The sequence below is a fragment of the Hydra vulgaris genome, chromosome 12 (genome assembly GCF_038396675.1).
Source record: "Hydra vulgaris chromosome 12, alternate assembly HydraT2T_AEP".
Taxonomy (NCBI): domain Eukaryota; kingdom Metazoa; phylum Cnidaria; class Hydrozoa; order Anthoathecata; family Hydridae; genus Hydra; species Hydra vulgaris.
This window is the reverse complement of record NC_088931.1, coordinates 83,247,501-83,375,000: the sequence shown is the minus strand read 5'-3', so window position 1 is coordinate 83,375,000 and position 127,500 is coordinate 83,247,501. Positions and strand designations below refer to the sequence as shown.

General features: G+C 28.8%; 6 protein-coding genes across 10 annotated transcripts in view; 3 read left to right on the top strand and 3 right to left on the bottom strand.

Annotated features, from left to right (window-relative positions):
- LOC100213564 (uncharacterized) overlaps positions 1-43,235 on the bottom strand; it is an 82,480-nt gene extending 39,245 nt beyond the window's left edge. The window contains exons 1-4 of one of the 4 annotated variants that reach the window (XM_065814709.1): positions 43,175-43,235; positions 42,838-42,891; positions 9,065-9,148; positions 8,801-8,898 (exon numbers count right to left, since the gene is read on the bottom strand). The gene's annotated coding sequence lies outside the window, so the exon portion shown is untranslated. Of the gene's footprint in view, positions 1-2,402; positions 3,125-3,166; positions 3,509-8,800; positions 8,899-9,064; positions 9,149-42,837; positions 42,892-43,174 lie in introns of those variants that run through there. The other 3 variants (XM_065814707.1, XM_065814708.1, XM_065814706.1) reach the window with 3 other exon arrangements.
- LOC136088416 (uncharacterized) lies at positions 39,105-39,668 on the top strand. The gene has a single exon (XM_065812124.1). The coding sequence runs from the start codon at positions 39,105-39,107 to the stop codon at positions 39,666-39,668; it is 564 nt and encodes a 187-aa protein (XP_065668196.1).
- Positions 43,236-43,280: 45 nt separating the features above from the next.
- On the top strand, positions 43,281-44,615 carry LOC100203225 (uncharacterized). The gene is made up of 3 exons (XM_065814710.1): positions 43,281-43,417; positions 43,576-43,854; positions 43,941-44,615. The coding sequence occupies exons 1-3, from the start codon at positions 43,415-43,417 to the stop codon at positions 44,346-44,348; spliced, it is 690 nt and encodes a 229-aa protein (XP_065670782.1). The 5' UTR covers positions 43,281-43,414; the 3' UTR covers positions 44,349-44,615.
- A 9,402-nt stretch (positions 44,616-54,017) lies between these two features.
- hywnt7 (secreted signaling factor Wnt7) lies at positions 54,018-56,431 on the bottom strand. Its single transcript, XM_065814705.1, has 4 exons — positions 56,262-56,431; positions 55,709-55,944; positions 55,305-55,582; positions 54,018-54,698 (listed from the first exon to the last, which is right to left on the bottom strand). Exons 1-4 carry the CDS (start codon positions 56,342-56,344, stop codon positions 54,225-54,227), a joined length of 1,071 nt encoding a protein of 356 aa, XP_065670777.1. The 5' UTR covers positions 56,345-56,431; the 3' UTR covers positions 54,018-54,224.
- An 11,789-nt stretch (positions 56,432-68,220) lies between these two features.
- LOC136088415 (uncharacterized) lies at positions 68,221-68,721 on the top strand. Its single transcript, XM_065812123.1, has one exon. It carries the CDS (start codon positions 68,221-68,223, stop codon positions 68,719-68,721), a length of 501 nt encoding a protein of 166 aa, XP_065668195.1.
- A 9,144-nt stretch (positions 68,722-77,865) lies between these two features.
- LOC100206609 (ataxin-10) lies at positions 77,866-118,168 on the bottom strand. 2 transcript variants are annotated; one of them, XM_065814703.1, is made up of 13 exons: positions 118,044-118,168; positions 117,429-117,581; positions 112,489-112,562; positions 112,253-112,364; positions 106,643-106,717; positions 105,545-105,631; positions 103,606-103,686; positions 103,241-103,278; positions 103,054-103,166; positions 97,757-97,862; positions 96,154-96,287; positions 84,726-84,789; positions 77,866-78,150 (listed from the first exon to the last, which is right to left on the bottom strand). In XM_065814703.1, exons 1-13 carry the CDS (start codon positions 118,094-118,096, stop codon positions 77,969-77,971), a joined length of 1,272 nt encoding a protein of 423 aa, XP_065670775.1. In that variant the 5' UTR covers positions 118,097-118,168; the 3' UTR covers positions 77,866-77,968. The 2 variants fall into 2 exon arrangements, with proteins under 2 accessions (XP_065670775.1, XP_065670776.1); XM_065814704.1 differs by lacking the exons at positions 112,253-112,364; positions 112,489-112,562.
- Positions 118,169-127,500: the final 9,332 nt, after the last annotated feature.

Below are 127,500 nucleotides of genomic sequence, written 5' to 3'. Positions count from 1 at the left end.
AGCCGATCTTTAATCTGTTCTCTATTCTATAACAGCTTGGGGCTTGAAGTGGCTTGTGGATTTTAACTCCAACAAAACTTAGTTACTAAAGCAAACAACTATTGCAATATTGTTGATATTTTTATAGTGATAAATAACAACCCTCTCATGCTTAGATAAAAAGTCCAAAAGCAGATTGCAAATGTAGTTAGACCTGTTCCATTTGCCAAGCTTGAACTATATTCCCATCACTGTAAGGTTGCATCTCTTTTTTTTTTTTTTAAATATTATCATGGTTGCTGCTTAAATGAGCCATTATCTCTATTTCGATCAGCAAAACTTATTCTCGATTGACTTCACTAAAGTCACATCTTTTTACTGTATTTGTCCTTTCATGCTGTAAAAATTTTTATTCTTTTCCTTGCATATCAATTAAACCTCAAAATTCTCACCCATCTTCATGTTTTCCTGACTCATACAACCTAAAACTTTTTAAATCTTCAGTAAACCATTTCCTTATTCTTTAACCCTATCCTTTGTTTTCTAGTTGCCCATAACTTAATAGTGGTTGCTTTCAACCTTTTTGGAAATGAATTGGTTTATATATATATATATATATATATATATATATATATATATATCAATATTTGATAAATAGTAAATGTATGCATAAATTTATAATATTTTAAGTATTATAAATTTTTTTTAGCCTAGGCTCTCCTTTCTAAAACTTATAATTTAGATGGTATTAAGGCTGGGTTTGTCAAAAAATGCTATTTTTAGCTGGGGCCAAGGCTCCAGTAACTTTCTAGTGTAGTGTATGTGTGTGTGGTGTGTGTGTCTTTTAAATCCAAATTAAATTTGTAAAGCCATAAATGACTCACAAAAGAAACCTTTAAAGCAAAAAATATAAATTACAATTGCAAATATACAAATAAAATTTTTTAAACGAACAGAAGTTTATAATGCTTTTAATAAGTGTAACTAATAAATTTAATAAAATTTTGTGCTTAAACTGTTGCTGCAACCACAAAACCTTTCACTATTGATGCAAATATAGTAATATATACAGTTATCAGCATGATATAACCATTGCATGTTATATACAGTTATATACAGTTATCAGCATGATATAACCCTAACCCTAAGTGTGTGTGTGTGTGTGTGTGTGTGTGTGTGTGTGTGTGTGTGTGTGTGTGTGTGTGTGTGTGTGTGTGTGTGATGCAAATATAGTAATATATACAGTTATCAGCATGATATAACGATTGGTATATTTAACTTGTTTTTATTAAACAGTTGTGTTATAGTATTTTTATTTTTACAATTTTCTTATAACATTGGGTTGCGCACTCCTACTTATAATTTTTTACAAAGAGTTGCCAATGTTCTGTGACTAATAAAAAAGCAATTTATTAGGTGGTGGTAGCTAAACTGTATATTTCATAAAATATAGATAACAGGGTGTCTTCCAATATTTTAAGGTGGATTTCCCTGAATTTTCTCTGATATTTCCCTGATCTTCTACCTGTTTTCCCTGATTTCTCTGATTTAATTTAAAGTTACCCAAACTTAACTTCACAAAAGTTGACCTAGATTCGTTTAGAAAAATGCTCTTTAACTTCAAAAATATAAACAATAATACAACTCACATTTAATGTATCAAGAGAAGTTCATAAAACTATCTGCCAAATAAACTTTTACGTGTACCATATACAGCTTATTTAAGTTATGTAAGTTTGATGAAGAGCTATTTTCCCTGATTTCTCCCTGATTTTTTTAAAATTTAACCTAATTTCCCTGATACTCCCCTAATTTTTTTGAAGATATCTAAATTCCTTGACTTTTCCCTGTTTTCCCTGATTTCCCTGATCTGGCAGACATCCTGGATAAATATTTCCATTATCCTATAAAAATTATTTAATTTTGGTGAAATTGCACATTTTTTAACATTTACATAATAGGTAACAATATCTTTATTGTATATTCTTGATGCCAAATGTTGACGTTGTTAAATGACTGAAAAAAGGTAATTAAATAGACAATCATATTGACTTTTATCAGTTATTGAACATTTATGTTGTTATTATAATTTCATTACTTAATCTCTTAATCTTAAACAGTAATTTCATTACTTAATCTCTTAATCTTAAACAGTAATTTCATTACTTAATCTCTTAATCTTAAACAGTAATTTCATTACTTAACATTTGGCAGAAATATAAAAAATGTGACCAAACATTATGAAAAAATATTGTTTAATTCTAGCACAACAATATGTAACAAAAAAAAAACAAGTTTAGTATACCAACAACTAATCTGTGTAATAACTAAAGATTTTACAGCCTTTATAAGGCTGTAAAAACCTTTAGTTATTACATGAAAAACTTTTAGTTATAAACATGAATACAAAAATATAATTATACCAATTTTTTTTTCTGCAAATACATAAAATCTGATCAATTTCTACACGCGCCTCCACTTTTTTTATTTGTTGCTTCACAAAAACTCTTTGAGTTGTAGCTTGAACAAGAATGTGAAATCGTACTCTCTATATTTTGCAAAAAATGTTTTTTACAGTCATCAAATATATTTTTGTGTCTGCAATGACAGTTTGGAAATACAAAGGAAAACTGGCTTAATGGGTTCATTTATGCCATTCATTTATTGTATGTGAAAATCGAGTAAACAATATTAACAAACATTAGCAACTTAGGAACAGCACAGCACTACGGCAGCACATCAGACAGGAAAATATACAGCAATCTTGTTTCTAAGCTAAATTTTAAAGTTCATTTTGCAGAATATATTGTTTGGAGTTTTATATCAAAAATTAAAGCACGGTTTACAATCCTTATAATATACATTTTATGCATTGTGCTTATGCGTGTACGCACATTGCAAACATAAGTATGTAAACTGAAACGCAAACTAAAACAATCAAGTCGAACATAACAGCAAATAAATAAATTAAAGGATTGCTATAAATTTACCTCCAGCAATAAATCTAGTCACTAAACACTGATTTTCACGCCGAAATAGTCTCAGTAAAAAGTTTCAGGACTTATTATTTCATCCAGAAAATTCATTACATGGATGTAATGAATTTTCAGGATGTATAATTTTCAGGATGAAATAATAGTAAGACTAATACATAAAGATGCTTATTATTATAAATAACTATGCTTACATTTTCCCGTGAGTCATAGTTGGTTCAAATTAACAATGTTATCAATACCAGCTGGGGGATCAGTAAAGTTGATAACAATATAGATTTCAGTATCCTGTGCGTGCGTTTTGCAAATGTTTTTGGAGCTAACAACTAGTTAGTGGTTTTGTTGTTAGTGATTTTACTATCTCTGATAAGTTGTTAGTGATTTTACTATCTCTGATAAATTGTAAGTGATTTTACTATCTCTGATAAATTGTTAGTAATTTTATTGGTTTCTCTGTGGAGAAACATTTGAGTAACAGTCTACATTCCTTCTTATAGAAATTGGCTTTGTAATTATCATAGTGTTTAGATTAACTCAAAATTTCTTTCCAATTTTGCGGTAATTATATTAACATTTTTTAAATTAGCGTCGTTTGGTTTATTTTTATTATTTTATCAGGCGACAACTTGTGTTTGTTTATAAACGCGCTATATTTTTCATTGTTATCGCTTTTATTGTTTGGCATATCGCTTTCCCGATTTCAATTTTCTTTTTTTTTTTCTTAGTAAATGACTTCTGTTTCTTTTAATGATGTTTACATTAAAGGGTTGACTTTGAACTTTTGTAGTTGTTTGCAGTTTCCATGGTGTATTTAAACACTGTCTATATAACGAAAGCTTTCTAAAACTTTTGCGTTTTTAATATAACATTAGTTTTCTAAATTTTAAATTGCTCTTCAGTTTTTCTTAAATTCTTTTGTGTCAATAGAGTTTGGAAGTAGCGATGTGGTATACGGTACTACTTTCAAATCCATTTTAAGCACAAGACTTGTTTTAGATGTCTAAATAACACATAAATACGTTTAGTTTATTTTAGACTTATTAAACACGTCAAGTGTTTACAGAGAAATGTTAAATAATCTTTCAATTTCACAATATAAAATTTAGTAATTGAACACTGTTACAAAATTACTCTTGTGAAATAATTCAGTTTCAACATCTTTTTTTTTTTCAAACTACCGCGCCACGGCTTCTTGATTTTTTTTTTTATGACGCGTTTATATATATTTTTTTTATATTTTATTTAACGTGTTTATTTATTTATTTTTATTACGTATTTAAGTTTAAAAAGATTTTAGATATATATGAAAACATATCAATGAAACATTTTAGCGATAAAACTGATAAACTTGAAGCTGAAATATCAATTACGCAGAAATAATATAAAAATTTGAAAATAAAGTAAATGACTGAATGAAAAAATCTGCCAAGATTGTAATCATAAACATAAAAATTTTTCTATTGGATATGCTCCTTTTTAAAAGATAGCAAAAGCATCAATAAATCATCAACTCAACGAAAATAGAATAAAAGTAGAAAATAAAAAAGTTATTAAAAGTAAAAAGTAAAAAGTTAAAGATAAATTTACAGAACTCGAAATACTCGAGATACTCGATATAGAAGTCGCCAAAATAACTTATGGATTTGAAGAAAAGAAAATTCAAACTTAGAAAGGCGCAGAAAATAAAATAAAAATACTTATTAAATATAAACTGGAAGTAAGTGGTAATATTAAAATTGAAAAAATAATATACATAATAAACGAGGAATATACATAAAATCTCTTGTTTTTCCAAATTTTTTGTTACCTACTAATAGAGTAGGTAACTAAAAATTAGAAAAACAAAAACAAAAAACAAAACTTGTAAAATATTGAAACTATAAAGACAAGAATTTTATTTAAACCAGTAATTTTTATTTGATGAAAAATACTATCTTAAGTTATTTTAGCAAAGCAGATGCTCCACAGTTTTAGCTAACAAAGCAGGTGCTCCACAAAAAATGCTCTTTTATTACAATAAAACTCCACTTACAAGATTTTAATTTAATTCCATCATTGTGACTGTAAAAGTTATAAACAAAAATACAGTTTACATAAAGTTATAAACGAAAATACTAAAAAATAGGTTTAAGTAGTTTTTATTCACCAAATGACGTAATTGAAAATTTTAATGCATTTTTACAGAATAAAATTAATAAAAATTAACCTACGTAATTGATGATTTAAATTTAAACTATTTTGAGTGTTACGCAAATAATATATCAATTTTAAAATTTACAATAATACTTTCAAACCGAGATTGACCGTTAATAATCAAGCCAAACAGAATAACATCAACATCAGCTTCTTTATTAAACGCTATAAAAAATACTGATAATTTTAAGTTATTTTCAAAATAAGATATTAAAAATCATTTATTTTTATGGTATCGCACCATTTTCTTTTCTTTTTCTTTTATTTTTATAAATATAGATATCAAAAAAAGACCAGTTTTCAATTTTTTTTTGGAAACTGGCCAAATAATAATATGAGAACGCGTAGCATAAGTTTTAATTTTTCCGAAGCAAAACTACGCATCATCACGTGAATATTTTTCCCTTCCCTTTCCCGTTTCCATAAAAAAAGGAAGCATTTTATCAAATAGTTTGTTTTACAGAAGAGGATTGAATAGCATTCAATTATCATCGCCTCATCGGAAATATATAAACGCTTCGTACGACGCTTATTTTCTCTATATTACGTTTTTAAAAACATTTAAAAATAATAAGCATATCAACAGTAACACTTTGGTTTGTTAATTATTTTTATTATTATTAAGATAAAAAATAAGCTAAAAACGCTGAAAACGAGAAACTCTTTAACTGAAACGCATTTCTTAGCTACAAGAAATAATCTGAAAATTTCATATTATTTTTTTAGTTATAAACTTGACTAATACTTTAAAGTAAACAAATTTTTATTTATTTAAGTTTAAAAAATTATAATAAACTACATTTATTCATAAGTGATAAAATAATATACAATTTTATAAGGTTTTTAACTTTTTTAGTTTTTTGTTAAGCGAATTTCGGGCAGCATTGAATTTCGTGCAAACAGCCTTTGGCGTCAAAAAAACCACACTGCCTTTAACTTTATAACAGTGATGTTTTACGTTTCATTTAATAAAATCTTTTTCCATTTTTCATTTTTGTTAATATCACGTCGGTAATTTAAATATTTATAATAAAAAAGATGTTTTAAGCCAAAAAATGACGGTTTAAAAAAATTCTGATCTATTAAAGGCATCATGTTTTGTGGTATTGTGGTTTATCCTCCTCCAGCTCATTGCCATATAGAGGCCACATACCAAGGCCCCCCAAGACAAGTTCAGTTTACAAAAGAGCTTCATAACCCGCTTCGACAGATCAAGTGATTACGTTGTTGTGTACAACAAGAAAGCTCGCTTTTGCTTTAATAATCGCTCCAATAAATAGCATGTTTAATTCCAACGTGTGCTTGCGTCTTGTATTAACTGGTGGTTTGGCAGTTTAAATTCTTGACGAATGCATTTTAGTTTTTCTTGCTCTATACTAGAATGGTTCAAATTCACCTTGCAGCAGCTACCATCTGTGTTATTTTTATTTGAGAATTTAGCAATACATTGACAGCCAGTTGTAATAAATGAATAAAACACTTGGCAGAATCATAACCTGCATCTCGTACACCTTTTATCATACTAGCTCCACTATCATGGACAAGAAAATGGATCATGCTATGTGAAATGCTCCATCTTTCTGCAATAGTATTGAGTTCTTTAGCAATATTGGTACCAGTATGTGAACCAGAAAACAGCTTTATCGCCAAAATAGCATGTTCAAGAATAAAATCTGGAGATATCTAATGTGCTGTAAAACTTAAGAAACTTTGGTTGTTGTGCTGACACGTCCACATGTCATATGTCACAGATACTGCTGTTGCTTGTGAAATACTTCAAAGTTTCAATTTTAGTGCAAATTCTATTAAAATACCGGGGATAATTTTCCCATTCATGTAGGTGCAACAAGGTATTTTGTATGGCGGTACTGCCTATTTCATAAGCTTGTTGAAACCAACTTGTTCAACAAGTAAAAATCGTTGTCTAAGGCAATCATTTCTCCAATTAAGTAATGATATTTTATTGACTTTGGATCATTAAAAACCAAACACTTTTTTCTTCTTTTCAGCTGTCTCTTTCAGAGTTAACTGTTTTTTTTTAACATACCTGTTACTGCAGGCAGAGGTGATTCTACAAATAAAATAAAGGGGGTGAATCCTTAAAAAGTATGAAATGGTCCCCCCCCCCCCCCACACACACACACACACACTCTAAAATTGCCTTTGAATGCTGGTACCTTAGAGTCGGTATAAGTGAGAGAAACCGCCAATGCCTAAGAGAAAACTCTGAGTTTGAGAGAGCTCAGAAATCTCTCAAAAGAAATAAAGCTACGAGTGCGGGTGAAATAAATGGCAACATCGTCATAGATTGCTATGAAAATTTAAAATGTATTCTTTATAAAGTCTCCAGGGCATCCTGAAGGGCATACAGCAAGGTGTGTTCCCCGACCAATTAAAAATAGCTAAAGTTACTCCAATTTACTAAGTCGGAAAAAAATCAAATATTAGTAATTATTGCCTCTCTTATCTGAGTTCTTTCAACCTTCTCGAAAATTTTAGAAAGAATTATATACAATAGAACATACAATTACCTTAATCTGAATAAATTTCTAAATAAAAATCAACTCGATTTTATAAAAATTGTTCAATTGAACAACCCATTACACAGTTCATTCGTGAAATCTCAAATTTATTTGGTAGATCACAATATACATTAGGTATTTTCATTGACCTATCAAAAGCATTCGACACGGTTGATCACAAAGTTCTACTTAAAAAACAAATTTTACGGAATTAATGGCAAATTAATAAAATGGTATAAAAGTTACTTGACAAATAAAAAATAATTTGTTTTCTATGGAGATTATTTTCAAAATGAAAAATTAGTTGACATAAAATGTGGTGTTCCACAGGGTTCTATTCTAGGCCCACTTTTGTTTTTAGTCTATATAAATGATTTAAATAAAGCTTCTAACCTTATGAGTTTCTAACCTTATCATGTTTGCAGACGATTTTATTTCTCCAAACAATGACACTTATGAGCTTTTTTCAAATATGAACAAAGAGCTCAATCACATCTCCAACTGGTTTAAGTGCAACAAGTTAACTTTAAACATTGATAAAACAAAATGGATCCTTTTCCACACTCTCGCAACAAAGCGTTTTTTACCAAACTATTTATCTAAACTTTTTATTGATAAAATTGAAATAAAAAAGGAGGCGGTCATAAGATTTTTAGGTATTTACAATGATGAAAATATTACATATTACATTTTCGAAATGATAATTTATTAATTGAACCCTTTTGTCAAACAAAGTTTAATCAATCTTGCATAAACTATCGAGCACCGTATTTATGGAACGGAATTTTTTTTCCTAATTTTGATTTGTCAATTTCGTTTTCCGTTTTTAAAACTAAATTAAAAAACTATGTTTTTTCTACTGGCAATAAATATAATTATTTTTGAAATGTAAAATTATTTTCACTCTGGATAATTAGTAAAATTATTTTCAATCTTTGTTTATTCTACATTGTTAATAGTTATTAAACCAATTGTATTTTTATTTTATTAAATACACTTTAGATATATTTTATATGGTTCTGGCGGCAAGATCTTTTAGATCTTCTTCCAGATACCAAATTTATATTGTTATATTACGATTAATAATTGTAAACTAAAGAAAAAAAAAACAACCTTTTTTTTTGCTCCCTCTTGCCGGTTTCTGCTGACAGTTATCATAGCGTACTGCTCAGAATGCTTGTTTTGAAGGTGGTTTTTCAGAGAAGTTGTAGCTGGAAACAAAAAAGAGTACTTAAACTTAGAGTAATTAAAGATCCTACTATGCAAAAGAACTAGGTATTAAAAAATTACCAAAAAAAATTACCAAAAAAACGTAAATAATTTGTTTTATTAAAACATATATTAGTTAGTATTAATATACGTAATAGTTTCACTTACTTGCTTTCCTTCCTTCTTCGCCACTCGAGATCTTGCTTACATACAGCAAACAAACTGCTAGTTTATTGTCTTCTATACATATCTCTATATATTAATATTATTATTTATTTTTTTATTTTTTTTTTATTTTTTTTACATTTCTTCAATATTTATAAAATTACAAGTTAAGATATAATAGTATAAACAATTACAAGTGAGGATTTTTACTATAAATAATAAAAAAAAAAGAATGCGGAGACTCGTAGAAGACCTTAAGGTCTTGTCGTCGAGAACCGCTGCAAATTCGTTACAAATTTACGTGTTACATATTTTAAAAAAAACTAAAAAAAAACTGTGTTTAACAACATTAGAAGAAAAACATAATTTAAATAAAAAATAGAAATTTTCAAATAAATTTCCTATTAAAAGTATAAAAGTATATTATCAATAGACAAAATGATTTTCTTAAGTTTCCTTTTATAAGAGGTATAAGTCCATTCATGAGAAAAGTCAAAATATTTCAAAACTATTTTATTCCAAAGAAAGGCTCCTCGGAAAGAAAGACAAGATTTACCAAAATTTGTATGCGAAAATTGTAGTCGAATAGAATTATCATTTCGTAGATTGTACTTGTTTTTTTCTTTTATTGAGTATAGGTTATGAAAGGAAGAAGGGGAATCGTTGGTTTTACATTTATACATAAAACATAAAATATTATAAACGTTTAGCTGATATATATTTAAAATATTCATTTCAAGTAAGAGAGGCCTGGCATGAGTAAAACGGTCTTTAAAGTTTATAAGACGTGCAATGTGTTTCTGGTGACGATGAAGAGGTTCTAGTATACTTTTGTTCACACTACCCCAAACAATGTTAGCGTAGTTAATATGGCAGTGTATAAAGGAATAATATAATTGAGTTTAAGTATGTTTATTTAAGAAACTTCTCGATTATATACAATATTCCTATAGTTCTAGCAATTTTGTTATTTAGGTTGTTAACGTGGTGTTTCCATTTAAGATTTTCATCAATATAAATGCCTAAAAATTTTGTAATTTTTGTTCGCTTTATTTCAATATTGTCAACAAAAATAAGTGGCGTAATACTTGGAATTAATTTTTTTTTGAACTTGGGTAAAAAAGCATCCATTTAGTTTTTTCTATATTAATTGATAGTTTGTTTGATTTGAACCAGTCAGAGATTTTAATAAGCTCAGTGTTCATATTTCTAAATAATGTTGTTAGATCATTGCTGGTTAAAAAAAGATTAGTGTCATCCGCAAACATAATTGTCATTAAGTTTGAGGCTTTGTAGAGATCATTGATATATATCAGGAACAGCAATGGGCCTAGTATTGAGCCTTGTGGCACTCCACAAGTTATATTTAATAAATTTGATGATAATGATGAGTCTATTTGAATAAACTGTTTACGATTAGTTAAATAGTTCTTTAGTAATAATAAAGTATTTCCAGTGATTCTATAATGTTCTAGTTTGTTATAAAGAATTTAATGATCTATAGTATCGAAAGCTTTCGATAGATCTATGAAAATACCTAATGTGTATTGCGATGTTTCAAATGAATCACCAATATTTCTTGTTAGTTGAAGTATTGCATGTTCTGCAGAATTGTTTTTTTTAAATCCGTATTGGTTATTATATAATATTTTGTTTTCTGATAAGTGGTTAAAAATTTTATTATATAATATTTTTTCTAGAATTTTTGAAAAAACTAGGAGAACTGAAATTGGGCGATAATGACTGAGGTTTGTAAGTTCTCCTCCTTTGAAAATTGGGGTTACTCTAGCTATTTTGAGTTTGTCGGAAAATACTGCTTGGTTTATTGAGCACGTAAAGACCCTAAAGAGAATATTTTTAATTATGTCATATGAACCAATAACAATATTCCCGTTTACATTGTCTGGACCAATTGCTTTATTAGTCTTAAGACTTTTGAAAGCAATCTCAAATTCATCAAAAGATACTTTAAATTTATTTAGAGAAGATATTTCAGGGGAAGTCAAATCTTTTTTTGAATTAATTGAATTATTAATTATGGGGATGTTTTGGCTAAGTTTGGTCCAACTGGTACAAAGAACTTGTTTATTTCGTTTGCTATTATGGTAGGGTTATAAAAAATGTCAGTATTCATTTTAATTGCCTTTGGCAAAGAACATATTTTCATTTTATTGTTACAAGTGATTTCATTAACAAGTTGTCATTTTCGCTTATAGTCGTTTTTATATTTATCAAATAAGTCGCTGTAATAATTTCTTTTAAGGTTTTTTTTTTATTTTCAAATAGTTTGGTAAAGGTTTTATAGAGTGTTTTGCTTTCAATTGTTTTTGCTTTAAGGTATTTAATATATAGTTTTTGTTTTATTTTTGAGGATTTTCTAAGGTCTTTTGTTACCCATGGTGATTTTAAACTTTTTTTTGTTTTATTAATTTTACATTTTGGGAAGTTTACATCATGAACTTCATAAAAAACTTTAAAAAATGCATTATACATATTATTTGCCTCTGACAAATTGCTTATTGAATTCCAGTTAATTAAGGATAATTGTTCCTTAAATGATAAAATATTTTTATCATTAATACAGCGTTTGATAATGACCTGTTTTTCATGTAATATCGAATCTGTATTAATATCTATAGATAAAAAAATAGGAAAATGATCCGAGGTATCACTTTTAATTATTCCTGTTTTTAGTAAATTATAAGATGTGTCAGTTGTTATGATATTGTCTATTAACGAGGCAGATGTTGCAGTTAACCTTGTTGGTCTATTTATTAAAGGAATTACCGAACTTATTACCGAATTATTACCGAACTTAATAGTGTTTATGGTAGTAGTGCCCCTTCGAGCGTGTTTGACACAATACCCTGACGACCATTGCAACCGAGGTAGTGGCGATAATGAGTTGCAGTATTTTTATTAAAAGAAAATGTTAACGAAAGTGTATGCAAATTTATAACGTACGTAAACTTTAAATTATGCAATATTAAAACATACTTAAACATGATAGTTTAATTTTCACGTGAAAATTGCATAGTGTCATGCTCACCTTAATTTTGATCAAATCCCCTAAACTTAGCAATATTTTGTTGTTCTAATCCAAGATCAGAGAAAGCCACAAAAAATTTTTTTTTCTTTAGATAGTAAATGGCGCTAGCAAAACGAAAAAAGTTTTTATCCTTTTCCCTTGAATAACTTTTTTTGCAGATGTGGATTCGGTGGGGATTTTTTATATTTTATTTTTAATAATGTCCCTAACTTATGTACCGATTTTCAGCTCTATGCGAATTATTGCAAACATACCACTATTTTTTCGACTATTTTGACCGGACTATAATAGCTGAGACTATTATTCTTTAGTTTTTAGTTATAATCATAAGAATGAACTTTTTTTTATGACTATGATTTAGTGGTCTAAGATCTTCTTAGTTCCATTTGTATAGCGTTACGTACAAACGTCTGTAAGTGTAAACGTCTTTTGCATAAGTTGAGTTTGCAGGCATTATATGGAATAATCGCGTATAATATATCTATAAAATAAGAAAATTTTGAAATTCTATTTTAAATTTTAGAAATCTTTTTTGCTATATTATTTTTTTTCTGCTATAAATATATAAACAAGATAGAAAAAAAAAAAGGAGGTCAAAAACCCCCCAAAAGCAACACTTATAACAGGTCACTTAACTTCTGAGCAAATGAAATGCATTTAGCAGAAAAACAAATCTAATTATAAGACTCTCATAAGCTCTACGTAGGCGGAAAAGGTGCGCATGTTAAGCTTTTTGCTCTTACAGTATTTTTTCAGAATAAATTATTTTACTAAAAAATATTGAAGTAAATAAGGAGTAGGTATAGAAATAATCGGCGTGGATAGATATGTATAGAAATGGTAGGTTTGGTAAAGACCCGTATTTTACGGATCCGGAAAGCTTTGATATATAAGGAAAAAGTATAGAAAATTTTGGTTTTGAATAGACTTACAAAGACCCGTATTTTTACAGGTTCGATCTCGGCTAGTTTCATAATAGACGGGTTGGAATTGTTTTGAGTTTGACCGTTGATGTACGCATGCGCAAGTACTTGGCAGTCAAAACAAGTCGTTGTTGGTTAATTTTTTGCTGGACTTCGTATGAAACTTCTGAAGATGTGGTCAAAATCTTTGTATTTTAGCATGTTAAACGGTAGTGATCAATTAGATTACAATAATAAATTAACATTAGCAAACAAGGAAACGTTACCGTACCAGTATCCAATCGATAAACGTTCGAACTGAAGCCAATAAGACTGCTGTTACTAGTAAACTGTGTCAATGGAACCAAGTAAAGAGAATGGCTGAAGCATCATCATTGCAAAATATATCATTTAATAGACCAAAACGTAATGATTTACCATGTGAAATAAGATCAGCTAAAAGTGCTGTAAAAAATTATTCCATCAATGCAGAAGAATCCATAAAAAATTTGGGTCTAGATAAAATTCGAGAACTACAAAAGGTTATGCCTAAAGCAGCATATTTTAATTACGTAAATGTCTTAGAAAAATACTGACGGTACATTGACATCTGATGAGACAGAAGAAAATGTCCAGAACCTTTCACAAGTCTGTTTGATTATGAAGCCATTAATTTAGATGATTCTGCTTTAATAGAGAGATGTTTTTTAAAATTCAAAAAATGCAAATCAACTTACACCTCAAGTTCATTTGATTTTTTGTCTGAAATTACTAAACTGCAGAGTTTATCCAGTACATGGAAAATTCACAGAGCAGGGAGAATTACAGCCTCTAATTTTTATGAAGTTATGCATTTCAAATATAACAACTCAATTAAGTCATTGCTTAATAAGCTAATGTGTTATACGAAAGCACATAACACACCTTCCTTAACTTATGGCAAAGAAATGAAATGTAACACTATGAAACCATTATGAAAGAAAAACACAAAAACTTCCAATTGACAACTTCAGACCTTCACATTTTATACAATAAACCATACTTAGGAGCTTCACATGACTCTATAGTAAGCTGTTCTTGCCATACTGTCGGTTTGCTAGAAATAAAATGTCCATTCAATTATCGAAAAAGTTTAGTGAACTGGGAAACAGATAAAAATTTCTCTATTGATTCATTTGAAAACATGAAGAAAAATCATGAATATTATGCACAAGTGCAAGGTTAACTATATGTTCTAAGTAAAGAATATTGTGATTTTTTTGTTTGGGTTTCAAATCATTATTTATTAGTTTGAGTTACAAGAGACTTAAAATTTATTGATGAAATGATGCCTTTACTCTGGAAATTATTCATTGAGTGTTTACCTCCTGAATTTGTTACATGCAAAAATGATGTATGTTTAGACAATAAACAAAAGTATTACTGTATTTGTAAAAGATCCTGTTTTGAACCAATGATAGCATGTGATAAACCAGGTTGTAAAGTTAGGTGGTTTCATTATTCTTGTGTGAAAATTACACAAGCTCCAGTTGGTTCCTGGATATGCAACAGTTGCTTGAAATAAAATTATGTTTAATAGGGTTCTTCTGTCTACACTATTATTTTGCAATGTATTTCGGCTTATAAAAAACGTTTATTTTTATAGCCACATATTGTTAAAAACATGATTTGGTATTTGATTTTGCCTTTGAAATGATATTTTTAAAGATTTAGACATTCATTTATCAATTCTTTTATAAAGCTTCAAATATTTTCCTTTTTTTCCATTAAACTTTGTTTTTTTATTTTAAAACTTTTTTTTTGAAAGACCTTAAAGGCTTGTTTAAGGATATTTTGGTATATGAGTTAAAGTTACTTATAGTATTTTATGTTAGTTCTCATAAAAAAGTTTTGTAAAATATTTCCTTGTCAAAATAATGTAAACAAAATCATAGTATTTTTTTTATATTGATTGTGTCTACAATTAGAGATAATGTGTTTTTTTGTGCTAATCTTGATTTTTTTTTTTAATATTTTTGAAGATTTCTTTTTTATTTTTTTTGTGGCTCTATATCAGATTTTGAGTAGTTGGAATTCTTTATTTGACCAGTAAAAGTGTACTAAAGATAGCAAAATACACAAAGCTCTGTTGTTAACAAATAATTATTGACTTTGTTTTATCAAAATCTTACTTAATTGCCTTCCTTTATTTTTTATTTTAAGTTGCTCGGACTAAAATACAATTTGTCTTTATGCGGCAATAACATTAATTTCTTCAAGTTCTGATATACTCTTGTCTTATAATTAGATGTTGTAATTATATAACAAGGTTTGAAAACTACCCTTTTATTCCTGATAGATTTATGCTTACACCAAATACATTCAATAGCCTTTGTTTAAATTTGTTTAATTTCTTATTGATTATGTTTTGCTGGGGAAAAAATAACTACTGTTTAACATGGTAAAATACAAAGATTTTGACCACATCTTTAGAAGTTTTATACGAAGTCCAGCAAAAAATTAACCCACGGACGATTTGTTTTGACTGCCAAGAATTTGCGCATGCGTACATCAACGGACAAACTCAAAACAATTCCAACCCGTCTATATTTCTAAATAGGTGGTTTTTTGCCAACAAAAATTTGAAATAACACAAATTTTGTTGCTTATCGCAGTTTTTCGCAAGCAAAACAACAATCAAATATGAAGTCTTTTATGTTCACTAAATTGACTTTTCAATTTAAATAGTTTTTAAAGGATAATTCATTGTTTATGTATTTATACGGTTTATATTAACAATATTTGAGGTCCGTAATTTAAAATAATTTATCGATTTTGTAAATAAATGAATTGCATTTATCAAATTCAATTCATTTATTTACAAACTCTAGTGACAATTTATGTTATAAATATGTTATAAACTAATAAAAATCGCAAACAACCCAATTCCATTAAATGATCTAAAGCTTTCACTATAGAATAACACTTATGGTATTGTATATTTATATATATATATATATATATATATATATATATATATATATATATATATATATATATATATATATATATATATATATATATATACATAGGCGAAGAAAGAATTTTTTGGTGTTCGAGATAGGTAACTTCTAGACATGGAGCAAACTCCAAACATTTATATGCTTATACTTATGTCAAATAATGACGGTTTGCAAAAAATTGCGATGATTGGAGGCTGGGTACAAAAAAGCCCCAAAATTTTTGCCCCCCCTCCTGCCCCAAACGTGAGAGCATCAAGTTGATGAAGTATTTTTTGTACTATTCTTAACTAGACTTATATTCATCGATAAATTTTAGATTTCATTTTAAAATATTTTAGCGTTCAAAAATTATGACCATATAAAGTTTAAACCCCCCTCAACTTGAGGGGGCTGCAAATTTTATATGGTAATAATTTCTAAACGCTAATAGATAATACTATGAAACTTGAAATTTATCGATGAATATAAGTCTAGTACGAATATAAGAATAGTACAAAAAATACTTCATCAACTTGTTGCTCTCACGGTTGGGGCAGGGGGGGCGAAAATTTTGGGGCTTTTTTGTTCCCAGCTTCCAATCATCGCAATTTTTTGCAAACCGTCATTATTTGACATAAGTATAAACATATAAATGTTTGGAGTTTGCTCCATGTCTCGAACACCAAAAAATTCTTTCTACGCCTCTGTATATATATATATATATATATATATATATATATATATATATATATATATATATATATATATATATATATATATATATATATATATATATATATATATATATATATATATATATATATATTATTATGTATATCTTACGTAACAGATTGTAAGAAATACAACCAATAAGGAACCTTTGTTCCTTATTGGTTGTATTTCTTTGTTCCTTATTGGTTGTATTTTGGTGTAACAAATAGTCAACAAATAACATACCTAAACAAATAAAATAAATACCCGTTATTACCCGTAGCGTGACTACAGTATTCAGTTTACTAATGCAGGTTCAAAACTGTCAACTTGAAACTTTGCAACTGTTTAAGTGTTACCGAATATTCGGCTATTCGGCAAAGAATCAAGCCGAATATTGGGTATTCAAATTCGGCAAAATCACAATTTGTGGCATCTCTAATGTAAATAAATATTTTTTTATTTAATAATATTTGTTGTTAATAAGAAAAATTCAAAAAACTATTACAAATATCTAACATGTTTGATGATAACGTATGTTACAATTCTTGTAAGAGTCAGTTTTCAGTGTCACCGACCGTGTAAAAAAACGTTGAAACCGAGGTCCGTGTAAAAAAAAACGTGAAAACCGACGTCCGTGTAAAAAAAGTTGAAATAAAACGTTAAAACCGAGTGTCGAATAAAAGTGATGAAAATTTCCCGGTCTCAAAAAAGGTGGCGCATACGCATGCGCATGCGCGCAAAAAAAGATCAGGTGACAAAAAAATTTTAATGAAGCGTGACCAAATGTATATAAAGAGTGAAAAAAAAATGAAATGGGTTCATAACGAATGGAATCAAAAAACAAACCGTTACAACAATTTCAAACTCCAACGACCGTAGCAGTAGTTCGACCTTATAAACAAGATCCTCCGATAGATAATGGTGGTACACACGACTCGCATGGGAATCATATTCGAAATTTTGAAGTGTATTAATGGATGGAAAGTAGCGTCGATAATAACACTTTCGAGCTTATTTATTGTTATTGTAGCAGGAGGATATTTATTTGGTGCGTTACTAGGAGTTTTTATATTACTTGGAACATTGTTGGGATTTTATATTTGTACTAAAATAATAAAAAACAAAGTGTAAAAATTTTTTTTAATGATATATATTATAATAAAATTAAGGTTTAATATTTCTAATTCCGTAAGAAATTCCTCCAGAAATAGCGCCACCCAGAACAGCTTTTCCAATTGTAGGTAAAAGAGGTATAAGACGAGTTCCTGTTTTTTTATTACATTTTTTTATTCAACTTTTTTTTTGTTTTTACAGCCATGTATGCCTACTACTTAAAACAACAAAAGCATTCATTAGCTCACTCGCTGGCGATAAACCAACGATACTTTTGCACCAAGCAATGTGGCGTATGCCAAGCATGTGAATTAAAAAAAAATAATTAACTTTTTTTATACAGAAATATATATTTTATTATATTTTTTGTGTTTTTTTTATTACATTTTTTTGTGTTTTTTTATTGCTTATTTTTTTATATTACTTTATACTAACATTTTTTTTTTTTTTAGATATAAATAAAAAATGATTAATAATAATGAAAACTGGGATGAAGAACTCTCCGCTCCACCGTTTGAATTACCACCAGCTAATTTAAAACTCAAAAAATTGAATTCAAAATTAAAAGGACTGGATTATGAAAATTGTGAAAAATTAGAACTAAAAAACAAAAAACAAATAGAAGAAACACCTCAATATCGAGAGCAATGGATTTGCGATGCACCCCCATTTGAACTCAATAAAAATTTTTATAATGATTCATTTTTGTAAATATTTATCACGGTTATTTTTTTATTGTAAAACTATTTTCTATAAATATAAAAATTTTTTTTTAGCTAACTAATACAATGTGTGGAAATTGCAATTGTACTGTCAAAAACACAATCCAATTAACTGGTGAAGAACTGGTATTTGTCTTTATGTCAGCAGAAAAATATCAAAAAACATTTTTTGAAGAACTCGACATTTATAATCATTATATCACCATTGGAAAACGATTTCATCCAGACATGACATTTGAAAACTTTGTCAAAGAAAAATATCCTATTTTCAGAGAAGAAAAAAAATCGTTATTGTAACATTTTTTAACTGTAACAGTTTTTTTTAAATAAAAAATTTTTTTGTCACCTGATCTTTTTTTTTTGCGCATGCGCCACTTTTTTTGAGACCGGGAAATTTTCATCACTTTCATTTCTTTTTACCTCGGTTTTAACGTTTTATTTCAATTTTTTTTACACGGACGGCGGTTTTCACGTTTTTTTTACACGGACCACGGTTTTCACGTTTTTTTTACACGGACGGTGACACTGAAAACTGACTCTTACAAGAATTGTAACATACGTTATCATCACATGTTAAAATAACCCTGGAATATTAAAAATGACTGAACTTAAAATAATAAGCAATTATAAAACAGTAAACCGCTAATCGCTCCTTGAAATGTCAATAAAATAAATACTTTATTGACTCGTCTAACAGGCTTAATTTACGGTTTGTGTATAATATTATAACTATTATTGTTGCTGTTGTTCTTTTGATGTTCTTATTGGTTTTGTTCTTATACCAATATTTTTATTGTTATTAGAGTTGCTATTGTTGTTATTGTTGTTGTTGTTGTTGTTGTTGTTGTTGTTGTTGTTGTTGTTGTTGTTGTTGTTGTTGTTGTTGTTGTTGTTGTTGTTGCAATTGTTGTTGTTTTTCATTATATTACTCTTAGTGTTACCATTATTACTTTTGTTATGCAATTGTTTTTATTTTTTTGTTATATTAATGTTATTACTAATGTTACTAATATTATTATTTTTATGATTTTTATTGTAAACATTCCTATTATTTTTATTAATAATATCATTGCTACTACTGTACTGCTACTACTGTAATATTTTTATAATAATATAATTTAATCTCTCTTATTGGAATCTCTTTAATTCGAAAACCAATTAAATGCTAAACCATTCTGAAATACGACCATAAAAAGTCATAATCTTCATTATATCTTAGCGAATTCGGTTGGAGAGTTTGACTTACTTGAAAGTAAAATATGTAACTCAAATGATAAAAATCTTATTTTAACAAACATGTTGTGTTGCTGTATTAATCGAACTGGGGCAGATAAGTCTAGCGTTTATAGAGCCTTGTAGAAGTTTATTTTATTATCGATGCAGTTTTTTCTTAATTTCCAACGAATTGCAGTTTTTTCTTAATTTTCACTGAATCGTGAACGACTGTAATAATTGCTAAACTTTTGAAAATATTAATTTAATGTAATAATTGCTAAATATTTTGAAGAAAGAGAAATTCTTTTTTAATTAGCTAATGCTTTTTGTTTACAGTTTTTTATTTGTTTTAACTTTTTTGACATTGATTTTTAAAAGTTAGAAAGTAGTAAAAAAGCTGAAATTCCACAAAATGTATTTTGTTATCTTTTTAAAAGTGTTTACAAATTTAATCGAAGCAAAATTATTTAGCTTTAATTTTAAAAAATAATCCATTTTATAATTTATTAAAATTAGGCAGAAATTTCAATTTTTTTATTAAAACAGTTTTTACATTTTATATTTCATTTTATGCAATCTCAGGGATATCTGGCCCAATCGCTGTCTTTACTGTTACGAATTATTGCTAGCTTATATAGCTAGCTAGTCGCTAGCTTATCTGGCTAGCAATCCTCGTGGCCAAATCGCTATCTTTATTGTTACGAGTTGTCGTTAGCTAGTCGTTAGCTTATATAGCCAGCTAGTTTCTAACTAATATAGCTAGCTAGTCACTAGCTTATATAGCTAACTGGCCGCTGGCTTATCTGAAAAGCGATCCGAGTGGCTAGATCGCTGTCTTTATTGTTATGAGTTGTCGTTAGCAAGTCGCTAACTCACATAGCTAGCTACTCGCTAGCTTTAATAGCCAGCTAGTTACTGGCTTATATAGCTAGCTAGTCCCTAGCTTATCTGAAAAGCTATCCTCGTGGCTAGATCACTGACTTTACCGTTACGAGTTGCCGTTAGCTAGTCGCTAGCTTATATATCTAACTACTCGTTAGATTATTTGGCTAGCGACCCTCGTGGTCTTTATTGTTACGAATGTAACAATAAAGACCATGAGTCGCTAGCTGTCGTTAGGCGATTTCCCACTGGGATGCACGTAGTTCATGTTCAGACTCAGTTCTATTATAACATTCGTTCATTCTTTTATTGGTTCATCATGTGGTCTTAATTCTTTATTTATACTCTATACCATTTTGTTACAACTACTGCATAAAGACAGCAACTTGGCCACGAAGATCGCTAGCCAAATAAGCTAGCCACAAGCTAGTTATATAAGGTAGCTAATTTTGTTGTTATTAATGTCGACACAAACGTCAATCTCAATACACGGTTTTTCACATAAAAAGTAAACTTTTGTTATGCAAAATATATACACAGAATATACAGAGCAAAATATTTCGAGTAAACAAACCGATTATCGTTTTATAACACATGCAAAACATCTAACTAAAATGAGCAATAATAACGATTTTAGTTCTCCAAACACAATCTATTAATGACATCAAACTATTTAGTGTAATAGCATTAAAGTCTTTTCTATCAGTACGTTTAAAAATCTACATTTGGATCGAATTTAAGACAATTTGGATAAAATTTAACAATGAAGGTCACGCCTCATTACCAAACAATCCATTGGTAAGAAATGAGGTTTGAACTACCTGGCTAAGTGTTGTTCCTCAGTGCTGTGTGATAAGACTTTTAGAACTTCTGGAAGGACCTAAACTAAAAATAAAACATTTTATTTCTGGATATAGAATATCCTGAGTGGGAAATGGGAGATATGTAATCAGCAAGAAGAAGACAGCTACTCAAGACATGAATATATACATAAGTATACAACTTTGCTTTCAGGCCTTCAATAGCCTTCCCAGCCTGCTAATTAGACCCAGGATATTATTGTTCCACCCCTCAGTCTATTAGAGGTTTATGAGTTGATCAAAAAATCTTTTCCATTTTATAAAGTAAACCATTTGGTGATTTGGTGATATATAACTTATTATAAAGAATATTCTAGATTCTATTAAATTAATCGTGAACCAAAACTGTAACAAAAATAATGACAGTGTGATTATTTTATTGTAATATATAAAACAAAAAATATAACTACAAATATGCTTGAATAATACTTTCAAACTTTCCAAAATATCACTAACTATATATAATTATTATTACTGGAAAACAAAACTATAAGTACAACTTTTGTAAAAAAAAAAATCATAAGTACAAGTTTTGAGGTGAGCTTTTATACTGCACAAATCATGATGATGTCATGTGAATTATCTGTTTAATGAAAATTCTAAGTTTAGTAATATTATTTGTTTCTACTACTTCTTTAGGTATTCCTTGTTTGTCAGATGAAATGAAGGTAACCCTATAAGCAGCACACTCACTAGCAATATTAAAACCTTTATCAGACATAATTGATGAATAAGAAGAGAATTTAGTAAGGTAGCCACAATCCAATGTTATTGCCCAATCTGGCATTCTTCCAGTATATGCTTCTGAAACAAAATTTATGAAAGTACTAAAGATAACTGATACAAGCAAGTTCATTGAATTGTGATGCTTGTACTCAGACCATGTTGTTCTAAGCAGTTCTAAATCTATGGTGTTTCTATAAAAATTTTAGAGCAGTTAAATATTCCTAACAGACTTGGGTTATTTTTAAAACAATCAGGGTGATTTAAACAAACCTTTTCTGGAAAGTAAACAAATGATTTATAATATTGTGACATACCAATTATCCACAATTTAAATATTTTTGAATCATTACCAGGAGAAACATTAAATCTACCAAATAGGTCATTGCTAAACAATCCAAGGCATAATTTCAACAGAACAAGTAAAAACTCATCCTTTGAACATACTTTTCTGTATCTACCATGTTTTTTTGGTGTCTTTTTGTTTGGGTTTTTTAAGGAAACCATCTTATTTCAGTTTTGAAATTAAATCAACGATGTACAATTGGTTTTATAAGGTCATGGAAAATTTCAAAAACTTTCACGGAAGGAATGTTTGTGTTAAAGTTGCACTTCTTGTCAGTTGTTAATAACTGTTTGTAGACTTTGTTTTGAAGATTTTTTTGACTTTATTTTTAATTATATTTACCTGAATTTGTAATTTTCTGTTTTAAAAAAGAAGATAAGTCTTCTTTTTGATTTTGATCAACTATGGTATTACAGCATGTAGTAGAGTTTACGTTTGGTTTACATTTATAAGTAAAGGCTGTGTGGAGTATTTATTGTACTATTTTTATATAGAGGTCAAGAGCTAGTGAACAAAAGAGCAATTTTATGTTTAGAATTGTATAGACAAATTTTAGTGGGATAAAGATTATGAAATGTAAGCCAGAGGTGTAGCAAGGAGATGGGGGGTGGAGTTCGTCCCATCGCTACTCTGGGGAGGGGGAAGCCGAAAAAGGGGAAAAAATAATAAAAAATAAATGAATTCACAATTCAGATCCAGAGCCAACAACTGCTCAGTGACTAACAGTAACTTAGCTGAGTTAAAGCGTAAGTTCAAGAACAAGAGCCAGTCAGCTAAAATCCGAACCACCAGTAACAAGCAACCCCAAGAAAATTTAAAATAATCCCAAACCTCAATCTTTTAAATGTACCAACGTCTTTAAAAGTAGCCATGTTTTTTTTTTACTTTTTATTTAATTTTTATTTTTTCAAAACGTAAATAAACAGTGGTCAAACGGTTACTGTTCATTTAATTTTTAACGGGAAAAAAACTGACATTCTGAATTGCAATGGTTTCACACGTGACCTTATTCTTTTTGTATTTTTAGATTGGTCAGACAAACACTGTTTTTCTAAAATTTAAATTGCTACAAATAAATCTAAAAGGAAATAACATTGTTTTCAAAAAATGTAACAAGTTTTAAAACACTAATTTTATTTATATTTCAGCTGTATTTATCGAAATGACCGTAAAGGCATTTTTTCTAAAAGTTCGAACTTTTAAGAGAAAAAAACTCGAAACTGAACGTTGAAATTTTGGCTTAAAGATCGAACGTTCGAACTCAAACTTGTTCGAGCTATCCAAAGTAATAAGATTTGTTGACATTGATTTTGTTACCAAGAATGTTGTAATCAGAGAGTCATTTCTTGGATACATTGAAATCCATGCCAAAGATGCAGCAACTCTTAAAACTGCCATTACTGAGAAACTTGAATCGGACAACCTACCACTGGCAGATTGTAGATCCCAATGTTACAATAACGCTGATGTGATGACAGGACATATCTCTGGACTTCAACAACGAATATGTGACCGAAGTCCTCGAGCATTATTTGTGAATTGTGATAACCATAGTATGAACTTGGTTGAAGTTCATGCTGCTAAAGTAGATCCTATAGTCATAACATTTTTTGGAACCGTTGAAAGCATTTATCTGTTTTTTTTCTCGTTTTACTCTGCGATGGGAGCAATTGAAAAATGCTGTTTAAATCACTATTAAACGGGAAGCAGAAACCAGATGGAGTGCAAAAGCAGAAGCTGTTAAAACAATTTCTGGAGGAGTCACTGAATTGGTTGAACTTCTTGAAAGTCTTTGAGATGACATAAGCCAGACAATGAATACAAGAAATGAAGCTGGAACTTTACTTCAAAATATTCTGAAATTTAATTTCATTGTTTTACTTCATTTCTAGAACAACATTCTTGGAAAAGTAGACGGCGTTCAAAAACAACTACAAAACCCCACAATGAACTTTAAAGATGCAGCATCTGATATGGAAATGTTGAAAAATTATCTCAAAGAATTTTGTGATTATTTGTGCCAAAATGCAATTGAGTATAGCAAGGGCAGATGTATGGAACAGGGAATTGAAGTTGAGAGGTGAGTCAGGCGACGGCGAATAATGCCAGGTGAAAGGGCTGTAGATAGTGGCCTCTCTGCTGAAGATGAAATTAACAGAGTTTTGAAAATGATATTGGATTGTTTCCAACAAGAACTAACAATTCGCTTTAGACGATTAAATGATCTCAATGAAAAATTAGGATTCTTACTCGATGTGAGAATATTGCTGAAGAGGGATGGTGATGAAAATCAAGAAAGTTTGCAGCGACATTGTTTGGATCTGGGAAACTTTTACAGTACAGATATCAGTGAAGCAGAATTATTTACTGAAATCACAGACTGTCAGATGGTGCTAAAATCTCGTGGGGGCCCAATACCAACAACTCCGCTGGATTTACTTTAATTTACTTTGTCATACGGAGATGATGTTTTTCCAAACTTACACATTGCATTACAAATCTTGCTTACAATTGCAGTGTCAATAGCCAGTTGCGAACGTTCCTTCATCAAATTGAAGCTTATTCTTTCATATCTACGACCTTCAATGGGGCAACAATATTTTGTTGATTTGGCAATCCTTAGTGTCGAAAGATAAACTCTTGAATCAACAGACTTTTACGACTTAAATAGATAAATTTGCTGTAGTTAAAGCTAGAAAGATCAAATTATAATTTATAAATAGTTAAAGATTATTGGATCTGATTGACCATCTGTTACTTTCAATAACTAATTCACATAAGCCATAATGGATACGTAATTGGAAACATGAGTTAAATTGAGTTTGCATTATGATAAGCATTTGCATTTTTTTTTATTAAAATTGTCATATACTTGGAAACATTAAGTGTTTTCTTTTTAGTTCGCATGTCTGCTTCAGGGGGGCGCCAATTTTCAGCATTGTCCTGGGCGCCAGAAACCCTAGCTACGCCACTGAATTAAGCTCTTTATCTTTAGAGTGATTGGAGTAAACTCTTGCATTTTTCTTTGGAAGATAAAATCAATTGTTCTAGGAGTATTTAAGCGCTTATCAAGTTTGATCCAAATATCACGTTGAGAGGGAGATTTTTTTTAGTTGGAAAAAAATACAACTGAAAAGGTAATGCACAATTACATGCAATTTCTTCTTTTTCACATTTATGTTCTGTGCATATTTCAACTTTTTACGAAAATGATATGCCATTGCACCAATAACTACTTATGAAGACTAAAGCAAGAATGATTAAAGTTTAATTTCAAAAAGTTTTAATTTCAAAATAATTATTTCAGTTTAAAAAAACATCTTCTCGAGACTCATAACTCCTTCATAAAATGTACCATTCTTTAATGTTTATTTACTCGACATTTTTTTGTGTTACAACTTTTAGGAATTTCGAAAACCGTGTATTGAAATTAAGACAAGTCCGACTAGACGCTCTTTAGAAAAAGGTTGATCTAAGGGGTCGTCCATAAATTACGTCACGCATTAAGGAGAGGTGAGGGAGGGGGAGGGATTGGTGGTTTTGTGACGACTCATGCGGAAATTGTTAATAAAGAGTTACGGTGTTGTACCCCTAAGATACGACTTTATTAATTTTGACAGGGAAAAAGATTGTTCTCTACTTGCAACTGTTACCGGTTGGGTTAATAAAATTTGCAAGGCAATATTTAAATTAACGAACAACGTTTCCAAATTATTTAATGCACTGAGAAAGTGTCAATTTAGCCGGATCTTGAAGATTATTTAAAAGCTGCTAATGTAGATGTATTAGTTGATGATGTTACTTCAAAAGCAAAAGGAAGTTTGCTTGATATTGAACTTGTTGCAATTTTTTCAGAGAATTCCTATTTTTAATATCGATATTAAAAAATTTTATCATATAAAAATTTTTTATCATATCAATATTTAAAAAAAGAAAGAGGTGATATCACCTCTTTGTTTTTCAACTTCTTGTTCTCTCGTTGTCTTACGCTTGCAGTTTTGAAATCTGGAGGGTTTCTTCAAGGACATTTTTATCCTTAATATAATTTAAATATATTATGCACTTTATCATTTAATGATGCGAAGATTAATTAAATTAATCAATTTTTATCAATTGATTGATTGAGAAAAAAAAAATTAAAACAATATTTTATAAGATTTAATTTTTTATCAATTCAAAAAACAAGAATACTTGTATATAAATAATACATACCATGTGTATCAATGCATGGTGCATATGAGACACCAAAATTTAAAATTATAAAACCAGCACTATTTCCAAACCACAATAAAAAATGCTTCAGTTTTTAAGAAATTTAAATGAATACGTTGTAATATTCTAATTCAAATTCAAAAATTTAGAAAATTTGAAAAATCGCATTTAAATTTAATCCTACGCAAGGTTTAGAACACTATCTCAAAGTCGATGTGGAACCAAATGATTTTCCGTGTATTCTTGCCTTGGGTTAGGCAGTCTGTACGATAGCGATACTACCCTGACATAATTTTTCATAATTTAAACTTATTCAATTTAAATTTATTCAAAAAATCTAATTTTTTGAATAAATTTTGAAGTATTTTACAAAATAATTTTTTTTTGAAATACGATTTTTTTAGTTTTAAAATACATTATTTACTGCTTTTTGCAAAACAATAATAAACTTTAAACCTCAAATAAAATATATGTCATATAATATGTGTGTGTACATTCAATATTGCGTTGAATTAAATTTGTTGAATGTACTGTTATTCATTTTTAAATTTGTTTTTGTTTAGCATTTTATAGCAATACTATTCTACGTTTATACAAAAAAAATGAGTATAAGACAGTATATAAATTATATTGAGTGCCAATTTTTGAATGTTATGGTAACAATAGTGGCTTACCATGCAAAAAATTATTAGATGTTCACTGTAAATTGCTACTTTAAATAATAAGGTTTAAAGACTTAATCCGAAAACACATGAAAAATATATAGTTTTTACAAATATGCAAAAAATAGCAATTGTACAACATTTTATGTTACGTCAATCCACTGGCCAAATGGTCTCTGGTTATGTTTGTAAAGCTCTCCATTAATAGGAAACAAGAACCAAAAGTGGACCACCTAATGAACAATGCAATCAGATATAGGACGGTTTGATTCTATTTGCTTTTTTGATTGGTTTGTTATTGTTTTTTATCAAATTGCAGGACCTAAAGATCCTATAAGTTAGAATCAATCTTTTTAGTGAAAAGTTATAATAAAAATTAACTAAAGAAAATATTATTTTGTTGTAAAGATAGTCTTGTTCTATAACTGGTAACTCTACCCATTTATTGTAACCTCTTGATGTTGCATTTCATGGACCTCTAGGAGGAAAATATCAATGATCAATCAGAAATCTCATTTCATGGACCTCTAGGAGGAAAATATCAATGATCAAACAGAAATCTCTTGTTAAAAAAAACACAGACAATTACGAAAGATAAATCGATAAATCTCCTTCGTTCTAACTTTATTTCTTTTGAGGAATTTTTAGCAAAATATAAAAAATATTTCACTTGTATTGTTTTCTGTAAAAAAAACTGTAACTGTTATAAATGAGACTTTTATGAAAGTCCTCTTAAAACCATTAAAACAAAACAAGAAAAAAAAAGATGGGTGTTTGTCATAAAATAATATTGTATTATTTTAGCAATAATAAATCTATTTGTAACTATAAAACGAGTTTTTAAATTTTAAATCAAAACAATACGTTTTTGAATAGGTTTTGCTTTTACAGAAAATGTGCTCAAAGTTACTCCTTTTGTGGGGTAACTTTTGTGGGGTAACTCTGAATGGCTAATTAAAATAATATTATACAAAATCTTTTTATTTAAACATTATTTCGAACATGAATTATGTATGAGTCAACCTTAGACCCTATATACATTATATTGAATTTGAATTATTGGCAATAGTGAAGGAAGAGCAAGGAAAAAAAAATCTCAAAACGTTCAAAGTATTTACGGTAGGTTAGTATTCAAACGTTTAAATTATTTACGGTAGGAAAGAAAAAAAATCTCAAAACGTGCAAAGGTTTACGGTAAATATAAAATTCCTGCAAAGTAACAGGAAACTAGTATTTACAATATGAAATCTAAACAAAAGCAATAAAATGATTATGAGGAAATAAAAGGCTTTTTATAAAAGGCAAATAAATGATACTGCATTTGGATTAGAGTCTAGTAAAGTTTTATACTTAAATAAAAGTTTTTTCTTTGCAAAAGAAAAATTAGCTTTAATGAATAAATATTGCATTTCTGATTATTGCTCTATGAGAGCTTCGTAGAAAATTTTTTAACAAAATAAAACTTCTATTGGCATAGGAAAATTAAGAAAATAAACTTTTTTTTTGGAGGGTAGGGGTAAAATGCCTAGTTGCACCACTTTGACCGTACCCCAGGCATAAAATAAGTAGAAATAAAGTATAAGTTTATTATTTTCCTTTTAAAGATTTAAAATATAAATTTTTACAACATAAAATTAAGATATAGCTTATTAAGGTAGCAAATTTTGTCGTAAATAAATTAGAAATTGTATTTAGAAAACTCGAAAAATGAAATAATATATTTTTCATTAATAGTGATGTTTGATACTTTTATTGTAAGTTGTAATAATGCCTCAAAAAATACTATCAAAGTAACGTCACTATTTTGACAGTAAAAATAACCCAAAATATATGCTTTTATTATTCGACCTACATGCACTTTAGGTGGTCTAAAAAATTTTTAATTTGATGTTTGTATCTTCTATTTGGAAGATTGTCTATGTACCAAATTTCAAGATGATACCTCATTTTGTTCATAAAATATTCTTAATGCAACTAAAGCAAGGTACACGTTTTTCCGAACAAAAATATAAGTTTTTTCAAATACAATATATGTAAGTTTTTTCGTGACATCATTGGTATGTATGGAAAGAATATTTTAACCACTATTATAATCTAGAAAAAGTAATGCAGCTATAAAAAATTGTCAAGCTTAGTTTTATTTAGAAAAAATATAATTTTTAACATAAAGTACCTTGGGGCTTGGCTATAGATAAGTCTATGGATTTTTTTTTTTTTATAAAAGCACGTATTGGTGTTTGTTTTCAATGAATGTAACGTGACATTTATAATCAGACATTATTTGGAAAAATTATGTTTAACAATAATGTTACGTTAGATTCAGATAAACTATGCTAGTGTTAGTTCTTCTACAAAAATCGTTTTTACATAAATAATCATTTATCAACTTTTAGCCCCATTCAAAAAACTGTTTTCGGTATTTAGTATCATTTTTTGAAATACTCGGTCATCTTGAAAAAATAATTTATTCCATTCAGAATGCGTAAACAATTAAAAAACAGAGGCGGTAAACTTTATAAACCAATAACTTTCATTTTCAAACTCGTTTCGTTTTTATATAAGACGTATATATGTTATATATATTTTACTTTTAAATTATTGTAATAAAAATAAAAGAAACCATATGTCAATTAAAGTTTACTACTTATAATAAGTAGTGGGACACGAATTTTTTTTACTTTTTTTTTTTTTTTTAATTATTTATTTTGCCGTTTAAAAATGTTTACATTGCAAATACATTTATATAAACTATTGGCTGGAGCAAGAAGAAGGCGTATTCAGCCTTATCGCCGAGCCCCATTTAAAAAAAAATAATAGCAATAAATTCTACATTACCTTAACGTAAAAAAATATATAAAATAACAAATAGAAATGAAAACCGAAAATAACTAATATAATTAGAAATAAAAAATAGTTTTTTTTTTGTTTTTTTAAGAAGTGTTGAAAACAATTGCTAAAATGTTTAACAAAATATTAATGAAAAATAAAAAAGTCAAAAAAAAAAATTTCTTGAAGATAAAAGTCAACAAGAAATGCAATTTCATAATTAATATAATCACTAGATAAATTATTAACATCATCAGTGACATTTCATATATATATTTTTTTATTTTAAATATTTTGTATTAATTTATATTAATCGCTGATACAATTAAATCTATTTTTTATATGATTGTTTTTAGTTTAAAATAAACATTTAAAGTTGGATATATCCATGAATAATAATAATCGTTTTGATTCGTCCTTAAATTGCTCTAATGTAGTCTGTTTATTGTTAACAATATCTGGAAACTTTTTCCACAGATTAGGTCCGCGGTATTTAATTGAATAGGAAGTTAATTTTAATATATATTTTAGAACAATAAAATTGTTATCTGAAAACTATGTTGAGTATTTATGGTTAATTTTATTTTAATAAGATTGAAATCTTTTTGGAGATAATTCATTTTTTGTTTTAAACATAAAAAAATAAAACTTCTGTCGGCTCCAACTACTATTCTGCACGCATGTTTTTGTTTGTTGTAGAGCTTCTTTAGCTTGGTATGGTTAGTACTACCCCACACAATATCACAATAAGACATATAACTATGGATAAAGGCAAAATACAATTTTTTCAGGGATGATATATTTAGAAAAGGTTTAGCCCTAAATATTATTGCAATATTTTTTGAGATTTTTTTTTCAATACTATTTATATGTGAATACCACGGTAAATTTTTATCCAATTTTACTCCTAAAAAATTTATGAATGATTCTCTTTTAATAAAAGTGTTATTAATTTTAAGATCTGGTAATTTAAGAGGAATATTTTCAGATTTACTTACTTTATAAAAAAGGATATATTTTGTTTTATCCGCATTTAGTGAAAGTTTATTACTTTCAAACCACTCACTAACTTTACATAGCTGTTCGTTAACTATTTTAAAAAGTGATTTAACATCTCTGTGAGAAAAAAAAGATTAGAATCATCAACAAACAAAGTTAGGTCTAAAAGATTTGTTGATAAGTATAAGTCGTTTATGTACAACAGGAATAAAAGGGCTCCTAAGATAGATCCCTTGAGGAACCCCGCAAGTTATGGAGTATGGAATTGTATTTGTTTGATCATAGTATAAAAATTGTTTTATGTTTGTCAGATAATCTTTGAACCAAAGTAAGTTTTTATTTTTCACTCCGTAGTTTTTGAGTTTTGTTATTAGAATATAGTGATTTACGGTATCAAAAGCTTTGGACCCTAACCCTAACCCTGACAGGGTTAGGGTTGATGTATGAACTGAATCATACTTGATGTATGAACTGAACCAAACTCGTCTTAATAAATAAAGCAGAGTTTGGGGCACCGAATCCACCCCCTAAGATTGACAGAATGTTTTAATAAAGTATATGTTTTTTGGTTTAAGAGTAACCCTGCTATTGGGGTAAAGTGGAAGAAGTGTGGGAGAAGTGGGACAAGTGTGCGAGAGAAGCGAGGCATTTGGGGGAGATGTGGGATTATATAAAAACGGCTCCAAATCTAGTTAAATATTAATTTGAGCAAATTTTGATTTTAAAGTTAAGTTTAGTTTAAACAAAACGCGGCAATGGTGTAGTGGTAGAGCGGTTGGCTTGTAAGCGAGAGGTTCGGAATTCGACTCCTATCACGTCCCTGGAAGTTCCACGCCCAACTTAGTTTCTCCGCGCAGGGGGGCTTGTTTGTAAAGGTTCGTGTTTTCGAGTTAAAGGGTTAAGAGAGGGTTGTAACCACAATAAAAAAATATTTAAAAAATGCGTAGCCTTCTCGCCTGAAGTGGCGAATAACCTTGGAGAGGTGAATAATAGAAAAAAAAATCAACTTAACAATGCTTTTTTCAACCAATTAAGATTACATTTTAAGAATTAATTTTTTTTTGTTAAAAAAAGAAAAAGTTATTTTACATTTAAGATGCTAAAATTCACTTGGAAAATGATTTCAGCTTTTGTTCTTGATGTTGTTCCAGCAAGCGGTTGAGACAGGACTGCTTTTATATCATTAATATTCACACTAGGAATGTCATTAATTCTAAGTTTGACAAATTTAGAAGTTTCTTTATTCTGGTATTTCAGGAAGCTGACCTCTACATCAAAATTTGTGTCTATTTCTTTCTGCACTATGCCTACATAATAAGAAACGGTGTTTTTACTACAAACCTTGCAAAGAACATAATCACTGACACTCACATTTTGATTAACGCTAAAAGAAACAGTTTGCAATTCTTCTTCAAACTCTAGTGAGTAACAATTAGCAGAAACATCATTTGGTATTCTGATGAAATCTACATCAAGGTCACTGTTTGAATTACGCAATATGTTTTTCCTCACATTTTTGGATTTTAGAAGGACAATTTTTTTACCTTTTTTTATGTTTAATACTTCTTTTATTCTTAAAATCTTTGGTGTTGATGTGGCTATCATACACTTTCCCTTTTTACTTCCACGTCTTAAAATCTTACGAGAAGTTGCCTGCAAAATATATATTATAGTATCATATAATTATAGAATTTAAAGAAAACCTAAAATAAAAATATTTAGTTTAAATTACCTTTGGATAACCTCGTACAATCTCAAGAGAAAATACAGTGAAGTTTTCTTTTACTGCTTCATGTTGCATACCCAAACCTAAGAAATCTGAAAGAATAGCACTTGTATTAGATTTCTCGCATGAACCTTTGTTGCATGGTTCTTGAGGCACATCTCTATCCGTAACAACTGCTTCATGTTGCACATCCAAACCTGAGATATCTGAAGGAGCAGCAGTTGTAATCGATTTCTCACACGAGCCTTCACTGCATGGTTCTTGAGGCACATCTCTATCTGTTACAAATGATGGTAAAAAAATATTGTCCCCATATACATGTCTATCATAAGACCAAATTCCTGTCACGCAAAATCCTGACATAATATTTGTTGGTGTGGAAGATTTTTCCTATGCTTCTCAAATGAGACTGGCCATCACATAAATTGTAATGGCTTGTCCTGAATTGCTAATTATCCACCTATTGGCAGCTGCATTAAAATATGTTTTCATTGGACAAAAAACAGACCTATCTAAAGGTTGTGTCTTATGTGAAGTATGTGGTGACAATGTCATCATACAAACATGGTTCTCTTTTGCATATTCAAGTGACTGTAGTGAAAGGTGGCTTTCATGATTATCCATAATCAATAAAACTTTGTGATCGGCTGTTGGGCAAGCAAACTTAAAAAAATACTTTAAAACATCTATAAATATTTTAGCATCCATCCAGGTTGATTGGCTAATCTAATAGAACCTTCTGGTGCTCCTTTCATTAGTGGGTTTCTAAATAATTTTCTTGGAAAAATAATAACAGGGGTGTTGCTACACCAGCTGCGGAGACAATGCAATATACTGCTACTAATTCACTTCTTTCTCTAGATGTTATTTGCCCAACTTGCTTTGTTTCCTGATGCAATGACACAAGGAGTTTTTTGCACAGTAGTAAAACCTCATCAAGATTAAAAATTTTAAATGAGGTTGCTTTAGACTCTGATATACCTTCTTGTAACTTGTTAAAGGAAAATATCAATAGTATACCGATTAAATACCGATGCCCTTACAATTGAAGTTGCCTCTGGTTTTTTAACAGATAGTTTTGGGTTTCTTTTTAAAAATACTGTTTACCAATTTTGAGCAGCCTTTTTTTTGCTCTATCCAACGCAAGGGACATTTTATTTTGTTTGCTTGAGCTATCTCAAAAGCTAGAGCTTTTACTTGAACTGGTGTAAGGTCATATAACATATCAGAACATGACTTTAGATAAGTGCTCAGTGTTTGTTCTTGTGCAACAGAAAAAATCTTAGAATGTTGATAACTTGGTTGAAGAGTAATAGCTGGATATTGACACTTTTTTTTATACACCTATGAAGTGCAGACTTAGAAATACCAGCTGAATATGCTGCTTCTCTAAGATTCATCCCATTTTGTAGTTTCACTTTTTCTTTTATTAACTCTAGGGCCTAGAGTTTATAAAAGAAAAAGTGAAATAAATAAATATTACAATGCCTAGACTAGGCATGCCTAGACTAGGCATGACCTGAAATTTAAAAGAAATTAGGTTTGATAAAAAATATTTATTTGTAATGGTATTAAGGTCACTGTTATTAATATATCTTATATCAGACTATAATGAAATTATGATTTAATTTAAGATTAAAAAAACTTTTATGCATGCCTTTTGCTTTCAAATGCTTTCAAATTATTGATGTAAAAAGAATTCTCGATTTACTCCAAACAATAATGAAGAATCAAACCAAATTTATCTTTAATAAAGATCTCTCTTTCCAAATTTTGTTTTAAATCCACTGTATAAGAAGTAAAGCTATAATTAAATATTTCAATTAAACGTATCAATATTTTTATTTTGAAAACTATAAAAAATTGTAACTAAAAATGTTCTAGAAATTTCCGCAATAAAATAACGCAAAACTGTTAAGAAGTGGGTTCATCCAACATTTAGTTATTAAATATAAATTTAATAACTAAATGTTGGATGATAAATGTATTTCCCTATAAAATAGAAAAAGGTACAACAATTCAAAAATGAACAATTCAAAATAGTATGTAAACGTTTCTAATTAGGAAAAAATTTCGATCTAAAATATTTATTTTAAAATTTGATTATAAAATAATAAAAAAATATATAAACTGAATAGGGGTTCATCTACTTTTTTTTTTGTGTGTGAAAAAGTCATAACTTATTTTTTTTTGATCTTCTGACTTTTATTTTTCATTTAAATATTTTGTTATTGAAAACTTATGCTATTTTAATATCTTATTATAAGTTTTATAATATCTTTGTAGAAATGTGTATTTATATATATATATGTATGTGTGTATGTATGTGTATATATATATATATATATATATATATATATATATATATATATATATATATATATATATATATATATATATATATATATATATATATATATATATATATGTGTGTGTGTGTGTGTGTGTGTGTATGTATATATATATATATATATATATATATATATATATATATATATATATATATATATATATATATATATATATATATTTATATATGTATGTGTGTATATATATATATATATATTTATGTTTAAAGTTTTTAAATTGTAATATTAACTGACGGCTTCTATGTTAACGGGGCTCGGTGATAAGACAGTATCTCTTCTTCTTGCTCCGCCCATTTATTATATATGTAAACGATTTTTCTCATTGTAAATAGTATTATACGGCAAATAAAATTAAAAAAAAAAAAAAAAAAAAAAAAACAACCGTCGAAAATAAATACATGTGTCCCACTTCTCCCCACTCTCCCCTTAACTTTAATTGACATTTGGTTTCTTTTATTTTTATAACAAATATTTTAAAAATTTAAAAATTAAAATTTTTTTTGACAAATAAATTAAAAATAAAAAAAACCAAATGTCAATTGAAGTTTACTACTTATAATGTGGTAAAATTTAATTGACATTTTTTTTTTATTACAATAATTTAAAAGTAACTTAAGTTAATTTTAACTTATTGTTATAAAAACAATTATATATTTGAACACTAAGTCGATACAAATAGCTATTATGACTTCAGTATTGTATTAAGATAAATACTTTTTGTTGTTAGCACAGCGCGAAATGAAACATATATATTTCAAAATTCATTCCAACTGCTTTTAAAAGTAGCATATTTTTAAAAATATACCAACGCAAATGTATTAAATTGTAATCAAGTTTATAAGTTATGTCAAACAAAAACTTCAAGATCATGGCCCTGCATTATAAAACAGGGCCCTATGTTAGGCCCGTTTGCGGGCCCTTTTTTGGGGGAAAAAATTTTTTTTGCCGCAAAATATTTTTTCGAAAATATTTTTTCTTTGCAAGATATTTTTGAAAAATTAACAAAAGTTTAGTTAATTTTTCATATATCTGCCTAACTTCCCCAAAAGCTGCAAAATGTTACTATTCATTGGCGCTGTCAATCTGAAATCAATTTAGGCCATATACCAGGGGCATCAAGGATCATCTCAGTGTTTTTAATTACATTAGAATCAGAAGTATCATCTGCATTAAATTCTTTTTCTGCCACACTATCGTTAGACTTATTTCTTGTGTCTTGTCCATCAGAAGCAGTAGATTCATGCGCATTTACTTTGTCTGATTTTTCACCTATTGAATCTATATTAAAATGATTTTCAGCGCTGACATCATTGCTACAGTTATGCTTTCTGCAAATTTCATAGAACAAATTGCAAACTGAGGATTGCAGACTGCAATCCTCAATATGGTTGTTGATTGACTACCAAGAGATTCTTTTGATCTTATCTCAATTTTAGTTTTCTCTTTTGAGGATTAGATTTATGCTTGTAATTTGAGTTTTTCATGGTGTTACCTACGGGCCTCAGTGTTACAGTACCGCCAGCCCCCTTTTGTGGGGGCCATGTTCAAGATATCTTTATAATTATATTGATATATCCCCTGCAAAACTGTTATAACAGACGCTTCGGTTGTTTATAATATTTTGCCATTATTTACGAGTTCTTTATTTGCATAAATTAAATACCAATATATATAAAGTTGTTCGGTTTGCCATTAACAACCAATCGGATTTGTTTAAAATTATCGGCTTTTTTTTACGAGTTTGTTTGTTCTATGCTTTAGTTGCATTGAGATTGTTATTACGACAAAAAAGCATTTTGCTAAAAATGGCGAGCCGGCATAAATAAGAAAATTAAATCGAGAATATCTCTAGAACCATGAGAAGTTGGAGGTTCCAAATTTCAGATTTTCCTAATTTTCATAAAAAATATAAAATAACCCTATAAAATATAGTTAAATTAGCAAATCCAAGACACGGGTTGATATTTTTGGTTTTTTTGCTGATTCGACATGGAATTACTCAGTAGTTTGTTTAAAAAAAAAAAAAATCAACATATAGAACAGACTAGAGTTTGGTAATCAATTAAACTCACTACATTTTTAAAACGTTTGACAAACGTCTTTTAGATATCTGAACGTGTTTTTCTCGCCTTTAAGACGTTCTTTACTCGTTATGCGTTTATTGAAAAATATTTACTGATTTAGCACAATACAAATAATAAAATTGCTCGGTTTAATGGCTTTTTTGCAAACCAAACGTGTGTAAAAAAATTGTTTTTAGTAAAAATTGTATAAATTCTTATATTAATTACACGTTTTTTTTGAAAATAGTTGTCATATAAGATTGCTACTTATGAATTTTTTTTTTGCTATATAAATCTATTCAAGTCATAAACCATAATATAAATACAAATAAAATAAATTCAAGTTTTACACGCCTAAAGAAAACAAGACGTATTTAAGACGTCTAAAAACCGTAATAAAACGTATTTTAAATTACATATAATTTTTAATTACTTACATTTTTGGATTTAGGTAAGTCAACTTTAAACAATAAGAAAAATTGTTTTCAAATTTAACAATATTTTTTCAGAAATAGAGCAGACTGAAAAAGTTAAACAAATAATAGCGGTAATATCAATATTAGTGAAAATATTATAATATTTCTATTACTTTAATACATATATATACATATATTATTTACATATTGCTTCTCTTATTAAAAATTTTGACGAATTAAACTCACTTTTATCTCTTATTAACCATGAATTTAGTATTATTGGCATAACTGAAACTAAACTAAAAAATGACATCCTACCAACTATCCCATTAAATCTTACCGGTTATGTTTATGAGCACACTCCAATAAAATCTTATTTTGTAGGAACTTTACTTTATATATCTAATACATTAATTTATAAACCTCGAAACGATCTTAATATGCTTAAACCAAAGTTTTTAGAATCTGTGTTTGTGGAAATCACTTTTCCTAAAAAATCAAACATTATTATTGGCTGTATTTATCGCCACCCTAATATGGATATTTCAGAATTTATTAAATCATATTTAATTCCACTTTTTGAAAAGCTATCTATGGTAAAAAACAAAGCAAATTTTTTAATTGGCGATTTTAATGTCGATCTTTTATTAGAAAACTCAGATAATTCTCTCTCTGAATTTTTAGACACCATAACTTTAAATAAATTACTTCCCTTTATTTCACTGCCAACAAGAATCACAAATCACTTCAAAATTCTAATTGATTATATATTTTCTAATGCAACTTCTACAAATATTTTTGCTGGTAATTTTACTTCTACGGTATCAGATCATTTACCCCAATTTTTAATACATCCATTATATAGAACCAAAATTAATCCTCGTAAAAGCTGCATTTTTCGTTGGAATTTAAAAAAAATAAAATGCGAGGAATTATGTAGTGATTTCTCAAAAATTAGCTGGACTAATGAAATCAATGTCGACGAAGGTAAGACTAAAAAGTCATTTGAAGAGTTTTTCACAAGTTTCAATTCTCTTTTAGATAAACATGCACCATAAAAAAATTCATCAATTGCTGTTTATCAAGGTGTCTCAAACCTTGGATAACACAAGCAATCTTGACTTCAATTAAAATACGAAATAAAATATTTAACGAATCTCTTAAAACAAAGAATCCTAATAACAAAATCAAGAAAAATCTTATAAAGCATATAGAAACTTACTTGTTACTCTCACCCGTTGTAGTAAAAAGAACCATTACTCTATGTTCTTCTCTGATAATGCCAAAAATTTGAAATCTACATGGGATGAAATTAGGAATCTTTTAATCATTAGTTCGACAGTTAACTCATATCCTTCTTGCATATCTTCTAACAACTCCATGATATATGACCCTATTAAAATTTCGGAATCTTTTAGTTCATTCTTTGTTTCAGTTCCGTTCAAAATTACAGAAATCCAGTTCAGTTCCAAATTACAGAAAAAAATTCACTCATCCACTGACTTTAATAAATATCTTAAAAATCCTAATCTTAAATCAATATTCATAGAACCTACAGACAAAAACGAAGTATTATCTATTATTCATTCTCTTAATGACAACAAGGCTTCGGGACCTAACAGTATTTTAATATCTACTTTTAAAGCTCTTGCAACTGATATCTCTCCTGTACTTTCTGAACTATTTATTCTGTCATTCATCACTGATGTATTCCCTGATATCTTCAAAACTGCTTCTGTTATCCCAATTCATAAAAGAGACTCAAAACTTGAATGTAATAACTACAAACCAAATTCATTATTATCAATTCTATCAGCAAACTTTTAGAAAAACTTATGTATTCTCGTATTTACAACTTCTTGAATAATTCTGCTTGTTTTCATATTCGACAATTTGGGTTTCGCTCAAATCACTCCACTTCTCATGCTCTTATTAGCATTACTGAAATGATTCGTGGTGCAATTGACAGAGGTTCCTTTGTTTGTGGTGTATTTATAGATCTTCAAAAAGCTTTTGATAAGGTTGATCACAACATTCTAATAAAAAAGTTAAACTACTACGGAATACGTGGTATTGTTAATCATTGGTTTTCTTCCTATGTTAGGGATCGCACTCAGTTTGTTCAATTAATGGATTTGAATCCAAACATAAAGTTATTAAATATGGTGTTCCACAAGGTTCCGTTCTTGGACCGTTATTGTTTTTATTATATATAAATGATTTATCTTGTTCATTCAAAAAATCTAAGGTACATCATTATGCTGATGATACCAATCTTTTATATATCAACAAATCACTTACGACTCTTTGTAAAAAAGTTAATCAAGATCTTTATCGCTTATGTAACTGGTTAAATAGTAATCTTATTTCATTGAATGTCAATAAAACTGAATACATTATTTTTCATTCCCCTCAAAAAACTATTGATAATATTAAAATTAAAATTAACGGAAAAAATTTTTTTCCGTCAAAATATATAAAATACCTTGGAGTATATCTTGATGAAAACCTATCTTGGTATAATCAACAGTATCATCTTAAAAAAAAACTTACACGAGCTAACAGTATGCTTTTTCTAACTCATTACTATGTTCCTATCCAAATTCTTCGAATGATTTATTCTTCTTTATTCTCTTCTCACCTTTGCTATTGTTGTATTGTTTGGGGTCAAAAAAGTAACTTTTTACTTAATAACATTGCTAGTTTACAACGCGCATCTATTAGAATAATGACGTTTTCACCTATTAGATCTGATATCCAAAAAAAAATTTCTGAACTAAAAATCCAAAAACTTTATGATCTTGTAAGGTTTTACTTTTCTTTTTGTGTTTAACTTTCTCCAAAATAAACTACCAAACTCTTTTTTAAATTTTTTTATTAGAACAAATGAAATTCACAATCATCACACCAGGAATACAGAAAATATGGTAAGTTTTCCATAAAACATACCATATTTTCTGTATTCCTAAATTAAATATGGTAAGTTTTCCATAAAACAACTATGTATTTCCCAATGGAATCAGTATATTCCTGCATTAATAAAAAAGTCTAAAAAAAATATCCTCTTGTAACGGATTATTTACTGCTTAACAGAATTCAATTTAAAAATATATTGTTGGAGTGTATTTCTTCATAATTTCTCTCTGTACTGAAGTTATCTTTGATATATAATTTCTTTAACGAACAAGTGGTTTGATTTTTGCTTTATTTATTATTTATCTATATTACATTTATTTATTATTGTATTATTATTATTATTATTGTGTTATTATTATATTTAATTATAATAATAACATAATTTATATTGTATTATAATTGTTCCTAATATTATTGATACTTTATTATTATTATTATTATTTTGTATTATTACAATAATTATTACACATATCATTATTATTTGTTTAACAATCTTTTCTTTTTTCTCTCTCTTATTTATATTTTTTATGTTTTTTTTTAGGTGTCACTCCATTGACTAGTTTGTAACTATATGAGTGACACCTAACCAAATTCTATTAATTTACGACGAGCACTTGTAAATTTTTATTGATATGGTTGAAAAAAAAAAGAGAATAGTCAAAACGTCATCATAATAAAAACTAAATAGATATTAAAAAATGAATATATATTGGTGAATAAGAGCTAACTGAATATATATAAAACACATAAAACAAACCACTAATTCGTTAAAGAAGTTACTCCAAGATTCTTTATATATTTTGATGGAAGAGCCTAGTGGTTACAAGTTACGTAAAGAAGACGCCTTTTAAACGTTCTAAACGTCTTTGAACGTTCAAAAGACGTCTTTTTTAGGTCCCTAGTGTTAAAATTTATTTTCAACTTTTTTTGAAAATAAATTTTAACACTAAGGACCTAAAAAAGACGTCTTTTTAACTTAGGGACTAAGAGAAATTTTTCCAATTTAAATTTTTTTTTTTTCGTTGTTGTTGTTGTTTATTGTTAATTTAGGTTTAAATGAAGTGTTCTTTGATTTATACGGTTTTATAAATAAAATATATTTTGTTTTATTCACGGAAAGTTATTATTTGTAAACTACTCATTAAGATTTATTAACACCGTTTTTACGTTGAAAAGTTTTTTTTTTTTATTTATTAACTCCGTTTTTATGTTAAAAAGATAATTTTTTTTTATTGAGTCTGAACAGGAAACATTACTTTCATATCAGTAAAAAATATATAATTAACTAATTTTGAAATAGTTTGAAACAATTTTAAAGTAATTATGAGAATGTGTAATAGTATTCACATAAAAACGTTGATTCTAATTGCATGCTTCTTAAGTCGTAAAGTGTTCCTTATTTACAATTTTCAAGAATGCAGCAATTTTAAGTTCGAGTGTACAATAGTTGCATAACTTGTAGAGATAACAGTCAACAGTGATTGACAATAGAGGCAGCATCACTATTTTTAGTTATTGAAACCAAAAACTAACTTCTGGTGAAAAACATGGTTGTATACATAGTGCAAACTGAATATTCGAATATTCACATGTTTTTACTTATATCAAATAAGATTATTTTGTGAAAAGAATGTGATGGTTAGAACCTGGAAACAATATGGCCTCCAAAAGTTTTGTTTTTCCCTTTCCCCTTTCGAAAACTTGAATGTAACAAGTTTATAAAAAAAAATTCAAACACTCATATTAATTTATATCTATCAATAGGTTTTACAGGTTTGTTTATAAATCTTTATTCAAAGCTATGTAAAATTTGTTACGCCCTCAAATTAAGGGAGATTTAAGCTTTACAGAGTGCATAATAAAAAAAAAATTTATAACAAAGGCCAAAAAATCTTTATTATAATATATTACTTTATTAGCAGTATATATTATTTTATTTACTTTATTAGTAAAATATATTTACTTTATTAGTAATATATATTACTTTATTAGTAAAATTATCTCACAATTTTTCACAATTAAAACCATCATTATATTATTGTAGTCATAAAAAAAATTCATTTTTTATTAAATAAAAAACCTTTGTAAAAGTTCTGACGTCAGCTTTGTAACTGCTTCATACCGTTAATGTAATCTAAATAATAGAGAATGAAAATTTGTATTTCTTTCTTGAGTTTTAATTGCATGATGCCATCACGAGAAAGAAATAATATTAAAATTTTCATTTAATTTTCATTTCTTGTAAGGGTAATATAATGTCATTGGCATTAATGTAAGTAGTAAATATTACTAATAAATGTTATTTTTGTTGGGGGTTTTCTTTTTTTTTTTGAATTATTACTAATTCAAAAAAAAAAGTCAGTTGTAAATAATAAAAATAAAAAAATAATAAAAAGTAAATTTTTCTTTACACATACTTATGCCAGATTTGGTTGGTTGGATACTTTTAATAAGTTCACACTTTAGCATAATGTTCCTGAAATACTGTTTTTATTTTTATCAATTGTCTAACGACACAGTTTGCTCGCAATTAAAAATACTAATAACAATGATTTATATATAACTGTATTCATAAGAGAGCTATTAGTTTTAAAATAAATATTGTTGAAAAACATTGTGCAGTGCAGTAGCTGGCAAAAAGACAGAACTGAAGAATAATGGTTTGTGCTTTTTGATTATTTTGTGTGTTATTATAAAATATTTAGTTACGCTTTTAACTTAATTTTTACATAGAAGTTAAACAAAAGATTCCTTTTTTTTTTCTTTTTTTTATTTGGTTTTCTAATTAGACTACTTAATTAGAATTGCTTTATTTTAGACTGGAGAGCATACTTCAGTAATTTACGGTACCCATTATCCTAATAGGCTGTTTGTTGGTTGTCTTCCTCCTGATGCAGGAGCTGAAGATCTTGGTACGTTTTTTGCCAACTATGGTAACGTAGTAGAAGCAAAAGTTGTTTTAGATAAATTTGGCGTTTCGAAGAGGTTTGGGTTTGTAACATTCAGTAATGCGGAAGATGTTGAAACTCTTATTAATGGAAAAGACGTTATTTTTCAAGGGAAGAAAATTAACGTAGGACCTGCTGTTAAAAAAAACGTAAGTAAAAATAATAATAATGAATATGGCTGCTTATAATGAATCAGAAAGTAAAATGACTGTTTTGGAAATAATTTAATATTTAGGTAGAAAACATGGAAACCAACAGTAATCAATCAGCAGGGCATGAAAACAGTCAAAATAAAGATCATGAACCCATACAATCGATACAACAAATACAGCCAATTCATGTTGCTAAAACAATTATAAGAAAATCTCCTCTGGAGACATGTCAGCGCTCAAATTATGAGCAAGATGAAAGCTCCTTTCAATCGATTTGGGGAATTTCAAATCAAAAAGTATCAGTATGGGGCCCATTAATTAATAATCAATACACTTCAAAATTGACTGAGAAGCCCTCTAGTATACTTGATCAAACAAATAAAAAACCGGCATATTATCAACGATACTTTAAAAACTCAAAGTATACCCCAACTTTTAGCAACGGATTGCGAGATGGTGCATTTATCCATACCCTTAGTATAAACAAATAAGCAGTTTACTTATACTAAATTATTTGTTTATTCTAAATAATTTTTAATGGTTTTTAATAATTTTATTAATTTTTAACAATTTCTACTGACCCTTTGTAATAGTTATTTGTATTGAATATTTTGTAAATTTTTGTATATATAATGGTTTTTATATTTTGGTCAGCGGTTATTTACAACACTTTATATTTGTTTACGTTAAGTTGCTTTACGTTCATGTTTTATCTTTCATGTTTTATTCTTATGAGAAATAGAAACACAATTTTATTACCAGATTGTTTTCTCTTTTTTTATAATAAGTATAACTGTTTTAAAATTTTTATATCAAAATTTTAAAACAGTTATATTTATTATAAAAAAACAATAAAAAAGTAGACCAAAATATATTTTTAACTTTTACTACTAATAACTCAATATATTATCTTATGAAAAAATGAGGTTTTCGTCCAATTTTAATTTTGAAGTACCTATTACTTTTTGACTTTTTTAAAAAAACAACTTTTTCAGTTGTTTTTTTTAAAAAGTCAAAAAGTAATAGGTACTTCAAAATTAAAATTGGACAAAAACAATTTTATTCCAAAGGTCGATAGGTAATACAAAATTGGTTAAAGTTTATTTGACAAAAATGGACAGGACATTAATGGCAGGATAGCACTGTTTGTTAGAGGGTCAAACGAAAAGCTAAAACTCGGACTGTTGTACGATACGAGTTCAAATCTTGCTAACGCCAACACAGCGCTTGAGGAGTACTTTGGTACGCAAACGTTGGTCAATAATGGACGCTACTTTGGATTAGTCTTAATGACAATTTGTGGCTGTTCCTATGCTAAGCCAACAATATTTTCAAATATAAGGACATTGTATAGAAAAATATAGCAAATAGAAAAAGAAAAGAAAAAAAAAAAGATTCTAAAATTTAAAAAGTTATTATTTCTCAAAATATATTTACTGATTAGTTTAAAAGAGAAAAGATCTTTGAAGACGGCTAGGGATAAATTACTTATCCACATATATACAAAACATTAAATATTAAATACATTTAACTCGTATATACTTAGAATTCTCGTTTCAATAAAAAGTTTTAATAATAATAAAGGTATTCAAACCTGCTTTATTTTTATTGATATGACTATTTTGAATAAAAAAGTTTAAAATTGTTGCATGTTTTCTTATTCATTTATTATTATTATTTGTAAGTTTACCGTTATTTAATTGGGATAGTATTTAAATAAAATATTGTATTTAATTGGGTTACTGACGCACTCACTAGAAAATTCAGATTGAGAACAAAAGATTTTAAAAAAATGTTTGTTCGAAAGCGACTTTAGACTATTGTTAAGATTGTGGGAGAATGCCAACTCAGAGTGGATACAAAGCTTGTGGCATCGGAGTTTAAATTAGCCGATGCTCTTACTAGAGTGTCTGACAGTTGGTTAAAAGTTGTTGATAAACCTTCTGAAATGGCAGCAAGTGAGATAATTAGAACTCCGCTATCTTCCAAAGAAATTAATCTTATTTATAGATTCGTAGGGCATTAAAGCGCGAAGAAAACATTGTATTTTGCTCGTAGAACTGACTCATCAGTAAGCAAGGAAGAAGTGAAACTAGTAATTGAAAAATGTACATCCTGTCAATAATTGATCCAAGTTCAATAAAATGGCCGAAAGGGAAAGTAAAAGTAAAAAGAACGTGGCAACGACTTGGTATGAGTATAACTCATTATAATGGGGGAGTACTATCTTGTTCTAATTGACTGTAAGCCTACACGGTATGCAATATGGCGTCATCTTAAAAATCAAATCAGTCCATCTATCATTCAAGAATTAAACGCAATATTTCTCGAAGAGGAGATTCGAAAGAAGTTCTGATGGATAATAATTCAGCATTCTGAAGAATTTTGTTTTCACAATTTATAAATAAATGTTAAACTTTTCTTAAGGTTCGATACCATCAGGAACAGTAAGACAGAGCAATGATATCGAGGTGTCAAAAAACGGCAAAGAGAGTTACTCGAGGCAGTTTATTGGTACAACGTCAGAACAATAGATAGTTGTAACTCTTCTATTACACCTACAAATAAGTTACACCAAAACAAAAAGAGAATGAGAGAAATTGACAACGATAAGGATGATTTCTACAAAAAAAATACCTAACAAATCCAAACTTAGCGAAAAGGTATAGGTAAAGTGCGATTCTTAACATAAAATTGGAATTACAGGGATTATCTTGGAGAAAAGGAGAAAAGTGAACAATATGTGCTGACAGATACGCGACCTAAGATCCGTAAGAGTTAATAGTGATTCAGATAAGCATTCGGAAGATGATGACTATATTTATGTTGTGCTGCCAAAAAAACAAAACAAACAAGACGCCGAGACATTTTAAAGTTATAATCAGTAAGGTGAAGTGGTCGGAATGACCAAGTAGGAGTGTAATAAACAAAATTTGTTAAATAGGAAGTCATTTGCAATACGAATTTACGTGTAAAATTGTTATAGCAAATGACCAATTGGTGTCACGGTATGATTGCTTGTGAATAATTGTATATATATATAAAAGGCATAATTGTAAATATCTAGGGAATTTAGTTTGTATATAAATTAAATTGAATACCACTGAGGGATATCGGCATTTCACGCGTAATTGACAACGATCATTTTTTTATGTGAAACTACATGTTTAGAAAGGATCATTTAACCATAACCAGTTTCATTGTTTTCCTGTATAAACAGTTTCCTGTATATTAAATATAAATGTATAATCTCGGCGTCTCTCAAGAAAAAACTTTTACAAAGAAAATTGTTTTGTAAATTTAAACGGTTTTGTATAATATAACGGTTTTTAATATACTTTCTAACGAGGGTATTAATATTCTCTCGAAATATCGTAAAAATAAATATTTTTAACAAACAGAGTTAAATCCATAAAAAGAAGTTTTATTTAAAATTACTTATAACTAAATTCTTTTGAAGATAATTACGTATTAAATATATAAATATGTAAATAAATATTATCTTAAAATAAAAACTTCTAATTTCGAGTTTTGTGATTTTCCATAGGCTTTACCAATGCCGATGTACTTTATATGTTTGTTTGTTTCGCCGTTTAATAACATTTACTATTTAAAATTATATAAATAAAAACACTGGCGGGGCAAATTGAAGACATAATTTTTTCTAATCACCGATTATACTTTCCTGCAAATGCTACTAAAATTAATTGTAATAGTTGGTTTGAAATGTTGACCCCAAAGTAGGGCTCTTTTTTTTACGCTTTAGTAAACAAAGTACACAATCAAACAAACATAAATGAATATCTAATCTAAGGAGAAACTTTAGTAGAGTAAAACCGGGTCAAACCAAACACCATATCATTCCGCACACTGATAGAAATTATCAAATAAAAACTGAACGGATATGGCTATGAAAAAAAAAAAGATTCAAATACTTATATTCAACAAAGATTTTATATTCTTTGATACAAAATCTTTGATATAAAATTTTTTTAACGCTAAATATCTTTCCTAGCCAAATTTATCACTAACTTAAGTTCGAAATATTTATCTTACTAAACGATTTTGTGATAATTTACGAAAAAGACACTGACTTATGGTGTTTCTTTATGAAACAGCTAACGCAGCCCAATCTAAAATCATAAATCAGCGCGAATAGAAGTTGTAATGATTACACAACTAATTTCCTTTCGAATAATCGTTTGCAATAATTGTTTTTAATAATCACTAACGATTGCAATACAAGCGATTCCCTTTGGACAATTATTTGTAAAAATATTTTTAGAAAACCAATATTGATTGCAAAACAATAATTTTTTTTGGAATTATTCTCTCGGAGATTAATTCAGTACAATGAGTTCTCACATGAATGGAATAAAAGCAAGTTTAATTTAGTTGAGTAGTTACAGTAAATCAAGTTGATTCAATCGATTTATGAGTTTTTTAGATTTTAATTGATTTAACAATAGAGTCTGAAAACAACAGCCATTTACAAAAAAAAAAGAAAAATAGGAGTTGTAAATAAGTCTACAAATATGAAATGATAAAGAAAGCTAGCGTCGATGCAAGCCCCTACACAAACTACGCTTGAAAGGATATACCTGAAAGAAAACCTGGAGAATATTGCAAGTAAGTTAACATTTGTTTTTGTTTTTGCTGTTACTTATTTAACAAATGCGTAATATTTTTAACGCCCTAACGGCTGAGCCTTTCGCTAAAATAAGTAAAAATTAAAGCAACGAAATTTGTAGGCATACATAACTTAAGATAAAAATTTTTTTTTTTTTCTAAATTTTTTGTTTTTTTCTTAAATATTCAATAAATTTATACAACAAGACAGTTAAGATAAAAATCGTTATAACAATCGTTATAAAAAATATAACAAAATATACAGGTATAAAAAAAAAAAAAAAAGAACGCGGAGACTCGCAGTAGGCCTTCAGGCCTTATCATCGAGAACCGCTCGTGAATATTAAGTACATTAAATTAACATGAAATATGAAATAAAAAAACAAAACAATGTCCTAGTAATAATTAGCGAGAACATATATTTTCGTAAGAATATATAAGTAAAATTGGTATAAAGAAATTCTTGATACTTTTATATAAACACAAAAGTATTTCTAAAAGTACTGTTTTTATAAACACATAAGATGTGGATCAGATGTGGATCATATAGATTATGAAAAGAAACAGGAGATGCGTTGGTTTTACATTTGTACATAAAACAAAGTATATTAAAAATATTCTGCTGATAAACATTAAGAGTTTTCATTTGAAATATTAATGTTTTTTCATGAGAAAATCAATCTTTATAATTGATAAGACGAGCAACATGCTTTTGCTGACGATAAAGAAGTAGCAGTTTAGATTTATTGGTATTACCCCAGGCAATATTTGCATAATTTATGTGGCAATGGGTTAAAGAGAAATATAATTGTGCTATACTGTGTTTATGTAAAGCATTTCTAGCTTTGTACATTACTCCTATATTTCGAGCAACTTTGTTGCGCAACAAATCAATGTGATACTTCCAATTAAGGTTTTCATCAATATTGATTCCTAAAAAGTTAGTAGTTAGTTCTCTTTTTATTTTTTTAACTCTGTCAATAAAAAGTAAGGGCATGACAATAGGCAGTAGATTTTTTTTTGAAGTTTGATGAAAAAGTTTCCATTTAGTTTTCTCAACACTTTTTGACCGCTTATTCATTTTAAACCAATCAGAAACTTTTGTTAATTCAATGTTTATATTTTGGAATAATGTTTTTATGTTTTTATGAGATAAAAAGAAATTATTATCATTGGCAAACAATTAATTTTTGTATAATATTATAATGTATAATTTTACTATTTAATTGTATAATTTTAATTGCATAATCGTATAATTATTTAATTTTATAATTTAATTGTATAATTTGTATAATATCGGCAAATTTCTAAAATAATAGGGTTATTAAGGTTTTCTTGCAATTAAAAGTTGTTTAAGTCTTCAAAGGAAATCTACCTAAATAAGCTAAATTTTGTGACCTAATTTAACCTAGAGTAAATCCTATTTTATCTATTCCCAACTGAACTAATTTAAACTTTTTTCCTTGTCTTTGATTTTCTTGGAGTTCGCCTGACTAACTTATTTTCTTTTGCTTTTTTAGGATGCAGAAGAAAGTGTTTTAAAGTCAATGGGGAGGATGAACGACTAAGAGTATTTAACAAGTTTATTACCTTTAAAACTAAAAACGAACAAGATTGTTATCTGCAGTCGTTGATAAGTATTGCTGAGGTTAAGCAAAGGAGAAGGCTTAAGCCCTTTAATGAGTCTTCAAAGCAAAAACGAGTTGTAACATTTATGAAATTTCAACACCATCTTGAAAATACTAGGTATGCTAATTGGCTTTTATGAATATTCACTTTGTGATAAGTGGCAAATTAAGTGCAATTTTAGGCAATCTTTTGAAGACAGGACAACGCCCTCGTGATAAACGAGGACGAAATAGTTTAGGAAATGATAAACCTGAAAGTGTCATAAATAGGGCTACCATAGTCCTGATTTTCATCAGGACTGTCCTGATTTGAAGGGTCTGTCCTGACTGTCCTGATCAGGTGCCAAAATGTCCTGATTTTAAAAAACCATAACAAAAAAAGAAAAAATTATCATTTTGACAAAAACTAAAAAATAAAGAAAAGAGAAAAATGTTGACTTGGCAACTTTAACTTCTCCATTCAATTTTTACTATTTTCTTGCAATTTTAGGCACTGCTGGCAGAAATGGCAGTGGTAGCAGACATGATAAGGCATGGTCAGCTTCAGACATTCAACAAAACAATTCTGAGAATTGAAAAAACAAGAGCAAGTGCATGTGATATTGTTAATGAGATAAAAGTATTGCAAAATAATCTGAAGGAGAGATTTGAGAATAAGTTTATTCCACTGGAAGCTAAAAAGATACTTGCAAAACTATTTGAAGACGGAATTATTGACAAAATTGCTGTCAAAAAAGAATTTACTGGTTTTTACGAGAGATGTCTTTCTTATATTGACCTTTGGATAGATAGCTTTGCTGATACTGAAAAGTTTATGTGGATTCAAAACAGTGCAATAACATTTCCAGAGTTGGAAGAAGCTGCAGAAAGAATTAACCGAAAAATTGAACGTACAGCTATAAATACTGATGAACTATTTGATGAATTTGTTTTGGTCAAGGCATACTTGTCAACTAATTCTGAAACTTGGAAATCTGATGATATGAGTTGTGAAGAAAACTGGGTCCTGATGATGAAACATTTCGGAGAAAAGGGCGTTTCAGTAGCAAATTTTTCACTGGTGTTGGAATACATTTTCAGTCTCCTGGAACTTCAGCTGCTGTGGAAAGGGTGTTTTCAATGATAAACAATATTTGGTCTCCTGAAAGAGGTTCTTTGCTAGTTTCTACTGTGAAAAGTTTGCTTTTTTGTAAGTTAAATATTGATCTCAATTGCTCACAGTTCTATGAAAAGATAAAAAATGACCAGTTGTTCCTGAAAAAAGTACACTCTAGTGAAAAATATGACTGATTTAAAAGCAAAGAAAAGAAATAATTCTTGTAGTCATTACAAAAATGTAAAATAAAACTGGTTTTTAATGTTGTATTTTTTGTCATTTTCACTTTTAGTGTGACGAGCTTTTGTCCTGATTTAGACTTTCTGCTTATTTATATTTGTTTCAACAGAAGTGTTCTGGAATCAATGTAAATTACAAATTTTATTTGAAAATATTTAAGTAAGAATTTTCGTTGAGGTTTGTATTACCTAAAATTGGCACATGCTGCACATGTGATGAGTTACAGGTTAAAATTAAAAGTAAATATTTAAGCGACAATGTTAAGACTGCTGCAGCTGTTGAGAAAATGGCTCGCAGAGTCAAAATGTTTTCCATAAAAATTAAAAAAATTGCACAAAAAATGTCAAGATGATGATAAAATGGGAGAAATTTGTATAGACTATGTGCAAAATTTGCAACTTCCTTGCATACCGTTTCAAGAGAATTTATACCTCGGGCAGCTGACTGTTAATGTTTTCTGCATACACAACTTTCGAGATAATAGTGTCAATTTTTAGTATTATGAAGGAGTTGGTGCAAAGAGACCAGGTGAAGTTTACTCCTTTCTATTAAAATATATAGAATCTTCCTGCAATAACGTAGAAAAGTTGCATGTGTTTTCTGACGGGTGCGGCGGCCAAAACAAAACCCACACACTTGTTAGGCTATGTTCTGTACTAGTATCACTAAACAAGGTTAAGAGCCTTGACCAATATTTTCCTGTAAGAGGCACTCTTTTCTTCCTTGTGATTGGGACTTTTCAGTCTTGAAAAAAAAAAAATCCGGATAACTGATAGGATTTATGCCTTAAAAAAGTATAATCATCTGATTCTGTCATCCTACAAGAAAAATGCATTTTCTGTTATCATTGTAAAAAATGCTGATATTGCTGATTTTAATATCTGGTGGCCTTAAATTTAAAAAAAAAGCAATGACGTTCGATGAAACAGCTGCCCACAATGCGCCCAGAAACGAAAAAGTTACATTCAAAATCAGAACTTTTATGCATATGAGCCACAGAACTGAAACAAAGGGAAAAATAATTTGCAGAAAGTATATTGATGGACTTCATTTTCAAACATTTTCTTTGAGAAAATCCAATCGTTCAGTACTGCCTCTCCCTACAGCCAAAGCTTATCCAAATGGAGCAATCCCAATCAACACTTAGTAGATTGCTGACATCTATAAACTTGTGCCGTAAATTCCATAGACAAAGCTGGTCTAGAGTTTGAGCCACTGTAGTTTAAACATTACTTTACAAATTTTCATCACAAAATGGGCACTATTTTATCTGTAAAAAGTTTCTTTCGTGGTATCGAAAGTATTATATTATACATAAACATGAGTTTTTATAACTGAATTGTTGTTTTTTGTCTTTATTTCTACAAATCCATACCAAAAACAACTTTCTCTAGGTTTTTTTGGTCTGTTCGTTTCAGAAACAACATAATTCAGCGAAATAAAAAACCCCTAAATAGATGTAAATTAATTTTTTTTCAAAGTTTTAACAGAACTTTGTTTCAGTTAGTATTAAGTATATTTCATAATTTTTTGAAAATCATTAACACTTTTTATGAAAAAGTAAAATGCTTTTTCTCATTTCCTAAAAGTTGTTTTTTGACTTATGGTGTTTCTGAAATTCTATGTTTTCTCAAGTGCGCGGTTTTCCAGAATGTCACCTAAAACCGCACAATTTTTTTTTTTTACATTTAATATTTCGACAAATGTTTTTTTTTTTTTTTTAATATTTATATAATCTTATGTAGTTTTTTATTACTTATTTAATGAAAAAAAAAGAAGTTATTTAATTTTTATTGATTAGTGTACGGTTTGACCCGGTTTTACTCTACTGCTTTCACTTTTCAAATTTGATTAACAATAAATTTAATTTGATTATCAGAAAGTTAAAATTTTAAAGCACCAAATGATTATAGGTAGAGGTAATAATTTTTAAAAAGGAAAAATAAAGCACTTACTTAAAAGTAAACACTTATCTTTACCATTTTGCTTTATTTTTCCTTTTCAAAAATTATTACTTCTACCTATAATCATTTGCTGCTTTAAAATTTTAACTTTCTGATAATCAAATTAAATTTATAAATTGTAAAGTTATTAACATTAAAATGTTAATAGTTTTACTATTTATATACAACCTTGAAATGTAAAAAATATTTTTTGTCTTTTTATAACGTGTACAATTCTATTTCCTTAGGTTTTGATAAAAAGAACATAGAAAAATGTAACAAATAATCATAAGCAATAAAGGTCTCTCTCCCTTCTACTGTACACCCAACATCCTCCCTACACCTTCCTAACTATTATCACGCACTCTCTTCTATTACTAATATCTTAAATATTAAGCAACTTTTTTGTGTTTTTTATATTAGTAATTTTTTTCAAAAAATTTAAAGAAATATTTTTTAAAAATATATTTTATTTTAACCTGTAATGCTGAGATAAAAAGTTTCATTAAGCATGAAAACATAAACATAAAAAGTTTAAAAATCATAAAACTCCTTTAAATTGCTACTAGTCGGCATTTTCTCAGGGGACCTTACCGTTTCTAAAGTAGGTGGTAAATATATAAATAACCAAAAAGAAATTTTTTTTATATAATACTATTATTTACAAAACTAAATAACTTTCTCTATAATTTAAATTACAATAATAAAATATTTTAAGTTTATTTACAAGACGTAGTCGAAAAATAAATAACTTTATTATAGCAAATATTTTTTGCAACATTTTTTAAATATATCCGTATTTGTTTTTTTGTTTTTTGTTTGGTTGATTTTTCATTTGCAAATATGCCGTGTTACTGTTTTTTTACACCGATCACAAGTTACGTCACAACACCAGTTAAACTTACATTTACAGAAATCATCAACATTTAATTCTTCCGTGACGTAACCTCTTCCGCAACACATATATTCGCAGCCATTTGTGTCTAATGAGGTATTATTACATAAGCGGCCGGTAGTTCCAAGACTATTTTTATTAATATCATGATTGCAATAATCTGGAGAATCAAGTATGTATATCAAGTCTGTGTTTGCAGGCTCTTTCCCGTCTTTTTCGTTGACTAATAAATATCGCCCATCTCTTCTAACTCGTTGACTGCGAACTACCTTTTGAGCTTTACTATACTGGGCTTGCAACCATTGCGCACTTACTTTTAGAGGCTTTAATGTTTGATAGCAACACTTGGTAACGCAATTACCAGATATACCAGCACATCTACAAACTTTCTGCATATTAAGTTGGACAGCCTACAAGTAAATTAACGTGCATTATTAAAAATGTGAAATACATTATTTAACTTATCTTAAATTTTTAAATTATTAATATTTTTTATTTGGTTGTAGTTATACATAATACTGATATATAATAGTGATACAATATTGATAATATAATCAAAACTTTAATCTTTAAAATTGTTAAAATTGGTTGCTGTTGTTTTAACTATCTCCGATAGACTAAATTATCTCCTAAATGTAATTCTGTACAAAAGCTGAACTTCCAACTTCGAGTTAAGAACTTACACTAGTGAAAATTAGGCAACGTTTTCAAAATTTTTATTAAAACATTTAAATACATAATTGTACCTGTTCACATACGTTTTAAAAAAAAGTTAAATTAAAAGTGTTTAAAGCATCAAACACGTAATCATGTTAAAAACATTTAAAACGATAACGTGTTTAATGCTTTTAAATTATAACCTGCGAAGAATTTACTCCACGATGTACCGAAATTATAAAAGGGGTAGACGCTACAAGGAAATTTGAATTTTTTCAATGTGATAAACATCTTTAATTAAAATGATGATTATATGCCATGGCTACCATTTTTATAAATAAAATAATAAGAAAGGTTACCATTTTTCCAACGTAGGAGTTATGTTCATTCATTTGCACTTCTTCTTGATTTGTTTGAGGTTGCCAGGTTTTTATAACAAGGTTTGCAAAACGGTTTCCTATTGTTAAATCTGCATCACATTCGCTATAATATTCACCAGGATTCTGCTGGGCAAGTTGAGTGTTGCACCCAGATTCGTCTTTAGTGGTTGGTTTTTTTTTTCTTCTTAAACTTGCAGTAATACCTTCAATCATACCTGCGGATGCCATAGCCATTTGAACTGCAGCTTCTTTAGATCCTTTAAAAAAAATAATGCAGCTGTTGTTTTTAGATATTCGTTTCTATTGTAGTTATTATTTTTTTCTACGACATACGCTTTCAATTTAACAAAAAAAAAAAAGTTTACTTTATTAAACACGCATACCTCTAGACATGACAGTATTGAAGAGAGTAAATTCTGAATCCACATCAAAAGTAGAGCAGTTCCATCGTTGATTTGTAAACAAAGATTGACACTCAGTAATTCCTCTGTTAAATCCATTAATTGCATATCCAAAGTTATAAGCCTGTTCTTTACACAAATCTAACATTGGTTGAGTTATTTTGTATTTATACTCGTTTTTACAAAGATGGCTGCTGATTTTTTTTTTATATTCATCACTAAATAATTTATTGAGTTTATTGAGTAAAGTTTAAATTTCAATATTCATTTTAAAATACCACGAGACATTAATGCCAAATCAGTTATATAATTATCAATCATGATTTATTTACCAAGGCTTATTTACTAAGAAAATTTATCTTTTTTTTTTCAGAAAAAAACATTTTTTGACCTTTTTTGTTTTTTGGAAGAAAGACTGCATTTATATCGAAAAATGCGTTTTATAATAAACCGATTAAATAAATAATGATTGAATTAATACAGAACCAAAAAATTGTAGAGTAAAAGAAAATATTTTACTTGGCTTAACACTTACCCAAAGCTTGCCCCGTTATATGCAATTGTGATTGCCAACCAGGTTTGTACAAAGAAGTTAAATGCCAAATTTCGATGCTTCATGTTTGTCAAGCAAATTGTGATCAATATTTCAGACAATATGACTTTATTTAAATTCTTTTGCGCTGTTTCCGAGGCGATCAACTTCTTCTATCGTTATGAGCTAATCGGGATTTTTTAGCAAATAGTTCATAGCATGGGGTCATGATTTTAACGTAAGTAAAGAAAAGAGCCGATCACTATTATTTCGTTACTAAACTCGATAAGCAACTAAATATGGAAAACAATTTTTGAATATCGAAGCTCTGACGTGAGTCAGAAACTATTGAGTTATAGAAAACTTTCATTGAAATCGCTTTGTAGAACGAGGATTAAAGAATGCCGTGCACTTATCAGAGCTTACATCCAAAATTTCTATTTGTATGTTATAAGTCAGTAAAAAATTACAAAAATGGATAACACTCATGTGCAAATTCAAAATTATGCTCCTTCGTTTGTGTCTAGGAAATTAGGATACTTTATCATTGTTCCATAAACGGAGTCGGGCTTTTTAATGCCCAATAATTTGTGGACACTCTATGCTACTATTTTGAATTTTTGGTTTCCTACTTTAATTATTGCCACCAATTCCAAGTTTATATCTGATCTTTATGACAATACGATCATATAATTCAAAATTATTATTTTTGAACATATTTTTTGATTAAAAAGACGGATGTCGGTATAAATACATAAATGACGGATATCGGTTAATTCTTTAAAAAATCTCTTAATTCTTCTTTAAAAAAATGCTCTGGAAAGCAAACGTTAACTACATTAACTTCTGACTTCAGTAATGAACTATTTTGTTTTTAAAAATTTAGAGTTTTGAATTATAAGTAATTTTATCGGTTGTCATAGACGTCATAATCGTTGTATTTATCAATTAGAATAATAGAAAAATCGAAGACCCAAAAAGATAAACCGGTAAAGACATTCATTAGTATGTTAAAAGTAAACTAAAGAAAGAATGAAAATAAGAAAAATTGTTAGACTTAATATTTAAGTAAAATGTACTTATTCTTATTTCAGCGGTACATCAAAGAAGTCCGCGTCTTGTAAATACTTTTAAATGTCCAATTATCAAAAGTAATTCACCGCTTTGGTTTTGTAAAATTTAAGACGGAAGTCTGAAACAGATAATCCATGTAATATGATCATTCAAACGTTTTTGATTATGACTGTGTGTATGCATTGTTCTCTCGAGTGAAAATCGTGAGAACAAACTGTATTGCTTATTTGAATACGTCATTAGTTGATAAAAAAATCGGTTAATATTAATTTAAACTATCTTTTTTATATTTGCAAGCAAAGAAATACGAAACTTAAACTTTTTTTTGATTTTCAGAAGAGTTTTATATTATTTTTGGTTGTATTATTTTGAATTTGTAAATTTTGATATATATATATATATATATATATATATATATATATATATATATATATATATATATATATATATATATATATATATATATATATATATATATATATATATATATATATATATATATATATATATATATATATATATATATATATATATATATATATATATATATATATATATATATATATATATATATATATATATATATATATATATAAATAAACCATCACTAAAACCAATATAATAATAATGTAACGTTGTTATTTTTGGGGGCAATTTAATTTTTCAATACATAACGTTACATTACTTTATATAAACTATTGCAAAATATTTTATTTAAAATCAGTTTTTTATTTCCTTGTATTTGTTTAATTGTTGGTTGTTACATAAAGTTATTTTATTTGTAAAAATGTTTTTTCAAATAAACATTTTTATCCATCGATGTTAAATTAACAAGACAGAAAAGAAAAAAAGATTTCTTTTTATTTATTGCTAAGTTTTTATATAATTTATATAAAAACTTTAACTTTTTTGAAAAACATTTTCGATTGTGCCCCTCTTTCTCCCTTTTCCTCTCCTTTGAAAACCTTGTCGTCGGCTTTGTTAGCATGCCGGTTAATTTGTGTTAACTGTATTAAGTAATTTTAATTGATTAGACTCGTTTATAAACTGCATTCATAATAATTGTTTAAGTAGATACATTAAGACAGAAGTTAATTGTTTTATAGAAAGATTATAGGACTATTATATAAAAAAAACGAAGTAAAGTTGTTTTATAGTAAGATTATATGACTGCTACATAAAAAAACGAAGTAAAGATGATTTATAAAAAGATTATATGACTGTTAGATAAAAAAACGAAGTAAAGTTGCTTTATAGAAAGATTTTATGACTGTTATATAAAAAAACGAAGTAAAGATGATTTAAAGTGTATTATTAAAATAGTTATTAAAACAAATATTTAAATATAAATGAATGAATATTCATTTAAACTATAAAAGATTTATGTTAGTTTAAATAATAATAAAAATTACACCAATTGTGTTTAATACGATTAATGAAATTTCTCCCTCCGTCTGAGATTATATATAGACTTATAAATGACTTGCTGCTCAACATATTGTTTATAGAACCCAGATCAAGTATTTTAGACGTCTTTATACATATGTATTTACTAAACCTCGATTCCACTCATAAATGTTTGACCATTGATTTGTTTCTATAGATCTCACTTAATTACAAAACTGACAATATTTTTATTTTCAGATTTCTTTATATTAAAAATATAGAAATATAGAAAATATAGAATAAATATAGCTCTTGTTTTAATCGAGTATCGTTCATCCAAATATAGCATCTTGTTGCAATTCATTATTAGCGTCGTGAATAATTGGTAAAACTGCTCAGCATTTATATTTTTGCTAATTAACCTTAACTGTTTAATTTACTTGTAATTTTTAATTAAACTTGAAATTTTAACTTAATTTATAGAACTTAAAAGTCCAAAAATATTGTAACTTGGGAATTCAGATGCCGAAAGCATCTTAAATTGGTACCGTAATTTTAGATTCTTACTATAAGCTTTATCTATTGGGAAATTTTTCTTGAAACTTTCCCATGGGCAGCACTTGCTTGAAATTCTAAAAAAAAAAAAAATTAAAGAAAGCCTAAAACCGTTTTAATGTTTCTTTGAGGTATAATATAAATATTTGTATTATAAAGTTTATATTTCAAGATACAACTCATTTGTATAATAAATTTTATAGTTCAAGATATAATGTGTTTGTATAATGTTATGAACTCGATGAAAAAATATATAATTTAATAATAGTTATTACAATTTAATCAAAAAAAATAATTTATTTTTATTAACTTACACAAGAAGAAGAAATATTAGTATAACAACAAAAATAATAATGTTTAATTTCATCACATTCTCCCCAACATCTTTAAGTTTGATGTAGTCCATTGTTTAAAGACCCAACCAATAGTAAAGTATATTTTGGTTAAATATCATTTTAAACCTTACTGGACATAGCTGATTGAGACTCACCGAAATTTGTATTAACATTAAAAAAAAAAAGAAATCCAATGACACAGTCTCGTCTGGTTCTTGTAGATAGTGTGCAGTAGATCGTTCCAATCAACTTAGATTCGGTGTTACCGAGGTAACTTGGGTTTGTGGTGCGAGATGACGAATAAAAATAATAGATACACAACCGCTGGTATGCTTAATAAGCGCTTATTTTGGGTTTTCTTCTATTAGAAATATTTCATCTACATCAGGTTCATACTTCGAGTTTTTAACATGTCTCTTTAATAGCACCTTGTGAGAACAGCAATAAGTGACCGTAGTTTAGTCTACGTTGGCACAATGAAATACAAATGGAAATCGAGAAAATTCATTAATGGTGGTGAGCATATATATGTATATATATATATATATATATATATATATATATATATATATATATATATATATATATATATATATATATATATATATATATATATATATATATATATATATATATATATATATATTACGGGTAGCTAAAGGTAAAGGTCCCTTGCAATCAATGCTTAGTTTTTCAAACGACAAAGTATTTTTAATGAGTTGAGACTTTGGTGATGTGTAGAAAGATGGTTTGCATTATTAGCATAGTCGACAGTTGCCTGTAACAGATTTCACATCATCTACTAAGAACGGTAGGTTGTGAGAACAAACAAAATCAGTCATAATTATAACACCAGGGTGGCATAACGAATCGTGTAAAAAAGAAAGAGTAGAAAAGCTTATTACTGAAGAGTACATACGACTATAAGAACTAGGTACAATGTTGTCTATTTCTTTTCGGTAAACAATGTCAAAGCTGTAACAAGAAAGCTCAACATCCATTGATATACTTTATCGTTCTTGATTTTACTCGTATTATTTTTATTAAGTATAAATGATACAAATTATTGATTAGTTAAAAACTTGAAATGCTTACCGGTTAGTAGACACTGCCGATGTCAAACAGATTCTATAACAGTACATGCCTTATTTTTAATAAGGGAATGTTTTAGCTTAGATTGATGTAACGATCACCAAAAAAAGGCAACTGGTCTACCATTTTGACTTAAAACCCCAGCAATAGCTCTATCAAAAGCATATGTTTCTAACTCGAATGGTTCATTCTTATTAATAGAGCACACAACAGAGCACTTAATGTTTTTCTTGAGAGTAATAAACGCTTCAATACATCTAGAGAAAACAATTTAACTTAGACTAACGGGCCAATCTCCTTAAAGAAACAAGGAATCCAACGTGAATAGTACAAAAGTAAATCTAATGTTTGCTTCAGAGATTTTGTATCAACAGGACAGGCTCCCGAAGTAGTTGTTATTTACCGCCTCCTCCTCCTCCTCCTCCTCCTTAATAAATCAATGGCAATGGTAGTGTTAAATATTTATCATAATTTATGTAAAGTGCACAGTCATTATCCGTGAATATACCAACCCTCCTCACTTTTACTTTAGAACCAATCATATTTTACAGTGAAAGCCAGTTATTTCTAATTTAGTCTGGTATAACAAAAAATGCATTCAAGAAATTGCATACACCAGGGGTTGGCAAACCTTTGATACAAGAAGAGCCAATAGTAAATTTACAAAAATTTTCAGTTCATAAATCGCTTCCAGCATCTTTATTTCAATATTATGTTAATATTTATGCATGGAGCTAAAGTGTCGCATCTTGACATCGAAAAAATCTTATGAAACTTGCGAGCCGTTGGTTGCCGACCCCTGGTATAACCATTTAAATAATATAAATAGACTATTCTAAATTATAATATTTAAATGGTTATAGCAGGGGTCGGCAACCGGCGGCTCGTACTACTAACACTATTATTTTTCAAAGTTGGTTTTGGTTATTCTGCTGTGCAAACTAAAAAGTTTATCAAAGTGCATAATAGACTATGTTCTTGGATAAATCTTTTTAGTTTGCACAGCATAATAACCAAAAATAAATTTAAATGGCGTCTACTTTTTTTGGAATTTTATAATTAGTAATTTTTTGGATCACCTTTTTACTAATAGCTATACCAGACATTGTTATAAAATCGGAATTTGTTGAAAAAAGACTACAGGGTGGTTCACATTGTTTGAACTGGCGTTACATTAAATCTAATTTAAACATACAAGGGTTTTCAATCTTCCGATTCAACTGGCGCAGGTTCACATTAGCAAGATTATTAAATACTAACAAGACTATCAATTTTCGTTTTTTTTTATTTTTTATTACTATTTTTGTTATTATCAACAGAAGAGTAAGTGCATTGATTATCATATTACATAAAATTTTGATATCCTGGTACACCTGATCTATGTTCAAAACAGCAAGCTTTCTTATATAAGACTATACTAACCCCTAACAATATAAAAATAAAACAAATATTAAATTTGTTGCTGATCTTTACTATTCACACAATTTCTATATATATTTCATATATATATATACATATATATATATATACATATATATATATATATATACATATATATGTATATATATATATATATACATATGCATGTATATATATATACATATATGTATATATATACATATATATGTATATACATATATATATATATATATACATACATATATATATATATATATATATATATATACATATATATGTATATATATACATATATATGTGTATATATATATATATATATATATATATATATATATGTGTATAGTGCAACTGTTATATGTATATGTGTATATATAAGTGTATGTATGTATGTATGTAACTAAGCCACTAGGATGCCTATAACCTAGCCACTAGGATGTAACTCAGTATAATCTGCTTCATGTCCTGCTGCCTTGTAGGATACACCTTTTTAGGCAAAGGCTAGGAGATGCCAACTCCGACTTAAAACACCCCCTGCCTTAGGGCTCTTGGTTGAGTTAAGGCTAGAGATGGTGTCTCAATAAAAATACTCATCTTGGGCAGATGTTAAATGCATCCGGCTACTGTCTTGTAGAAGGCCTCCTAGGCAAAGACTTAAAGGATGAACAGATTCTGTTGACCAGCTTTGCACCCCTTCTTCGTCTATTACGCTGGCGCAGATGTATTTTTAATACATTGTTTCCAGTTTAGGATGTTGAATGCTGGATCTTCTTGACTCAATGCATGGGTTTTGCTTGTGTCTCTTTGTTTTTATGACTAGGCAACTCATTCTATTAACTCCTAATGAGGGTACAGCTCTAAAACTCAGTTTTATGGTTCTGAGGCCGGCTGGTAGTCAGGTTTCCCGAACTCTGTTGTAGCTCTCAGAGAGGCTGATTCCATCAACAGCTGAAAAATATTAAATTGTTAACAGTGCCATGTTGCGCATGGATGGTGTCCCTGTTTGTACATTTGGTGTGCATTGCGGAGGCCACATTTGGAGTCCTTAGTTACGGCTTAGGGTTTATTAGTAGTAATGAGGCAATTGCTTAGCTTTTAAACACTGTTCTGAGTACTATCTATGCTTTGAGTCAAATTCTTCAATCTAATTTTAAAATGAATAAAGTACCAAAAACTATAAAACACAAAAAATCATCATCATCACCAAGTTCTCTAAATCTATCATTCACTAATATTCGTTGTCTTTGAAGCAACTTTTCTTCTGTTGAGTATTATCTCTTGCAAAGTTCACTAGACCTACTTGCTCTTTGTGAGATTAATTTGAGTTCAGCTGTCTCATCTTGCGATCTTAGTGTTGATGGTTATCTTCCTTTAATTCGTAAAGACTTTAATAGTCACATGCTTGGCCTGGGCATTTACATTCGTAAGAATTCACCCATTTGTCGTAAAACTAGATTTGAATCCACAGACTATTCTTTCATCTGCTTTCGTTTAGCACCACCTCACTCTTACGTCTTTCTCTTTGTTTTATATCGCTCTCCTTCATCTCAAGACTGCACTCTTTTTGATGTTATTTCTGATCATATTGACCAAGCCCTCTCTCTTTATCCATCAGCTGATATAATTCTTGTCGGTGACTTTTATACTCACCACTCTGAATGGCTTGGCTCCAGTGTCAGTGACCGTGCAGGCTTTAAAGCCCACAACTTTTGCCTTTCACAAACCCTAACTCAAATAGTCAACTCGCTTTCCTGACAACCCTAATCATTTACCTTCTCTACTCGACTTATGTTTTGTTTCTGTTCCTAGTCAGTGCTCAGTTTCTTCACATTCACTCTTAGGTGCTTCTGATCACAGTTTGATCTCTCTAAAACTAATATCTCATTCTTCTTCATCACCTGAATCATCCTATTATTGTACCTCTTACAACTTCAGTAAAGCTGACTGGGACTCTTTCCTTGATTTTCTTCGTGATGGCCATTGGGTAGAAATCTTTCGTCTTCCTGTTGAAAAATTTGCTTCTTACATAACTTTGTGGATTCAGGGTGGCATGGAATCTCTTATTCCCTCTCGACGATTCCAGGTCAAGCCTCGCTCTCCTCTATGGTTTTCCTTACACTGTGCTGGTGCGATTGCCAATCGAAATCGTTACTTCCATATTTATTAGCAAAACAATTCTCCAGAAAACAGACGCCTGTTTATTACTGCTAGAAACCATTGTAAAAAGGTTTTGTCTAACGCCAAAACTCGCTATTTTCAGGTCATGAAATTTCGCATCTCATCTCAAAAATTAGTCTCTCGTGACTTCTGGAGAATCTTTAATAGTATCAATAACAAGGGCAAATCTTTAATTTCACCTCTCTTGGTTCAGACTTTGTCACCTCACCTAAAGACAAAGCTGAACTGTTTGCTAAAAACTTTTCATCAATACCATTTCTTGATTCCACTAGTTGCGTTCTACCTGATATTGCCAACAAACAGGTTGATCAATTGCTTGACATTCGTATCACTCCAGCTTCTGTATCTGAAGTGATTTTTTGCCTAGACTCTTCTACAGCTTGTAGCCCGGACAACATACCTGTTATTGCCTTGCAGAAGTGTTCTCCGAAGCTGTCATCTATACTCTCAAAACTATTTAACAAGTTTTGTTTTCCAGCCTGCTGGAAAGCGGCATCCGTTATCCCAATCTTCAAAAATTCTGGAGAGCGATCTGATTCGTCTAACTACCGTCCCATTAGTCTTCTTCCTATCATAAGCAAGGTTTTTGAATCATTAATTAACAAACACCTAATTTCTCATCTTGAATCTAATAACTTGCTTTCTGACCATCAATATGGATTTCGATCTTCTCGTTCTACAGCTGATTTGCTAACAGTAATAATTGATAAGTTTTATCGTGCATTAGATAAAGGTGGAGAGGTTAAGGCCATCGCTCTTGACATTTCAAAAGCTTATGATAAAGTTTGGCATGCTGGTCTTCTCCATAAGCTTTTTTTTTATGGTTTATCTGGCAACATCTTTAAGATTATTGAATCCTTCTTTTCCAATCGTGGCATAAAAGTTGTCTTCAATGGACAGCACTCTTCTTCTTATTCTGTAACTTCAGGGGGTCCTCAAGGTTCTATCCTTGGCCCTATACTCTTTCTAATTTACGTCAACGATCTTCCAGATATTCTCACATCTAAGTTGGCACTGTTTACTGATGATCCTACCATTTATTCTTGTCGTGATAAGAAACCAACACTCTCTGATTGCTTGGAGGGAGTATTTGAGCTTGAAAAGGATCTCACTTCTGCTACAGCATGGGGCTCACAGTGGCTGGTAAACTTCAATACAGATAAAACTCAGTTTTTTTCAGCCAATCATTATTGCAATAAGTTAGATCTTCCTATATTTATAAACGGTAATGTACTCGATGAGTCATCTACTCTTCATTTTCTAGGATTAACTCTTACTTCCAATCTTTCTTGAAAACTATATATTAAATCAGTTGCAAAACTAGCATCTGCTAAGGTTGCATCTCTTTATCGAGCTCGTCACTTTCTTACTTTAGATTCTATTCTCTATCTCTATAAATCTCAAATCCGGCCTTGAATGGAATACTGTTGCTATATCTGGGGCGGATCTTCTAACGATGCCCTTTCTCTTTAAGACAAGGTGCAAAAACGAGTTGCAAACATAGTTGCATCTGCTCTTGCAGCCAACCTCCAACCATTATCACATCGTCGTAATGTTGCTTCTCTTTCTCTTTTCTACAAATACTATAATGGGCACTGCTCTAAAGAGCTAGCGTCTTTTGTACCATCTACTAAAATTCATTCTCGTGTTACTCGTCATTCAATTAAGTGTCATCTTTTTCTGTGACTGTTCCTAAGTGCTCCAAAAACGCTTATTCGTCTTATTCGTTATCTTGCTCTACAATCTTCATCTTTTCTCTTTCAGTAACTTCCAACTTTAATTTAGTGGCTGCTTGCAGCCTTGTTGGAAGCGAAGATGTTAAAAAAAAAAAGGATGCACACCAGTGTATTTTAGTGCCGGTCCCAAGCTTGGATAAATAGGGAGGTTTGCGTCAGGAAGGGCATTCGGTTTAAAAACTGCGCCAAATTAAATGATGCAGATCAACAATAGGAATTTCATACCGGATCGGTCGGAGCCCGGGTTAACAACGACCGCCTCTGGTGCTGTTGCTCAACTGGGCATTAGTGAAAATTGGGCTACTGTTGGGACAAGGAGGAGGAGGAGGAAAGGGGGGAAGAGAGCTCTAAAGCTGAAAGAGAGGAGGATGAGCAGGAAGGTGGAGGTTAAATTTGGTACGATGAATGTGGGCTCTGTGACCGGCTTCAAACTCTTCTATCATGGTGTCGACAGGAAGAGAAATGGAGTAAGGGTAATTCTGAATGAGGAGTTTAGTAAGAGTGTAGTGGAGGTAAAGAGAGTAAGTGACAGAGTGATCTGTGTAAAGTTAGATGGACAAATGGTGGTAGATTTTGCTAAAAGGATAAAGATGACTGTAGTTAACACTTATTTTAAGAAAAAGGAAGAGCACAGGGTGACGTATAAGAGTGGGGAAGAGTCACACAGGTCGACTATATCCTCTGTAAGTGAAGAAACCTGAAAGAGGTTAGTGATTGTAAGGTGGTACCAGGAGAGAGTGTCGCTAAACAGCATTGGATGGTGATATGTAGGATGGTTTTGGAGGTGAAGAAGAAGAAGAAGAAGAAGAAGAAGAAGAAGAAGAAGAAGAAGAAGAAGAAGAAGAAGAAGAAGAAGAAGAAGAAGAAGAAGAAGAAGAAGAAGAAGAAGAAGAAGAAGAAGAAGAAGAAGAAGAAGAAGAAGAAGAAGAAGAAGAAGAAGAAGGAGAAGAAGAAGAAGAAGAAGAGGAAGAAGAAGAAGAAGAAGAAGAAGAAGAAGAAGAAGAAGAAGAAGAAGAAGAAGAAGAAGAAGAAGAAGAAGAAGAAGAAGAAGAAGAAGAAGAAGAAGAAGAAGAAGAAGAAGAAGACGAGACGTGGTGGTGGAATGAGGAAGTTCAGGAAAGTTTAAGAGGAAAGCGGTTGGTTAAAAAGAATTGGTATTTTCAGCGAGATGAAGAAAGTAGACAGAAGTACAAGGAGATGTGTGGCAAGACAAAGAGAGCAATGACAAAAGCTAAAGAAAAGGCATATAGTAATCTGTAATGAGAAGTTAAACACTAAGGAAGGGGAAAAGGATCTGTACAGATTGACCAGACAAAGAAACCGTGATGGGCAGGATGTGCCGCAGGTTAGGATGATTAAGGATAAAGATGGAAATGTGTTGTTTAGTGAGGAGAGTGTTTTGGGAAGGTGGAAGGAGTATTTTGAGGAACTGATGAATAAAGAGAATGATAGGGAAGGAAGGTTAGAAGAGACAGAGGTTGTTAATCAGGAGGTTCCCCAGGTGAGCAAGGAGGAATTAAGGGCTGCAATTCGGAGAATGAAGTGTAGTAAGGCAGTTGGACCGGATGATATTCAAGTGGAGGCATGGAAATGTTTAGGAGAGATAGCAGTGGGGTTTTTGACATGGTTATTTAACAGAATCTTGGAAGGTCAGAAGATGCCTGAAGAGTGGAGACATAGCATAATGGTGCCAATTTTCAAGAAAAAGGGCGACTTTCAGAGCTGTAGTAATTACAGGATAATAAAGTTGATCAGTCACAGCCTGAAAATCTGGGAAAGAGTAGTGGAAGCTCGGCTTAGAGGAAAAGTAGAGATCTGTGAGCAGCAGTATGGTTTCATTCCAGCTAAGTGCACACACAGATGCTACGTTTGCTCTGAGAGTGTTAATGGAGAAATATAGGGAAGGACAGAAATAGTTACATTGTGTGTTTGTGGACTTAGAGTAAGCTTGTGATAGATTTCCGAGACAGGAGCTGTGGCATTGTATGAGGAGTTCAGGAGTAGCGGAAAGGTATGTGAGGGTGGTGCAGGGTATGTATGAGAACAGCGTGACAACAGTGAGATGTGCAGTAGGAATGACAGACAGGTTTAAAGTGGAGGTATGACTACATCAGGGATCAGCCCTGAGTCCCTTCCTGTTCGCGATTGTCATGGACAGACTGACGGACGAAGGAATCCCCTTGGACTATGATGTTTGCTGATGACATTGTGATCTGTAGTGAGAGTAGGGAGCAAGTGCAGGTAAACTTGGAAAGATGGAGGTATGCTTTGGAAAGTAGAGGAGTGAAAGTGATCAGGAGCAAAACAGAGTATATGTGTGTGAATGAGAGGGCAGACGGTGGACAGGTCCAGTTACACGGAGTTGATTTGGTGAAGGTCGACGAGTTTACCTACTTAAGGTTGAAGGTACAGAGTAAAGGAGGAAGTGAACGAGAGGTAAAGAAGAAAGTGCAGGCAGGGTGGTGTGGATGGCACAAAGTGTCTGGTGTGATCTGTGATAGAAGGGTGTCGACTAGAATGAAGGGTAAGATCTATAGGACAGTAGTGAGACCTGCTATGTTGTATAGACTGGAGACAGTGGCACTGACAAAGAGACAAGTGAGGGAGATGGAGGTGTCTGAGATGAAGATGTTAAGATTCTCATTTGGAGTGATAAAGAAGGATAGGATCAGAAATGAGTTTATTAGATGATCAGCACATGCCGCATGTTTTGGAGATAAAGTTAGAGAATCGAGATTGAGATGGTTTGGACATGTACAGAGGAGACAGGAGAGCTATATTGGCAGGAAGGTTTTGGGGATGGAACTTCCAGGTTAGAGGAGGAGAGGTAGACCTAAGAGGAAGTTTATGGATGCAGTGGAGGAGGATATGAGAGTGGCTGGTGTGTCAGTGGAAAACACTCATGACAGGGCTAGATGGAGGACTTGATCCCTTATGGCAACCCCTAAACGGGAAATGCCGAAAGAAAAAGAAGATATATGTACATGTGTATAGTTTATACATTGTGTTTGTTATATTCTATATTAATTTATTAGTGTAAATTCTATATTAATTTATATAGGTGCTTTATTCTAATAAGTTTATATTCCATGTTTATATTCCATCTATATTATAAGTTTGTGTACTTTTATAGTTTTATACTTAAATATATATTATACTTAAATAAATATTATATAGTCATATATTTAAAGTATACAAAGTTCACTTATTATTATTAAATAATATTAGTGTATTTACCAATATCATAAAATTATATTTCCTAATATTAATTTATATTTTACTGTTATATTGCTTAATTACCCCTATATACTTAAAAACAAAATATTATTTAGTTATCTGAACATATATATTTCAGTTATGACTATAATATAAAGTTTCTCTTTATAACTTTGTTAAAAATATTATCATAAAAAGATAGTATATATACATACTAAATGCATTAATAATATCTAACACATATTAATTTACTTACAATTACAAGCCTAACCCATTAAATCCTATGCTTTATCATTTCAGCTTTACTTTATCATTTTAATTTGTTTCTTTATCATTTTGTTTGCATTATCTCTATATGCTTAGAAACTTCTAATAGACTTATATGTAAATACTAAATATCAATTTATGGAATATGGCATTAAAACAATCCTGCAAACTATGCACAAAAAAATCTAAAAATCATAGAGTCATTCAATGTGACTGCTGCTCTTATTGGATTCACACAAAGTGTAATCTAATCAATAAGCATACATTTAATATTATCTCCAATGACTCTTTAGAATGGTATTGCTCTGACTGTATTTCCAAAAATATACCATGCAGTAATCTTTCTGATCAAGAACTCAAACTTACACTTTCATGCAAGAATCTTCCACTAAAGTTATTAAAATCTCTTGAATCTCCTGTTCACCTAAAAAGTCTATATAGAGATATGAATAATGTTTATAGTCCAACTATTAATTGTAAATATCTTGATGTTACTGAACTCAATAGTTCTTTAAATCCTGATACTGATATATACCTTTATCTCAATAATGCTTCCTTACCACAACATACTGACGATTTCCATAGTCTTAACACTTCCCCTATGGTAATAGGAATTACTGAATCAAATTTATAAATACAAGACTCCAATATAACTGATATTACCATAAATGGATTTAACACTGAACATTGCCCTACTCAGTCAAAAAAAAGGTAGAGCTCTTCTTTATCTAAGCTCTAATCTTAACTATGTAGTTTGTGATGATCTTGCAATCTATGCCTCGAAATTTCTCAAATCAGTTTCTGTTAAAGCTATCAACCCTCATAAAACCAATACTTTAATTGGCTGCATATATCTTCACCAAATTTATATCCAAAAGAATTCATCGCAAATCATATACTCCTTTACTTGGGAAATTAAGTTATGAAAAAAAAACCATTATATTAATGGGTGATTTCAACATGGACTTAATTAATTATAGAAAATCTCCTATTGTTTCTAATTATCTCCAAACATTATGCTCTTGCTTGCTTCTCCCAACCATTACTTCCAACACGTATAACTACGAGATATATCTAGTATAAACTGGGAAGTACAAATAAAAGACGATGATATAAAAAATCAATGATAAGTTTTTTAAATACATTTGAAAAAGTTCTAGACAGACATGCTCCCTAAAAAGTTTTAACAAAAAAACAAATTAAACTCAAGTCTAAACCATGGATAACCGCTGGTATTCTTAAATACATCTCAACCAAAAATGTCATTTATAAAAAATTTGTTAATTCAAACTATATTAATACAAGAAATCTACTCTTTGATAAATTTAGGTTATTTAGAAATAAAATAAGCGACTTACTTAAACAATCCAAAAAAATGTATCATATTTCCTTTTTCAACAACAACCTAAACAGCATTAAGAGAACTTGGAAAGGAATAAAAGAATTATCAACATCAGACCTACTATATACAATAACTCTTTCAACCTCAAAATAAATGATAAAGTCATCACTGATCCAACCACAATTGCTAATATTTTCAACAATTACTTTGCTACTTTCCAAAAGAATCTAATGAACAAAAAGTTATCCCTAAATATGATTTTAGAGACTTTCTAAAAAATCCTAATGAAAGTTCTTTTTTCTTTGAGCCAGTGAATGAAGTTGAGGTGTCGAGTCTCATAATGAAACTTCAAAATAAAAAGTCTGGCCCAAATAGCCTTCCCACATTTATTCTTAAGCTTATTCCAAACATAATCTCAAAGCCACTATCCATATTGATAAATATCTCATTTAGAGATAAAATTTTTCCAGATCTCCTTAAGATAGCTAAAGTGACACCAATACATAAAAAAGGTTCTCTACTGGATTACTCTAATTATCACCCAATCTCTCTTCTCTCAAACATAAGCAAACTATTTGAGAAAGCTATGCACAATAGACTCTACAACTTTTGGAGAAATTCAAGAGTCTTTTTAAAAATCAGTATGGGTTTAGAAACAATCATTCAACAACTCATGCACTAATTGATACAACTGAAAAAATTAGAACATCTTTAGACAATAAATTGTTTGTTTGTGGTCTTTTTGTTGATCTCCAGAAAGCCTTTGATACTGTTGATCATTCCATTCTAATCAGAAACAACTGATTAACACTCCAATGGTTTTCTTCTTCAAAATAAAACACAATTTGTTTCTATTATTAGGATAGAATCTGAATTAATAAAATCAACGAATGGTGTCCCACAAAGTTCTGTATTAGGACCATTGCTTTTCCTTCTCTTTATTAATGATCTTAATACCTCTCTGAAGCTTTCCGCTGTTTACCGCTTCGCTGATGACACCAATCTGCTTTTAATAAACAAATCACTTAGATAAACAAAAGTATTAACCATGACTTAGCGAATATACTCCAGTGGCTTCTATCCAATAAATTATCACTTAATTCCAAAAAAACTGAAATTATTATCTTAAAATCAAGTCAAACAAAAATTAAAAAGCAGCTGAATTTCAGATTTAAATTTTGCATCCCATCTTTAAGACTTAGCACTGAAACTAAGCAGATCCAACGGTATGTTGGCCAAAATTCGAAATTATCTTAATCTTGAAACGCTCCTTAACATATATCATGTGGTTTTTGAGTCTCATTTTAGATATGCTTGTCAAATATGCGGACAAACCCAATCTCTAACATTTAAAAGATTATCTCACCTCCAAAATAAAGCTCTAAAAATAATCTATTTTCAGCATTTTAACTCTGACCCTAATATCCTCTACTACATATCAAAGATACTTAAATCAAAAGACCTTATTCAACACTCCAACACTCCAACTGTTTGTTTGGAAACAGCAGCATAAAACCTTATCTCTTCCATTTACTGATTTTTTTACTTTTTTTTTTTTTATAATTCACCTCCCCAAGGCCGAGAAGGCCACTACAGATGAGGAGGCTACTTGTGGTTATAACCCTCTCTCAACTCTATATATTTATAAAAAACTTATAAAAAAATTTTTATAAGTTATAAAACTTATACAAACAATAACTTATAAAAATAATACTCGTTACCAACTTTGATCAGCTAAAGGCTTCAAATTATCTATCCCTAAACATAGAGCTGTTTGTTATGGACATCAATCGATTAAATATTAGAGCATATCCCCATGGAATAGCCTTCCCTCACAGTTAAAATCTCTCCCTACCTTTTTATAAATTCAAAAAGTCTATTTAACTTTTTATTAAAAAAGTATTCTTCCTAATTTCTATACTACTCTACTGCTAACTATCTACTATCCATCTTAACTTTATTCGCTTCAATGCTGGTTTATAACTACTAATTTTCTAAAATTCTTTTCTACCACTTTCTTCATTTCGATGCTGATTTATTACTACTAATACTTGCTCTTTCTTAACTTTTTCTCAAATTAATATTAATTTTATATCACTGTTCTATTTCAAACTCTCACTATTATAAATATTGCTATTATTATTGTTATTATTATTATTGTTGCCATTGTTATTATTATTACTATTAATATTATTGTTATCGTTATTATTATTATTATTGCTATTATTATTATTATTATTTTTATTATTGTTATTGATATTATTATTATTATTAATAGAATTGTTATTTATATCGTTAGTATTATTATTATTTTGATTATTATTACCAATAACTGGAGTTTTTGTTATTATTGTCTATTATTATTACTGATACTTATATTACTATATTATTTACAATGTTGTTACTGTATATTGTTATAATCTACTTCTCTTTTATTGCTATATTTTAATTAGGTATATAAAAGTCTTTAATTCTAGATAGATGTATAAAAGTAAATTGTATTTTGTCCTAAATTTATCAAACTTCTTACTTAGATGTTTTAGGTGCCCAAAGAAAACCTTACGGACTCGTCACAGAGCACCGCGGAAAAGTATTTAACTAGGAAGTTCACGTCTTCTTCCTTACCGGTGGCACGAAATATGCCCAGAGTTCTTCGAACCCTAGATCTCTTGCTTATAAAACAAGCGCTCAATCCACTGCGCCACGGTCGCTTTTAAACATCTCGATTGTGCTTATTTAGTTATATACAGAACTAAATAAGTTTTTAAAAAAATAATGTTTATCTTTAAAAAGCTTTATTAAAATACTGAAAGTTAAGCGAGTGTGTAACACAGAACTGGAAACGTTGTCTAATTTTCCTTTTTTTTTAAGTAATTAAATTTATTTAAAAAAGTAACATTGTTGACGTCAATTTATCTTGACCTCCCCCCTCTCCTCCTTAACAATTATCAGATAACCATCTCCATTATTCTGTTGACGTAAATAATGGACAGCCCCATTACATTTACGTGTTCTATTCATGTAATGTTTTCATCAAGAGTTACGCCTAAAAACTTTAATGACATTTCTATTTTTATTATCAATAAAAATGAACACTATGGAATAATGTGTATTTCGTTTTAGTAACATTTAAAGTGATCCTAGAATTAATCCCTAGAGAACACCGCATGTAACAATCATATTACCTATTTTTGCATCATTGTAAGAAATATAGCTTTCTCTTAGACAAATAGCTTTGGCAAAAGAATTATATGATCAACTTAAGCAAAGGCTTTACTTAGATCTATAAAGATACCTAAAGTATATTTTTTTTATTAAACTCTTCAGCCATAAAGAAGATGTAAATTTGCGCGATCAGACCAGATTTAAAATCAAACTGTTTTAACCAAATTGTAAAAATATTATTTTTCATAAGGATCACCTGATTTGAAAATTGGAACTACTTTAGCAATTTTCAACTTTCCCGCAAAAATTCCCTCCTTAAGATAAGTCAAAGATCTACAAAAGCGGAATTACGTGAATAAAAAAAAGCTTTTACTAATAATAGTTGCTCAGCTTTACGAGAATAAAAATTTGAACGATATTAGGGGCAACTACCCTCAAATTTTAAAAAACACATATAAACTAACTTTTTCTTAATCCAAACAGTTAATATTATACTGACACTAGAAATAAAAAAATATATGTAAAATGGAAGCTCGTTGCTATAGTAACCAATAAAAGTAGCTAAAAATACGAAAAAAACTGGGTTTACGCTGTAAAAAATAAGGACGAATGAGTAAAGGAGTGATATGTAACTTTGCAAAACTGCTCTAGCAGTTTTGCAATTTATTTGCAACATAATATATATAGTTTTATATATGTAAAACTGTGATATGAGTGGAGCCGGTTTTTTAATAAGTTCAGTTTTTTTTGTAAAAAAGTAAAAACAAATTGATTAATAAAAAAGTTTAAAATAAAATAAAATCCCTGAAAATTTCATCATGATAGCATTTATAGTTTTTGAGATTTTTTTACGGCGTGCCTGAAATGGAAAACTTTGGAAAACGCAAAACAAAAAATAAATTCATAAAAAAGTGATATTTTTAAAACTAAACTAAGAAAAATATGTCTTTTTGAAAAAATATTATAAAAGCTACCGGGTTCATAGTATTCCCTGCATATTTTTTTGACTTATCGCTCTTTGACAAGTGTTGAAATCATAAAAACCTACGTTTAACCTTAAAACTTTCACTCGTCCTAAATGATGATATCTTTATTAACTTCTTGTTTATAAACCTGTAACCAGTTAAAGTAAAGTGCCCTTGTTTCATTTTAAGTCTTTCATAAATTCAAATAATTCATACCAATAATATTTATGTTGTTTCAAATGCACCCACATTAGCTTTTTCATATTTTTGCTTATGTTGTTGTATAAATATATAATCGTATTTTAGAAGATATATCAATTGGCTATGTCTACATACAGCTCTAAAAAAGCAGAAAAAAATGCATTGTTGCTATGCACATTGCTATGACCATTTTTTAAACTTATGATTAAAACAACGAATGTTAAGCAAAAACTTATTAACAAACATTTTATTTTTTTTTGCAGATTAAAAGTCTGCATAAAATTTTGGTCTGTGTTAGTTAAAAAAATTTTTGAATATACATATTCAAATAATTTTTGATAAATGTAAAGGGTAGTTGCCCCTTTAGTCAAAGTTTTATTCACGTAAAGCTGAGCTATTACTCCAAAACGCTGAGTAAAAGCTAATTCTTATTCACTCAACCTAACGTTATAACGTAGATGTTAGATGTTGGCGTAGCGTAATTTATGGACAACCTCAAAAGTTCAATCAATAAATTTTTGTACCATTAGTCAGCAAATTGAGGCCTATTAGTACCTTTATTCAGCAAATTGGGGAATCGGAGGACCTTTTTTATTTTTGCGACCCTAAAATTTGTCTTAGTAGAAGGAAAAAATATAAAATAGTAATCAAAAATGCACCCGTGCATTAACTATTTGGAATAATCAAAATTTGAGAGGCAGTACTGTTTTCATATTTGATTAAGAATGCGGTAGTTATGTGGTGGTAGAGCAGTCGCCTCATAGGCGAGAAGTCGAGTTCGATTCTTACTACATCCCTGGTAGTACCGCGCTCGATTTGTTACTCCACGCAGAGGCCTTGTTCGTAAAGGTTCGTGATTCGGAGTTAAAAAGTTGAGAGAAAAAAGAAATAGGTTACACCGAAAGTGATATTGTAGAATAATTTTATAAGTACATATTCAAAAGATATTGTTTATTCTATTGTTCGATTGCACAATAATTGTTTATATCTCAGATATATATATATATATATATATATATATATATATATATATATATATATATATATATATATATATATATATATATATATATATATATATATATATATATATTAGGGTGGAGCGATTTTCATAGCAAAAAAAAAAGAGTTCAAAAACCAATATTACTGAGACACGAATCAATGTCGATTAATTATAAGATAAAAGTAAAAAAATATTTTTTGATTTTGATGAGATCTTGACGGTCCTCTTTGGAATTTAAATTCTTGACAGGTCCTAATATTTTTGAATTTTTTTTTTTCTAAACCATATCAACCTTGGACTCAAAAAAAGCAGAAAAAAATGCTTGTTTCATAAATAATAATTTTATTAAAAAAATTTTTTAGTGAAAAAAATACTTGCAAAAATATACCTTAAAACCCCCGTTTTGTTGAGGACGGGGGGTTTTAATGAAAAAAACAACTCTACTTTTTTAATTTTTTAATAAAAACAAATATTATTTTCAAAATCAGCATATTATTTTGCTTCTTTTAAGTATCAAGTTAATATAGTTGAGAAAAAAAAAATTTAAACAATATTAGGACCCATCAAAAATTTAGAATCCAAAGAGGAACCTCAAGAACTCATCTAAACTAAAAAAAAAAAGAGTAAGGTTCTTTTTTTTTTTAGTTTAGATTGCTTATATATATATATATATATATATATATATATATATATATATATATATATATATATATATATATATATATATATATATATATATATATATATATAAATAAAAGCAATATATATCTGAGATATTGGACTTCAAAGTTTGACAAAATTTTTAGAACTACTGACTAAATGTGTCGAAAGAGTTTTAAGATTGAAGTATGTTACTCTGTTTTTTAAGAAAAAACAAAGTAACATACTTTCCGATAGGTATTTTACTTGTTTTGTTTATCGGCAAGTTCAGAAATTAGAAGAAAGTCCATATTATTTTGCATAACATAATTCATTTTATTATTTCATATTAGCTAGTTGAGACCTAAAAAAGGATAAATTATATATGGTTAACATACGCTGTCTAAATATCATGCTTTAAAAATACGCTAAAATCGATTTCTTGTGTTTTCAATCTTCATATTTATCCAAAGCCTTCGGCAGTCTATAACTTTTTTTATAATTATAAATCTTTATCTAAGTAAAGTACCTCAAAATTGAAGATTTATAATTGTAAAAGAAACTTATGAAATACTCGTCTTAAGAGAAAAATGAAAAATGACAAAAAATTTTGTGTACTTTTGAATCATAGTATTTAAACAGGCCGAAATATTTTTACCTGTTTTATTATTTTTAGGTCTGACCTAACCAAAAAACAATAATCAAGTAAAATACCGATTGGAAAGTATGTTCTCTTTTTTTTTTCAGGTTTAACAATGCTTTCGACACATTTGGTAATTATTTCTAAAAATATTGGTCAAACTTTGAAATCCAATACCTAAACCAATAAATGTGTTTTAAAATTTTTTTGGAATAAACCTTCTAGTATGAATACTAACAACATATTTAAAAATTAACAATTCTAAAGCTATCAAAAACGTTTTTACGGTGATTCTAACAGAAAGTCGCTTTAAGCGATGTGATTTTACGGTGATTCTTTCAGAAAGTCGCTTTAAACGATGATTTATTGACTAAATTTATCTTTTAAAACACAGCAATTTTAGAATAGTTGTCTTTTTATAAGTTTTATGTATTTTATAATATAAATGTATACTGTGCGCAATAAGCGTATTAAGCATGTATTGAAAATTTGAAACACTTTTACGTATAGTCAATAGGTCCTAGCTTTACTTTACCATCAATGATTTTTACACACACATGAGAATCAGTAAGAATATCGTTCGACGCAAGACCTTGTTGTTCTAACTCTTTAATAACACGTTGGTTGCGAACGTTTCCCTCGCATAGATTACGGGTAGCAAATATAGACCACTGCATTATGTCTTTGTTTGTTAAGAAATTTTTGTTTTGCTTAAAATAAGTATAAATTCCGAAAATTAAGGCTTTTAAGTTCGTTGAAAAAATGATAATTTTAGGGTGTACTTAATTTAATTTTTAAAAATAAAAAAATTCTACAAAAGTACAGTGATAAGACTGTTAGGTCTTCTTGGAGTACCTTAATAACGGAAAAACAAAAACAAAACAAAACAAAAAATAACAACAATATTTTATTTTATTGTTATTATTATTACTTCAAAGTTAATTTTATTTAAGATTTTGTTTTTAAAAACGTTAAAAACTTTGATTATAAAAAATATTTTTGTTTTTAAAAACGTTACAACTTGACTTTATTACATTATGTGGTATGTTTTTAGCCATATTATTCTGTTAGTTAAAAGATAAAAATTTCATATAATTTAATGTTGAAGTAATCGTTTTCTTTTAAAATGAAATCTTAAGTTATTAAAAACTTGCCAGTTGATTATGAGAGATAATTGTATATGCCATTATAGTCCGAGACAAGCAATTTTAAAATTCTTGTTTAAATTCTGAAAGATGTTTTTATGTTTATCTTAACTTTTTTGCATAAATCCATTTATTCGCAACCCAATTTCAACTTTAGAGAAATTTTCGAACTCTTTTTTTTTGAGATTTGTTTAAAAACCAAGAAATACTCAACATTTTGTTAATGTATGATTTTTCAAAACATAATAGCGTTTCAAAAGAAAAAAATTTTAAATTGGTATTAATATAAATTTATAGATATAAATATAATTTTTATGCAATATAAATCTTGCACAACAAAATAATTTTGATACAAACGAAAAATTTGACGTCTCTTTGACAAAAAAAATTTTGCAGTAGAAATTAAGTACACTGTATAAACCTAAGAAGTTGAGGTATTTGAATTTGCTTAGTTTAGCAAACTAATGCATGCATCTTTATTTGACTATTGTATGCACTTTTTTTTTACTATTGCATTCAATTTGCAATGCAAGATGTTTTTTAGAATTAACTTTTAATTTTATTAACTTTTGAGAGAGACGTAAATATTTTCGTCTTTTATTCTTTATTAAAAAATAAGTCATGGCTGAATAGAGATGTACAACTGACTATTCCTTTGCCGAAAGTGAAATTTTGAAAGAAAATTATTTGGAAATCTTGCAGTAAAGCTCCATGGGTAAACGACTATAAGGATGTTATAATGATCTATATATATTTGGAATGTAGAATGTTTGGGTTTCAAGAGTATATAACTTTTGAAAAAACGATTTAAAATTTTTTTTTCTGGTATTGGACCGTCTCAAAGAAAAAGCTTGCAATTAGGAAAATGTTGCAGTTAATTAAATTTTCGAATTGTCGTGATTGAAAGCAACAATTTCAAGACAACGTAGAGCTTCACCACGGCCACGCTAAGTCAGAAACATACAGCTTTTATCAAAGTTTATTTTTTCCATATATTCATTATGCGGATCATCACGATGGTCAACTGCATTTTTTAACCAATCCAACTAGTTCATTGCAAAAAAGACTTAACCAAGTTTAAAAAAATGTGGCTTTTTTGTGAGTCTGTTCAAAAAAAGTGTTCAAGTAGATTGAATTCTACTATGATGGAAAAACTATTGTTGAACAGTGAAAAGCAATCGACGAGAAGTTTAAATGAAGGAGTACGAATGAAAGTCTCAGAAAATCTTGAAACACTACAAAACTATTCTGAAGGGTACTTTTGCCCTCAAAGCTATAATCAGGAGACTTTAGTGCTAGCCCATTTATAACTGATATCAACGATGAAGATCTCTTTAAAGATCATATAAAGATGTTTAATCTTTAAATTATCTTTAAAAAATTAATTTCCGTATTAATTCCGCATACCTTTGTGGGTCAGGCTTCTCATCATTAGTGTCTATAAAAATCGTAACCGATTAGACGACAAAGACGATATGCAACTTACATAGCCTAAGAAAATTCCTCAATTTATGTGCTTATTAACAAGAAAAAGCAGCAACTGTATCAATAAACATTATATACGTGATATACATGTATACATCAAGCGCTGTCAACTCTTCTATATTTACATAGTTTAAAGTGTAATCGTATGCGCAAGGCATTATGGGATGTGTAGGTAGTATAAAAATTAACTCTCAAAACAAATTTGGATGAAACTGTAAATTGTTTTCTGTATATTATATTGCGTTTTTTCTTCAATAAGTTATAGTTTTTAGTATAAAGAAATGCCTTTATATTGTGCAGCAGTTAACTGCACAAATACCAGTGGAGTAGCCGATAAAAATGTGTCCTTTTTTCGTTTTCCAAGAGACAAAGAAAGGTAAATACTTAACTTTACTAAGCATTATGATTTAAGTACTTAATTTATATAATTTAGTACTTAATATATATATATATATTTTTTTAATTTAACACATTATTTTTGTAACACAAAATTAAAGTAAGCTATTGTGCAACTTTTCAAACTTATGACATAAGTTTAAACAAATACACATAAGTTATGTGTATTTGTTTTCTTTTAGAATAAGTTTTTGTTTTCATTTTATCGAGTTATTTTACTGATTAATTTATGTAATGTAATTGTAATTCAATTAGTTTGCAACAAAAAGTATATGTTATTCTTACTTTTAAAGGTGCAAGAAATGGGTTATAAATTGTAGAAAAGGAGATCTAGATAGAAAGTCTGTTGAAGTTTTGAACAAAGAATATCGTTTGTGTAGTAACCATTTTGAAAGTTCAATGTACTATTTTACTAACAATGGAGGAAAACGTCTGCTTTATAATGCAATCCCTACATTTTTTAATGTTCCCAATCCACCACCATCTGTAGGAGAAAAAAGAAAACCACCTACCAAAAGAAATCATTTGCCTTTAAAAGTTAAAAAAATACAAAATGAAAATAATGATAGTAAAGTTGAAAACACTCAAGCCAATATAGAAACTGTAAATATAAAAAAGTACAGAAAAGTCTTAAATCCATTGCGTACATCTCGTGTTACAATATGCAGGCTACGAAAAAAAATAAAACTATTAGAGAAAAAAAAGCATAAAAGTTGCAATAACTCAATTAATCATATTTTAGATTTATCTAAAAACTTTCTTTCAGATGATCAACAAAAATTTTTTACAAGTCAAATAAAAATGAGTTACCGCCATAAAAAAGGAAATCGTTGGACAATATCGGATAAATTACTTGGACTACGAGTTATTTTTCATAGTCCACAAACTTATAAAATGTTAAGTAATATATTTTCTTTACCAAGTCGCAACACATTGAAATTGTTTCTAACAAGAGCTTATGGCGATATGCCAACTGGATTCTCACAAAAGTTGTTTACTTTACTAAAACTTCGTGTTAATAACATGAATCAACAAGATCGTAATTGCAGTTTAGTATAGGATGAGATGGCACTTAAACAACACTTAGATTATGATAAAAGTGTAGATGTTGTTTTTGGAATAAAGAACAAGAAACCACTGAATCAAGCTCTAGTTTTTATTATGAGAGGTATTGCCACTAAATGGAAACAACCAATTGCATATTTTTTCAGTAACTCAACTGTTTCAACAGTTAATCTTATTAAGTTTATTCAAGAAGCTATATCAAAAGTTCAGGACTGTGGATTGTTAGTTCGGTGTATTGTGTGTGATCAAGGATCAACTAATATTGCAGCACTTAAAATTCTTGGTTTTTCAAAAATAAAATCTTATATTCAACACCCGTCTTTAAAAAATAGAATTCATATTATCTTTGATCCCCCTCATCTAATTAAAAGTGTTCGCAATAATCTTATGCGACATAACATTAATATTGATGGTAATATAGTTTCATGGAATCACATTAGAATGTTGTATGAGCTAGACAAATGCAATCCTATCCGTCTTACACCAAAATTGACTGACAAACATCTCGATCCTGGAGCATTTCTAAAAATGAGAGTTAATCTAGCAACACAAGTATTAAGTCATCAGGTTGCCACCGCATTGTCTTTGTGTGTCACTGCAAATATATTACCGTCAACTGTAAGAGTGACTGCCCAATTTGTTGAAAAAATGGATATTCTTTTTGATCTGTTAAATTCAAGAAAGCTTCAGGGTGATAAACCTGCTCGTTGTGCTATAACAACTAATGGAAATAACATTACATTGTTAAAAGAACTCCAAACTTGGATTAAGAAATGGAAGTTTTGTGATGTACAATCCCAATCCAAGATAGCTAGTCATTGGGGGTTAAATGTTACAATTAACAGTATACTAGAATTGTGCCAGGAGCTTCTCTTGGAAGGATTTCCTTTTGTTTGCACATCTCGCTTCAACCAAGATTGCTTAGAAAGTTTTTATGGAACTATACGGAGTAAAGGAGGGTGGAATGACAGACCGACTGTAAGACAATTTCGAGCAGCTTACCAGAATGCCCTTTTGCTGTTGTCAGTAGAAACTAGTAAGTCTAATAGCAACTGTCTGGCAGAAACAGATTTTAGTGTGGCATTGGATCTAAACTCCTTATTTGAAAATTCACAAAAAATACTAACTATAAAAGATTGTCTATTTTTTGATAATAATACAAAAAATAATGTTCTTTTAAACAGATTTCCTGTTGCTATCCTTATAAAACAATCTATTGAACAATCACATACATATTTCTCTAACTTGTTAATAAAAAGAATCTCTCTGTGTCAACATTGTAAGGTAGTACTTTGCAGTGAATCGATTGATTTTACAATAGCTAGTAAGAATGGTATGGAGACCAATAAACAAACAAACATCCAAAATTATTATCCAAATTCATCGTTAGTTTCTTTGATTTCTAATATGGAAGTAGTTTTCATAGAATATATTGAAAAGTGGCTTGATATGGAAAACCTGGCTTTTAGATTATCTTCCAAAATAATGGAAATATGTTCTTTTGAGTTTTTATTCAAATATCACTTCGAACATGCTTTTTACCTACAAAAAAATAGTCCATATATTCGTCATATCACGAATATTTTATTTTATTAAACTGTATAACCGAGATCTTTCTCCACACAATAAAAAAAACTATAAAAAGATGGAACGTTTGCTACACAAATAATTTCAATTGTATAATAACAACAATTATATATATATATATATATATATATATATATATATATATATATATATATATATATATATATATATATATATATATATATAAATATATATATATATATATATTTATTTATATATATATATTTCTGATTTTTCAGAGTTGTTTTATATTTTTTTATAGCAACCAGATTTAAGTGGGTTCATATTTTAAGTCAAAAATGTAATTTAACAAATCGAGTCCAAAATTTGATTAAAAAACCAATAAAGTTATTTAGAAATATTTCATTACTAATAGCATTTGTTGCTTTATATAACTTTATATATATATATATATATATTCGTTTTTAATTTGTTTTTTAAATGTTATTCTACTCGGGCATCCCATAATCCTCTGCAAACAAATTAACATTTTTTTACGCAAGTCGACAGCCCTTGGTATTATGTGTGTACCGGTTTTTACATCCATTTAAAACAACCATGACATTCATTTAAAACATCGTGCCAATCAATTAAAACAATCGTGATTTTCAATTAAAACATTTAACGCATGCGCAATCTTAACATTCTATATTATTCAAAAAAAAAGGTTTTATTTTAATATTATTTTTATTTTTTTTATTCAATTTTTGAAAATTATTAAAAAAAAAAATTTTATTTAAAATAAAATCTTTATTTTCCAATTACTGTCGAGGTATGTCATCTGACACGCTTCAAAAAAGCGTGTCTTAGGTCAGAAAAATTGGAAAATAAACATTTTATTTTTAATGAATAAATTTTTTTTAACAATTTTCAAAAATTGAATAAAAAAATAAATTTTTTTTTTGAATAATTTAGAATGTTGAGATTGCGCATGAGTTAAATGTTTTAATTGAAAATCACGATTGTTTTAATTGATTGGCGCGATGTTTTAAATGAATTTCATGGTTGTTTTAAATGGATGTCATGTTTGTTTTAAATGGATGCAAAAACCGGTATACACATATATACACTATATGTATATATGTGTATACATTATATAAATTGATTTAATTATGTATGTGCGATGTTTAACTAAACTGTACTTGATACTATCAAATAAAGGTGGTTTTTCCAATTCTTTTTTCTTTCCTTAGATTTACAATTAAGTTTGGAAGGATTCCGTCAAATTGCTAATATTTTTGAAATTATTTTTTTTTCATATAAAATTTATATAAAAAAAAAATTTTCATGATTTTAGAACTGCTTGTTTAGGACTCCAAATGGTTCCAAATGGTATGTATATTCCACCTTAAAATGGTATGTATATTCCACCTTAAAATGGTATGTATATTAAACCTTAAAAGGACTTCTAATGGCATGTACATTCAACCGTCAAATGGGTTTCATAAGATGTTTCATTAAAATTAGAATACACAAATAACAAACTGTGTATAACGTCTAATAATTAATTTTAACAAATAATTTAAAAACCACGGGTTTAAAGCTAGTAAAGAAAACAAATTATATAGAAAAAGGATACAAGGATTTTTTTCGTCTATACTACATGCATTTAAAATGAGAGGAATACCACCTGAATCGTGTACCTAAAATAAAAATATTTCTTTTTCTTTTTTAAACTCATTTATATTTTTTTAACAATATATATTTGTAATATTTAATTTTCATTTTTATTTTAATTTTTCACAAATCAATTTTATTTAAATTATAATTATACATGTCTAAAAATCTCTTATTTATTGGGATGTAAATTTTACCAGATTAGCATATATCTCCCTCACGTCCCCATAAAAGAATATTGCAAAATAATAATATTTAAATTAAAATTAAACATTAGATAAAAATGCATAACAATAATAAATAATAATAAAAATATAAATATAAGTTAATAATAAAAATATGAAATAATTTAAATATTTTTATTTTGCAGTGTTTCTATATGGAAACGTTAGGCCATAGTCCTAAGAATGCATAGTCTGGAAATACGAACTATTTTTATTGTTTTTTAATTTAAACTTGAAAACTACGCGACGACACGGCGAACCTACACAACTTTAGAAAAAATGGCGAGCTTTTATAGTGATTCGGAATGTTTGTTTGATATGGTTAAAGGAGGATTTTTAAACAACGATATTAACCTAGCTACAGATATAGAATCCTTTGCTTCTGAGGTCAATAATTATATCAAACAACATGTATATAATCAGTGTTTAAATGAAACTAGACATTCCATCAAAGCATATTTAAAAAAAAATTCTGAAAAATTTTCTTCAAACATTTGTAGGAGAGAGAATTCTTCTGATAAAATGTCAATTTTAAAACTTAAAAATTGAAGATTGTGCAAGCTTATTGGAAATAGATATCCTCTCCGAAAAAGAAAAAAAAAAAGAAATTTATCAATGATATATGAAACTCAATGAGTAATCAAGGGGAGTACCATTTCATCGACTAAGAGTTTGCGTTAGGGCAACAATTGTTTTGATTTTTCCAAAAAAACCATTTGGATATAAGTCATATATATATATATATATATATATATATATATATATATATATATATATATATATATATATATATATATATATATATATATATATAAATATATATACTACTGTGATCAAAAAGTAAGGTGAATTTTTTTATAAAATGAAAAATCTTTATTTATTCTTCCAAATCTGTATCGTCCCCCTCAAAATAATCCCCCCCGGCCCCAATGCACTTTTGCCAACGTTTTTTCCAGTCTTCGAATCATGCCGAAAAGTCCTCGGTAGGGATAGCCTTCAATGCGCGTGCCGATTCACGTTGGATCTTTTCAATGGACTCAAAACGATTTCCCCGGAGTGGTCTTTTGAGCTTTGGGAACAGCCAGAAGTCACACGGTGCTAAATCGGGCGAATACGGTGGTTGTGGAGCAACATGGGTAGAGTTTTTGGCGAAAAACTCACGAAGAACCAGTGCTGTGTGCGAAGGCGCATTATCGTGGTGCAAAATCCAAGAGTTATTGGCCCATAATTCCGGTCTCTTTTTGCGAATAGCTTCACGCAAACGTCGCATAACGCTTAAATAATATTCCTTGTTGACAGTTTGGCCAGTTGGAAGGCCAAGTCTCATCGCCAGTTATAATTTGTTTGTAGACGTCTTGATAGTCAGAAAGCATTGCTTCACACGTTTTAACGCGACGCTCTTTTTCAAAGAAATTGAGAAATTTCGGCACCAAACGTGATTTGAGTCTTCTGAGGCCCAAATGATCCTTCAAAATCGCTTGCACCGACCCAAATGATATTCCAACCATGTCAACAAGGTCTGGAATGGTTAACCGACGATTTGCAAGCACCAATTCTTTGATTTTGTTGTTGATGTGGCGATCATCAATCGAAGTCGATGGTCGTCCGGAGCGTTCCAAGTCATCAACACGTTCTTGGCCTTCTTTGAAGTCTTTGTACCACTTGTAAACATTTTTTTGAGACATAGTCTCTTCACCGAAGGCCTTTTGCAACATTCGATACGTTTCAGCAGCAGAAATATCATTCCGCAAACAAAATTTAATAGCATTTCTTTGCTCAACAAAATTAGACATCGCGAAAATCGCCGAATGCACTTTTGGTACTTCAGAAACAAGCGTAAACAAAAAAAATAATTATGAGTTTGACATGTAATTTGGCGCAAATGTTAATGACATTCCTACCAACTTAAAAATAAAAAAGATTGGAGGATTCGAATAAGGCGGGAAGTTTAAATTAAAAATTCACCTTACTTTTTGATCACAGTAGTATATATATTGTGTTAGTGTATTCTACAAACAGAGCGCTCAATGTTCTAAAAGAACAGAGCAATAATAAATTTATATATATATATATATATATATATATATATATATATATATATATATATATATATATATATATATATATATATATATATATATATATATATATATATATATATATATATATATATATATATTAGTAAATGACCAATGCAAGGTTTGATAATATATAGCCGGGGCGGGGTTTGATAATATTTAGCCAGGGCTGGGTTTGATAATATTTAGCAGGAGCCGGGTTTGTGACCGGGGCTGCATAAACATTTATACATCCTAAAGCATATTTTTTTTATTCAAAATTCATTTTATATTTTGTTTATATATGCATATATAAACATCATTATGATCAGCATGATCATCAAATCATCATTACCATCATAATCATGATCATGATCATGATCATCATCATCATCATCATCATCATCATCATCATCATCATCATCATCATCATCATCATCATCATCATCATCATCATCATCATCATCATCATCATCATCATCAGGCTTTAGCTTTCCTCTTTTATGCTGTTTCTCTAATATAAACAACCATTTTCTTTCTTTAACTAAACCTCACTTATACAATATATAAGGCATTCTCTTCAAGTTTTCTTACTGCTACCACTACCACTTTCTCCTGAAGCTTTTACCTCTCTACATGCTGATACCTAAATCACTTTAATCTTCTCTAACAAACGTTGTCCAATAAAGACATTTTTTTCTAATCTGTCTAAGACTATGTCCCCTTTTCTTGTTGTGTTAGAGTCACACCACACATTCGTCTGATCATCTTCTATTTTGGCAAAGACTACACGATATAGATATTAAAGTTTATATAAATATGAATGGATATTGTTTGCCAGCATCTAAATAAATAGCAAAAATATATGTTTATACCTATAATATGTATGCATAACTAAAGCGCATCTTGGAAGCTTTTATTCCTTCTGGAATAAAATTAAAAGCTTATATTCCTTCTATTTAATATTAAGTCAAGTCTCATTCTACTCTGCATTTTTTAGCACCTTGAGCAGTTGCTTTATTAAAAGTAATTTTTTTTTTCCATCTTTTTTACAAGAACATCTCTCTTATAAACAAATGTCCTTTTATTATTCCAAGAAGCCAATGTAAAAAGGTCCTGTCTGATGTTAACCTCTTTTATTCTAAGTTTACTAAATCTTGTTTCTAATCTCAGATGTTAGGATCTAGAGACTTTTGGTAAGTCTTCAACAGTGTCATTAACTAAAGTAAGTCTAACATTTAATCTCTAATTCGTGACTTTTTACTTCTCTCCAGAATAAGGCAGAGTTTTTTGCAAAACAATCTTACTCATATTCAACTCTTGAATCTAATGGCCACACTTTTCTTGCCAGTTAAACAGATTAACCCATTGTTAAACATTAAAATCACTATGGCTTTTAATGCTAAAGTTAATTCTCAATTGAATACTTCTACAGTTTGTGCTCCAGACATGGTTTCCATCATGACATGGTTTCCATCATAGTCTTAAAAAAGTATTCTCCAGAATTCTTTTCAATTTTTGCTAGACTTTTAAAAAGTGCTAAATAAGTGGTCCAATTTTTCAAAACTCTAGAAAACACTTTAACGTCTCCAACTATCCTACGATTAGTCGTCACGCTGTTATTAGTTTCTTTATATAAAGTTTTTGAAATTAATAAATTGTTTCTTTCTAACTGCGGAATTAAAGTTATTCTTGAAGGCCTACACTCCACTTTATTTCAAGTAACTTTAAGGGTACCACAAAGTTCTCTCTTTGCTCCTGTAATGTTTCTTATCTACAATAACAATTTTCATGAAAATTTTACATCTAAAGTACCTCTATTAGCTAACAACTCAACTATATACTCTTGTCTGGACAAAAAACCTTCACTCTTTAATTGCTTAGAACAAGCACCAGGTCTTAATTTGATCTCTCTTCTGTAACAGCCTAAGGCTTGCAGTGGCTTGTGGATTTAAATTTTTCAAGGTAACAAATCTCATTTATTTACTGCAAAAAAATGTTGCAATATTGTTGGCATTCCTATATTGACGAATAATAACCCTCTTATTCTCAGATAAAGTCTAAAAGCACATTGTAAATGTAATAAAACCTGTTTTATCCACCAAGCTTGAGTTACTCTCCCATTGTTGCAAGGTTGCATTTCTTTCTTTTTTCTAAAAATACTATCATGGTCAATGCTTAAATAAGCTACCATCTCTATTACGATAAACCAAAACTCATTCTTACTTGGCTTCTTATTCAACAAGTTGCATCCTTTTACTGTATCTCTCCCTTCATGCAATAAAAACTTTTATCAATTCAGTTTTTTGTCCTTGCACATCAAAAAAGACTTTTACCTCTTCCCCATCTTCGTGTTTTCATTTTTAATAAATCTTGCAACTTTTAAAGTCTTCAGTTAGCCATTTTCTAGTATTTTAACCTGTCCTCTATTTTAAAGTAACTCATAACTTAATAGTGGTTAAAAGTAAATTAGATTTTAAAAATATATAAATATATGCCAGTATGTAATAAATAGTAAATGTAAATATAAAATTATAATAAAAAAAGTATTAATTTTTTTCCAGCCCCAGCTATCAACCTCTGCTAAATCCTATAATTTTGCCGGGGCCGAGTTTGTAAAAAGTGTCATTTTTAGCTGGGGCCCCAGTCACTTACTAATAAATAAATAAATAAATATATATATATATATATATATATATATATATATATATATATATATATATATATATATATATATATATATATATATATATATATATATATATATATATATATATATATATATATATATATATATACACACACTATAATGTGTATATGTAGAAATTCATATATATATATATATATATATATATATATATATACATATATATATGTATATATATACACACACTACAGTATATATATGTACATGTGGAAAGGTAGAGCTCAATGTTGGTCTTTAATTTAAAGAGCTCTGGTTTTTAATTTGAATTGACAACTCTTAATTATTTCTTTTTATTTTGAAAAACTTTAACATTGTCATTACATTAAACATTACCAGTAATTGGACAAATTGAAAACTGCAACTTGATTGCATTGATGCTGTAGTTAAAATCTCTGATAGATGGAATATCTTCTCTGAAAGTCTTTCAGTAAAAATAAATTAAACACCATTTCCAAATAAAACTTTAACAACTTCTTTGAATGAATGCAGTGTAATTTGCGAAGCTTCAAAAATTTGTGAAGAAATAAACAATATTGATTTTAAGCTCTCATCAAAACTTCCTTCTTGTTGACCTGAAGATTCTTTTTACTATTTTATCATTCTAGTGATTTAATTGACCAACAAAATCATTTACTGAGTCAAAAGCTTAAGCTAAAATATAAAATGGGATTAGTACCTTCATGATTCACACAAAACTTCTTTCATTCAATTACCAATAAGTTTAATACTAGAGCAACTGGCAACTTTATTGTACTCCGAAAAAAAACTCTCAACTCTCTATCTCTTATTGTGGCCCCTATTTATATAACAAATTAATTCCAAAATACACCTTAATTAGTCTTCCTGACAATATATTTTCTTTAAAGTCAAAACTTAAAAATCTTGTTCTTAATATAGATAATTACATAGAATTGTTCTAGTTAATATGATTAAATCAAAATTTGAACTAAAACAATCTACAATGTGAGAAAAGTCAGATTTATATATATATCTACAAAACATTGAAAAAAAAGTTTTTTTAAGATTACAGTTGCTTCTGGTAACAGTTAAATAAAATGATTCTGGTCGTATTATAAACAAGGTAGTAGATCCAGCTGTTTCTGGTAAAAAAAAAAATTGTGTCTATTGTGTCTTCTTGAAGTTGAAATTGAACTACATATTACACAATTTTTACCAGGCATTGCAAAAAAGACTTGTTCCAATAAAAACACAAAAAAACATAGTAAAGTAACAGAAAAACGCTAATAACAATCTTTCTGAGCAGGTTCAGAAGTCAAAAAACAAGAAAAACAGTATGAAGGAATTAAAACTTTTTTTGCGCTTTTGTTTACTTTTAAGCTATATTTTTCTTATAACTATGGTTAAGTGGATTTAGCTAGGATGTTCTGTTTTAAGCAGAGCTGATGTAAAAAAAAAGCTATATGCAAAACGCGAAAAATGGGTAAATTACCTTTAACTTTTATGTTTTAAGAGTTTTTCCTAATGTTTCTGAACAAAACATTTTAATGTGAATATATATATAAATATATATATATATATATATATATATATATATATATATATATATTATATATATACATATACATATATATATATATATATATATATATATATATATATATATATATATATATATATATATATATATATATATATATATATATATACATATACATATATATATATATATATATACATATATATATATATATATATATATATATATATATATATATTATATATATATATATATATATATATATATATATATATATAAAGTCCTAGCACTATAAAAATCAGTTTAAACTTGTTACAATTGCATTTTTTAAATGCATTTCTTACAAAGTGTATAAATACATATTTCAAATATTTTCATAATTTAAGATAAAGTTATCTATTATCTTTGTATATATAGAAAATTAAATTGAAAGGTTTTGTATTTAGGGAGAAAATCAAGATTTAAAAATGATAAAATTGTAATGATAAAAAAAAGCTGTTTTCGGTCACTTTCAAACATAAATTAACGTTTGAATCTTTTATTTCAGTACTTATTTTTTTATACCGTTAAAATCATAAGAAGCTTTAGAAAATAGTTAGCTAATAACATTATTTAAATTGCGCTACTCAAAAAACTGTATTTTGGCCAAATTTTAAGTGTTTCTAAATCACTGTGCACTGCCTTAAATACTTGCTAAATATCAAAAAGCCTATACAATCATACTTAAAATTTGATTGTATAGAATGGTCCTGTATGAAATGAAAATTACAAGCATTGAGTAAACAAAAGAAAAAAATTAATGAAATACGTAACCAAATGTTTAATTGGGTAAAAATAATGCTAATGAATATAATGCGATGAATTAGATAAAACTTTAAGAGAATTAACATAAAACGTGGTAAGGGAGACCAATGGCCAATTGCCTCTGTTTTTATTCTTTGAGCTCTTTAGTGCTAATGGTAAAATATTTTGTAACTATTAAAGTGCAGTCTTTAAGAGTATGAATTTAGACATTTTTAACTTGCATTCATTTCAAAATAAACTAAAACTTTTTTGTTTTTTTTTAATAAATTCATTTAATATTGTTAAAAATTAAATATAAAATAAATATTAATTTTACAAAAAAATATTATTTTAGCCTATAATAGCCTGACTCACAACAGAGTGCTGCTACATCTACTATCTTTTAGCCTGACTCGAAAGGGAGTGCTGCTACATCGGCTAAGAGTTTGGTTGGGCAGGCAGTCTATCAATTAAAAAAAAAATTACGGTCTTGCATTTTAATTTTTTACTTTTTGTCAATAAAATACGGAAAAAACTTTCTGACAACATATAAGAATTACATATATTACATATGTACATATATATATATACCCCTTATATATATATATATATATATACATATATATATATATACATATATATATATATATATATATATATATATATATATATATATATATATATATATATATATATATATATATATATATACATATATATGTATGTATATATATATAACTCTTAACTGGTTGTCAGAAAGTTTTTCTGTATTTTGTTGACAAAAAGTAAAAATTAAAATGCAATACCGGAATTTTTTTATTTATTAATTGATAGACTGCCTGCCCCAACCAAACCCTCAGTCGATGTAGCAGCACTCCCTTGCAAGTCAGGTTAAAAGATAGTCAATGTAGCAGCACTCCGATGTGAGTCAGGCTATTTGTCAGTCGATATAGCAGCACTCCGTTGCAAGTCAGGCTATTTGTCAGTCGATGTAGCAGCACTTTGCTGCAAGTCAGGCTATAAGATAGTCGATGTAGCAACACTCCGCGCATGATTTACAGTAAAAAAAATTATAATAAAAACATTTTATTAAAAAAAATAAAAATAAAAACATTATTTGTATTGTTAAAAACATTCAGAATGTTTTTAAAAACATTCAGAATGTTTTTAAAAACATTTAGAATGTTTTTAAAAACATTCTGGTCAATTAAATTTGCGTTTTTGTGGGTTTTTTTAAAAAACGATCAATTTGTAATTAAATTAATGGTTTTTACTTTCTGACAACACGCAAATGTTGGACGAAAGTCAAAAGTAATTAAAAGTGACATTTGTTGGCGTAAGAATCATTTTTTTCCTTCAGTACTCCCAAATGCAACAATCTATAGAACTATATATATATCTATAAAAAGGTGTATATATATATATATATATATATATATATATACATATATATATATGTATATAAATATATATATATATATATATATATATGTATATACATATATATATATATATATATATATACAAATATATATATATATATATATATATATATATATATATAGATATATATATAGATATATATATATAGATATATAAAGGGATATATATATATATATATATATATATATATATATATATATATATATATATATATATATATATATATATATATATATATACAGTATCGGACAAAACGAGTGCAACCAAATAATGCTAATTTAGTTTCTTTATATAAAAGTGCTGTATTTTTTCAATTTAGAGAAATAACTATGTAACTGTTTAGAGACAAAGTTCTTCAAGTTTTATTCATCACAAAGTTCATTATTTGTACATGAAAATTAATAATTAATCAAAAGTATTAAAAAAAGTTGATTTCCTTCTGGACAAAACAAGTGCAACTTGACAAAATATTGACCAAGCTGTATTTCGCTATCAATATTTCGTGGCAAATCCTTTGTTGTCGATCACAGCTTTGCATCTTCGAGGCATAGATTCGATCTGGTGATCAATGAAACTTTGTGGAATCGCTGCCCAGGCCTTTTGGATTTGTTCAAACAGTTGATCCTTATTACGAACACCTTCACGATTAATTCTGCGGTTGACGATCTCCCACAGGTTCTCGATAGGGTTGAGATCGGAGATTGAGACGGCCAATCCATCACTGATAGGTGGTTGTCTTGAAACCAATGGTTGACTACTTTTGCAGTGTGTTTCGGATCGTTGTCTTGCTAAAAAACCCATTTTATTGGCATATTCCATTCAGCATGAAGTAACATAACATCTTTCAGGATATTTTATACATGAAACGGTCCATTATTCCATCGTTTCAATGTATTGGACCTAGACCGTTAGCAGAAAAACACCCCCAGACCATTACATTGCCTCCACCATGCTTCACGGTCTTATGGCAGTAACGTAAATCGAGGCGTTTTCCAGCCGGTCGACGTACACGGCAAATGCCATCGCTCCCAATGATGTTGAACTTTGATTCATCACTGAACAGGACAGTTCGCCATTTCTGCACATTCCAGTCAATATGAGATGTAGCAAATAGGATTTTTTTCTTCTGGTTTTTAGTGAAATCAGCGGTTTCTTTGCAGGGCGTCGAGAAAACAATCCGGCTTCAACAGCACGTCATCTGATTGTTCGGTCCGATACGGGCAGTTCTAATTGCTTTTGTATCTCGACTGATGACATCCAGGGATCCTTCTTGACGGATCTGACAATCATAGAATCCTCTCTAAAAAGTGGTGGAAGTGGAAGTGGTGGAACGATATTTGGAACATAGTCTTGATACAGTCCATTTTTTCACGCGATATTTATCACAAATACTTTTTTGTAACATTCCACTTACGTAATTGCCAATAATTTTCTTTCTCAGTTCCAATCCAAGACTGTCGGGAGCCATTTTTGCACTTGAAGTCATAAAAATAATAAAAATAAATAATCACGCTTCTCAAGGCTTACCATGTTACATTTACCTTGTGATGATACAATAATGCTCTGTGGAACTCAACGTCTTGGTTGGATGTGGACTGTATTGATGTAATGAAACACTTGTTGCATTTCACTTCTTGTATTGATGTTCTTTGATAAAACACTTTGATAAAACTCACTTCGATAAACTGTCTTGATAATACTGACTGATTGACTTCCATATACTGACTGAATTACATGTCAATTTACATGTCTCTTATATAGTAAAATGAACCTGTGTGAACCTGTTCTGGAAGATTCTAGATGCTTCTTTTCGATGCTTCTGGATGCGTCTGGATGCTTTTGAATGTTTCTGGATACTTCTGGATGCTACTGGATGCTTCCAGATGCTTCTTCTGGAAACTTCTGGATACTTTCTTTAATTATTAAAAAAACTTCCGTGACATTGACACGGACCAGACTTAAGAAAATGAAACAAACCAAAAAAGTTGCACTTGTTTTGTCCGCTGCAAAATGGCACTTGTCAACGAAATTCTGCCTGTGTGCTGTCACCTGTCAGCTGATTGCTAATGTCATGGCATGCTATGACTCCAGACTTCTGAACTGTTTGCTGTGGTAGTATAGTTCGTTTCGTTTTTAAGACATGTAAAATTAAGAACACTTTTTAGCATTGTTCGATGTTGGTTGCAAATGTTTTGTCCAATACTGTATGTATATATATATATATATATATATATATATATATATATATATATATATATATATATATATATATATATATATATATAACTTTATAGGGATGCAACTGACTAAACGGTCTAAGAAGATTCATTAAAGAAGAATCATTAAAGAGATGCAACTCATTACAGGGGCGCAATTTAAATTAGCATGAAAATCTTTGAAATATTTTCATAATTTTTTGAAATATTTTTTCTATTTGTATAATGCTTACAATACTGTACAACTGTTGTATACTGTTACAAGTACAGAGAATAAGCAAAAAAACAACGAAGGCCTTAAACAACAAATGACAAGAGCTTAGCTAACAAGTTTTGCTATAGTACATTAAGTAATAAAGAAAAGCTGATCAACCTTAAGCAACTAAGTACAAATTTATTTATCAAGAAATTTTTTTTTAAATCAATTCTAGAAGTATTTTAAATCAAAATTTTAAAACTAACCTCATTTTGAATAGCTTCATTTTGATAACTCATATTTCCAATCAATCGAATAAGATCGCGCTTAAAACCAAAAGTTGGACTTTTTTCATTTATATTTACAGCTAAATCCATTGAAGCTATATTTTTCAATAAACCTGCATTAAAAAAAAATCTAAAGTTAAAACCACTGATATAGTATTTTTAATAAACCTAATTTGAAAAATGTAGATGTTCAGTAGTATATTTGATTAAACCTAATAAGCAACTCTGGCACCAAATGTCATCTTATACTAGACCATTACATATTTCTTATCAAATCTTGAAGTATAACTATTTTTCTTTGCCTTTCTCTTTGCCTAACATTTTTTTCAAGAATCGCATTTTTGATAAATATATTTTATTGATGCTTTTATATGCCTCTTTTGATGAAACTAAAGATAATAATTTATTGATTATCTTTAGTTTCACAAAAAATAATTAATGAAATAAAGCACTCAAGTTTTGAATTAAACTAAATCACATTAAAAGTGTTTTTACTAATTTGTTATTGCTCTGTTTTTTAGGAACATTGAGTAATAATAAATTGCATATATATATATATATATATATATATATATATATATATATATATAAATATACATATAGGTATATTTATATATGTACGGTACATATAGTTTTAAAATACATGACCCTAAAATTATCAATGATGTCTTTATTGGCTTTGTCCATAGAGCACTACATTTATGCACAATAAATAAGATTGATGATGAGTTGTCGTTTCTTATTGATGTATTTGTAGAAAACGGGTATTAGAGGAAAAGTCTGGAAAAACTAGTTAACTCTATGAAAGAAAGTGTTAACAATAAAAAGAATCTCACAAAAAATCAACATTTCCTAATGTCTCCAAAAAGATTTGAATCTTTACCCTGGATCCCTGGAATCAGTCCTAAGTTACAAAGAGTTTTTAAAAAAGCAGGATCCACACCAGTGTTTAAGTCTCCAAAAAATCTCCAAAGTCTACTAAGTTCTAAAAATAAACCTACACTACCGGTTAATTCCTATCCCAGTTTACAAATTAGAGTGCTCTTGTGGCAAATGTTATGTAGGTGAAACTGGACTGAAGATATCATCTCGGACATGCCAGCTTCAAACAAGCGCACAACAAGGTAAAGGGGAAAATTCAGAGGTAAGGTAAAGGGAAAATTTCCACTAGAATGGTCGCAATACCTTAAAAATAGATATAAATAATTTTAATAGGAAAGTTAGGGAAGTGTTGGAAATACAACACAATAAAAGTACCTTTCGTGGCAATGGTCTTAACCGGGATGATGGCGATTATGTGACAACGTCTTTTTGGAAACCCATGTTCAAATTCTTATGTTACAAAAAACTATCTTAAAAAACTCTTAAAAAGAAGCTCTTACAAAGAATATTATTTTGTAAATTTAAATGGTTTTGTATAATATAGCGGTTTTATTTTTTATAACTGTTTTTAATATACTTGATAACGAGGGTATTAATATTCCTTCGAAATTAATCGATACACTCAACGGTGGTAAAGAATTCAAAAAGTTTAGATAAACGTTTTAGTATATTATAAACAAACAAACAAAAATAATCTTACCTAATGCACATTGCATCAAACTTTTCTTCTGTCTTAATAATGTAAACTTTACATGTGACGTAGCTTCACACAACAATGACAGAGTTTTATACAGCAGCAATGATTCCTAAATGTATATGCTTATAAATATATACTACTAATTACTACTACTACTACTACTACTACTACTACTACTACTACTACTACTACTACTACTACTACTACTACTACTACTACTACTACTACTACTACTACTACTACTGCTAAATTATTAAACTATTTGTTAAATATTTATTACTACAATAGAACTGTTATTATGATCATCAAAGTTTGTTCTTAGTTTAATTAGTCTCAAGACTAATTAAACTAAGGATTTAGGAAGTTAAGAGACTCAAAAATCTCACAAATAATATCAAAAAAGCTGGGCAATAGTTGAACGAGACAGAGCAACTTTCAGAGTTTTTAAAATTGAAGCCACTGATGCTCTTTTAATGATGCTCTTTACATTTGTTAAATACCTTTGAGAGTACAGAAGAAAATTTTAAAAGTCCTTTGCAAGACTTTAAAAGAAACTTGGTTTAGACCACAAGTTTTAGAAGAGAAGTGAGAAATAACTTTTAGTCACAGTAAACAATTAAGAGTTTATATATGAGAATAGAGTATTAGATTTTGTGATAGGTAATGTTAAAAAAAAACATCTCAGCACAGTAAACTTTAAGTAATAAAAAAATAAAAATAACAGTTTTATTCTTTTACTACTTTAAGTTATGGAACCTTCCATTATTATCCATCTACTAAAACAAAAATTTAGTAAAAATTCAAGGTATTTTCAAGAATTTTTAGATGTTGCACAAGGTTTTTAAACATCAGGCAGGTCTCAAAAGAAGCGAAATTTTATAAAAACACTAATTGAAAAAATTCTTTTTTAAAAACTATTTAAAAAAAATATAATATTAAAAATGTAGTTTTTAATATATATATATATATATATATATATATATATATATATATATATATATATATATATATATATATATATATAATATATATATATATATATATATATATTATATACATATATATATATATATATATTATATATATATATATATATATAAATATATATATATATTATATATATATATATATATATATAAATGGTGTCCCGTTTTCAGGGTCACATTTTATTTTGACATCTTCTAGCATTTTTTTGCTGCGCATATGTGAGAAAATGAGATCTGTAAAGTTTTAGAGCTCTAACTTTATCTTTTATCTCTCACAAGCCACCTTAAGTTTCAAAAATCATGATTTTTGGGTGAAAAAAGCCTGTTTTTGCAGTGCTTGTGTAGTCACAGTTTGAAAGATACAGGCTAATCTTATGTTGAACCATGTACTATTAACCCTCATTAGTTAGAAAAAAATTGGGAGCAGTTTGAATAAAACCGTTAGTTAGGTTTGAAGTGAGTTTAAAGATACGCAGTTGACACAATTTACCCATTTTTATGCGGTTTGACGCGGTTGACAAAATCAAACAAATACTAATCTAATCATTATGAAATGAGTCTAAATCGATTTCCGAACCCTTTTCACACCTAATTAGACCAACGAAAATCCAAAATTGGTTGAAAAATGTTAAAGTTATGTATGTTTTTCCAAAATATTCCTAAAGTGACAAGATTTTAAACATGTAAAAATGCCTATAATATTGCGTGTTATATAAATTAGGGAGAGGGTGGGGGAATACTACAATCTAAATGTGGCGAGCAAATTCTGACCTGGGGGTTTGGGGAGGAGGGGGGGTTATTTGGAACAATGCATTTCCTTGGCAAGGGGTGGGGCCAGGGAGTTAGTTGCAATGTTAATCCTTCAGAAAAGCGGCGTAAAATAAAATTATTATTTTGCTTTCTTGCATTGTCTCAAAAATGCCTAAAACATTTTAAAAGCAAAATAATAATTTTATTTTACAAAGGATTACCAAAAGTGCTTCAGAGTAGTGATAGAACACTATCATTGAAACTTTGAGTAACTTTATCTTTTTAAGTGAAAGAACACTTTATAATTCTGTAAGTGATAGGACACTTTTATAAACTTCTGTCTATTATAGTTATTATTTGACTCCAGTGCAGAGAGTAAACTTAATTGAACAGAATGGCTAAAACCAGAAAAAAGAAAGAAAAATTACTTCTTAAGAGTATAAGTGACAAGTTGAATGACAATCAACTCCCTTCTAACAAAGACATTTTGGAGCATTATTATTTATCAAAGTCTAAAAATACTAAGATCAAAGATAAAACCCTTCTCTGCTGTGGATTCTCTCATGATTTCAAGCTCATTTGTGAGGGAAAATTGTCAGTGTTTGGTTAAAAAGGTCACTGCTATTTATAAAAAAGCTGGAATTTCAACATCCAGAGTGGACAAAGTACAGAAGAAAATGAGTGAATTGCTAGCCAAGCACAAAAAATTGATTTCTCTTCAAAAAAGGCAAAACACTAAAGAAGTAGACAAAGAGAATAATTTTCAAAGACAATATTTTGTCTGTTCTTTTTGATGTTATGCCAAATATTAGTGATGTGATACAAATATTAGAGAAAAATAAGAAAATATCTCAGGTAGACAAGGCAGAAGATATCATTTTCATAAATGATCAAAGAAGTTGCCGGAAAATGTACATTGGGAAGAAATATAAAAGGTACATTTATTCTGCTCAAAGATCTCAACAGGCAAGAGTAAGAATGTCTGGAGCAGATCATGACTAGTTATCAATCTGAGCTGCAGGTTTCATCTTCAAGTGAAACAGAAATATCTTCAGAGGAAACAGACACCTCTAATTCTACAGATTTAAGTAAAGATGAGATAGATCCACAACCATCTACATCTGCTGGCATAGTAGGAGATAATGTCCTTATTTCAAAGATTAAACATGTAAGCATCAGAGCTCAATCCGATATTTTAAAGCAGGTGACTGATACAAGTGAACTTTCCAGTAAAGGTATGTCAAATTCCAATATACACAGAATTGGTAGAAAGGTCATACAGGAAACAGCGGAGAAAGCCAGGGGAAGCTTTAAGAGCAAAAGCCGCATCAAACACGATTCTTCATTATGATGGAAAGCTAGTCAAAGAGTATACTGATGGAAAGAAACTCAAAAGAGAGCGCTTAGCATTGAGTGTAACTTGTGATGGAGAACATTTTTTGCTTGGAGTACCTCCTGTCACTGATTCTACTGGAGCTTGTCAGACTGAACTTATCACAAAGTTGTTGGATGCAGAAAAAATACCCAGAGGTGATTATTGGGACCTAGCAGAAATTGTTCAATTCTATTTATCCCCAGAGATTGATCAACTGACAGTTCGACAACCTGGAGCAATTCATCATGCAAGGTTTATGGCACAGGCTATATATTACATTATGTTGCAAATTCTGAGCCAAATGACAGATTATTTCCATAGCTTCCTACAAAAAGAGAAGTTGAGGCCATCTCTGAGTTTGTAGCATTGTATCATGCAAAGTGGTTCTTAACCTTGTCCCAGACTGTAATTTCTCCAAGACATGACATAAAAACAATCTGGGAGATGAAGTCATACATGAAGAGCAGACCTAATGTTGCAGCCAAATGTCTCGATAGCATTGCAAACCATACATGTTATCTTCATCCAACTTTGATCCCATTTATTTTACTGGATCCTGGAGTGTCAGATGAGGAAAAGACTGAAATTGCTGAAAGAATCCAGATGATAAATGATTCAAAAGAAAAGGATCCTCTGTCATTTATGTATAAGAAGGTTAATGTATCAGGTTTCATTGACAAAGAAGGAGAGAGGCCCAGGTTGTCTGAGTTAGTTGATTCAGAATCCATTTTGATATTTAACATCTTAAAATTGGATAGCCATTAGCTTAAATGGCTGAACATTCCACCTAGTATGTGGAACAGATTGTCTGGCTACACAAAGTTCAAGGATTTTATCTCCAACATTCCTGTAACTAATAATGCTGTAGAGAGGAATGTTAAGCTTATACAGGACTTTGTTGATGGAAGCCATGATAAAGAGTTGAGGCAAGATCTTCTCCTAGCAGTGGACCAGAAAATAAAGGCTGGAAGACCCCAAGGGAGTGATGGAAAGAAAAGAAAATGTTTATGTTGTATAATATATAAATAAAATTAAACATAATTAGTAGTTTTTAACCGATTTTGGATTTTCATTGGTCTAATTAGGTGTGAAAGGGGTTCGGAAATCAATTTAAACCCATTTCATAATGATTAGATCAGTATTTTGTTTGATTTTGTCAACTGCGTCAAACCGCATAAAAATGGGTAAATTGTGTCAACTGCGTATCTTTGAATGCACTTCAAGCCTAACTAACGGTTTTATTCAAACTGCTCCCAATTTTTTTCTAACTAATGACGGTTAATAGTACATGGTTCAACATAAGATTAGCCTGTTTCTTTCAAACTGTGACTACACAAGCACTGTAAAAATAGGCTTTTTTCACCCAAAAATCATGATTTTTGAAACTTAAGGTGGCTTGTGAGAGATAAAAGATAAAGTTAGAGCTCTAAAACTTTACAGATCTCATTTTCTCATATATACGCAGCAGAAAAATGCTAGGAGCAGTCAAAATAAAATGTGATATATATATATATATATATATATATATATATATATATATATATATATATATATATACATATATATATATCTATATATATATATATATATATATATATACATACATACCTATATATATATATATATATATATATATATATATATATATATATATATATATATATATATATATATATATATATATATATATATATATATATATATACATACATACCTATATATATATATATATATATATATATATATATATATATATATATATATATATATATATATATATACATACATACCTATATATATATATATATATATATATATATATATATATATATATATATATATATATATATATATATATATATATATATATATATATATATATATATATATATATATATATATATATATATATATATATATATATATATATATATATATATATATATATATATATATATATATATATATATATATATATATATATATATATACATACATACCTATATATATATATATATATATATATATATATATATATATATATATATATATATATATATGTATATATATATATATATATATATATATATATATATATATATATATATGAATATATATATATATATATGAATATATATATATATATGAATATATATACAAAAAAACATTTAAAACAATAAAAAACAAACTTCATGAAACTGTTGGCAATCTTCAGCAACTAACATCATTATACACAGCGATTTTGATTCAAAATTTTCAGCAAAGAACAAAAATGTTTCTTCCTTAGAAATATATTTGCAACCTTAAAAAAAAAATAGAAGATAAGAACAACTATTAAAAAAACCCAATATGAACATGAAAAACAACTTCTCTTACAATTCAAGTCTTCTAATAACACATCTAGAAGAAATAACCTAAAATATGAAATAACAATTAATTAAAAAACCAAGAAATGAAACTATGATGACTTTGTTTAGGTGTTAAAGAATTTTTTTTTATTTTTTTGTTAAATAAAACTTAAGATAAGTTGTTACATTGGATTATGTGAGGTAAGTTTTTGAAATTACTTTATAGAATTCACAAATCTTCAACTTCAAACATAAGAAAAAGAAAAATCAAATTCTAAAGAAACTTCAAGTTTATCTATACATTTCACAAATTAGGTGCATAAACAAAAACAAAATAATAATCTAATGAAGACTAAAATCTTAATAATATACCTGAAGTTTATAATACAATACCTGTATTCTGGATAGTCGATAAGATTTTTGTATAACAAAGTGAAATTTTTGCATCTGATAACAAGTTGAATAACAAATATCCTGTTGATGTAATAAAAAAAATTAATTGTTAAATAGCTAATAATAATAATAATTAGTGATGTGCCGGGTACCTGGTAATTTAACTGTCAGGCTATTTGTCAGTCGATGTATGTACTGAAGCCCCTGGCAGCAAACTATTTCAGTATGACGTCAGACTGCTCATCTAAACCAGCAGTATAAGATATATATATTATATAATATATATATATATATATATATATATATATATATATATACTATATATATATATATATATATATATATATATATATATATATATATATATATATATATATATATATATATATATATATATATATTATATATATATATTACATATATATAAATATATATATATATAGTAAATATATATATAAATAGCATTATATAAATATATGTATATATATGCGGTAGTGGTGTAATGGTAGAGCACTCGCCTCTACTACTACACCACTACAGCAAGAATTTCATAGTTTGATCCCCACCAAGTCCCTGATAGTACCAAGCTCAACTTGCTTCTCTGCACAACAGTCTTGTTCATTGAGGTTCGTGTTTCGGAGTTATAGAGTTGAGAGAGGACTATAACCACAAAAGTAGCCTCCTTGACTGTAGTGGCCTTGGGGAGGTGAATAATTAAGATATATATATATATATATATATATATATATATATATATATATATATATATTTATATAATGCCTGCTTATGTTATTCCATTTGTAATGATTTTTAAACATCTGAAACTTTAGATGTTTATTTATGACTAATTATATTACTACTAAATACTACATATCTGAATAATATAATTATTCAGATACGTAGCTATGAAAATAACTGTTTCGACAATATTATAGGGCTGCCACACATTGGTTAGCCAAAATCTTTCAGAACAGAAGGAATAATCTTTTCAGAAATTGATGGCATATTACCTACATAACCATTTAACAAAACATAATTACAAAACATAAAAAGTAAAAATGCTATGTGTGCACCACGAAGACAAGTTGCAATCCAGTTGCTGTTTTTACAGTTTTTTTAGTTGCATGTTGCTGTTTTGACTACTAATTATAACTATTGTGCCAGTTATGTCCAATGGCATTCCATTTTTAATTAAATGGTAAACATGTGTACATAATATAAGTATCCACAGAAGAATCAATTCCATTTGTAGTATTTGAAGTTAAAATAATATTACCTTGAATACTTTTAATGCAACAGATATCAAAAACTCCTGTCCTTTCTTAAGAAGGCTTTGGAGTTAGTTTCATTTAAATCTACATCCACCTTTTTTTTAGTTTTATTTAAATCTACATCCACCTTTTTTTTAGTTTTATTTAAATCTAAATCCACCTTTTTTTAGTTTTATTTAAATCTACATCCACCTTTTTTTTAGTTTTATTTAAATCTACATCCACCTTTTTTTTGTCCACTCAGTAATAAGTTTTATAAGAAATACACTTCAGTTATATATGTATATTCAGCTATATATGCTTGTCTGAATATCAACATTCAAGAGCAGCTATGTTTATATGTATGGTTTGCTTGTCTGAATATCAATCCTTGAACTCTAATTAGTTAAATTTCATGATGTTGACCAAACGGTACACTATTCAGCAATAGAGATTTTACAAGCTTTTATTCCACCTTTTTAAAATGGACCCGGTGCTGGGTATCTGAACTTGGACCTAGTATTTTCTTCCGGGTACCCGATTTGGGGACTTGACATAAACTGGTTCGGACACATCTCAGATAATAATAATAATAAAATAATAACAATAATATTAAAATACAGTAATAATATTTGAAGCAAATTAAATAAACATAAAAAAGCCAATAAACATTTTAAAGCAAGGTTTACCCCCATTCAGCATCTTCATAATTAATGCAGTGTTCAATAATTGATATCAAAAGCCACATATCGTCTTCTTTCTCAAATAACTCCTCTCTAAAAAGTATGCATTTAGTTTTTGAATATATTTAAAAAAAAATTTTATTTTGGCAAAATATGGCAACACCTAAATGCTATTTCTTGTAACAACTAACACATTAAGTCTTGTAGCAAATAACACATTAAGTCTTGTAGGAAATAACACATTAAGTCTTGTAGTGAATAACATATTCATTCTTGTAGCAAATAACACATCTAAAAGAATAAGCTTTTATAGTGCTATTGATTTTAAGCAACTTTTCAAAATGACAATGAACTTTTTTATTTCTGTAATTATTTGTAATTGTTAATAAACATGCAATATGAAAGTCACCAATATTCCTAACTAAAAGGATTTTCAACTAACTGAAAAGTGTATGCTTATACCCTATATGCTTATATTAATTTTATTTACTTCACACAATTTTAGGAGAAATTAGTTTTTAACTTATGACTGGTGATTATTTTAACTGTTAAAAATGTTAAAAAATAACTAACTTTATATTAAATATAACTTTATGAACAAACTAAATGTTAATACCAACATAACAACAACACTACTCAAATGATATTAGCAGCACTAATGGAATCAACAATACTATTAAAATCAAACATTTTTACTGAAAAAATGTTATTAACGAAACAACATAAAAAAAGTTTTTGGAACACAATAAAATGTAAACAATATTTATTTTATGTATGTGGTATGTTAACAACAAAAATATTCAAAAATTTGATTTTTGACGTTGCTTTAGTTAAATTATTTTAGTGTTACTGCTTCATTGTCTCGTTTATTTTTTAATGGGTTTTGTTGGCGTGAGTGTTTTGTAAATTTTTTGTTTTAAAATGTAAATATTTCAGCTATAACAACTAGTGCTTGTTTGTAACAAAATTTATTTTTATAATAATTTTGAAGAGCACGACATACTGATATATATAAACAACTTTAACTTTTGTGCATCTACAATGATTTATTATTTATAATAATTAATAAATATATAATGATATAAAAACTATCTAATAAAATACCTTTCTTTCAAACAGTTAAACAAAACCATGCAAGTGATATCTTTCCCATGGGAATCCATGTTTGACATAATATGACTTAAAGAAAAACATCAATTTAAAAGCCAAAAACTAACAAAATATACATAAATTCAAATTTTATGTTTTGAAAATACTGATTTTAGTTAAACTATCTATATAATTTCTCAGAAACTTTTGTCAAATTCATTATGTTATATATATATATATATATATATATATATATATATATATATATATATATATATATATATATATATATATATATATATATATATATATATATATATATATATATTTATATATATATATATATATATATGTATATATATATTTATTTATTTTTTCCGATTCTGTGTGCTCCTGCTAAGAATAGTAAACTTTTTTAAATACCAAAACTAGTATTATTTCATACATGGATAAAATAAAGAGTTTCATAAAGAATTACAAAAATGGATTATTAATTAAAGGGTGATGCGGAAGTTATCGGACAAAATAAAATCGTCAATAACTTATTTATAAATAAAAAAACAAACTATTATTATATTTTTTTTAAACAAAGCATTTATCTTTTAATAAAAATATATTATTTTTTATATGAAAAAACACCACCATCTGCAATTGATCTCAATTTTGCTCTGACGCCTTTCATATGCAACTGTTAAAAGTTTAAATCAACTTCTTGTAGTTTTAGTTTAATGCGATCAATCAAAACTTGCTCTGTTGAAGCTTGCCAATCTCCCTCGTAAACCTTCTGTGCCAAATGTCCCCAAAAATTTTCGATTGGTCGTGCTTGAGGCACATTTGGGGGATTGGATTCTTTATCAACGTAATAGACATATTGGTCAATCCAATTTAGAGAATCTTTAGAATAATGAGAACTTGCTAAATCTGGCCAAAATAAATAGTTAAAGTCTCCATGATACTTGTGAATAAATGGAAAAAGTCGTTTTTCTAAACATTCATTAATATAGATTGATGAACTGATCGCTACAGCCTTGGAAGTGCGAAACAATGGCTCGGACATACCACGGTCAGATATGGTTATCCACATTAATAATTTTTTTGGAAATTTCTCTTTTCCTATAAAACGAACACTTTCTGGGTATGTCTTTTTGTTGTTTGTGTAGTATCCAGAATTTCCAGGCATGTTGTCCCCTGCAAAACAAAAGTATTTTTCATCATCGATGACTAGAAGCGATTTTGTGTTATAGAGTTGGTTAACTAGTTTCCTGCTTCTTTTCTTTGCCTTTATTTGTTGTTCTATAGTGTACTTTGGAGTCTTTTCACGTTTTCTATATTTAATATTCATTTTTTTTAACTGACGACCAATTGTCGATTGATTTACACTGAATTTAATACCTATTTTTCCCTGACTGACCCCTTTTCGATTGTTGACAAGTCTCGTTAATTTGGCTTTCTTTTCTCTAGTCCAGGATGTCGGACGACCAGGGTGCTTTCTATCAGAAAACGATTGAACAGTTTCAAGTCTTTTTAGGTTATCATATATTGTACTTCGAGCAAATCCTTCCTTTTCAAAATGATTTACGATTTTTTTTGTTTTTATATTAGGTTTATTTACAAAAAATATTTTTAGTTGCTTTTGAAAAGATTCTCGTTCAGCTGCATTTAACCTCATTTTGTGCATAAAATTAAAGATAAGCCACAGAAACTAATTATTATGCTCAAATAATGAAATTAGGATTTATCCGATAACTTCCGCATCACCCGTTATGTTACAAAGAAATTTATAAATAGTAATTATAAAATTTTCATTGTATCGTACAAACATAAATGATAAGTATTATTTAAGATATTTCCATATTGCATTTTGATTGGTATCCTTTATTGCAATTTGCTTCGCTTTTATCTGTGTATCATCAGCCAAGCGATTAATTCTGAGCCGCCTTTTTACTACAGTAACAGGATCTCACTATTTCAGATAGACCAATTAGATTAATAGTCATTATATTCGATATATTAGACACAGTAAAGCCACTTCTCTTATCTGAGCATATTAAGTTCATTTTTGAGAAGCCTCTTTCCGCTTCTGCAGAACTTAAAGTAGTTGTTGCAACCATATTTTCAGCTTTTTGAACACTGTAAGGAATTGCATATTTCTTGGAATTTTTCAACACATTTTCCACAAAATCTCTATAATGATTTATATCAATTTGATACTTAAAAATCTCAGTAAATATTGGCAAATGTTCTTTAACTGCTTTCACGGAATAAAAACTTCTGAAATATTCCAGTGATTTGGCTCCAAAATATTGAGAAATTGTAATTTACTTGTGTCTTGAATTTAGTTACATCCTGCTTTTAAATGATCACAGTCCATTAGTCTCTTTAAAATTCATTATAATGTTTTCTAAAAATTTTTGCTGAGGAAGTCTGATGAATCGATTTTCTACAAAAGTTATATTTTTGAAGGCATCTGAAGCATCAATATTTTTTTCATATGGACCCTTTTCTTTTTCAAGCTCTTGAAATGCCTGAATAGATCTTATCACCAGCTTTTCAGTGTTTATTAGATCTAATTTCCTTGCCTGTAATGCATTTGAAAGAAGTGAAATTTTGTTTAAAATATCAACCATCAATGCCAAATCATTCAACAAATATATTTTTTCAAGACAAGTAGCCATGCCCAAGAACTGTTTATTTGAATGAAAATACTTATGTAGTGCTGGATAAGCGTGCCAAATAACTAGGACAGGTCTTAAACTACAGGCAGCCAATCTGAGTCCAAAACTCTACCAATCTTTATAAAATCAATTTCAATTCTTTGGAAAAATCAATTTCAATTCTTCGGATTTTGAAAAGTTCAATTCAGTTCTTATTAGACTGATCAAAAATAGTGTATATCTTATCAATGAAAATTATAAAATGATTTACTTGATTTATTTGATTTATAGAATCATCCAAACAACAAGCTGGAGAAACTGTTTTGTAATCCTCATGCTTACTCCAGATTTTCTTCCAAGCATAATGTTGGCGCAATTGGAGCAGAATCCAATCAACTTTTTTTCTAAGTAGTTATTAGTAATATTAGCTTGTTTCTCCGTGCAACGACCTTGTTCGCCAAGGTTCGTGTTTCGGAGTTATAGAGTTGAGAGAGGGTTATAACCACAATAAAGTAGCCTCCTCTTCTGTAGTGGCCTTCTCAGCCTTGAGGAGGGGAATTAACAAAAAAAAAAAAAATCTAACATTATTTAACTTTCTATTACTGAAGAGCATATTGTTTCTGCATCTTGCTTTTCTAATACAACAAGTTTGACAAAAAATGTTGCTATTGAAGTATGATGATTCATGCACTCTTTTGAAGTGTGTACGCTTTTTTTGCTTGTAAAATCACATTGTGCATAATATTTGCGACCCAACTTCTTGTTTGAAATTATCATTCCATCATATTTGTCTTTAAAGTTCTTATATTGTTGCACAGACCAGCATTGAAGAAGATTATCTTTAGTGTTAAAGTTGTTATCAGTTTTTGTCTCAATTATTGATGTGCTGCTTTCTTAAAGTTGAATAGGTTGCGATTGTAATGGATTTGTATCAACCAAAGCCATTTAGTAAAGAACAGGTTCCAATTTTTGTATTTTGATGAAAAAATCTATCACACACTGCTGTCTTTCCATTGCATTAATTTTAAGGGTTGCAAAATTAAATACTTAATGGTTAAATTTCCTTAATGGTTTACTTAATGGTTTTAATTACTTAATGGTTAAATTAAATACTTATTACTTAATGGTTAAATTTCCAAGTAAAAATGAAGACATAAGCACAAGTCACACAAAAACAAAATCAATGAATACATTACTGAACTTTTAGGAAACAGTTCTACTGAACCGGTGCAAATCAGCTGAATCCTACCACTATATATATATATGTATATATATATATATATTTGCTTAACTAATTACTAAAATGATTATCATCTCCATCATCATCACCATCAACAACACCATCACCCTCTTAACCACCATCAATCAACAAATACATAACAACATACAATATAATACAATAAAATAAATAATATAACAACAAAAAAACTATTTTAACTGATAAAAGATCAAATTTCATATTATAAAGATAAGTCCATGTTATCAGGTTAACATCAGGTTAACAGGTTGTCATTCCATATTAACAAGGTAATGTTAACAAATATCAGGTTATATTAACAAGGTAATGCTACAATATAACCTGATATATTTTACATTCTCAATTAGACATAATAGTTTTTTATAGTAATTTGTATCTAGTTTTTATTTTACTTTTTATTAAATTTATTTAGGTGAGTTAAGTCACTCTTTACTACAGCTATTCACAAAAGTTTAAACGATTGCAGAATTTTTATCAAGTATGCTTGGTTTTTGTTGAATAAAAAAAAACTGTAAAATGATATCGAATTAATTTTTTTATTTATTAAAGAAAAGTAATTAGCTTTAAAATGAATGTGAACATATTATAAAAATTTTAATATTTAGTTAGAAAAAAACACTTACAAAAAATCATATAGAAAAAATAAGAAGCACAAAAGTTTAAACGAATTGCAACATTCGAACAAAAAATGAAAAAAAAAAGCAAAGTTTTTATAGCAAAGATAAACTCGTTTATGCATTGATTCAACTAATTTCATCCACATCACGTGAGGTAACTTCAGCCAGTACTCATTCAAAAGTTACCGAACCTCCACCGCCTTGTCGACAACGTTGCAAAAACCTGTCTGAATATTTCTCAGTTGCAAATCTTTTGACATTGATTCTTCCCTTGCGGTTTACGACTTGAAAACTAGCTTCATCACTCCAAATAACTTTTGCCCACTGTTCTACAGACCAGTCCAGCCTTTCTTTGGACCACACTTGTCATTTACGTTATCCGTGATTGAAAAAATAGGTTTACTAACAGCTATGTACGTTCCGATACTTTTGTCCAACAATGTTCGTCTCACAAACTCTCTGCTAACTTTTGGATTATTTTTTGACTCGTTGAAGATTTGTGCTAACTTTTTGTAGCTGAGTCTGGGGTTTTCTCTGCTCATTCTGAATATACCACTTTTGTCATAGTTGCTAAGTTTGGATGGTCTCCCAGTACGCGGCAAGTCGGAGACATCCTTTGTAAGTTCCCAGGTCTTGATGGTTTTTCGAACGCAATATTCAGAAATGTGAAGTATTTTGCCTATTTGAACGTTTATGTGATTTTTTGTCCTCAATTAATTAGCAAATAATTGATGGTAAATAAAATTGTTTAAACTTTTGAGACACCTCTTAATTAGTATCACCTACTTTTTAATGAAATTTCTGAGTAAAGTGATGAGTCGAAACCTTCTTTTTATTCTATTAACAAATAACCTATTTACCAAATTGGAAAAAAAATTATTTTGATATCTATTTCCGTTAGATTTTTATTTAAGAAAAACCGAAGCTTAGATCTTAAAATTCTGTAATTGTTTAAACTTTTGTGAATAGCTGTATATTACCAATACTAATTATATATAAACATTAAAAATAATATATATGATTATAAAACTTTTTATTGTAACATCAACAATTAAAACAAAAATAATAAAATAGAATATCAATTAAACATTTATACAATAACATATATGATGAACATAAATCCCAAACAGATTTGACAGCTGCATTATTTTGAACAACCAAATTTCCCAAGAACTCCATGCATACTTTATTGCATTTTAAAAGCATTTCTAAAACAAAAACTCTTAGTAAATATTATTTCTAAATCAAAAAGAACCCTGGATGGACTAACCTTTAAAGAACTTTTAGTCAATATTGTTCTATAAAAAATCAATATTAATATCTAGCATATACCTTTTTTCAAGACCAACTGCATATCTAATAGTTTTTTCAAAATATTAATAAATGCAGGAAGAAGATTGGCTGATCTAAACAAATTTAATAATATAATGCCTCATAGAAAACATTTCACATACATATCATCATCATCAACATCATCATCATCAACATCATCATCATTATCATCCTTAACATCACCATTATCATCATCACCATCATTATCATCAATTGATTGCAACTTTGCAATCGATAGTATATGTGGTTTTTATGAGAGGTTAGTAGTGAATGATAATCCAAGAAGACGTAAAGAAGAGGACTTGCCATAAAGTAGTGGGTTGCCATTCATCAATATAGGAATGTGGACAGTATTGTGACAGTTGCTTGTAGTAAACAACTGAGTTTTGTTAGTGTCAAAATTTACAAGCCACTTCAAGCCCCAAGCTGTTACAAAAGTGAGATCAAATTCAAGATCAGCTGCATGTTTGAAGCAATCAAAAAAAGAATACCATTTGTCAAGACTGGAGTATAAAGTTGTTGTCAGCAAATAGATCCACTTTAGGTGTCAGGAAGATAATTAATGTAGATAAGAAATAACACAGGACCAAGGATAGAACTTGAGATACTCCAGAAGTTACTGGAAAAAAAAAAGAGTGTTGGCCTACAAGGAAGATTTTAGTAAAGCAGATAGAAAGAAATGATTTGATTCTCAAAAACTTTTCCAGATACACCATATGGAGCAAGCTTATGGAGAAGACCAGCATGCCAAACTTTTTTAAAAGCTTTAGATATATCAAGAGCAATAGCCCTTGATTTGCTACCTCCATCTAATGCACAATAGAATCTTTCAGTTACAGCAGTTAGCAGGTCAGTCGAAGAATGAGAAGATTGAAAACCATATTAATTGTCAGAGAGTAAATTATTAGACTCAAGATAAGATGTTTAAAAATTGTTGATCAAAAACACAAATCTCCAGGAATTCTCAAACTTTTTTTATCTGGTATTCTGGAATGACTGCCGAGGTCTTAGGATTCAGCCAATCAAAAGTACCATGGTATGTTCTAGAATGTTCCGTGGCTCCTGAACTCTACCATTTTTGATTTTTACAGGCTCTTTGGTGTTCCGCATTTCTTGAAATGATTTTCTTTTTGGTCTCACTAATATATATACTTCTGCATGAGAATTTAAGTTCGTAAACACCCGATTTGGTGGTAGTTTTGTTTTGTTGTTGCATAGTGTGTTATTTAAATTGGGAGCTGAAGTAAATATAACTCTGATATTTTGTTTTCTAAATTCTCTTTGGAGTTGAGGGCCAATAATAGATATCCAAGGTAGTTTAACAAACTGCTTATCTAATTGTTTAGATGTAGTATTTTTTGAAACGCGGTCTAAATAGTTTTTTGTTATTTTAATAAGATGACTTTTGTTATAGCCGTTTTCAAAAAATGTATTTATGAGGAAATCAATTTCTTGCTCAACATAGAAATCCTTTAAAGACGACAGTGATTATGCTTGGATTGATGTTAGAGTTTGGTTTTATTTGAACATTGGTTATCGCATTCTTACGGTGTATTTGAAATTTATAAAATCCATTCATTGTATTTGTAATAGAAATATCTAAAAAGTTAAGTTTTTTCTTTCATTTTCAAGTTCAAAAATATATTTCATGGAGGGGTTTTATTTATTTAAAATTTTAAAAAACAGTTCTTGTTTTTCTTTTAAATCGAAGCGAGCATGGGTATTGCCTGTCTTTTTTAAGTTATTGGTTGGAATGAATTAACAAAGGCTATATTAAGGGCTCTTTTTTCCATATTTTGCAAAAATGCTTCAGCTATAACTACCATCAACGATAAACCAATTGGACCTGAATTAAGCAAAATTCGGATTTTATCTTCGTAGAAAAGACACTTGCTTAATGAAAGTTAAATTAACTGGTGTATATCTAAAAGAGTTAATTTAGTCCTAGTTTTTAACCCCTCTAAATCATCATTCAATATGTTAACAATCTATATATATATATTTACATATATATATATATATATATATATATATATATATATATATATATATATATATATATATATATATATATATATATACATATATATATATATATATATATATATATATATATATATATATTTATATATATATATATATATATATATATATCCAAAAAATACACTAATACAATATATTTTTATATTTATATAATTAATCAAACTATATAATTAAGCCCTAGAGGCCTTTCAAAAAATCATCAGTAGTGAGTTTTGGTATTATTGCAAGATTTATGTATTGAAAACAAAAATAATTTAAATTGCAGATTGTTGCTATGAGTAACTATTGTGATGGATTAAATTCTAATAATACGCAGGAAGTATCAATTAAAAGTATCATGTTTTTGTTTGTGCAGACACTTTTCATATGATAACAAAAAACTTTCATTGTTAAGCTCAAGGAAAACAAAAATTTGGAAAAAAGGTTCAATTACACTTTGGTGGGAAAGTTGACAGATATAAACATGGTTGTCAAACCTATCAGTTCTGCAACAAGAAATATGTTTGTTTATTCGTAATCTTAAATTGTCAGTTTTACCAGTATATGTGGCTTGTTTTTTGCATGACAAACATTTAAGGTAATAAATTACATTTTTGCTGTTGCAGTGATGTGATTTTTTATTTTCCAAATAGTACCATTAGATGTTTCAAACTTATCTATTTCTTGAAGGTAGAGTTTGCATATTTTACCCCGAATGTCTGAGCATTTAAATATGCTAATCTTCTCATTAGTTGCTTCAACTTTTGAAGAAGTAAGTCTTCTTAGTAAGTTAGGAGGTTGTTTAAATGCTAATACTGGATGAATATTATAAAAAAAATTTTTGACTTTTTCATTATGAGATATTTTGAGTAAAAGGTTAGCTTCTGAGATTAAAGGTTGACAATTGAGATTGCTATAGTGTTGTCACTAAAGGAAATATTTCTTTAGACTTCTTTTGTGGTGCTGGTCCTAGTAGTTTTGCATTATGGAATGTTTTATCTATGATTTTATCAGGATATTCACAATCTTTCAACCATGACTTAAGTTCTGTTAGACAACATTTTTCAATTTTATAATTAGATGTAAAAACAATTATTCTTTTAGCTAAATTATAAGGAATATTCTTTTTGATGTGAAATGGATGATGACTGTAATAGTTTAAGTATTCATGAGTGTTAGTTTCTTTATAATAAATGTTTGTTTAAATTTTTTTGTAATTTTCAAGAATAATTGCGATGTCTAAAAAGTCAATTAATTTTTTTTAGAAAACTCCTTGCCAAAATCAGTTGTAAAACTGATTGAATCATTTAAACTAGTAAGTGAAATTTGAACTTTTCTGATGTCAAGATGTTTTGGCCAGATTATAAAATCATCATCAATATATCTAAAATAAAATGTCTCTATATCCTCTAATTCACAGTTATAAAAATACTGAGGTAGGATTATTGGAAAAAGAATATTCTCTTCTAAAAATCCGATAGTTAGACGAGCATAATCTGGTGCAAAATCTGTACCCATGACTGTACCATTTGTTTGGTGAAGTAATTGTTTATCGAATATGAAAGTATTGTTATTTAAAATAAAAAATGCCTACTCAATTATAAATTCAGGTGTAAATCTTTTATCTATCAATTCTTTATATTTAAAGATCCAGAACTTTAGGGCTTTTAAACCAAGATAATGTGAAATGCTTGTGTAAAGGTTAACAATGTGGCATGTCATTATACGACTTTGTGATTCAAACTCTCTTGAGATTTTTCTGAGGAAATCCAAGTCATCTTTAATGAAAGATTTTTGTTTCTTTACAATCGGTGATAAAATTATATGTAAAAACTGACTAAAATAAGATGTTGACGAATTCATTTCGGCAATAATTGGTCTACCTTTAAGATCATTTGGTAGTTTCATTTCAATAAATAAAGACTTTTTTACCTAGTTAATGATTTCTTGACATATGTGAATTTTAGGAAATACATAGAAATTACTAGATTTCGATTTGAAGCTTGTGATATATTTTGTCTCATTCCTCGTGAGGCATTTATGTTTATTTATCAATTTAATAAGTTTATTATTGTAAGCAAGTTATTATTATAAGCAATTAAGATTGCTAGAAACTATTTTATCAGATTCAGAACTTATTTTTTCATATGTATTAACAGAAAAAAAATGGTCTTGATATTCAAGTTTGTTAATATAATATGTTGAATCCATTACAACTAAAGTATTACCTTTGTCAGCTTTTTTGATGACTTTCATTTCTTGTAATTCTGTAATCGCTGCTCTTTCTTGTTTTGTAATGTTATCCCGAGCTTCACATTAAAAAAATTCAAACAAAAAATTGTCCGCCTTTTTCCTTGCACGCACCGGTACCTTTTGGTTAACCCTTCCCCATATCTAGGTACATAATTTATGAATGACCCCATAAGCACCAATTACCAAACCTGAATATCGCTCTTGAAGACTTGATGCCTAGTGCTTATTATGGCACTCGTTAATATTGTGTTTCAGTTTTACAAGCCCGAAATATCGCACTGGGCGATTTCATTCTTTGCACGCACTGATATATATATATTATATATATATATTATATATATATAATATATATATATATATATATATATATATATATATATATATATATATATATATATATATATATATTATATATATTATATATATATATTATATATATATATATTTATATATATATATATATATATATACATATATATATATATATATATACATATATATATATATATATATATATATATATATATATATATATATATATTATATATATATATATATATATATATGTTGTCCATCATTAGGAGATGTATATACCCTGAAATTAAGAGTATAACATTTTGGCCTAACATCTAATCGTCCTGCTGTACAGGATGGCTTTCACTTACAAAATGATGTCTTGGTTTTTCTTCGAGTTAATGCAGGTATTACGCAAGAAGCGAACAGAATGATATAAATTGCATAAATCTTCTTCTTTAACTTCATGAAAAGAATCCAAATATTTCTTCACATTTTTAAAGTCATCAAGTTTAATGCTCTCACTGCAAAATAAGAAAATAATCTTGTTTTTCATTTTTTTATCAAACATCTTTAAAAAAAAAAAATTTAGTATTATTGTTAGTACTTTATTTAATATTTTTCAAATAATCAATAAATATATTCATCCTTATCTTTATTAAAATATATTTTCTTGTGTATAACTATGCAATAATACAATTAAAAATTTAATTAAAAAGAATTATCTGAATATAATTCAAGAATTTTAGAACATAAATAAGTTTTTTTTCAACAAAAAAAATTAAATCAATTCAGAATATTCCAGAACTTTTCACCAATAAAATATATACTATCATTAATTATAATTCTTTTTAGTAACAGAAGCTCCTAACAATTATAATGGTGATTTTACACTATAATTTTCTTTTACCTTCACCAAGGTTAAGGAGCCTGGCCTGCCTCAGGATTATTTACTTATATTGTATTTACATATTAATACAGCTTACCGATATTCAAATTTTTTTGCCAAATCAGCCAGATGTAAGTAATTTGATTGCATTCTTCAATTTTTCAAAGTTTAATGCTTTATGTCAAATATACGGAAAGTAATAATTATATAAAATTATGATATAAAATATGATATAAAATTATTATTTTCTAGTAGACTGGTTTTTATGTAAATATCAAATTGTTTTTTTTGAAGAACAATAAAAAAAAAGAATTAAAAAAAAAAAAATCCTGTAGAAAAATAAAGAAATTAGTTATAAAGAAATAATTATATCAATATAAAACTAAGAAAATCTAAAAATTGTATTTTAATTTTAAAAAATTCATTTTAAGTCAATATAAAAAATCATCTTTAGAAAAATTTTGTGTATAAAAATTTAAAAACAGCAAACATCAAAATTTAAAACATTTAAACTTCATTATATGTTCAAACTTACATAGAAACTTAAGTATATTTTTAAACTTACATGGAAACTTCAGTGATGATGATAATTAGGTTGATTATAATAGATAATTAAGAATAATATTATTACAGAATTTTCTTTGTACAATAATTTCAAAAAAAAAATTTAATAAAATAAACTGTTTGACCATAAACTATTTTATAAACATCCTATAATGTAATCACTACAAAATTACTGAAGATAAACAAAGATTTCCAGATTTAATAGGTTGCTATTGAATTCAAACCTCCTCATCAAATAAAATTTCAATATAAAATATATTTAATTGTGTAAAAATATATGTAATAATGAATTTAAAGAAAAGAAAAAATATCCTTCTTTGTGATACTTAAAAATAAAGTAAAAGAAAGATTAGTAAAAAATGTTTGGTGCATCAACTCTGTAATTGAATGAAAACCTAAAAAACAAAAACAACAATTTAGAGTTATGTACAGCAAAAGTACCGCACCCCACAACTTCACCGCACACCACAACTTCACAACCAGACACAAACCACACACCACAACTTCACAACCAGACACTCTTCACAAAAAGCTAAATAACTTTATTTAATATTGAGAATTTGTAGGATTTTCTTTTCTGGAATATAGTTGTTTACTAGACCAATTTTGCAATGTAAAAAAAAAAAATTTTTAACTTTAAATTTCTATGGAAAATAAGATTTTATTTTTTTAAAAAGTGTCTGCTTTTTGGAAAATTGTCTCTAAAAGCAGACAGTTCCAAATTATATGAAAAAAACAGATAAATTGATAAATTCAATATTTTTTTACAAGCAGAAAAAACTAGAAAAAATAAATAAAAAAATATAAGCAAGTTTAAACTTGAAATAAAAATAAAAACTTATAAACTAGGTTCTGCAACTTTTCGTGCAAAAGAATTCTTCGTCTTTTATATATTTTTTTGGAAGACAAGGCTCACAAAGCCACAAACTGCAATTTGATTTTTGCAAGTTTTTCATAAAACTTGCATCTCTGGCTTTTTATTTTCAACTAACTTTGGGCACGTTTTGTACTTTTTTTGGCTTTCTTAGCAGGAATTTTTACTTCTGCTGCAGCAAATTCAACAATGTTTGTTTTAATAGCTTTGTGTCGTCTTTTCCTTCTCCATGCTTCTTCTGTAAAAGCCACCTCTCTTGTATGGTTCAGACTTTGTCAACTCACCTAAAGACAAATCTAAATTGTTTGCTAAGAACTTTTCATCAATATCATCTCTTGATTCCACTAGTTGCATTCTACCTGATATAGCTGTCAAACAGGTTGATCCATTGCTTGACATATCACTCCAGCTTCTGTATCTAAAGTGATTTCCTGCTTAGACTCTAAAATTCATTCTCGTGTTACTTATCATTCAATTAAGTCTCATCCTTTTTCTGTGACTGTTCTTAAGTGCTCCAAAAACTCTTATTCATTTAGTTTTTTTCCTTGAACATCAGTTCTTTGGAATTTGCTTCCTTCATTTTGCTTTCCTGACTCATATAATTTGCAATCTTTTTAAGTCATCTGTCAATCGTTATCTTGCTCTACAATCTTCATCTTTTCTCTTCCAGTAACTTCCAATTCTAATTAGTGGTTGCTTGCAGCTTTGTTGGAAGCAAAGATGTTTAAAAAAATAAAAAAAAACTTGACCAGCCACTGTTCTGACATTTCTAGCTTTTTTTGCAGCATGTTTGTAAGCATTTTGGAATTGAAATTGCTTCAAGAGAGCTCTTTCAAAACTGATTTTTACACGAGTCACCAATTTTTCTTGATAAGTTAAACTTAAAGTTGGAATTGAAGTTGGAGTTGCAGGCGTAATTAAGGTTTGTGTTTGTCGAGCAGTTTGAGGCAAAGAACTTGGGCTGCGTGGTGATTTTGTAACTGCTGATGATGTTATTAAGGTGTTGTTAAAAGTTTGACAAATTTGTAATTTTGATTTGTCGATGTTGTCTTGCTTTAATGGAAAGAGTCCACTGTTTCCAAAACTAGTAATAATTTGAGTACGGTTGTAAGCTTTGTTGCTTCTTTACAACTGTGCAGGGAGACTTGGGAAAAATTTTTTGGACAAATTGCTAAAACCACTTTCAGCATAAAATTATTTTTAAATATCATGCCAAACATATTTGACATGGTAAAATACACCAACATCAAGAGGCTGCAGAATGCGAAATGAATTGGGCGGGAATGCAAATTAGTGTTATATTGATTTCTAATCACTTTAAGGCTACACTTAATGACATGTATATGCTGTGACCATCCAAAAGTAAAATATTTGGACCACCAATTTTTTGAATGTGAGGAATAAATATTTCATTGAGCCACTGCAAAAATTTATTACTTTCCATCCAACCAAAGGTGGATGTTGTGTAAGGTGTGTTTGGTGATCCTTTAATCCAATCATCAAAGTCGATTCTTTGATTTGTAAACAGCAAAAAGTGGTATTTATTGTCAGATCAGGTTATCCTGCTACTGGTAACATGTAACCCAGTACAATCTGCTTCATGTCCTGCTGCCTTGTAGGATACGCCTTTTTAGGCAAAGGCTAGGAGATGCCAACTCCGATTTAAAACACCCCCTGCCTTGAAGCTCTTGGTTGAGTAAAGGCTAGAGATGGTGTCTCGATAAAAATACTCATCTTGGGCAGATGTTAAATGCACCCAGCTACTGTCTTGTAGAAGGCCTCCTAGGCAAAGACTTAAGGGGTAAACAGATTCTATCTGTTGACCAGCCTCGCACCCCTTCTTCATCTATTAGGCTGGCGCAGATGTATTTTTAATACATTGTTTCCAGTTTAGGATGTTGAATGCTGGATCTTCTTGACTCAATGCAAGGGTTTGCTTGTGTCACTGTTTTTATGACTAGGCAACTCATTCTATTAACTCCTAATGAGGGTACAGCTCTAAAACTCAGTTTTATGGTTCTGAGGCCGGCTGGTAGTCAGGTTTCCCGAACTCTGTGGTAGCTCTCAGAGAGGCTGATTCCATCAACAGCTGAAAAATATCAAAGTATTAACAGTGCCATGTTGCGCATGGATGGTGTCCCTGTTTGTACTTTTGGTGTGCATTAGGGTTTATTAGTAGTAATGAGGCAATTGCTTGGGCTATTAAACGGTGTTCTGAGTACTATCTATGCTTTGAGTCAAGTTCTTCAATCTAATTTAAAAATGAATAAAGTACCAAAAACTATAAAACACAAAAAACCATCATCATCACCAAGTTCTCTAAACCTATCATTCACTAATATTCGTGGTCTTCGAAGTAACTTTTCTTCTGTTGAGTCTTATCTCTTGCAAAGTTCACCAGACCTACTTGCTCTTTGTGAGACTAATTTGAGTTCGGCTGTCTCATCTTGTGATCTTAGTGTTGATGGTTATCTTCCTCTGATTCGTAAAGACTCCAATAGCCACATGCTTAGCCTGGGCATTTACATTCGTAAGAATTCACCTGTTTGTCGTGAAACTAGGTTTGAATCCACAGACTATTCTTTCATGTGCTTTCGTTTAGCACCACTTCACGCTATTGCCTTTCTCTTTGTTCTATATCGATCTCCTTCATCTCAAGACTGTACACTTTTTGATGTTATTTCTGATCATATTGACCAAGCCCTCTCTCTTTATCCATCAGCTAATATAGTTGTTGTCGGTGACTTTAATGCTCACCACTCTGAATGGCTAGGCTCTAGTGTCAGTGACTCTGCAGGCATTAAAGCCCACAACTTTTGCCTTTCTCAATCCCTAACTCAAATAGTCAACTTTCCAACTCGCTTTCCTGACAACCCTAATCATTTACCTTCTCTACTCGACTTATGTCTTGTTTCTGATCCTAGTCAGTGCTCAGTTTCTCCACATTCACCCTTAGGTGCTTCTGATCACAGTTTGATCTCTTTAAAACTAATATCTCATTCTTCTTCATCACCTGAATACCCCTACTATCGAACCTCTTACAACTACAGTAAAGCTGACTGGGATTCTTTCCGTGATTTTCTTCGTGATGGCCCTTGGGTAGAAATCTTTCAACTTCCTGTCGACAAATGTGCTTCTTATATAACTTCGTGGATTCAGGCTGGCATGGAATCTTTTATTCCCTCTCGACGATTCCAGGTCAAGCCTCACTCTCCTCCATGGTTTTCCTCACACTGTGCTGCTGCGATTGCCAATCGAAACCATTACTTCCATATTTATCAGCAAAACAATTCTCCAGAAAACAGACGTCTTTTCATTACTGCTAGAAACAACTGTAAAAAGGTTTTGTCTAACGCCAAAACCCGCTATTCTCAGGTCATGAAATCTCGTATCTCATCTCAAAAATTAGGGTCTCGTGACTTCTGGAGAATCTTTAATAATATCAATAATAAGGGCAAATCTATAATTCCACCTCTCTTGTATGGTTCAGACTTTGTCACCTCACCTAAAGACAAAGCCGAACTGTTTGCTAAAAACTTTTCATCAATATCATCTCTTGATTCCACTAATTGCGTTCTACCTTATATTGGCAACAAACAGGTTGATTCATTGCTTGACATTCATATCACTTCAGCATCTGTATCTAAAGTGATTTCCTGTCTAGACTCTTCTACAGCTTGTGGCCAAGACAACATACCTGTTATTGTCTTGCAGAAGTGTTCTCCAGAGCTGTCGTCTATACTCTCAAAACTATTCAACAAGTGCTTATCAGAGTCTTGTTTTCCAGCCTGCTGGAAAGCCGCATCTGTTATCCCTATCTTCAAAAATTCTGGGGAGCGATCTGAATCTTCTAACTACCGTCCCATAAGTCTTCTTCCTATCATAAGCAAGGTTTTTGAATCTTTAATTAACAAACACTTAATTTCTCATCTTGAATCTAATAACTTACTTTCTGACCATCAATATGGATTTCGATCTTCTCGTTCTACAGCTGATTTGCTAACAGTAATAACTGACAGGTTTTATCGTGCATTAGATGAAGGTGGAGAGGTTAAGGCCATCGCTCTTGACATTTCAAAAGCGTTTGATAAAGTTTGGCATGCTGGTCTTCTCCATAAGCTTTCTTCTTATGGTGTATCCGGCAACATCTTTAAGATCATTGAATCCTTCCTTTCCAATCGTAGCATAAAAGTTTTCCTCGATGGACAACACTCTTCTTCTTATTCTGTAACTTCAGGGGTTCCTCAAGGTTCTATCCTTGGCCCTATACTCTTTTTAATTTACATTAACGATCTTCCAGATATTCTCACATCTAAGGTGGCATTGTTTGCTGATGATACTACCATTTATTCTTGTCGTGATAAGAAACCAACACCCTCTGATTGCCTGGAGGGGGCATTTGAGCTTGAAAAGGATCTCACTTCTGCTACAGCATGGGGCTCACAGTGGCTGGTGAACTTTAATTCAGATAAAACTCAATTTTTTTCAGCCAATCGTTATCGCAATAATTTAGATCTTCCTATATTTATGAACGGTGATGTACTCGATGAGTCACCTACTCTTCATCTTCTAGGATTAACTCTTACTTCCAATCTTTCTTGGAAACCATATATCAAATCGGTTGCAAAATTAGCATCTGCTAAGGTTGCATCTCTTTATCGAGCTCGCCACTTTCTTACTCTGGATTCTATTCTCTACCTCTATAAATCTCAAATCCGGCCTTGTATGGAATACTGTTGCCATATCTGGGGCGGATCTTCTAATGATGCCCTTTCTCTTTTAGACAAGGTGCAAAAACGCATTGTAAACATAGTTGGACCTGCTCTTGCAGCCAACCTTCAACCATTATCACATCGTCGTAACGTTGCTTCTCTTTCTCTTTTCTACAAATACTATAATGGGCACTGCTCGAAAGAGCTAGCGTCTCTTGTGCCATCTACTAAAATTCATTCTCGTGTTACTCGTCATTCAATTAAGTGTCATCCTTTTTCTGTGACTGTTCCTAAGTGCTCCAAAAACGCTTATTCGTCTAGTTTTTTTCCTCGAACATCAGCTCTTTGGAATTCGCTTCCTTCATCTTGCTTTCCTGATTCATATAATTTGCAATCTTTTAAATCGTCCGTCAATCGTTATCTTGCTCTACAATCTTCATCTTTTCTCTTACAGTAACTTCCAACTTTAATTAGTGGCTGCTTGCAGCCTTGTTGGAAGCGAAGATGTTTAAAAAAAAAAAAAAAAAAAAAAAAAAAAAAAAGTGGTAGAAGGAATCCATCAGAATTAAAACAATTAAGAACAGTGTAGTTTATTTTTTCATTATTTTTGTTTAGTTAATACTAGTAGAAGCTTTGCACCTCTTCTGGTAATTATTTTAGGTTATGTTTCATCGCCTTTATCACCATTAAAACTAGTTCCATCACAATTCCACAAATGGCTTTACTAAAACTTATTTTTGCTAAAATGTTTTTTCAAAACATCAAAATAACGGGCAATAATTTCTGATGTGCATGACCCTGCTCTCAAAGATGTAATGTTTGTAGCTGTTCTTTCACTTAGTCCTCAACTCATGTAATCAACTCATAAATTTCTTTTTGATCAAATACGTTTCATCATTTTCAATTAAATAGTCTCTCACTAAACTTTGAACTTGATCTAATCATCTACCAAAGCCACAATCACAAGCATCTGAAGAAGGTGAACCAAGATTAACTCAATAAAAGGGCTCAATTTTGTTGTATTACCAGCTACTAAAGTCTTATTTGACTTTCAGTCGGATAATGCTGATTTTGCTATGCGGTAGAACTGAGTTGCAGCTCTTAAGCTCAACTCATTTTTTTCAATCTTATGCAATGCGCTTTTTATTGTCTCCTCAATCTAAGATTTCTCATTTGTTTTTGTTTTTTGCCATTTTAAGTTTAGTAAATTCAATTCAGTTACAGATTTATTGAGATTTTTGAAATTGAAGAAATGATGCACTTTTGTGGTTATTATGTGTACTTTTGCACTTTAATTTCAACAGTATAAGTGCAAAAGTACAAAATTAATTAACACAAAAGTGTGAAAACTTAAAAAACCCAAATGAAAAAATTCAATCAGTGTGAAAAAAATAATAAAATAAATTAATTTTAACATAATAAAAAAATTCAATTAGAGTGAAAAAATAATAAACAGATTAACCTATGAAATTTTAATTGATAATAGGGGTATTTATTGTGTCCAGTTTAAGGTGAAAACTAAAGAAAACCTAGTTTCTGTCATAACGTTTTAACGGAGTAAGATTTTGAAAATCTAAAACTATTTTCAGAATTAGCAGAAAATTTCCAACAAAATAGCTTCCTTCGTTTTTAAATTGTCTTATTAACCTTTCATGCTAAGAACCTAATTTTAAAAAAAAAGTTAGATTTTTAGGGTTAGATTTTGTTTATACTTAAATATCTTATTAAAGCAATGATTTAATAATTTTTTTTTTGAAATTTTATAATTTTCCACACACTAAAAATTAAAAACTTTTTTAAAATTTGCAAATATATTTATTTTTAGTGAAGATATTTAGTTTTCCCAATGTGTCCACTTTTGCACACTGTCCGGTTTGTGGTACTCTATTTAAAATCTAAAATAACTTTAGTATTATTGTTATTATTTTAGTTAATATTGTAATTGTCAATATTTTTTATAATTTTATAATTTTAAGAATTTTAAAACACATTTAAGTTTTGTTTTCAACAAAAAACTTTATTTGGCACCTAAAAATTCAAAAAATAATCTAAATTCAATATTTTTAAACTGCAAAAACCAACGTAGTAAACTGAAAATGATAGAAGAGTGATATGAAGACATATTTACAACACAAAACATTTTCAAAATGATAAATAGTATACATCAAACGCCTTGAAAAAAAACTCAAAGGAAAATCAAAAAACTTGACTTTCAAACTTTTGTGAAATTCTGAAAAAATTTTGAATGAACCCATGATAAAATATAACAGAATGATAAAAGAATCAGATGTATGGGTTTATTTTAAGTAATACTAAACAAAAAATAGAAGCTGTGCCATACTTAGCTGATAGGGGTTTCTAATAAGATAGAGAAGGTATCAAACTGATAGTAAAACTCTATAACATTAACTAGTAAAAACATTCTATTCAAACAACAAACCAAATAATAACTGTTGCATAGCAACAAATAATGAATGTTGCATACTGTTTGAAAAAAGATGGGATGAATTTCTTGGGTAAAGAAAAACTTGTGACAAAAGCCAGCTTTTGAAAAACATTGACAAACTTTTTGAAGTTATATGAGAACATTTTATATTTACTGTTTCTTCTAATTTTTTTTGAAAAGCATTGGTTTCTTTCTACCATTATTATTACAATTAAAAATTTAAAATTTAATTTTTTATGAGTAGGTGCAGACCAGTTTGAAGTCTATATTGCAAGTCACCACTAACAACGCAATACTCCATCAACGAACATTAAATCTTGTAATATATATTATAAATGCTTTTTATTATTTATTGTAACCATTATGAATCAAAATGTACACTCAATAGTCTAATGCTATAAGCTTATTAACCATGCTGTGGTTCATGTCTAACAGCATATTATTAATTGCTGTCAAGGTCATACTAGGGTTGCCAGATGTCCCGATTTTACGATGGAGAATTCTGCGCCAAATATGTAAAAATATTTTTTTTACTTAGTTCTCCTTCGTAAAATCGGGACATCTGGCAACCCTAGTCATACATACAAAAAGTTATAAAGGTGTAAACAATAAAAACTAAAAAAAAAATTTTTAACTTGTTTTTAATTTTACCTTTTTAGCATTTTCTAACTCATCAATAAATTTTTTTAGTTCTTCTTTATTCATTTCTATAGAAAAGACTTTATCTTCACTATCATCATGTAAATTCAAATCAAGATTTATAAGTGGTTGCTTGAGATTAGATACTTTGTCACTTGACATTGCTAGCTAAAGAAAACATTTAATAAGTTATGAAGAATAAAATGAAGACATTCTTAACCTTTTAATAAGTATCATGATTTATTTTTACTCAGGGAAATCCTGCTTGCCAAGGTTAATGATTTTGGATTTATAGTAATGATAGAGTCCCACTAAATAT

Excerpts from the sequence above, each read along its gene's own strand:
- LOC136088416 (XM_065812124.1), top strand. The coding sequence starts at position 39,105 with ATGTTCTTCTCTGATAATGCCAAAAATTTGAAATCTACATGGGATGAA.
- LOC100203225 (XM_065814710.1), top strand. Across the intron at positions 43,855-43,940 it reads GACCTGCTGTTAAAAAAAAC|GTAGAAAACATGGAAACCAA; the intron begins GTAAGTAAAAAT and ends TTTAATATTTAG.
- hywnt7 (XM_065814705.1), bottom strand. The coding sequence starts at position 56,344 with ATGAAGCATCGAAATTTGGCATTTAACTTCTTTGTACAAACCTGGTTG. Across the intron at positions 55,945-56,261 it reads TATAACGGGGCAAGCTTTGG|TGATGAATATAAAAAAAAAA; the intron begins GTAAGTGTTAAG and ends TAAATTATTTAG. Across the intron at positions 54,699-55,304 it reads ACTCCTACGTTGGAAAAATG|GCTGTCCAACTTAATATGCA; the intron begins GTAACCTTTCTT and ends ATTTACTTGTAG.
- LOC136088415 (XM_065812123.1), top strand. The coding sequence starts at position 68,221 with ATGTTTGCTGATGACATTGTGATCTGTAGTGAGAGTAGGGAGCAAGTG.
- LOC100206609 (XM_065814703.1), bottom strand. The coding sequence starts at position 118,096 with ATGCAATCAAATTACTTACATCTGGCTGATTTGGCAAAAAAATTTGAA. Across the intron at positions 103,279-103,605 it reads ATCGACTATCCAGAATACAG|GTTATTTCTTCTAGATGTGT; the intron begins GTATTGTATTAT and ends TTCATATTTTAG. Across the intron at positions 84,790-96,153 it reads ATGAAGCTATTCAAAATGAG|GTACACGATTCAGGTGGTAT; the intron begins GTTAGTTTTAAA and ends TTTTTATTTTAG.